The sequence below is a fragment of the Dendrobates tinctorius genome, unplaced genomic scaffold (assembly GCF_039654945.1).
Source record: "Dendrobates tinctorius isolate UK_male_01 unplaced genomic scaffold, ASM3965494v1 ptg000022l, whole genome shotgun sequence".
NCBI lineage: Eukaryota > Metazoa > Chordata > Amphibia > Anura > Dendrobatidae > Dendrobates > Dendrobates tinctorius.
The window spans coordinates 28,826,530-28,970,708 of record NW_027361690.1 but is presented as its reverse complement, the minus strand read 5'-3'; the positions used below and the strand labels follow the sequence as shown (position 1 = coordinate 28,970,708).

The window sequence follows — 144,179 nt, the reverse complement described above, 5'->3', positions numbered from 1 at the left end:
GCCGCCCCCTCCAAGAAGTGTCGCCATTCCTCAAAAGCCAATTTGATGGCCAACAACTCCCTGTTGCCGTTATCATAATTCCGTTCGGCCGGCGACAGCTTCTTGGAGAAGTAGGCGCAGGGATGCATATCGCTCAAAGATGAGCCCTGTGACAGTACTGCCCCCACTCCCACCTCAGACGCATCAACCTCCACCACAAACGGTTTAGACACGCCCGGTTGCACCAGAATGGGGGCTGAAGCAAAACTGTTCTTCAGACGCTCAAATGCACGTATCGCCACCTCAGACCAGCTAGTCAGATCGGTACCTTTTTTTGTCATGTCCGTGAGCGGTTTGGCTATAGTAGAAAAGTGTTTTATAAATTTCCTATAATAATTAGCAAACCCAAGGAACCGCTGGAGCGCTTTCAGATTATCAGGCCTTTCCCATTGTAGCACCGCTTGCACCTTAGCGGTGTCCATTTTAAACCCTGCGGCGGACACAATATATCCCAAAAAAGGCAACTCCTGAACAAAAAATAAACATTTTTCCAGCTTAGCATAGAGCTTATTCTCACGGAGCAACTGTAACACCTGCCTGACTTGCTCTAAATGAATGTCCCGGTCGCTCGAATGAATGAGGATATCATCCAGGTATACAATCACAAATTTCCCCAGGACATGAGCAAACACGTCATTAATAAAATGTTGGAAAACAGCAGGCGCGGTTGTCAACCCAAATGGCATAACCAGGCTCTCAAAATGACCCTCAGGAGTGTTAAAGGCCGTCTTCCACTCATCCCCCTGACGGACCCTTATGAGGTTACACGCCCCCCTGAGGTCAAGCTTGGAAAACCACTTTGCCCCCGCCACCTGGTTGAACAAATCAGGGATCAAAGGCATCGGGTATGGATCACGGATCGTAATCTGGTTTTACTCCCGGAAATCCAGACACGGCCGTAACCCCCATCTTTCTTCTTAATGAAGAAAAACCCCGCTGCTACAGGCGAGGACGAAGGCCGGATGTGTCCTTTGCTCAGACTCTCCGCGATGTAGTCTTTCAGAGCTTGTCTCTCTGGACCAGAAATATTAAACATCCTGGCCTTAGGTAATTTGGCCCCGGGTTTTAACCTAATCGCACAGTCATAGGCTCTATGTGGAGGCAGTTCTGAGCAACCCTTCTCAGAGAAAACATCCGCGAAATCCTGCAAAGCCTCCGGAAGGCTGGGCGTCACGGCGGACACACATGTGGCCAAGCAATTGTCCTGGCAAAAACCACTCCATTGGACTATGTCCTGAGTTTTCCAATCAATCACTGGGTTGTGCCTGGACAACCATGGAAAACCCAAGACCATTTGTGCTGGGAGATTACGGAGGACCCTACATGTATCCCACTCCGAATGTAGGACCCCAATGTGGAGTTTCACCTCAGCCACAAACTCCGTAATCTCCCCCTGAGGGAGGGGAGCGGCATTAATGGTAACCACCTGAATAGGATGAGGGAGTTTTTCGATCTTAAACCCGGCAGTGCGTGCAAACTCCTCATCTATGAGATTGGTGGCGGAACCGCTATCCACAAACACAGATATTGGTAGCTCTCTGCCCGCGATAATAACCTTGGCAGGGAGCATACATTGAGATACCATCATGGAGGATATGCATACGCTCAGCTGGGTCTCCTCCATACCCACTGAGCTTAGTAGTTTTCCGCCGGTGTGACCTTCTTCGGTAGCACAGGACAAGCGTTAACATAATGATTCCTTTTACCACAGTAAAAACATGCTCCGGGCTTCGTGAACCCAGGGACGCGACGCTTAACCTGTGACACCCCCGCAATTTGCATAGGTTCAGTGGGCTCACCTGCAGCAACCACACTTGCACCCCTGCTTTCCCCCAGGGGTAGCGTCTCCTGTGCCCCCTGACGCAAACTGCTATCAATACGTATAACCAAACTCATGGCAGACTCCAACGATGCAGGAGTCTCATACATCAGGAGGGCCTGTATAACTCTTCCTGAAACCCCATGAATAAACTGACTCCGCAGCGCTGGGTCGTTCCACTGTGTGTCTACTGCCCAACGGCGAAATTCGGAGCAATAGTCTTCCGCCATACGTTCCCCCTGACGGAGGGCGCGGATTTTAGATTCTGCTAGAGCTAATCTGTCGGGATCATCATAAATGAGTCCGAGTGCAGAAAAAACATTATCGACAGAATGAAATGTAGCAGAGTCAGCTGGTAAGGAAAATGCCCATGCTTGGGGGTCCCCACTCAGTAATGATAACACCAGGCCCACCCACTGAGCCTCATTACCTGCGGAGACCGGGCGCATGCGGAAGTATAACTTGCAGGCCTCCCGAAATATGACAAATTTGCTGCGTTCCCCTGAGAATCGTTCTGGCAGCGGGATCTTCGGCTCTGCACCGACACCTGCAGATGCCGTTTGCACCTTCGCTACTACCAGGCCCTGCTGCTGAACTGCCCCTTTCAACTCGGAGACCTGTAAGGACAGCGCCGCCAACTGGCGGGTTATGGAATCCATGGGATCCATGGACTCCTGAAAAATGTGGGCCAATTATAATGTCACGCGGGGCTTAGGTCAACTAAGGCAGAAATACCCGGGGCCCCTGTGATGTCCCTTTAACTAGGGGAAACCCTGTCTGACCCTCAACCCAGGGTTTTTGCTGAAGGTGCAAATGCCTGAGCCTCCACCCTTTCCTTATCTCCTGCTCAGCCCTAAGCTTAACCCTCAACCCTCCACCCAGTGAGGAGACAAACCACCAAAGCCCCAAACAATAAAGACAGACAGGGAGAACTTAAACTGCACCGCGCCACATACACACAGGACTATACAGTAATGTGAACAGGGCACAACAAAACACAAATATGGGAAGGCGAGAAGGTAACAATGGATCATACAACACCAGATATGAATCTCTCTCTCTCCAACACCTCCACTCCAGACCGGAACCACTTGGTATGAAACACAAGCTATAATCGGCGACGCCCATAGGCCAGCACGACTATTTAAAGACCGTGGGCGTGACCAAACATCCAACCTGATCTTCAGCTAGATTAACCCCCGATAGCCTGAGAAACTCAAGCCGGCGCCACTGAGGCTATAGTGGACGGAGGTGGAACTACCTCTGCCTGCCGGACGCTGTGGTGTGAATAGCGTCCGACATGACAATAGCGCTGTGATATTCAGTGGGCCTCACACAATCCAAGTGTCCACAAGTGTCTGCAGAAATTCAAAATCTCCCTTATCCTGTAGTCACTTTTTTCACACCTGCTGCATCGAGCCTGTGACATAGCGCTGTGATATTCAGTGGGCCTCACACAATCCAAGTGTCCAGTGTCCACAAGTGTCTGCAGAAAATCTAAATCTCCCCTGTCCTATAGACACCTTGTACCTTGTTTTACATTACTATATAGTTTGTAGGATTTTGTCTACATTTCTACCAAAAATGAGGAAGGCTGGTGGAAGAGGCCGTGGAATTGGGCGGGGGTTGGCAGCTGGTAATGATAGTGTTGGTGGTGGATCTGATGGTAGTGGCAAAAGCAAAATAGGACCGAATGCAGGAGGTGTTGAGACTGCATCATCGTCTGGCTCCATAAGACTTCAAAGGCTTAGTTTTCTAGGAGTTGGCAAACCGCTTTTAACGCCAGAGCATCAGGAAAAAGTTTTGTATTACATTGCTGACTCAGCCTCCAGCTCTATCGCCTCCTCTTCTGAAGTTGTAAAAAGTAAAAGCACTGAGTCGTCATTGGAGGCTCATGTTCATGAACCACACCTTTCCTTGTGTCCTTCACCACAACCAAGTTTGAAGGATGATGCAGGCCATACTACTGATTACTCCATGGAGCTGTTTTCACATACCATGCCTGGATTATCAAGTGAAATGGTGAATTACCCAGGCCAAGATGAATCTGACATGGAGGGCACTGATGCACAGCCGCTGATAGATGATTCTGCTGGTAGAATCATAGAATCATAGAATCGTAGAGTTGGAAGGGACCTCCTGGGCCATCTGGTCCAACCCCCTGCTCAAAGCAGGATTCGCTAAATCATCCCAGTCAGATGTCTGTCCAGCCTCTGTTTGAAGACTTCCATTGAAGGAGAACTCACAACTTCTCGTGGCAGCCTGTTCCACTCATTGATCACTCTAACTGTCAAAAAGTTTTTTCTAATATCTAATCTGTGTCTCCTCCCATTCAGTTTCATCCCATTGCTTCTAGTCTTTCCTTGTGCAAATGATAATAAAGTTGATCCTTCTACAATGTGACAGCCCTTTAGATATTTGTAGACAGCTATTAAGTCTCCTCTCAGTCTTCTCTTTTGCAAACTAAACATTCCCAAATCCTGCAACCTTTCCTCATAAGACAGGGTTTGCAGACCGGTCACCATTCTGGTCGCTCTTTTCTGAACTTGCTCCAGTTTGTTGATGTCTTTTTTTTTGGTACATTCACTCAGAGCACTACATTGTCCTTGCAGTGTACAGAGCCAGATTCTGACCCTGATGAGACTCAGGTGCCCCTTCCCGCACACTATACCACCATACACGGTGACACAGAGGAAGGTGCACATGACATTGAAGAGGAGGTGATGGATGACCCAGTTGTTGACCCAGATTGGCATCCATTGGGGGAAGAGGGTGCTGCTTCCAATAGCTCAGATGAGGAGCATCCACAGCAGACATCAACATCGCAACAGCTGTTATCTGGCAGGCCCGGAGCACTCCAAAGACAGGTTCCAAAAATCAAAAGAGTTGCTGGACAGCTTGTCCAGAGGGTCAAAACATCACAGCGTGCTAGGCCGCAAAATGTCTGCCAAAGTAGGAAGAGTGCAGTGTGGCACTTTTTTGAACAAAATCCTCATGAACAGGCCAAGGTTATCTGTAAGAAGTGCGCAAAGACCTTTAGCCGAGGGAAAAATCTGAAAAATTTGAATACCAGTTGCATGCTTAGACATTTAACCAGCATGCACTTGCAAGCGTGGACACAACACCAAACCTCAAGTGCCACATGTGCAACTGATCACAAAGAAGGTAGTCAGCAACGCTGCATTGTTTCCCCCACTGTAAGCCCACCGGTTAGCACAGCAGCAAATGTTGAGGTGTCGTTGCAAGGCCACAGCAGTCAGGGAATCCCACTGTTATATCAACGAAATACTGAATCTAGGCCATCAGAAAGAACACCAACTCCATCACCATCATCAACCCTCTCTCAGTCCGCCCTGTCCACCGCTACTTCCACCATATGCAGCTCTCAAGTCCAGCTCACCCTCCCAGACACTATGAGTAGGTCAAGAAAGTACTCAGTCTCTCATCCGCGTACACTGGGTTTGAACGCCCACATTGCTAAACTAATCTCGTTTGAGATTATGCCCTATCGGTTGGTGGAAAGCGCAGCTTTCCGCGAACTCATGGCCTAAGCAGTACCACGCTATGACCTACCCAGTTGCCACTTCTTCTCTCGCAAAGCCATCCCAGCCCTCCACCATCATGTGAAAGACCGCATTGTCCATGCACTCAAGCAGTCAGTGAGCGGAAAGGTGCACCTCACAACTGATGCATGGTCCAGTCGGCATGGCCAGGGCCGTTACGTGTCCATCACTGCGCACTGGGTTAATGTGGTGGATGCAGGGTCCACAGGGGACAGCGGTGGTGGGACAGTGCTGTCTAGCCCACGGTATAGTAAACAGTTGGCTGTAGGCGTTCCACCCTCCTCCTCCTCCTCCTCCTCCAGAAGCGAAAGCTTGTCCACAGAGCGCAGTCGTACGAGCACTCCATCTGCAGCTGCCACTGTTGCACACGAGGTGTCCCCCTATCGAGCAGCTAGCGGAAAGCGTCAGCAGGCTGTGTTGCAGATGATGTGTTTGGGCGACAGACACCGCCGAGGTGCTGGCCGAGTACTTGAAGCGACAAACTGAGTCATGGCTGGGCAGTGTACATCTTGAGGCAGGCAAGGTAGTTAGTGATAACGGCCGTAATTTTGTGGCAGCCATAGCCCTTTCAAAACTCAGCCACATACCTTGCTTGGCTCACACCTTGAACCTGGTGGTGCAGTGCTTCCTCAAAAATTATCCGGAGTTAACAGCCCTGCTCCATAAGGTGCGAAGACTGTGCGCGCACATCCGCCGGTCGCCTGTACACTCCGTTCGTATGCAGAAGCGATTGCTCCACCTTCCCAACCACCGCCTCATTATCGACATTGCAACAAGGTGGAACTCCACCCTGCACATGGTGGAGCGGCTGTGTGAGCAGAGGCAGGCCATAATGCATTTGTGGGAGGATACACGGCCAGGCACTTTGAGAGCAGACATGGAGTTGACAGGTGTGCAGTGGTCGAAGCTAAAAGACCTCTGTAAAGTACTTCAGTGTTTTGAGGAATGCACACGGCTGGTAAGCGCAGACAACGCCATCCTAAGCATGAGCATCCCACTTATGCGTCTGCTCATGCAAACTTTGACGCACCTTAAGGAGCAGGCGTCTGCAGCCAATGTTGACGAGGAGGAAGAGGTGGAGGGAATCCTTGATGACATTCAGCCATTGTCTGCTCAGGGACCTCTCCTGGACGAGTTGGAGGAAGAAGAGGAGGAGGATGATGATGGGGATGATTACTTAGGGGAGGAGGATGCATCTCGTGGGGCAAGTGAAAATGTTGGCGTGGCAAGATCTGGTACAGGGTTTGTGCATGACTGGAGGGATGTGGATTTGCCAGAAAGTGCTCCTCCAACCAGCACTCGCAGTGCATCATTGACACCGGGAACATTGGCCCACATGTCAGATTATGCCTTGCGGATCCTAAAAAGGGACCCCCGCATTGCCAAAATGATGAACGATGACGACTACTGGTTGGCCAGCATCCTGGATCCACGCTATAAAGGCAAATTACAAAACATCATGCCACAGGAGAACCTTGACCTAATATTGGCTAATAAACAAACAACTCTGGTAAATCGGTTGCTTGAGGCATTCCCAGCACACAGCAGCGGTGATGGTTCTCCCCCCCCATGGCCGGGGTCACCACCTAGCGCACGACACCGTGCGAGTGCCGTTGCCCTGGACAGGTGGGTAGGCCGACTCTTGGGCGCGGGCACTGGCACAGGGTCCCTCATAGTGCAATCAAGTGTCTCTGACGGTGGTGGTGCACACCCGCCGTCAGACACACCGCCGTACTATGAGGGGCCCATTGCCAGTACCGACGCCCACGAGTGGGCCCCCCTTGCTTGGGCAGGGCCCCAGCATTTGCAATCTTTACCTCTCCCTGCTCCTCCGCTGTGTAGTCTGGGCCGTCAAATCCATACTGTGCCTGACACTGTCTGAGCCTGCCTCCTGATGTATAGACATATCTTTTGAATGTGTACGCTATCCATACATGTTATCCGGGGATACGGTACCCTTTCTCACCTTTGTGCAATCACTTGCAAGCCATACTGGGCCTAACACCGTCTGAGCCTGCCTCCTGATGTATAGACATATCTTTTGAATGTGTACGCTATCCATACATGTTATCCGGGGATACGGTACCCTTTCTCACCTTTGTGCAATCACTTGCAAGCCATACTGGGCCTTACACCGTCTGAGCCTGCCTCCTGATGTATAGACATATCTTTTGAATGTGTACGCTATCCATACATGTTATCCGGGGATACGGTACCCTTTCTCATCTTTGTGCAATCACGTGTAACCCATACTGGGCGTGAGAACGGCTGGCGAGCTGTTAAGCAAGCTACAGCACCTGTGGTTTGCACACGTAAGTTTTTCATTTTTTTCAGGAATGACGGTTAGGCCTAATTCCGGAACTGCGGTTGACCTGCACTTACTGGGAAATCATCGTTCGTAATAATTGTAATCAGTGATCCCCATCACTAACGTTGTTCAGCCGGTTATCTGCACCTGTAAGCGACAAACGCTGGCCTTTTCAGTGTAGCGCACATGCAGCCACGGACATGTAAGGGCATGACACACCAGTTATTGGCCAATCTCATGTGCCAGAGCCTCACGTGTCCCTCTAGTAAGCCGGACTCGGACCGCGGGGCATGACGGAGTCTCGTTAGTTAACGGAATTAAGCTTGCAATGTGTGCATCTGTTCTGTAGCTGGCATGGTTGAGGTTTCCCAGGTGGAGTCGAATTTAACCGTAGGCTCCACTCCTGGTGGTGCCCTTCTGGACATTCCTTTAAGGTTCAGCTTTGCAACCATACTGCCCACGTAAAACAAACACTTTGCCTTCATGAACGCTGTTTGGTGGGTCATGACTCGTGGGAATAACGCCGCCCAATCAGTTAACCTGCTAGAGAGATCCTTCGTTGCTCCCAAGCATGACATCACACTCCCTAGGAGGAAGGTAATGCCACTGTGGCGACCGTACTCCTGGGGGCGACACAAGTGCACTGATGCCCAGCCACTGCTCGATGAATCTGCTGGTACATTGACCCAGACCACTACATTCCCCTCGCACGCTACCCGGCCTGAATCTGACCCTGATGAAACTCAGGTTACCCTTCCCATATACAGTTCCATCTTACACGGTGACAAAGAGGAAGCTGCAGATGAAAGTGCAGGTTCGGCCCACCCGCCATCAGACACACCACCGTACTATCAGGGGCCCTGTGCCAGTGCCGTCGCCAACGAGTGGGCCCCCCCTGCTTGCTCAGGATCACAGCACTTGCAAGGTTGAAATACTGTGCAGTGAGATGGAAGATGGGGACGACGAGGAGTCCAGACCAGTACAGGGATTCCCTAGCGAGGAGACTTATTTGATTGTTTTCAATGTTGGGACAGCAATTTTTGGGGAGCACTATACTCTGGAGAATGATAGATGGGGCCCACCATACACTGGAACATTCCAAAGGTGGACATCAGACACTGGAGCAGCATTTACAGGGCCCATTATACACTAGAGCATTAGAAATGGGGCCCATTATGTTTGGAGCATTATTTGGGCCCATAAGACAGTGGAGCTTCATCCATGGGGACCAACATATACTGTAGCATTATGTGGAGCTCATCATATACTGTTTCAAACATTATATGGGACCAATGATTCTGTATGGAGAAATAGATGGGCCTCGTCATGAGATGTAAAAAGTGAAGTATTTTTCATTGTACTATACCGCTATTTCTGTGCTGTATCGGAGCATGATGAGTTGTGGTATGTGTTAAAGGGGCGCTCTTTCGCCCAGGGCACATGAAAACCTGGAGCCAGCCCTACCCCCCCACAACTTTAGCCAAATAACCCCCATTTTTCAGTGCGTAACTTGTATTATGAAGTTAATTAAGGTTGACCAGCTTAAGTAAGAAGAATTGATGCTTTTGGCATTCAAATGAGCACTGTAGGTGTGTTTCCTGTCCTCCTCTCACTGCCGACTTTTATTTCCCATTGACTTACATTGGGTTTCGTGTTTCGGGACGACCCCGACTTTTCCCTATAATCGGCCGATCTTGCTCGACCCGACTTTTGGAAAAGTCGGGTTTCACGAAACGAAACTCGACCATAAAAAAACAAAAGTCGCTCAACTCTAGTGCCTGCAGTTTCGGTGCTTCCTATGTGGGCTGCGGGTTCTGGTAATAAAGGCTGATTCCGTAGTGCCAATAGGACAAGCACCCCCTGTAGGACTGTGGGTTTCAGTAACTGCGGCCGGCTCACGGCCTTGCAACTTTGTTTTTTTCCTGGGTACCTTCTGCTACCCATCCGGGTCCCAGCACCGTCAGCTGGTTCTCGGCAGAGCCTTTGGCCTCAGTGCCTCCTTCTTGGTATCCAAGTTCCAGCAACGTCTGCTGGTCCTTGGTAGTGCTTTGTAGCACAGGTACCTCCTGCTTAGTAACCGTGTTCCAGCACCGTCAGCTGGTCCACGGTTATGCCATTGGCTGTTCCTTCTGCTGCCACTCTGGGTTCCAGCACCGTCAGCTGGTTCTCGGTAGTTCCATTGACTCTTGTAGCTAATGCTACCCATCCGGGTTCCAGCACCGTCAGCTGGTTCTCGGAAGTGTCTTTGGCACGGGCCCTCCCTCCTGCCCAGCCTGGTTCCAGCACGCCTGCTGTTTCCGGGTAGTGTCAGCGTCACTTTGCCGCCAATACGTTGTCCTGTCGTGTTGCGGTCGGGTTAGCCGAGTCTATGGTGCCTGCAGTTTCGTTGCTTCCTATGTGGGCTGCGGGTTCTGGTAATAAAGGCTGGTTCCGTAGTGCCAATAGGACAAGCACCCCCTGTAGGACTGTGGGTTTCGGTAACTGCGGCCGGCTCACAGCCTTGCAACTTTGTTTTTTTCCTGGGTACCTTCTGCTACCCATCTGGGTTCCAGCACCGTCAGCTGGTTCTCGGCAGTGCCTTTGGTCTAGGTGCCTCCTTCTTGGTATCCGAGTTCCAGCAACGTCTGCTGGTCCTTGGTAGTGCTTTGTAGCACAGGTACCTCCTGCTTAGTAACCATGTTACAGCACCGTCAGCTGGTCCACAGTTGTGCCATTGGCTCTTGTTTCCTCTGCTGCCCCTCCGGGATCCAGCACCATCAGCTGGTCCTCGCTAGTTCCACTTGCTATTGTTCCTTCTGCTACCCATCCGGGTTCCAGCACCGTCAGCTGGTTCTCGGCAGAGCCTTTGGCCTAGGTGCCTCCTTCATGGTATCCAAGTTCCAGCAACACCTGCTGGTCCTTGGTAGTGCTTTGTAGCACAGGTACCTCCTGCTTAGTAACCATGTTCCAGCACCGTCAGCTGGTCCACAGTTGTGCCATTGGCTCTTGTTCCTTCTGCTGCCCCTCCGGGTTCCAGCACCATCAGCTGGTCCTCGCTAGTTCCATTTGCTATTGTTCCTTCTGCTACCCATCCGGGTTCCAGCACTGTCAGCTGGTTCTCGGCAGAGCCTTTGGCCTAGGTGCCTCCTTCTTGGTATTCGAGTTCCAGCAATGTCTGCTGGTCCTTGGTAGTGCTTTGTAGCACAGGTACCTCCTGCTTAGTAACCGTGTTCCAGAACCGTCAGCTGGTCCACAGTTGTGCCATTGGCGCTTGTTCCTTCTGCTGCCCCTCCGGGTTCCAGCACCGTCAGCTGGTCCTCGCTAGTTCCATTTGCTATTGTTCCTTCTGCTACTCATCTGGGTTCCAGCACCGTCAGCTGGTTCTTGGCAGTTCCTCAGCCTTCTTGTACCTTCTGCTACTTTTCCAAGCTCAAGCTTGTGGAAATGGTTTTTGATTCTCACTCTGGATCTCCCTGACAATGACCCTGAAGACGACGACCCTGAAGACCACACAGAAGAATACCTAAAAGATGACCCTGAAGAAGATGACCAAGAGGACAAAGAACATGAAGACAACCACCAAGATGCCGAACAACAAGAGACAGAAGAACAAGAAGCATAAAAACCGAAAGCAGAAGAACATTAAGCATAAGACTAAAAATCTGAGCAAATGATATTATCTAATTTATAAGCAGAAGAAGACTAAGCAGTGTATGGGGGTGAGTCCGTTCCTCCTCGTGGTGCCCCTGGAAAAGGCCTGCTGCTGCAGGCCCAACTGAACGCGGACAAATCCTGTTGTAAATCTTTTGTGACAGGTTGAACGGAAGGTGTAATCTTCAAACTTTTATAGATTACAACTACAGGAAAGCCTGACACAAATAAGAATATGATGAAGAAGAAGAATAGGAAGAAGATGAACATGGTAACATAGTAACATAGTAATTAAGGTTGAAGGGAGACTTTAAGTCCATCTAGTTCAACCCATATCCTATCCTAACTTGCCCCAACATGTTGATCCAGAGGAAGGCAAAAAAAAACCCAATTCCCAATTCCTTCCCGACTCCACATACGGCAATCAGACTAGCTCCCTGGATCAACGCAACACTAAGGAAACTAGTGTATATACCCTGTAATATTATACTTTTCAAGAAAGGCATCCAGTCCCTTCTTAAATTTTAGTAGGGAATCACTCATTACAACATCATATGGCAGAGAGTTCCATAGTCTCACTGCTCGTACAGTTAAGAATCCGCGTCTGTTATTATGCTTAAACCTTCTTTCCTCCAGACGTAGAGGATGCCCCCTTGTCCCCGTCACAGGTCTAAGAGTAAAAAGATCATTAGAAAGGTCTTGGTATTGTCCCTGCATATATTTATACATTGTAATAAGATCACCCCTAAGCCTTCGATTCTCCAAACTAAATAACCCCAAGTGTAATAACCTGTCTTGGTATGGCAGACCCCCCAGTTCCCTAATAACCTTGGTCACTCTTCTCTGCACCCGCTGCAGTTCAGCTATGTCGTTCTTATACACCGGAGACCAGAACTGTACTGTGTGGTCGCACTAGTGACTTATATAGAGGTAAAATTATGTTCTCCTCCTGAGCATCTATGCCTCTTTTAATGCATTCCATTATTTTATTTGCCTTTGCAGCAGCTGCCTGACACTGGCCACTAAATGTGAGTTTGTCGTCCACCCATACACCCAGGTCTTTTTCAGTGACAGTTTTGCCCAGTGTTTTACAATTAAGCACATAATTATACATCTTGTTCGTTCTACCCAAGTGCATGACCTTACATTTATCCCCATTAAAGCTCATTTGCCATTTATCAGCCCAAGCTTCTAGTTTACATAAATCCTCCTGTAATATAAAATTGTCCTCCTCTGAATTGATTACCCTGCAGAGTTTAGTGTCATCTGCAAATATTGAAATTCTACTCTCTATGCCCCTTACAAGGTCATTAATAAATATGTTAAAAAGAAGCGGGCCCAAAACTGACCCCTGTGGTACCCCACTGCTAACCGTGACCCAGTCTGAGTGTGCTCCATTAATAACCACCCTTTGTTTCCTATCCCTGAGTCAGCTCTTAACCCACCTACACATATTTTCCCCATCCCCTTTGTTCTCATTTTATGTATCAACCTTTTGTGTGGCACCGTATCAAAAGCTTTTGAAAAGTCCATATACACCACGTCCGCTGCATTCCCTTGGTCCAGTCCGGAACTTACCTCTTCATAAAAGCTTATCAGATTAGTCTGACAGGAACGGTCCCTTGTAAATCCATGTTGATATTGGGTCATAAGTTTATTCTTCTCCAGATACTCCAGTATAGTATCTCTTAGAAAACCCTCCAGGATTTTACACACAGTTGAAGTTAAACTCACTGGCCTATAATTTCCAAGTTCAGTTTTTGTACCCTTTTTGAATATTGGCACCACTTTTGCTATACGCCAGTCCTGTGGTACAGACCCTGTTATTATGGAATCTTTAAAGATTAAAAATAATGGTCTATCTATGACTGTGCTTAATTCCTGCAGTACTCGTGGGTGTATCCCATCCGGGCCCGGGGATTTGTCAATTTTAGTGATTTTTAGACGCCGCCGTACTTCCTGCTGGGTTAAGCAGGTGACATTTAATGGACAATTTTTATCCCTGATCATGTTATCCGTCATGGGATTTTCTTGTGTAAACACTGTCGAAAAAAAGTCATTTAGCATATTGGCTTTTTCCTCATCCTCCTCCACCATTTCACCCAGACTATTTTTAAGGGGGCCAACATTATCATTTTTTAGCTTCTTACTATTTATGATATAACAAGAGAACATAAAATGGCAGATTTGCAAAAATTTGCAAAAATTCTCTGCAGCCAAAAATATGGCAGTAATCAGCAAGTGCTGAACAACAAATACAGGGTATTTAGTCGATACGTTTTTTTGCAAAAAAAGTATACCAAGCTGCCTCACCAACGTCAAGGTAACCCATGTCGAAGCAGTCCCTATCTAATGTATTTAATACCTGAACATCTGAACAGTGTCTTGACATGAACAGGATTCAGACAGGCTGCTCCACAGTGTGGGCTTATGGTCTGAGACAGCTCTTTTGTACACCTCACATAGGAGAGGGGTGGGGTCTCCCAAACCATGCTAAGCAAGGAAAAAATGGATTAAAAACACATGTGAAGTGCACAAATGTGAACACGTCGGTCAGACAGTGTTCACACCACCCATTAACTAAGATATAACAAGAGAACATAGAATGGCAGATTTGCAAAAATTTGCAAAAATTCTCTGCAGCCAAAAATATGGTAGTAATCAGCAAGTGCTGAACAAGAAATACAGGGTATTTAGTCAATACTTTTTTTGCAAAAAAAGTATACCAAGCTGCCTCACCAACGTCAAGGTAACCCGTGTCGAAGCAGTCCCTATCTAATGTATTTAATACCTGAACATCTGAACAGTGTCTTGACATGAACAGGATTCAGACAGGCTGCTCCACAGTGTGGGCTTATGGTCTGAGACAGCTCTTTTGTACACCTCACATAGGAGAGGGGTGGGGTCTCCCAAACCATGCTAAGCAAGGAAAAAATGGATTAAAAACACATGTGAAGTGCACAAATGTGAACACGTCGGTCAGACAGTGTTCACACCACCCATTAACTAAGATATAACCAGAGAACATAGAATGGCAGATTTGCAAAAATTTGCAAAAATTCTCTGCAGCCAAAAATATGGCAGTAATCAGCAAGTGCTGAACAAGAAATACAGGGTATTTAGTCAATACTTTTTTTGCAAAAAAAGTATACCAAGCTGCCTCACCAACGTCAAGGTAACCCGTGTCGAAGCAGTCCCTATCTAATGTATTTAATACCTGAACATCTGAACAGTGTCTTGACATGAACAGGATTCAGACAGGCTGCTCCACACTGTGGGCTTATGTTCTGAGACAGCTCTTTTGTACACCTCACACAGGAGAGGGGTGGGGTCTCCCAAACCATGCTAAGCAAGGAAAAAATGGATTAAAAACACATGTGAAGTGCACAAATGTGAACACGTCGGTCAGACAGTGTTCACACCACCCATTAACTAAGATATAACAAGAGCAATGGCAGATTTGCAAAAATTTGCAAAAATTCTCTGCAGCCAAAAATATGGCAGTAATCAGCAAGTGCTGAACAACAAATACAGGGTATTTAGTCGATACTTTTTTTGCAAAAAAAGTATACCAAGCTGCCTCACCAACGTCAAGGTAACCCGTGTCGAAGCAGTCCCTATCTAATGTATTTAATACCTGAACATCTGGACAGTGTCTTGACATGAACAGGATTCAGACAGGCTGCTCCACAGTGTGGGCTTATGGTCTGAGACAGCACTTTTGTACACCTCACACAGGAGAGGGGTGGGGTCTCCCAAACCATGCTAAGCAAGGAAAAAATGGATTAAAAACACATTTGTGCACTTCACATGTGTTTTTAATTCTTACTATTTATGTAGTTAAAGAATATTTTGGGATTATTTTTACTTTCTCTGGCAATGAGTCTCTCTGTCTCAGTCTTTGCTGTCTTGATTTGCTTTTTACAGAATTTATTTAATCTTCTGTATTTAGTTAATGCCTCATCACTACCTACTTGCTTTAATTCTCTAAATGCTTTATTTTTATCTCTTATTGCTCCCCTTACAGCTCTATTTAGCCATAGTGGTTTCCTCCTATTTCTCGCATGTTTATTCCCATACGGTATATATTGTGCACAGGTCCTATTCAGGATGCTAATAAACATCTCCCATTTTCTTTGTGTGTTTTTATGTCTCAGGATATCGTCCCAGTTAATTGCACCAAGATCATCTCTCATCCGTTGGAAATTTGCTTTCCTGAAGTTTAGTGTCCTTGTAACCCCTCTACTACACATCTTATTAAAGGATACATGAAAACTTATTAATTTGTGATCACTATTACCCAAGTGACCCCCAACCCTTACATTTGATATGCGGTCTGGCTTGTTGGTTAATATTAGGTCTAGCAGTGCCCCCCCTCTTGTTGGGTCCTGAACCAGTTGTGAAAGGTAATTGTCTCTCATAGTAGTCAAAAACCTATTACCTTTGCTGGAACTGCAGGTTTCGGTTCCCCAATGTATTTCAGGGTAGTTGAAGTCCCCCATAATAATGACTTCTCCTTGAGTCGCAGCTTCATCTATTTGCTTTATGAGAATATTCTCTGTTACTTCCATTATTTTTGGAGACTTATAACAAACCCCTATCAGTAATTTATTATTTTTCCCCCCTCCCCTTATCTCTACCCACAGGGACTCTACATTTTCATTAGATTCATATATATTATCACGAAGGATGGGTTTTAAGGATGATTTTACATATAAACACACGCCTCCCCCTCGTTTATTAGTACGGTCATTTCTGAACAGACTATAGCCCTGTAAATTAACCGCCCAGTCATGGCTCTCGTCCAGCCATGTCTCAGATATCCTCACCATGTCATAATTATGCTCCAACAACATTAACTCCAATTCCTCCATCTTGTTTGCGAGGCTTCTGGCATTAGTATACATGCACTTTATGTATCTCTCTGTACCTGTTCTAACCCCACCCCCCATGCCACCCCCACCCCCAATTTCATTATTTATGCCCAGGTCTCTAGCTGCACTGTCTTCCCCTCCTATAAAAGGAATACCCTCCCCCCCAGTCCCTAGTTTAAACACTCCTCCAACCTTCTAGCCATTTTCTCCCCCAGCACAGCTGCACCCTCCCCATTGAGGTGCAGCCCGTCCCTAGCGTAGAGCCTGTAGCCAACTGAGAAGTCGGCCCAGTTCTGCAGGAACCCAAACCCCTCCTTCCTACACCAATTCCTGAGCCACTTATTAACCTCCCTAATCTCCCGTTGCCTCTCTGGCGTGGCACGTGGTACAGGAAGTATTTCCGAAAATACCACCTTGGAGGTCCTTGCTTTAAGCTTACAGCCTAATTCCCTGAAATCATCTTTAAGGACCTTCCACCTACCTCTAACTTTGTCATTTGTGCCAATGTGCACCATGACCGCTGGATCCTTACCAGCCCCTCCCAGTAATCTGTCAACCCGATCAGCGATGTGTCGGACTCGAGCGCCAGGTAGGCAGCACACCGTTCGACGATCCCTGTCTTTGTGACAGATTGCCCTATCTGTTCCCCTAATAATTGAGTCTCCCACTACCAGAACCTGTCTGGCCTGCCCTGCTCTCCTATTTCCCCCCTTTGCTGGAGCAGACACTCCTCCAGCTTTCAGAGGACATGCCTTGCTGCAGCAGTGCTACTCCTTCACTAACACTCCCCTCATCTGCCAACTTAGCAAACTTATTGGGGTGTGCCAGACCAGGACTAGCCTCCCTGGTGCTCTTCCCTCTACCCCGCATTCTAACTGTCACCCAGCTAGCTGCTTCATTGTCCTCTGCAGCTCCAACCTAGCATCCCCCCCTCATCTATCCCATTGAGCGTCTGCTCAATGAGCAGAAGACTCCTTTCCATATTGTCTATGGATCTCAGTGTTGCCAGCTGCACATTTAGATCCAGTATCTGGGCTTCCAAATGCACAACGTGCTCACATCTAGCACAGCAGTATGCACCCTCGACCGGCTGTTCAAGGATTTCATACATGCGGCAAGACGTGCACTGGATGGCATTGGCAATAGTGGAGCACATCCTAATGGGGATTGCACCAGACAATAAGATAAGCAAAAATAAATAAAAAGTATTAATAAAATATAACAGCAATTCATTAATACCTCCCTTGGAAACTCCCTGAATCCAAAGTCACTGAATCTCAAGTCACACACTTACCACAGTTCGCACTTATGCTCAGGTCACACTCAGCTCGTTCACACTCGCTCAGGCAGAAGATTTAAAAGATTTTTTCTTTCCCCTTTTACCAGCACACCACCTTGCTGCTCAATGCCCTTCCAAAAGGAGTTAAGCCCCAACCAGCTGGCCCTTATAAACCCTTAATTACTGTATGAACTCCCACCCTTAATTAACCCCTTGTGAATATAGTTACACCTCAAGATTTAAATGCAATATAGTTAACCCTTAAAAACACAGATAGTAAAATAAGAGATTAAAGATTAGAGAGAAAAAAAAAAAATAGGTTAAACAAGCCCCCAAGCCCCCCAAAAATTGGACAGGTAGAAAGCACTCAGCAACCAACAATTCAGCAACTCACACAGGTATTTTTATAGGTTTTTCAAACACCTCTTCACTGAATCTCAAGTCACACACTTACCACAGTTCGCACTTACGCTCAGGTCACACTCAGCTCGTTCACACTCGCTCAGGCAGAAGATTTAAAAGATTTTTTTTTTTTCCCCTTTTACCAGCACACCACCTTGATGCTCAATGCCCTTCCAAAAGGAGTTAAGCCCCAACCAGCTGGCCCTTATAAACCCTTAATTACTGTATGAACTCCCACCCTTAATTAACCCCTTGTGAATATAGTTACACCTCAAGATTTAAATGCAATATAGTTAACCCTTAAAAACACAGATAGTAAAATAAGAGATTAAAGATTAGAGAGAAAAAAAAAATAGGTTAAACAAGCCCCCAAGCCCCCCAAAAATTGGACAGGTAGAAAGCACTCAGCAACCAACAATTCAGCAACTCACACAGGTATTTGCTATAGGTTTTCCAAACACCTCTTCACTGAATCTCAAGTCACACACTTACCACAGTTCGCACTTACGCTCAGGTCACACTCAGCTTGTGAAGAAGTAGAATATGAAGAAGAAAAATCGTTGAATAAGAAGAATATGAAGAATGTAAAAAATAAAAAATAGGAAGGTGAAGTAGAAGAAGAAGATGAATAAGGTGAAGAAGAAGTTGATGAAAAAGATGCTGCTGAGGATGATGAAGGAGAAAGTGTGGGAGAAGTTAAAAAGGTGAAGAGCATGGAAGTAGTGAAACATACATATCTGACAAAATATTAAAGACTTTATCATAGTCAATATCTTTGTAACTACGAACGTCTTTAAAAAAAAAATTACTGCTATTCCATTTGATTGGGCTAAAGCTCTATGCCTTTAATGTCTCCTCCACCTCCCACAATACATTCTACATTATTATTAGTTGTTTTTCTTCATGTAGAATTAACCTACAGGGAAAAAATGGTTTTTTTTTAATTCCGATATTTCTGTTCCATTGACTTGAATGGGACTTCCGAGATCGGAATCGGCGATACCCGATACTTTTTTTAGATCGGCCGATCCATTCCGATCCGATATTTTTCAGTATCGGGTGGTATCGCTCAACACTATTTCTCAGCTGATGGTGACCACTCCTCCTTTGCTATATAAGGTTACCTGGTGTATCAGCTGGTGTTGGTAATAGCAGGTCCTTGGTGGATTCCAACCACGGTGAAGTGAGCAGCTGGCTCTGAGGTGTTTAGCCACTGTTGAAAGCTGATCTGGTGCTGAACTCTGCTGCCCGGTGTTTGCAGCAGAGACAGTGAAGGTAGCAGCTGGCTCTTAGGTGTTTAGCCACTGCTGAAAGCTAATCCGGTGATGAACTCTGCTGCTCGGTGACTGCGGCAGAGAAAGATAAGTCTTTTGTTGTTTTCCCCCGTTTGGTGTATTTTCCTTCATGTGTATTAGTGCAGCGGTGGGACCAGTGTCCGCACTATCCAGTTCCCTAGTAAGGGATAGGTGTAGAGCTAGTGAGGGATTCAGGTATCCTGGTCGGCGACAGGTGAAGAGCCTGTATAGGGAACGTTAGGAGTGTTCAGGGACACTTCCTCAGGGGAGTGCAGGTCTCCACGTCCCCGTTCCCTATTGCAGGGCCCACCGTTGTAACTGTTTCCCCGGTGTTCCCCTTTTGTCTTGTTGTTTCAGTTACCGACCTGCGGGTCGTGTCACGCAGGACAGGTACACGTGACAATAGCACTCAGATCAATGTTATTCAATGAGGCTGTGCAGATGAACAGTACCAATCTGTGTGTTAAAAAAAATTGCAGCATGCACTAGTGTCTTCTGTAAATCAGATGAGACACACTTATTACAGTTTATGGGTGTGCAAAAAATAAAAAATAAAAAAAATCGGACACTGTATGCAGCCACAGTACAATATTTGATTTTTACGGCTACATTACAATTCTGTAACATAGGAAACTGTACATGGTTCTGTAGATTAATAGTTGCTGCTGTAAAAAAACGGATGTACATGGATGACAAGTGAGAATAAAATCCAACCACTTTTCTGGATGAAACTCTGAATGATTTTTTATATGTTCACGTGAACCTGCCCAATAAGTGACCGGGAAGGTCTGAGGCTGTGAAAAACTGGACAACCAATTTTATTGAATTGGCCAGTGCAGATGAGCGATTTTTTTCACTGACCGAATCTATATGAGAAAAAAATTGCAGCTGCAGCATGCACTTGTTTTTTCAGTAAATCAAATGAGACGTATCCATTCAAGTCTTTGGGTGCGCAAAAAAAATAACTGGCAGCTATATGGAGCGACAGTATAGCATCTAATTTTTACGGCTATGTTACAATTCTGTAACATAGGAAACTGTGAAGGGTCCTGTAAAAGATTAACCCCTTACCGTCCTTGGACGCACTCAGTACGCCTTGGTCGGCGGGTACTTACTAACCTTAGATGTACTGAGTACATCCAGGCGGTTTTGCACGCACAGAGGCTCTGCGTGCAAAATAGCCGCAGGGTGTCAGCTGATTCTGACAGCTGACACCTGATACTCCATGCAGGAGCAGTGCTCCAGGTACACTAACTCCCTAAATACTGCGATCGCTAGCAACCGCAGCATTTAGCACGCGTGCAGAGGGAGAGAGGTTTTTGGGAATGCTTTTTTTTTTCATTTTCACAGATTAAGGTTGGGGTTCAAGGTGCTCACCACACATCTAGATAAATTGCTTGAGAGGTCTAGTTTCCAAAATGGGGTGACTTGTGGGAGGTTTCCACTGTTTAGGCACATCAGGGGCTCTCCAAACACTACATGACACGTGCACACAATTCCATCAAAGTCGCCGCTCCATAACGTCACTCCTTCCTTTCTGAGCCCTGCCGGGCACCCAAAAAGTAGTTTTCAACCACATAAGGGGTATCGTACTCAGGAGAAATTGCACAACAATTTTGAGGTCCATTTTCTCCAGTTAACTTTGTGAAAATACAAAAGTTGTGGCTAAAAAACATTTTTGTTGGAAAAATGTGATTGTTTGTTTTTATTTTCACGGCTCAATGTTATAAAACTTCTATGAAGCACTTGGGATGCAATGTGCACACCACACATCTAGATAAGTTCCATGAGGGGTCTAGTTTCCAAAAGTGTCACTTGTTGGGGGTTTCCACTGTTTATGCACATCAGTGGCTCTCCAAATGCGACATGGCATCATTCCAGCAAATATTGCATTCACAAAGTCAAGCGGCGCTCCTTCCCTTCCAAGCCCTGCCGTGTGCCCAAACAGTAGTTTTCTCTACATATGGGGTATCGGCATGATCAGGGGAAATTGCACAACACATTCTGGGGTCAATTTTTTCCTGTTACCCTTATGAAAATAAAAAAATTGGGGTCTAAATTGAAATTTTTGTTAAAAATAAAAACCAAAAATTAAATATTCATTTTTTTCTTTTACATTCCAAAACTTCCTGTGAAGCACCTGAAGGGTTAATAAACTTCTTGAACATGGTTTTTGAGCACCTTGAGGGGTGCAGTTTTTAGAATGGTATCACTTTTGGGTATTTTCTATCATATAGACACCTCAAAGTGACTTCAAATGTGATGTGGTCCCTAAAAAAAAATTTTGTTGGAAAATGAGAAATCGCTGGTCAAATTTTAACCCTTATAACTTCCTAACAAAAAAAATGTTGTTCCCAAAATTGTGCTGATGTAAAGTAGACATGTGGGAAATGTTAATAATGTTGTCCCATAGCTCTGTGATTTAAGGGTATAAAAGTTTGAAAATTGCAAGATTTTCTAAATTTTCGCCAAATTTCCATTTTTTTCACAAATAAACACAAGTCATATCAAAGAAATGTTACCACTATCATGAAGATGGCCTGAAAGGAAAAAAGTTTTCATATGAAATGCCGAATCTGCCACAGATCCAAAAATGGATCGTGACAATGTCACGAGAAAACAATGTCAGAATCACCGGGCTCTATGGAAGCATTCCAGAGTTATTACCTCATAAAGGGCCAGTGGTCAGAATTGTTACAATTGGCCCAGTCAGGAAGGTGCAAATAGGCTTGGGGGGTGAAGGGGTTAGTATCTGCTGTGAAAAAGGGTCGTACACAGAAGACAAGTGAGAAAAAAAATCATAATTTTTTTATACAGTTACGTGAACTTAAAAAGAATCGTAGTAAATCACAGGGTGCGCAAAGAAAATTAGAAGAAAAATCATCTGAAATCTCATTTTTATCAGATTCCACTGTGTTACCAAGGTTTTGTCCCTTGGACAATTTTGAGTGTTCCTGATAGATTTTTTCATGCTGATTTCAGAAATGACTTCAGATTTTTCCTATCACGTAAGGTTTTTGAGAAATGATATAAAACATCACAATATTCTGCTATAATTCTAAAAACTCATATATGAACTTTTTCTGACACGGTATATTCTGAATTTTCCACTGAAATAACATAAATCGCCGATCTGCACATATGAAAGCATTTATTATGTGATTTCCGCACAGGCGCAGTGAATCATTCGGCTGGCCGTGTACGGAGCATACCACATCTCCTGGCCAGGGGAGGAATCAAAAGACAATACTGACATACTTAGAGCATGGCTGAATGGATCACGACCTTCAATGCCGTTCGCTGTCCCAATGATATGCAGAGAGCAGAGAGAACATGTAACAGATGGCTACTTCTGCCTTACAAATGTAACAGGATATTCAGCAAATAACAAAAAATCAATAGAATATCCTAATCTTCCTTCAGCCATAAGACCAGTGCCACACAATGAAAGTCTTCGTGTTCCAAAGCTGCCCAAAGTATGGACAATGGAGGACGACAAAGATGAACTAACAATGTCAGTGGAAAATGAAACTGCTGCAGACCCAGACTTTGAGCCTTCTACATCTAATCCACATCTGTTCAGTCAAGCTGATCTGAGTGACTTGGTCAGAGATTTGAAATTGTTAAAGAGGCAGGCAGAATTATTGGGATCAAGGCTACAAGAACGGAATCTCTTATTACCAGGAACAAGAGTTTCTGTTTTTTGCAGTCAAGAAGACCTTAAGCAATTTTTCAACCATGTCGACAGTTTAACCTTTTGTAACGATGTCTTGGGGTTGTTTGGTGCTCTTGGATGCGAACATGACCCGAAGGAATGGCGACTGTTCATTGACTCGTCAGTTTTAAGTCTGAAGGCTGTTTTACTACGCAATGGAAATATCTATACTTATTGGACATGCCGTACACATGAAAGAAACGTATGAGAATATGGAGTTACTGTTTACCCACATTAATAGAAATTATAACTGGAACATATGCGGTGATCTAAAAGTTGTTGCACTTCTTGTACTGCAGCTTGGATATACCAAGTATTGTTGTTTTATTTGTGATTGGGACAGTTGTGCACAAGAAATGCACTATTTCAGAAAAGACTGGCCACTCCGCGAAAACCTGGTTGCTGGACAGAAGAATGTTAAACAATCCTCTCGTTGATCCAGCAAAGATATTTCTCCCTCCTTTGCATATTAAACTTAGGCTTATGAAGAATTTTGCCAAAGCAATGAACAAAGAATTGGAAACCTTTTCTTACTTGTGACAGAAAATACCAAGAATAAGTGATGCAAAGGTCAAAGAAGGTATTTTTATTGGCCCACAGATCTGAGATATAATGAATGACAGTAGCTTTGATGGTCTTTTGCAAGGTGCTGAACAAGTGGCATGGAGAGCCTTTAAAGATGTGACCTTCAACTTTCTTGGCAACAGCAGGGCACCGAACTTTGAACTCGTGGACAACATGCTCACATCATTTGATGAAATGCAATACGTCACTAAAAATGCATTTTCTACATTGTCTCTTGGACTTTTTTCCAGCCAATCTTGGTGCCGTTAGCGATGAACACAGTGAAAGATTTCACCAAGACATTGCGCTGATGGAGAAAAGGTTACCAGGGAAAGTGGAGTACGTCAGTGCCAGCTGACTATTGCTGGAATCTTATTCGAGAAGCATCTGACATGGATTATAAACGAAAGTCATTTGCAAAACACTTTTGAACAATTGCTTTTGCTACTGACATCGATGCACATGTATGTAGTGTCTCAGACGTCATAATGTAGACTGTAAACTGTTGTTTCTTAAAAACCTTACGTGATACAGACTTTTGGAGCACATATTCGTGTTCAGCATATCAAAATCTATAAGATACAATAAAATTTTCTCAAGTGGCAAGAACTTCCCTGAAATTTGTTGCGCAGTGTTTTCATCTATTTTTTATGTCGATGCGATGTCTGTGTGCGATCAGTTTTCTTGTATTCAAAAATGGTTTTTGAAATCCATCTGAACCCAGCGAAGGACACAGTCAGGCAGCCGCATATTGGGCTCAGCTGCTGTTCATGGGAAGAACTGACCTTGCAAGTCCAGCACTCCAACCAGTCATTCTACAGGTCTGTTCGCACGACACGGAACAAATATCAGCATAGAAAAAAAATCGCAGCATGTGCAAGTCTCTGTATTTAGGAGATTTATCTATTGAAGTCAATTGGGTGGGCAAAAAAAAATCAGATCCCATATTCTACAGAGCATCTACTCTCCCTATAGAGCTTCTGAAGAGCATCTCATCCCACTATAGAGCTTCTGCAGAGCGTCTCATCCCCCTTTAGAGCTTCTGCAGAGCGTCTCATCTCCCTATAGAGCTTCTGCAGAGCATCTCATCCCACTATAGAGCTTCTGCAGAGCATCTCATCCCCTATAGAGCTTCTGCAGAGCGTCTCATCCCCCTTTAGAGCTTCTGCAGAGCGTCTCATCTCCCTATAGAGCTTCTGCAGAGCATCTCATCCCACTATAGAGCTTCTGCAGAGCATCTCATCTCTCCCTATAGAGCTTCTGCAGAGCATCTCATCCCACTATAGAGCTTCTGCAGAGCATCTCATCTCCCTATAGAGCTTCTGCAGAGCATCTCATTCCCCTATAGAGCTTCTGCAGAGCATCTCATCTCCCTATAGAGCTTCTGCAGAGCATCTCATCTCCCTATAGAGCTTCTGCAGAGCATCTCATTCCCCTATAGAGCTTCTGCAGAGCATTTGATCTCCCTATAGAACTTCTGCAGATCATCTCATCCCCCTACAGAGCTTCTGCAGAGCATCTGATCTCTTAAAGAGAGAGATTTCTTTTCTGCGCCAGAATGGCTTTTGGGGTTAAATGAAATGAATGGAAATTCTTCCGGGCATGCTCAGTTTAAAAAACGGAATCCGTCACTGGATTCCATCATGTGACGGACGGCGACAGATCCGACGCCCATAGGCATCCATTATAGCAGACAACGGATGGCGACGGATCCATCACTATCCGCCTTTTCAACGCAGACAAATAACGTTACAATGTCCATTGTATCCAGACAACGGATGCTGAAATTACGACAGATCCGTCAAATGATGGATGCAACGGACAGCCATCCATCGCAATCTGTCGCTAAGGCCTGTTTCACACTTCAGTTGTTTGACGTCAGTTGCAAACCGCCAAAGTGTGAAAAAACGGATGCCACCGGATGCGTTTTTTTGACGGATCCGCTGCAGCCGCTAAGTACTTGAAATTTAAAGGAACTGATCTCTGGAAAAGGGGAGAAGAGATGGAGAGAGAGAGAGAGAGAATGGAGAGAGAGAATAGAGAGAGGGAGAGAGAGAATAGAGAGAGGGAGAGAAAGAGAATAGAGAGAGGGAGAGAATAGAGAGAGGGAGAGAGAGAATAGAGAGGGAGAGAGAGAATAGAGAGGGAGAGAGAGAATAGAGAGGGAGAGAGAGAATAGAGAGGGAGAGAGAGAATAGAGAGGGAGGGAGAGAGAGAATAGAGAGGGAGGGAGAGAGGGAATAGAGAGGGAGGGAGAGAGAATGGAGAGAGAGAGAGAATAGAGAGAGATATTTTTCGCCGCTTCCAGAACGCCGTTTAGGGTTAAACTGCATGAAAGGGAAAATCTTCTGGGCATGAGCAGTTTAAAATAGCGGTCCGCCGCTGGAAAAAACGTTACATTGTCCGTCTACTCCAGCCAGCAGATGCTAAAATTCTAACGGAGCCGTCAAAAAACGGATGCAACGGACGACCATCAGTCAAAATCCACCGATAATGAAAGTCTATGGGGAAAAAAACAGATCCGTCAAAAAATGGCGGATCCGTTTTTTTTATAAAAATGGCGGATTTTGACTGACGTCAAATAACTGAAGTGTGAAACAGGCCTAGTACAGGTCTATGGCCACATACACACTTTCAGTATTTGGTCAGTTTTTTACCTCAGTATGTGTAAGGCCTGTTTCACATTTCCGTTTGTTGCCATCAGTCAAAATCCGCCGTTTTGCAAAAAAAACGGATCCGCCATTTTTCTTGGCGGATCCGTTTTTTTTCCCATTGACTTGCATTATCGGCGGATTTTGACTGACGGTCGTCCGTTGCATCTGTTTTTTGACAGATCCGTGAAAAATTTAGCGGTTCCCGGGCGGACGAGACAGTTTCTGAAACGTTGTTTTGGATCGATGGTCCGCTATTTTTAAGTGCGCATGTCTGCGAGATTTGCTCCAGGAAACATTTTAACCCTTAAATACCATCATGGAGGCGGCAAAATATTCTCATTCTCTCTCCTCGTGTTTCTTTAAATTTCCACCACTAGCTCATAATGCGGATCCATAAAAAAAAAAAAAAAAAAAACGGATCCGGTGGCCTCCGTTTGTGCCACAACAGAAACGGATCTGTTTTTTCACATTCTGGCGGATTTACACTGACGTCAAAAAACGGAAATGTGAAAAAGGCCTAAGCCAAAACCAGGGGAGGAACAATCAGAGGAAAGGTATAATAGAAACACGTCACCACTTCTGTCTTCATTACCCACTCCTGGTTTTGGATTACAGATACTGAGGTAAAAAACTCACCAAATACTGAATGTGTGAACATGGCCTATGATAAAAAAAACCGGATTCCACCAAAATAAACAACGGATCCAGTTTGTTTCTAAAAACGGCGGATTTCGACTGACGTCAAAAGACTGAAGTGTGAAAGAGGCCTTTACAACAATGAATGTCACGAGGCTGAAGTCGGTTTCTTATATGTCCAGTTTCTTTTTCGGGGCTGAAAAAGAAAAGAAAGAATTGCCGAATAAGAAACTGGACGGAATAGGAAACCAACTTCAGCCTCGTATTAGGCTATGTGCACACGGAGTTTTTGGGCTCTACCGATTTTGTAGTGAAAACCGCAGATAAATCCGCAGGACTAAAGTCCTGCGGTTTATCTGCGGTTTTACACCTCATAATGTTAGCCCCCCCCCGTTGGCCAAAGAAAAATAAAGGGGGGGGACTCATGGCCGCATAGACCCCGTTTTTTATATCAAGCCCTTTATTTGATGGGGTTAATGTTAGGTCAATCTGAGGTCATTTAGATTAGGTCACTGTAGCTATGTAAATAAAAATCAAGCTAGAACTGGTATTGACCGGTTCTTGGCGCCTATTTCTATTTGAATACTGATAGGCTGTTGTATTCTGGCGGGCTCAGTATGTTTCTATAAATAGCTCGTTCTTGTCTTTGGGGAGCATTGCGTCAGCATCTGAAGAAAGAAGATCTCCGTTACCTGATGGATGACTTGCTGCAACAACTCATCGCTAGGGCTGGCAAAGAGGATGGAGAGGATTGGCTAAGGAGCTGCTTAGCTATGAAACCTAATTTGGCAGCTCCGGTTGTCGCCCCTCCTCCTCACGAGCCATGCTCCCAGACACAGCCCCCATCCACAAGTACTGCCGCCTCTCCGGTTCACCACGGCTCCTCTCGGGTCAGGAGACCCAGGAGATCCTACTCCCAGTCAGCGTCGCCGCCGAGATTCAGCCGCACACAGGAAGTGCGTTCTTCAACCAGGGGTCGGCCAGCAAGTAAATCCCTGAGCCCAGTGCGAGAACTTCGCCAGGATCAGCAGTTCTCGGCGGATCTGGCTGTCGTGGCTTTTTCCATTGCAGGAGCCCGCCACGGCCGTAAAAGCGCCTCTGCAGCGGGTCCATCTAGCACCGCAGCGGCTCCGGCAGGAGACTCCAACGGCTGTTCATCTCCTCATGGATCCTGCCCCCAGCACCGGCGAACTGAGGATGAAGCCACTTCACCCGGCAACTGTCAGCAGCACTCCCCTGTGCCACAGGGTTCGAGGGCTGGCTCTTCACCCGCGCAGACTGTGGAGGATGTCGCTTCCAGAAGGGGTGAGAACATCAATGTCCCTGTCACGCAGCTGCTGCCGCGGCCCCCGCCTGTACCTGCTCCTCTGCCGCACTCTCGGGCGGTCTCCACGCCACGGTCCCGGCTCCCACGATCCTATCGGCGGTCCTCCCTCCTCCGTCGCACGGACCCGGCGCCTGCTTCTGCCTATCTCCTGCGCCTCGTCGGGCGCGCACCCCAGGCCAGCTTCCTGCTCCGCAGCGGGGGCGCACGCTCCCTATCCCTCCTAAGGTGGCGCGCTCTCCCCTCCTAGCTCTGGGAGGGGCCATGACCCGGAAGTCCTGCTACGACACCTTATATCAGGCCGCCGCTTTCTACTGGCGGTGCCTGATTATCACTGATGCCTTGCTTAGTGATTCTGGCCCCTGTCCCTGTGCGCACTCCTGTCTCCTTCCTGCCGCTAAGCTTTCCCATCTTACCCCTGTCCTCTCTCCTAGGTTCTGGAGGTCAAGGTCACGTTTCGGTCTGTCCTGGTCCCCTGGCTGTGTTGTCTAGTTGGTGCCCTCTTCCTTCCGTCTCGGCCGTGCTCCCGATCTGCCCGCGAACCGTGTTCCTGTTCCAGAGGAGGTCTTCCGCCTGCATCTCCGGTCTCTTGTCGGCCCTCCTGTACTCTCTCTGGGTACCAGCTGCCGTGGTGATAGTTACCCGCGGGCCTGCCCCAAACACTCCCTGTATAGGGGGTGGTCCACCTGGCCAGCTCGCCCGTGGGAGGTTCGTTGCCACGGTCCAGCGGGTCCACTCCAGGAGATCTATTATAGTCTCACATCACAGAATAATCAGGCCATGGATCCCGCTGGTACCCCGACCCCGACCCAGAAGGAACTTTTGCTCCTCCGAGAAAATCAGGCGAGGATCATGTCGTTCCTCAAATCCATGGAGTCCCGTCTTTCCTCTTTGCAAACCTCCGATCCAGGGATGGTCTCTCAGATCTCCGGTCTCCAGCAGGAGCTTGCCCAGCAGCGCGACACCCAGGCCCACATTCTGAACTATATAGCCTCGGTGGATAATCGCCTATCAGCTCTCCAGACCGCTGCTGCAGCCCCTGCTCAGGTGGCAGTTTCGCATCCGTCTCCCCGTTTGGCCAAACCCCCGCGTTATAGCGTAATCCCAAATTGTGTCGGGGGTTCATTAATCAATGCCAGCTGCATTTTGAATTGACGCCCCTGCAGTACCCTACCGACCGGGCCAAGGTGGCCTTTGTGGTATCCCATTTGGAGGGTGAGGCGCTGGCTTGGGTAAACCCCTTGTGGGAGCGTGACGACCTGATAGTCTCCCAGCTTGCGACCTTCTTAGAGACCTTTCGTAGAGTCTTTGATGAGCCCGGCCGCCTGGTTTCTGCTACCGAGTCCCTATTTAACCTCCGTCAGGGTGCCCTCTCTGTTGGGCAGTACGCCATCCAGTTCCGTACATTGGCCTCTGAGCTTGGATGGAACAACGAGGCCCTGGTGGGGGCTTTCTGGCGCGGCTTGTTGGCTCGAATCAAAGACGAGTTGGCTGGGCGAGACACACCGACGTCTTTGGAGGACCTCATCTCTCTGGCAACGCGAATTGACCTGCGTTTCCAGGAGCGCTCCCGTGAAGCCGCCAGGGAGAGAAGGCCTTCTCGTTTTTCCCTTTCCACACGCAGTCCTCCTCGCCCGCGTCCTTCCACCACGGCGTCTGCCCCGGAGCCCATGCAGGTGGATCGACTCGGACCAGCGGACCTGCGGCGCCAGGAGAGACTAACGCATGGTCTTTGTCTCTATTGTGGCAGCGCCTCCCATCTTCGGCGTTCCTGTCCAGTGAGGCCGGGAAACGCCTCCGCCTAGGACAGGTAAGAGAGGCCTCCCTAGGTGTCTGTGATACCTCTCCACCCTTGACCCTCTCTGTCTTGTTTGTCCTGGGTTCTCAACGTTTTTCTGAGGTGGCCTATATCGATCAGGGGCTGCAGGGAACTTCATCCAACTCGAGGCGGTAAAAAGATTGCGGATACCTGTCAGGTCCTTGGAGGTTCCTCAGCAGTTAGCGTCAGTCGACGGTGTTCCCCTGCGCGAGACCGTCACTTTGGTCACCGAAGAGGTGGACTTACAGATCGGGGCTCTGCACCGTGAGAGGATAGCTTTCTTCGTGCTGCCGTCACTGTCCCACACCTTGCTCCTGGGCCTTCCGTGGTTGAGGACACATGAACCTATCCTGGATTGGCGTTCTGGGGACATTCTTCGTTGGGGCCGTCCTTGCCAGACCAAATGTCTTCTTCCAGTACAACCTCTCAAGACTTCGCTACCTGCCTCGGGCCCTGTGGACCTGCCTCCGGCCTACGCGGCCTTTGCTGACGTCTTTGACAAGAAGGAAGCAGAGACTCTCCCACTGCACCGGCCATATGATTGCCCGATCGAGCTTGTTCCAGGTTCCACCCCGCCCCGAGGGCGGATTTATCCGTTGAGTCCGCCCGAATCCCAAGCCATGTCAGAATACGTGCGGGAGAATTTGGCCAGAGGCTTCATTTCGAAGTCATCTTCACCCGCTGGAGCAGGTTTCTTTTTTGTCAAGAAGAAGGACGGGTCTCTCCGCCCGTGTATCGACTATCGGGATCTTAATGAGATCACCATCAAGAACAAATACCCCCTACCTCTCATCCCTGAGTTATTCGATCGGCTGCGAGGGGCGCGGATCTTTTCCAAATTGGATCTCCGTGGAGCCTACAATCTCATCCGCATTCGCTCCGGAGATGAATGGAAGACCGCGTTCTACACCAGGGATGGGCACTACGAGTATCTTGTCATGCCGTTCAGATTGTGCAACGCCCCCGCAGTCTTTCAGGAATTTGTAAATGACATCTTCCGAGACCTTCTGTACTCCTGTGTGGTCGTATATCTGGACGATATTCTTGTCTTCTCTCCCGATCTGCCCGCCCACAGGAGAGATGTCCGTCGAGTACTGTTACGTTTAAGGGAGAATCGCCTGTATGCTAAGTTGGAGAAGTGCGCCTTCGAACAGTCCTCACTTCCGTTCTTAGGATACGTCATCTCCGACTCTGGCTTGCGCATGGACCCAGAGAAGGTATCTGCCGTCCTCAACTGGCCGCGTCCCCATGGGGTAAAGGCCATTCAGCGATTCCTGGGCTTCGCAATTACTATTGGCAGTTTGTTCCTCATTTTTCCTCTTTGACTAGTCCCATCTCCTCCTTGATCCGTAAGGGAGCTAATCCGCACGTCTGGTCCCCTGAAGCCGAGAACGCCTTCATGTCTCTGAAGCAAGCTTTTGCCACGGCACCTGTGCTCCATCGCCCCGAGGCCAACAAACCTTTCATCTTCGAGGTGGATGCCTCCGCAACCGGGGCGGGAGCAGTTCTGTCTCAAAAATCTTCCTCTGGTAGGCTGGTTTCTTGCGGTTTCTTCTCCAAGTCCTTCTCCACTTCGGGCGAAACTACTCCATCGGAGATCGCGAACTGCTTGCCATCAAGTTATCTCTGGAAGAATGGAGGCATCTGTTGGAGGGAGCCGTACATCCATTTACAATCTTCACGGATCATAAAAACCTGGCTTACCTTCGTTCGGCACAGAGACTCAATCCTCGGCAGGCCAGGTGGTCCCTGTTCTTCGGCCGATTCGATTTTGAGCTGCACTTTCGTCCCGGCGACAAGAACCTCAAGGCTGACGCTTTGTCCAGGTCCTTCCTTTCTGTGGATGTGGAGGAGGAACCCACGCATATCTTGGATCCATCCAGGCTCATCACGTTGGCACCCCTCTCTCTCGTGTCGCCGCCACCTGGTAAGACATTTGTACCAGAGAGGGACCGAAGACGGATCCTACGCTGGGGACACGCTTCCAAACTTGCGGGCCATGCCAGCCTTAAGAAGACACGTGTCCTTGTCTCCCGCTACTTCTGGTGGCCGACTCTTCTCCTGGATGTCCGAGACTACGTCGCTTCCTGTCCGCCCTGTGCTGAAACCAAGGTGCCTAAGCAGTTGCCTTCCGGTCTTTTACATCCGCTTCCAGTTCCATCGTCCTCCTGGCGACACATTGCCATGGATTTTATTACCGATTTACCCACGTCTGCAGATTGTACCGTCGTCCTTGTGGTGGTCGACAGATTCTCGAAGATGGCACATTTCATCTTTCTTCCCGGGTTACCTTCAGCACCAGACTTGGCAAAAGTTTTCATTCACCACATCTTCCGTCTCCATGGTCTACCCCAACACATTGTCTCGGACAGAGGAGTCCAATTTACCTCTCGCTTCTGGAGAGCCCTTTGCAGGTCTATGGATGTCACACTTGACTTCTCTTCTTCGTATCATCCACAGTCCAATGGACAAGCGGAGCGGACTAACCAAAATTTGGTGAATTATCTCCGACACTTTTCTAATGCCCACCAGGACGACTGGTCAGACTTACTCCCATGGGCATAATTCGCCTATAACAATCACGTCAGCGAGTCTTCTGGTAAATCTCCTTTTTTTGTCGTCTACGGGCAGCATCCTGGTGTACCGCTTCCGGTTCCCTCTGCCTCGGGTGTACCGGTGGCTGACCTTCTGTCCGGGGATTTCTCCAGGATCTGGCAGGAGACCAAGGCCGCTCTCGAGTTAACACGCGACAGGGTAAAAAGACACGCAGACAAAAGGCGCTTGGATTCCCCGCCATATCACCCTGGTGATAGGGTTTGGTTGTCCTCCAGGTTCATTCGTCTCAAAATCCCGTCCCATAAACTGGGTCCTCGCTATATTGGTCCCTTCGAGGTCTTGGCTCGTATTAACGACGTCTCCTACAAACTACGACTTCCCGCCTCACTCCACATCCCTAATGCCTTTCATGTCTCCCTTCTAAAGCCGGTCATCCTCAATCGCTTCCAAATCTCTGCCAGTCGTCGCCGCCTGTCTCCGCGGACGATGAGTTTGAGGTTAAAGACATTTTGGCCATGAAGCGAAAGGGGAGGACCTTTTTTCTGGTCGATTGGAAGGGCTTTGGTCCCGAGGAGAGATCCTGGGAGCCTCAGGAGAATATTCGGGCCCCTCGTATTTTGGCTAAGTTTTTTTCCACTCTGCGGAGGGGGGCGCGTAGGGAGGGGGGTACTGTCACGCAGCTGCCGCCGCGGCCCCCGCCTGTACCTGCTCCTCTGCCGCACTCTTGGGCGGTCTCCACGCCACGGTCCCGGCTCCCACGATCCTATCGGCGGTCCTCCCTCCTCCGTCGCACGGACCCGGCGCCTGCTTCTGCCCGATCTCCTGCGCCTCGTCGGACGCGCACCCCAGGCCAGCTTCCTGCTCCGCAGCGGGGGCGCGCGCACACTGTCAGGCGCACGCGCACTCCCTATCCCTCCTAAGGTCGCGCTCTCTCCCCTCCTAGCTCTGGGAGGGGCCATGACCCGAAAGTCCTGCTACGACACCCTATATCAGGCCGCCTCTTCCTACTGGCGGTGCCTGATTATCACTGATGCCCTGCTTAGTGATTCTGGCTCCTGTCCCTGTGTGCACTCCTGTCTCCTTCCTGCCGCTAAGCTTTCCCATCTTACCCCTGTCCTCTCTCCTAGGTTCTGGAGGTCAAGGTCGCGTTCCGGTCTGTCCTGGTCCCCTGGCTGTGTTGTCTAGTTGGTGCCCTCTTCCTTCCATCTCGGCCGTGCTCCCGATCTGCCCGCAAACCGTGTTCCTGTTCCAGAGGAGGTCTTCCGCCTGCATCTCCGGTCTCTTGTCGGCCCTCCTGTACTCTCTCTGGGTACCAGCTGCCGTGGTGATAGTTCCCCCGGGCCTGCCCCAAACACTCCCTGTATAGGGGGTGGTCCACCTGGCCAGCTCGCCCGTGGGAGGTTCGTTGCCACGGTCCAGCGGGTCCACTCCAGGAGATCTATCATAGTCTCACATCACAGTCCCCCTGTCTGTCCCACAGAATGTTAATTTTAAAACATTAATTAAAAACCTTTTATCTGAGGTTTTGGGGGAAGCTACTAAAGCTGCTGCTCCTTCACTTGACCCCCAGTTATTAATGATCAGCGCAGTAGCAGCGCAGCTGCAACCCCCCAGAACCCATTTAAAGAGGCTCTTACATGTGAGCTCTCCCCACTGGGTTTTCATTTAAGCACCGCCACTAAAGAGCTGATTTGGGAAAATAAATACGTAGATCTCTTTTCCCTTCTTCCTCGCAGGGATCAGCCGAGTAGGGTCGAAAGGGACAAACCTGAACAAGATGACATCAGGCGTGTTTCCCTGAGGTCATTCAACAATTGGGTTCAGGCCTTTGCCATATACTCGGCTGTTCTCGGCGAGAAGTTTCCTCACCTCTGTAGTAAGCTCTTTCAGCATTTGGATATAATATTGGAGGCTTAGAGGAACTTCGGCGGCTTCGCATGGTTAAACTATGATGAAGCTTTCGGTCAAAAATTGGCTGTACACCCTAAAGTTAATTGGGGTGTGAAGGATGTAGGTTTGTGGCTGAACGTAATGCTTCCACAAAGGCAATATGTCAATAGACAAACTCCTAATCCAGTCGTTAGGAAAGGTTTTTGCTTTGCCTTTAATGATTCGGTCTGCAAATGGAGCAATAGCTGTAGATTTTGGCACGAGTGCTCTTTCTGCGGAAATGGCCATCCCGTGTCCAAATGTTTTAAGAAGCAGACCTCTCAACAACCACCCAGAGACTCTAATCCAAAAGGCTCAGACCCCAGTGAGTCTGGTAAAAATGCTCCCATGGCTAGGCAGTTTCCCAAATCAGGAGACCAGTAATCTTTTATTCCATGGTTTCAGTTTTGGCTTCCATATTCCTCCTTTCCAGGGTTCCGGCTGTGTAATATCCAAAAACCTGGTTTCTTTATCCACACATCCTGAAGTGGCGAGAGAAAAGATTTTTCATGAGGTATCGTTAGGTAGAGTGGCTGGCCCCTTTTCTTCCCCTCCTTTTGTTAATTTTCGTATTTCCCCCCTTGGTGTAGTCTCTAAAAAAGAGGTTGAATCATTCCGCCTAATTCATCACTTGTCATACCCAAAAGGATTATTTTTAAATGATGAGGTAGACAAATCTTTATGTTCAGTGCATTATTCCTCTTTTGATTTAGCGCTAGATTTGATGAGGAAATTCGGACGACATTCTTTGTTATCTAAATCAGATATAAAATCAGCTTTCAGGCTTCTTCCAGTCCACCCAGATGGTTTCAATTCTTTGGGTTTTTTCTTCGACAAAGAATATTTTTTTGATAGATGTCTTCCCATGGGTTTCTCCCTTTCTTGCTTTTATTTTGAGAGTTTTTCAACATTCCTACACTGGGCTTTGGAATCTAGCTGCAGTGAGTCTAGTATATTGCACTATTTGGACGATTTTTTATTTATTGGCCCTCCTGATTCTGAGTCCTGTTTACTTACACTTCGCAAATTTATTGACATGTGCAGCTATTTTGGGGTCCCAATTGCTCACGATAAAACAGTTTTTCCTTCTCATTCCATTGAATTCCTAGGTATTACACTTGATACTGTTAGAATGGAGTGTAGGCTCCCAATGGATAAAGTGTCGAAAATTCAGGTTTTCCTCTCAGCAATTTTGTCTCAAGAAAAAACTACTTTAAAAGAATTACAATCTGTGATAACTTTTGCTCTTCGGATTATACCTATAGGTCGAGTCTTCTCCAGCCGTCTCTATGATGCTACTAAAGGTCTTTCTTCTCCTCACTCTCATGTTAGAATAGGTTATGAATTGAAAGAAGACATAAAAATCTGGCTCTCTTTTTTGTCAAATTTCAATGGCAGATCCTGTCTACAATCTGATTTTGTTTTGACTGATTCCCTTCCGCTAGTAACCGCTAGTGACATGCTTTCCGGATGCGCAATTTTATTTTTATCTCATTGGTCGATTCAACATTGGCCCAAGGCATGGTTGGATTCGAAACTATCCCGTAACGTCGTTTTGATCGAACTTTTTCCAATATATTTAGCTATTCTGCTATGGGGCTCTTCATTGCAGGGTCGTAGATTAATTTTTCTCTCTTCCAGTCAAGGTGTAGTTTTCGCAATTAACACCTTGTCTTCAAAGAACATCTGGGTGTCAAAAATTCTGAGGCTGTTAGTTTTTCTTTGCCTGAAATACAATATCTGGATAAAAGCGAGTTTAGGTTGCAGTGAGAAAGAGTTATCGGTTAAATCTTTATGCCATGGTGAATGGTCACATTTTTATCGGCAGGTTCCCAACGCGGACCCAGAAGCGACTCCCTGTCCTCCGTCGGTTTTGGACTTATTGGAAATTTAATTCCTCAATTTATTGAGCAATCTTTGTCTAAAAGAACATGGGCCGATTATTCGGCTGCATGGCAGATGTGGATTGAATTTTGTCCTAATGCAGGTTTATTATTTGCAGAGATGTTAGTCAAAAAGGGTCTTTCTGTAGCAGTGGTAGCAAAATACTTTGCTGGGATTTCATTTTTCTTAAAATTATCAGGTAATCTACCTTTAACGGGATTATTTCCCATCAAACAATTTTTAAAAGGTTTTAAAAAGAGTAATTTTACCCCGGATTCACGTCGTCCTATCTCCATTTGCTTATTGAGGGATCTTTGTTTAGCTTTGAGTAGGGTTTGTCGGAATTCTTTCGAGGTAGCTCTTTTTCGTTCCGCTTTTTCTCTTTCTTTTTTTGGAGCTCTCTGCATAAGCGAAATAGTCTCTTATAAGAAATCTGATCCTTCTGGCCTAATGTTTTCTGATGTTAGCCTGCACGATTCTTTTGTTTTTCTTTCTATAAGAAAATCGAAAACGGATCAATGGGGTAGAGGTTGCAGGTTACAACTAAATAGTTTTCCAGATTCAATCATATGTCCGATAGCAAATGTCAGGGCTTGGCTTGGTATTCGGCTTAACTCTTCCGGTCCATTTTTTATTCATGAGGATAAATCCCCTGCCAGTTTTCCAATTCAACTGCATTCTTAAAAAATGTTTACGTTTTCTGGGAAAGGTTCATCTCAATATAACATTGCATTGTTTCAGAATAGGAGCGGCTACAGAAGCAGCGAGATCTGGGCTTTGTCAATCTGACATCATGAAGTTGGGAAGATGGGAGTCTGGGAGATACAAGATTTACGTCAGACATGACTTATATGATTATTAATTCTTATTTTATTGCAGGTCCAGTGATTGTCTGGATTATCGGGCATTCTTTTGTGCATTGGGCTAGGAAGAGAGCCTATCAGAGATCCTATACCGAGAACCTGTCTTTTACCCCTAGCAAAGTTCAAATTTTCTGGCATAGTGCTCGTGGTTTGAGGAGGTCGAAGTTTGTTTCCAAGTTTATGACTTGTTATGCTCACCTTCCTCATCCAAATTTAGTGATTTTTCACCTGGCTGGTAAAGATGTCGGAAAAGTCAAAACTCTCGATCTCTTGGCCTTTTTGCGTTCTTATATTACAGGCTTGAAGCAGTCCTTTCCCGACATCAGCTTTGTCTTTTCCAAAATCATCCCCAGATTGATATGGTCTCAGGGTGAAATCTTATTTATGGAAAAGATTCATAAGAGAGTCAATAGAGGGATGTTTAAATTTTTACCGCTAGATGGCGGTTTTCATTCAGACACGAAGACTTGGAGGGTTTCTTACCTGGTTTTTATCTAAGTGATTCGATTCATCTTTCAGACATAGGATTGGACATTTTTAATTTAAACCTACAATCAATTGTGGAGACATAATAATAATACATTTTATTTCTATAGCGCTGACATATTCCGCAGCACTTTACATTTCAGAGGGGACTTGTACAGACAATAGACATTACAGCATAACAATAATCACATAGATCATAGCAGATACCAAGAGGAATGAGGGCCCTACTCGCAAGCTTACAATCTATGAGGAAAAAAGGGAGACACGAAAGGTGGGTGGTAACATTTGCCCTGATTGTATGGACCAGCCATAATGTTAAGTGTGTAGCAGTACAGACGCAGAGGGCTAATGGATGCATAAAGCATGTGGGAACATGATGCAGGAAATCTGGTTATGGTAAAACTTTTTCCTGTGCCACACAGGGATAGATTAGGTTAATGTGTTGAGGCGTTAGGCCAGTCTGAATAAATGCGTTTTCAGGGCACGCTTAAAATTGTGGGGATTGGGGACTAATCGTATTTACCTGGGAAGTGCATTCCAAAGAATTGGCACAGGACGTGTATAGTCTTGGAGACGGGAGTAGGAGGTTCTGATTATTGAGGATGCTAACCTCAGGTCATCAGCAGAACGGAGGGTGCGGGTAGGGTGGTATACTGAAACAAGGGAGGAGATGTAGGGTGGTGCTGAGCCATGGAGGGCTTTGTGGGTGAGGGTAATAAGTTTGTACTGGATTCTGGAGTGGATGGGTAGCCAGTGTAATGACTGGCACAAGGTAGATGCATCGGTGTAACGATTGGCTGTGTTGTTTTGGGGGGCCATGACCCTGCGTGTCGTGGCATTTGGTAAATCGCCCAGGTATTGAGTGGATTGGTGTTGGTCTTTGGAGTATGGTTATTTATGGTGGTATGTGTTTATGGAGTTAATTTATTAAAAGTTATTTTGTAACCCTAATAAGCAACACGGCCATTTCTGCCAAGATTCTGTGTCAAGTCTCTTATTGTATGAGTGGGTTTTGTGCGGCCATGGATGAGGTGTGAAACCGCAGCGTTTCTGCACAAAAGAATTGACATGCTGCGGATTGTAAACCACAGCAAAACCGCACGGAAAAATCTGCAGCATGTGCACAGCGTTTTATTATTTCCACAGGAAATAAAGGTACTGTACAACGCAACAGAATCTGCTGCGGACCCGCAGGTGCAGAAACGCTGCAGAACCGTAGCAGAATCCGCACCGTGTGCACATGCCCTGAATGTCCCGCATTTGTTCACTCCTGCCTCCCGCACTGGCGCACACCACAAGTCTCAGGGTATGTGTAGTGTGTGGCTCTGCGGATTTTGTAGAGAAAACCGCAGGTAAATCCGCAGGACAAAGTCCTGTGGTTTATCTGCGGTTTATCTGCACTTTTGCCTGCGGTTTTAGACCTCATAATGGATGAGGTGTAAGGCTATGGGCCCACGTAGCGTTTTAAAACGCACAGTGAAAACCGGACTCCTTTTTTCCGCGCGATTTCACCGCAATTCTGTTTGCGATTTTGCCGCGATTTTCTCAAGCACTTTCCAAGCGATTTGAAGCATCACCTGGAAAGTGATTGACAGGTTGGTCACACTCGTCAAGCATAGTGTTTGACAAGTGTGACCTGGTTTTTACTATTGAGGCCGTCAATTCTTTCTGCGGATTGAAAACCGCAGATAATCCGCGCGGAAAATTCCGCACCGTCTGCATTGCAGTTTTTGATTCCCATAGGGAATCATTGTACTGTACACCGCAGCAAAATCCGCAGAGGCAAAAAACTACGTGTGCACATAGGATGCCTGGGCTGCAGAGATGGCGCCTCCGAGCTGCGGCCGCCCCGGCCCCTGGTGCCGGCTGTGCTCAGTGCTGGGCGCACAGGGAGGATGCGCCGCTCCGGGCCGGTACCGGAACACCGCGGTCCGCATTTCCCGGGGAGCTCATATATGGGAACACTCGGAGCCGCCGCACTTGTCCATTTGTCTGAGGCAGGTGCGCAGTATTGAGCAGACATGGCCTCGTCCACACCAGCCAGGAGCACCCGGGCCGCCGCGGCCAGAGCCCCTTCTCCGGGAAGCCCGACCCGCCTGAGTCGCCTGCAGGAGAAAGAGGAGCTGCGGCACCTGAATGACCGGCTGGCCGCGTACATCGAGCGGGTCCGGTCTCTGGAGGCGGATAAGTCCCTGCTGAAGCTGCAGCTGGAGGAGAAGGAGGAGGTCACCACCCGGGAGGTGTCCACCCTGCGCCTGCTCTACGAGACCGAGCTGGCCGATGCCCGCAAGCTGCTGGACCACACGGCCAACGAGCGGGCACGGCTGCAGGTGGAGCTGGGGAAGGTCCTGGAGGAGCAGCGGGTGCTGCAAGCCAGGTACGGGGGGAGGGGAGAGCCCCGGGTACTGCAGGCCAGGTACTGGGAGGTGAGGGCCCCGGGTACTGCAGGCCAGGTACGGGGGGAGGGGAGAGCCCCGGGTACTGCAGGCCAGGTACTGGGAGGTGAGGGCCCCGGGTACTGCAGGCCAGGTACGGAGAGGTGAGGTCCCCGGGTACTGCAGGCCAGGTACTGGGGGGAGGAGAGAGCCCCGGGTACTGCAGGCCAGGTACGGGGAGGTGAGGGCCTTGGGTACTGCAGGCCAGGTACGGAGAGGTGAGGTCCCCGGGTACTGCAGGCCAGGTACTGGGAGGGGAGAGCCCCGGGTACTGCAGGCCAGGTACTGGGAGGTGAGGGCCCCGGGTACTGCAGGCCAGGTACTGGGGGAGGGGAGAGCCCCGGGTACTGCAGGCCAGGTACTGGGAGGTGAGGGCCTTGGGTACTGCAGGCCAGGTACGGAGAGGTGAGGTCCCCGGGTACTGCAGGCCAGGTACTGGGAGGGGAGAGCCCCGGGTACTGCAGGCCAGGTACTGGGAGGTGAGGGCCCCGGGTACTGCAGGCCAGGTACTGGGGGAGGGGAGAGCCCCGGGTACTGCAGGCCAGGTACTGGGAGGTGAGGGCCCCGGGTACTGCAGGCCAGGTACTGGGAGGTGAGGGCCCCGGGTACTGCAGGCCAGGTACTGGGAGGTGAGGGCCCCGGGTGCTGCAAGCCAGGTACGGGGGGAGGGGAGAGCCCCGGGTACTGCAGGCCAGGTACTGGGAGGTGAGGGCCCCGGGTACTGCAGGCCAGGTACTGGGAGGTGGGGAGAGCCCCGGGTACTGCAGGCCAGGTACTGGGAGGTGAGGGCCCCGGGTACTGCAGGCCAGGTACGGGGAGGTGAGGGCCCCGGGTACTGCAGGCCAAGTACGGGGAGGTGAGGGCCTTGGGTACTGCAGGCCAGGTACGGAGAGGTGAGGGCCCCGGGTACTGCAGGCCAGGTACTGGGGGGAGGAGAGATGGCCCCGGGTACTGCGGGCCAGGTACTGGGGGGAGGAGAGATGGCCCCGGGTACTGCGGGCCAGGTACTGGGGGGAGGAGAGATGGCCCCGGGTACTGCGGGCCAGGTACTGGGGGGAGGAGAGATGGCCCCGGGTACTGCGGGCCAGGTACTGGGGGGAGGAGAGATGGCCCCGGGTACTGCGGGCCAGGTACTGGGGGGAGGAGAGATGGCCCCGGGTACTGCAGGCCAGGTACTGGGGGGAGGAGAGAGGGCCCCGGGTACTGCGGGTCAGGTACTGGGGGGAGGAGAGAGGGCCCCGGGTACTGCGGGCCAGGTACGGTGAGGGCCCCGGGTACTGCGGGCCAGGTACGGTGAGGGCCCCGGGTACTGCGGGCCAGGTACGGTGAGGGCCCCGGGTACTGCGGGCCAGGTACGGTGAGGGCCCCGGGTACTGCGGGCCAGGTACGGTGAGGGCCCCGGGTACTGCGGGCCAGGTACGGTGAGGGCCCCGGGTACTGCGGGCCAGGTACGGTGAGGGCCCCGGGTACTGCGGGCCAGGTACGGTGAGGGCCCCGGGTACTGCGGGCCAGGTACGGTGAGGTGAGGGCCCCGGGTACTGCGGGCCAGGTACGGTGAGGTGAGGGCCCCGGGTACTGCGGGCCAGGTACGGTGAGGTGAGGGCCCCGGGTACTGCGGGCCAGGTACGGGGGGGGGGAGGCGAGGGCCCCGGGTACTGCGGGCCAGGTACGGGGGGGGAGGCGAGGGCCCCGGGTACTGCGGGCCAGGTACGGGGGGGGAGGCGAGGGCCCCGGCCGGTGCGGGCCAGGTACGGGGGGGGAGGCGAGGGCCCCGGGTACTGCGGGCCAGGTACGGGGGGGGAGGCGAGGGCCCCGGGTACTGCGGGCCAGGTACGGGGGGGGAGGCGAGGGCCCCGGGTACTGCGGGCCAGGTACGGGGGGGGAGGCGAGGGCCCCGGGTACTGCGGGCCAGGTACGGGGGGGGGAGGCGAGGGCCCCGGCCGGTGCGGGCCAGGTACGGGGGGGGGAGGCGAGGGCCCCGGGTACTGCGGGCCAGGTACGGGGGGGGAGGCGAGGGCCCCGGCCGGTGCGGGCCAGGTACGGGGGGGGAGGCGAGGGCCCCGGGTACTGCGGGCCAGGTACGGGGGGGGAGGCGAGGGCCCCGGGTACTGCGGGCCAGGTACGGGGGGGGAGGCGAGGGCCCCGGGTACTGCGGGCCAGGTACGGGGGGGGAGGCGAGGGCCCCGGGTACTGCGGGCCAGGTACGGGGGGGGAGGCGAGGGCCCCGGGTACTGCGGGCCAGGTACGGGGGGGGGAGGCGAGGGCCCCGGGTACTGCGGGCCAGGTACGGGGGGGGGAGGCGAGGGCCCCGGGTACTGCGGGCCAGGTACGGGGGGGGAGGCGAGGGCCCCGGCCGGTGCGGGCCAGGTACGGGGGGGGAGGCGAGGGCCCCGGGTACTGCGGGCCAGGTACGGGGGGGGAGGCGAGGGCCCCGGCCGGTGCGGGCCAGGTACGGGGGGGGAGGCGAGGGCCCCGGCCGGTGCGGGCCAGGTACGGGGGGGGGAGGCGAGGGCCCCGGGTACTGCGGGCCAGGTACGGGGGGGGAGGCGAGGGCCCCGGCCGGTGCGGGCCAGGTACGGGGGGGGAGGCGAGGGCCCCGGCCGGTGCGGGCCAGGTACGGGGGGGGTAGGCGAGGGCCCCGGCCGGTGCGGGCCAGGTACGGGGGGGGTAGGCGAGGGCCCCGGCCGGTGCGGGCCAGGTACGGGGGGGTAGGCGAGGGCCCCGGCCGGTGCGGGCCAGGTACGGGGGGGTAGGCGAGGGCCCCGGCCGGTGCGGGCCAGGTACGGGGGGGTAGGCGAGGGCCCCGGCCGCTGCGGGCCAGGTACGAGGGGAGGGCCCCGGCCGCTGCGGGCCAGGTACGAGGGGAGGGCCCCGGCCGCTGCGGGCCAGGTACGAGGGGAGGGCCCCGGCCGCTGCGGGCCAGGTACGGGGGGAGAGGGGAGGGCCCCGGCCGCTGCAGGCCAGGTACGGGGGGAGAGGGGAGGGCCCCGGCCGCTGCAGGCCAGGTACATGGGGAGAGGGGAGGGCCCCGAGTGCTGCAGTACGGGTACGGGGAGGGGAGAGCCCCGTGTACTGCAGGCCAGGTACGGGGAGAGGAGAGCCCCCGGCTACTGCAGGCCAGGTACGGGGAGGTGAGGTAGTGTGGAAAGAGTACCGGGAAAAGGGGAAAGTGAGGAGGATGGTCAGCAGCTGCAAGCCAGGTGTAAGGAGGTGACCGAATATGTAGGTTGTCATAGTGTGAGCAGAATGCGAAGCAAAACATTAGTACAAGTCAAGCATGTATAAGGAAAGTGTTATGTTTACAAGTTACATGTGAAAATCCTGATTTGTAAAATGGGTTTCCCCATAAACAACTTTTATCACCCACACGGGACACACTTAAAGGGAACCTGTCAGCGGTTTTGGCCGATATAAGATATGGCCACCGCCTTTCAGGGCTGATATACAGTATTCTAGAATGCTGTAGATAAGCCCCCGATTCGACCTGAAAGATAAGAAAAAAGTTTTATTATACTCACCAGGGGGGATGGTTTCCCAGGTCCTGGTCCCACCTGCTAAACCCATCGGACTGGAAATCCCCCCCCCCCCTTCCCCGGTGAGTATAAGAAGTTATTTTTCTTATCTTTCAGGTCGGATCGGGGGGCTTATCTACAGCGTTATAGAATACTCTACATAAACTCTGAAAGGCGGTGGTCATAACTTATAACGGCCAAAAGAGCTGACAGGTTCGCTTTAACTATATTATCACTGGGGCCCACATTGATCTGGAGAAGGGTCCTGAGCCCCAGTGACAGATGGCTGAGATTTCAGACCCTTACATTGGTGGTTATCCAGTGAAAACAAGTTATCCCTAGGGATGAGTGGACCCATGGAAGTTTGCGTTTTGGAACCCTTCCCAAACTTTATTCCAAAGTTTGGGTATCAGAACTGCACCCGAACCTAAGTGAAGACTATGGGGACCCAGAAAATTTTCTCTCCAATGGACTTCCCCCTGAACTCCGAACATTGCAACTAACTTCCGGGATAAGTCCTTGTTCGGCATTTGGCATCGGACACTAACTGTCCGGTACAAACCCCGGACTTTTTAAGTTCGGATTCACTCATCTCTAGTTATCAACCATCTGCAAGATAGGCGATAATTTACTGATTGGTTGAGGTCTGAGCTTCGGGACCCTCGCCACCAATCAGCAGATTAGGGAATTTTTGTTGCTGAGGGGACACTTTTATGCCTATTACACAATGGAGTATCCCCTCCATTCATTCTCTATGTTGCTGCCAGAAATAGCCAAGCTTGGCTGCCCCCATAGGGAAAGAATGGAGTAGTCGAGCATCAGTAACAGCCAGCCCATTCTGATGGAGATAAGTGGCCCCATTCTGCCGATCAGTGCAGGTTCCAGTGGTTGGACCTCTATTAATAACTTCTCACCTATCCTTGGGATAGGTGATACCTTTTTTAATTGGATAATTCTTGTAAGGTGCATTTACACTGACCAATTCAGGAATATTCCTAGGAATGCTTGTTTCTTGAAAATCGTGCCGTGTAAATAGGCTTTCTTTCACCTGATGAATGAGCAAAACGTTTGATCGTCGGGTGAAATGATCTTTTGGCCTACATAAAAAAAATGATCATTCTCGGCAGCACGTTGTCCTATGTAAATGAGAAGCAACTTATGCACACCAAACAATGTTACTGATCGTTCTAAGTAAGTGGGCTACTAAATTACCCTCAATTGGCAAACATATAGCAAGTCTGTGGTCGTTTAACTCTGCAAGTCATATAACGTAAATGAGCCCTTAACCGCGATTGGAGCAATGTTCACACACGTGACCACATCTCTTTCAGCTAGGGTACTTGGGAGCGCTTGTTCTTGAGTGGTCACACACCCGGCAGTCATTCAGTTACCTTCGGAATAAATGTTGTTTAGTGGAGATCCCGTTTAGAGTTCCGTGCACAAAAAAGATCGCAGCATGTTGTAGTTTGGTCAGATTTCCGGTCTAGTGCATATAAATTGCAGGCAGCTCCTGCTCCCGGCCACTTCGCAGAGGAGCACATGGATCCAGTCGTGTCCGCAGAATACTGACGTGCTGGTCCACAATGTTTGGTGTTCGCCTAAACTGAACCTTAGGGTGTATTTACATGAATTGTCTTGTTGCATTGACAAAACCATTAAGTCCACCCAGGTTTATGGAGAATTGCTGCAGTTCAATATCAGATGTCTGGGGGTCCGGCACCCCTCTGATTAACTTTTCTGCTCCAGTGGTGGCTAGATGTAATCCATGTACAGAGTGGAACATCACAGCGCCGTTCACACATTTTAGCTTACCTGTAATTAATTTTGTTGTTGGCCCAAACTATGTACTTTCTCCAATTCGCTTTCATAATTTGATTCATTTGGCAAAATTTGCATAATAATTTCCAGTTTGTAAATGTTTCCATTCCACCGATACATTTCACGCTGGCCGCACAAATCTCCCATATCATAGTATTGGTATAACTTGAGCACAGACTTGACACGTTAGCAATTGTCAATCTTATTTCAGAAATAACAGAAAAGAAGCCGACTTAACTTTGACACAAAGCCAACTCCGAGATCTTGAAGCCAAACTAAATGCAAAAGAAGCTGAGCTTGCCACCGCGCTAAGTGGCCGGAGGAGCCTGGAAGATCAGAATCAGGATCTGAAGGGACAGATAGCCGCAGTAAGTAGCTGCTTCTAATAAGTGTATGTGCACACGTTGCAGATTCTGCTGCGGTTCCGCAGCGGATTTGGCCGCTGTGGAACCGCAGCAGTTTTTGCTGCGGTGTACAGTACCATTCTAGCCTATGGAAAACGAAAACCGCAGTGCAGACGGTGCGGATTTTTCCACGCGGTTTTCAATTCGCAGAAAGAATTGACATGTGAATTCTTTCTGCGGATTCTGCTGCGGTTTGACATCTCATTGAGGAGATGAAAAACCGCAGGGCAAAACCGCAGAGCAATCCGCAGGTAAAACCGCAGGTCTTTTGACCTGCAGTTTTACCTGCGGATTTTACAAAATCCGCGCGGCCAAATCCGCACCCCAATCCGCAGCGTGTGCACATACCCTAACTCTTCTTGGAGGGCTGCTGTTATCTGGAGGCTTAGCCTGACCTCGCTTATAGATATTCTGTGGGGATGAAAAGATCAAAACTGGAATGATGTGAGATTATCTAAGCATTACATGCAGATTTCACCTGTTCATTGCAAAGGATAAAATCTGAAGCAAAAATCCTCAACAATTCAACAAGCTAATATGAGTATTTGTCAAATAAGCAGCATGCCCCGAAAGAGGCTTTTGGAAAGTAATGTATAGGACAAATCCACTGTTTGAGCATAACCAAATGATCTCCAAAAATAGTGACCAGGGTAATTTTTGCATGTTTGGGTGTAAATTATTGGAATAAATGTCATTATTGTAGTAATCCAGGCAAACTGAATTGTGTGACGCTCATCTCAAATGTGTGTTCACTGCTGTAAGCTGGGTGATTCTGTGTTGGGGAACGCAGTCACATGCCTCTAGGAGCACTATCTTACACTGCTTTTGTTGTATTGGTGCAGTGACATGCTGACCTTTACCACATCAGACCACCTAGCTCCCCACTTCTCTAAAAGTGCTGCCTCAAGCTGTGTGTTTCCTGCACATTGTAATGGTTAGGTCGGGATCACACATGCAAGAAACTCGGCCGAGTCTCGCATGTTTATACCCGGCACTCAGGAGCGTAGCGTGTGTTTCCATGTATTGTGAGTTTCTCGCATGTGTGATCCCGGCCTTAGGCAGCAAACTGGGCAGGAGAGCAATGAAATACTAGACTTAAAAACCTCATATACGCTATTTATATTACTTGTCGTATATAGCGCCATTAATTCCACAGCGCTTTACAGACGTTGTCGCCACTGTCCACACTGGTGCTCACAATCTAAATTCCCTATCGGTATGTCTTTGGGGTGTGGGAAGAAACCGAAAAATGCAAACATGAGGAGAACATACAATCTCCTTGCAGATGTTGTCCTTGTTGGGATTTGAACACAGGACAATAGTACTACCTCGGTGCTAACCACTGAGCAACCGTACATTAGACTATATCATTGGTTTCTACTGAAAGTCTAATGTGTATTGGGGGCCCCTGACAGATGCTTGTCAATAGAGATGAGGGTCAGACATTCCAGGTTTTGTTCTCCGATCCTTTTGTTCTGAGAGCTAAGCTGCGTTTAGAGATGTATGGCAGTATCCATCATAGAGCATAGAGATGCCTAACAGAGTGAGCTTCTGTGTATGGGAGAAACCTCTAGATGGCTGTCATCCAATCAACCAAACCACCCTTTGTCTGGTGGGCTTTACAGTTTATATAGCACAGGGCGCTCCAAAACCATGTATGGGTTTGCAGCGAGATCCTGTGTACTTTTGCTACAAATGTTTGTTTCTTTTTCCTCAATAAATTAGAGTGAAACCTTTCTCAGTGTATGTGCACATGGTGCTTTAATTCAGGCGGTGAAGCCGCTTCAGGAAGAGAACGAGCCTTTTTGCTGAAGTGGGTTGTGTAGTGGTTTCCAACTATATAGAATGGGGGCTGTTCAAGGAACGAACATAATTCTATTAATGAGTTCAGGATTTCCGAATACTGAAGAGGTAAGAAAAAGCAATAGAAGCGTGAAAATGTGCATGTGATGTCGTTTTTGCATTGCTGTGCATTATATTTATTTTTGTAATGGCACATTTCTTTGTGGAATCCCAGCAGTTTATTTGGTTAAGGTATAAACAATTTGGCCCTATATATTGGGAACCAAATCTGAAAGAGGGGTGTTTTTTTTTTTTTTTTTTTTTTTTTACAAGGTTTGGTCTTCCCTTTCAGTGCTTACATGAATGGTGACCGTTGTACGATGAGGTGAAATCGCATTGTATTTTCTGCCCTTCTAAAAAAAAAAAAAATGTCAAAGCAAATATTTTCTGTTTTCTTATTATAATAAAAATTAGAGTTAGGATTTGTATGTAATCCCAGGTTTTTCTGTGCTGAACGTGGACATTGGTTCAGTTTTATATTTTTGTAATTCATATTTAACTCTTTTCAGCTTGAAGGTTCTTTAAGAGACACAACCAAACAACTTCATGATGAAATGCTATGGAGAGTTGACCTGGAAAATAAGATGCAAACACTCAAGGAACAGCTGGATTTTGAGAAAAATATTCACAGTCAGGTAATATACACGTGGTGTGGATAAAGGATGGGTTGAGCTGTTTGCTCTCGGGTTGACCTTTTTAGTACCACAGGGACAAGGTGATGCTGGCTAATGGCTGCGTCTTGTAATGACCGCTATGCCGGTTTACGTACAATGGTCTATTACACAAGTGAAGTCTAGTTTTTAGCAGCCACTTATGTTAATACATCAGTTCTGCAGAAATCTGTAAATGGGTCACATAGTGCTAGTTCAGACAGGCTAGGAGAGTTGAGAATTTGACACCCACCATATATTGATTCTTGGTCTGAGCTAGCATCTTACGGATTAACGCGTAGTACATTTTATACACCCTTCATGATACCCATGGTACGCTTGGGGCATAAGGGGCAATTTTGTAATAACTTGAATAGATGGCATATGTTTCAAATGCAGTCTAAACCGTACCATGTTTGTCAATTTGCATGCTGTGATAAATTTGGCTCTTTAGACTCAGTTTTGTCTAACATTACACCATCTATTTGTTGGCTTGAATTCTACAAGTTTTTTGCACCATAATGTGGGTACACGGTGTAGCATTTTTAATCTGCAATCGTTCTCCTGCTGTCACCCCTCTTTCCAGTTAGTCAAACTATCTTGTCAAGTAATGTGTTTTACACATAACCTCCACACCCAGAAAAAGCTGAAAAGAATGAATGTGTGTGTGTGTGTGTGTGTGTGTGTGTGTGTGTGTGTAAAGCTAGTTTCACACTAGCATATGGAGGAGATGCGGACGTTATCCGTGAAGCTCCGCCCATGCCGCACCTCCTTTGTTCAGCTCTGCCTCTGTCGTCATGCGGCCTGTGTACCCTATCTTTAGCATTGGGTACGCAGGCTATGCCGATGTATGAGGATGCCTCCACATGCGTCATTTTGACGGCGACCACAACAAAATCCAACACGTTGCGGCATCCACATATATCGGCATGGCCTGTGTACCCAATGCTAAAGATAGGGTGCGGAGGAAGCACGGCAGTGGGGGAGCTTCACGGATAATGTCCGCATCCCTCCGCAGCTCCTCCATACGCTAGTGTGAAAATAGCCTGAAAAAAACTAGAAAAATGAAAATAAAGACTCAAACAAAAACGCTGGATAAACTCTTGAAACAACCAAAAACCTCTTAAACGATCGGCATAAGCAAAAAACAAACAAAAAAAAAAGTTTCAGGAAAAATTACCTGCCAGCATTTCTGAAGTGCCTGCCTATTAACCTTTTCCCGACATTTGCACTACATGTACGTTCTAATCGGGAAGGAGTTCCCGACCAGTGCAGCACATGTACGTCATGGTGATCGCAAGCGCACAGGGGGCTGTGCACCAGCGATCACTGCCAGGTATCAGTTGATTATGACAGCTGACACCCAGCTCTCAGTGCCAGGAGCAAAACAGCAAGTTCTTCCATTCATTCCTTTTGACGGTGCGCCGACCTGCGCCAAACGCAGCCTGCTGCAGTTTGGTTGCGTCGGCGCACCGTCAAAAAGGCGCATGCGCCGCCAAACGCATACTGCGCATGGCCTGCGCCCCCTGTGATAAAGATAGGGGGCGCATGCAGCGTCATGCGCCGGTGGGCGGAGCTACCGGCGGAGGCGCGGCAGGGGCGGGGCTTAGCGGCGGCCGTGCGCAGGCCGTCGCTGCGCTCATAAACGCTAGTGTGAAACTAGCTTCAATGGGTCACTAAGCAATTCCTTCAATCCAGTCACCTGTGTCCATTGACCTTCATTTAGTGTTTCCTGAGGGTTCGCCATATCCACAAGGAAGGGTTTCAGCTCAAGCAATTGCTCAATCATTAAATGGGTGCTTCCTCACTGAGTGGCTTGACCCACAATTGCCCCTTTTCCAGCACGTCTCTTAAAAATGGAATCTATCTTAGGGGTTCTGTCAGCAATAACCAATTTCTTCACTTTGCCCGTCAGAGTTCTCTTATTGCCAGCCACAGCGCATGTGATGAATATGAGAAGGCTTTTAAAGCAGCTTCAACAAAATCATCTAATTGTAAAGTATCATTTTGCTGTTCTTCAGTGGTAATATCTGTTTGTTCCTCAAAGGACTGTTGCCTCCCATCTTAAACATACTCGTACTAAATGTGAAGTTTTCTTCTAGCTGCTGTTCACCTTTTATTATTCTCATTCATCAGTTTAATTGTACTTATCATGTCTGAAGCATTGCCAGTTAAAATATTAAGAATCTGTTCTTTTTGAGTTAATAATCTTGCAGAACTTTTTCCACTAAGGCTTGGCGAGACTGGCTGATGTGATGAGCTTTAGTATATTTTACTGCCTGTGTCTTGGTAACAACAATTTTCTTATTGTCACAAACAAATCAAACGTTGATGGCAAAATAGTTCACTCTGTGACAAGTGCAGGCATCCATTTTAAGACATATAAAGCATGTCTTAGGTCTTTTTAAGATCTTCCTTTTGGTTAAGGGCTTCTTCAATCACTAATTTTTCCCTTCCCCATGACAGCACCAAACATGAGATGGTATCCACCCCCAGGAACAGGAAACCTGTAGCAGAGATAAAAGAAGGGGGCGGCGCCTCTCTCCTCAGTTTGGTTTTCTGTTGCTGCAGATGGATGCCTGAGGCAGGTCTCATACCTCCAGGGGGATCCCCACCTGATGAAATCCGGTCTGGAGGCCGAGGTCCGTATGAGGGGAAAGGCAGCTGGGCGCGGTGGCGCGCGCCTGTAATCCCAGCCAAGGTGGGGGGGGGACTGTCAGTGCCGCGCGCATTCCCCGGCGGCCGCTTCTGTCGGGAGGCTGGGCCAGGAGGAGGCGTGTCCATCACGACTCTGGTGCCGACTGGGGGACTGCTTCCGGTCGCACTGGAAGTGACGTCGTCACACGCCGCGGGTAGCTGGTGTGCTGGACACTTCCGGGAGGGAGCTGATCCAGGAGCGCGCACACCACTCCTCCATTATAATGAAACAAGGTGCAGGCGGCAGCAGCTGGTAAAGCATGGCGGACCCCGCAACTGAAGCGCGCACATCAGAGGAAGACCCGGAGGCTACCGTAGTACCCAGGGGGTATGGGTGAGTGCCTTGTAAGACAAAAATGTGTGGGTAATGATGCCTACTGTCATGTGTTCCCTAGCGTGAATGTTCTGATCAGGTGTCAGCTGCTAGGCAACTTAAGGCTGGGCCACCGGCCATTCGAGGCTGAGCGTGACTGCATTTGTCAGGTGGCGGCCGCTAAGCAACTTGAGGCTGTCCTGGGACCAGAATGGGAGACCAGCTGGAAATCGACAGGTCATGCTTAAAAAAAAAAAAAAAAAAAAAGCCACATTCGAACAAAGAATAACATGCAGAAAAACCCTCCCTAAAACATACGATAAGCGACTCTGGCGCTGGTGTATTAAGAAAACAGTGGCCGAAAAATCACCATCCCTACTCCAGAAAATAAACTATTATCCGGGATGAGGTAAAAACAAAGCAGCACACTGCGCTCAGCTCTGCCAAACCTACCTCAACCCGACCTCCTACAGAGATTCAAACGGTGAGGACTCGGAGGAAGAGCTGGGAGAGTAGCCCTCTGATGACTCAGACTTGGACTCCTCAGACGAGGAAGAAGGTCACCTTTATTTTCTATCCGAAGATATCTGAAAATCACTCAAACTGTCAGGTCTACCATGGGGATTGAAACGCCTAGGGAGCCGCAGACAGTACAGGATTTCATGTTTAGTAATTTAGAAAGGAAGAAACGCAAGGTTTCCTTCCTACGATAATCTACTAAATTTTTAAAAAAGGCCCAACAAAAAGATGTCCATGCCACAAACACTTAAAAGTAAATACCCGTCTGATGAAGTATGTGAAAAATGGGGGGGGTAAAGCTCCTACACTGGATGCTGCTATCGCCAGTACCTCCAGAGGGATAGCCCTGCCATTTGAAGACATGGGTGCCTTAAAAGATCCCCTTGAAGGAAAAAAAGGCTGATGCTTTTCAAAAATATGCTTGGGAGGCGCCAGCATGGTCATTTAAACTGGGGTTACCCCCCACTTGCACAGCACATGCTATGGTCAAGTGGTTAGAGGAACTCGATGAGCAAATAAATGCCCAAGGGAAAGGCTGCTAGAAGCAATACTTTCCCTACAGAAAGCGCCAGGATTCCTGGCAGATGCCGCGGTTGACTCCGTCCAATGTGCCGCCGTGCATGCGCCCTTTCAAATTCGGGTCGCAGAGCACTATGGTAAAAAATTGGGCCGCAGATTTCCAGTCGAAGGTCAAGCGCCGTGCAGTCCCGTGTGAGGGACAATACCTCTTCAGGAAGGCGTCAGACAAATTTTTGGGGAAAGCGTCAAGAGAAAAGATTCCCACCACCCCCCTTCCCTAGGCTCCAAAATTCCGGTGGAGTGGGGGGGGGGGGGGAAGACTTCGGCACCCGTGGGCGGCATTACCCGCCACAAATTGGATAGCCAAGCTATTATCGGAAGGTCTGCGCAGCTCCCCGCCGCAGTGAATAAAAATGACGCATGTGGCCAAAAAGAAGTACTGATAAAAGTACCACAACACCAAATAGGGATTCTACAGCACCCTGTTCCTCATGCCAAAGCCCGACCATTCATTGAGAACAATATTCAACATAAGAGCGTTGAACCGATATCCGTACGGAGAGCTTCAAAATGGAAACTTGTACCCTATTTGGGCGATGTCCTTGTGAGGAACAACAAGAAAATTGTGGAAAGGCAGTCACAAAAGTATTGGAGATATTAACCAGGGTAGGCTTGACGGTAAACCAGGGGGAAAAAAAAAATCCAGGTTCCGGTCCAGACAAGAATTCCTCTGAATTCAATTAGATTCAGTCAAACAACAATGTGTCCACCCAGAGAGGAAGTTTCGGACCATTCATCAAAAATACAACCTGTTCAGGCCATATCGGTAAGAGGGGCGATGTCACTTCTAGGTCCCTTAACAGTGATAATCCCGGCGGTCCAGTGATCGCAAAGCCACACAAAATTACAGTGGCAGATCTTGGCCAAGCAGGGAAAATACCCTTGCAATTTGAATCGGGAAATAATCTTTTCGCCACAAGTTCAGAACTCGTTAAAATGATGGCTGAGCACCGAAAACTTAAGCAGGGCAGTACCCTGGTCTGTTCACAACCTGGTGGTGCTAACCACGGACACAAGTCCATTAGGTTGGGGAGCACACCTAGCGGACGGGATTCTACAGGGCCAATGGGAACCCTCAATAAGGACAGCATCCTCCAGTTTAAAAGAACTGGCAGCTGTAAAACGGTCATTTCTTCAGGTAAAAGAAGAAATCCAAGGCAAATATGGTGCAATTTTATCCGACAACAGTACTGCCATAGCCTACATAAACCGAAAAGGGGGTACACGGTCAACATTTCTGATGGCAGAAGGGACAGACAATCTTCTGGCCGACTTCTTAAGCCGGCATGTATTACACCAGGAGGAGTGGTCGCTAAATCTGGAGATTTTTGGGAGAGTCTGTGGCACATCAGAAGTGAATGTTTGCCACAAGAAGGAATCGGAAAGTAAACAGGTTCTACTCTCTAAACCCAAGAGAACACCCAGAAGGGGTGGATGCACTGCTACACCGCTGGGAATTTCGCCTAGCTTATGCATTTTCCCCCCGATTCCGTTAATCCCAATATTCCTGGAAAAGATTCGAGAAGACAAGGCATGAACAATCCTTATCGTGACCTTCTGGCCAAAAAGGGCATAGTTCACATGACTTGGCTGCATGTCTGTCTCGGACCAATGGATCCTCCCGGATATCCCGAATCTACTTCACCAGGGCCCAGTACTACATCCTCAAGTGCACAGACTCCATCTCACCGCATGGAACTTGAGGGGACTTTTTAACAAAGGGATTCTCAGGCCCTTGGTGACCACCCTGCTCGCTGGCAGAAAAAACGTAACCTAAGTCAAGTACCAAAAAATTTGGGAAAGGTTCCTGGAGTTCAGTCTGACCGTTATCCAAAACGAGCCAGGAAGTTCCAATAAAAGAGAACCTGGAATTCCTCCAAAAAGGGCTAGAAAGAGGGTTGTCCACGAGCACCCTAAAAGTGCAAGTATCTGCCCTGGGTGCGTTATTTGACCAAAAACTTGCCAATCACCTTTGGGTCTATAGGTTCATTCGAGCCTCCTTCACAACCAGACCCTCAAAATTACTGACTAAGGTAGCTCCCTGGGATCTAAATTTAGTATCACATGCCCTAACATCTCCTCCTTTCGAGCCTATTACTTCCACTTTGGTAAAGGCATTAACGTTGAAAATGGTTCTCCTGGTGCCTTGACTTCAGCTCGACGTATCTGCGCGCTGCAAGCTATCTCTGTAAATCCACCATACACTACCTTTTTGGATGACAGTAATCTTAAAAACTGACCCAGCCTTCCTCCGAAAGGTCAATTCCAAAATTCACAGGGTCCAGGAAATAATTTTGCCCTCGTTTTTTATGCCAACCCAAAATCCCAGGGAGAGCAAACCTTTCATTGCTTGGATGTCAGACGTTGCCTACTCCAGTACATAGAGGTCGCAAAATTATGGCGACAGTCTTCGGCCCTTTTTGTCTCCTTCAGGGGACGAACGGGAAGGAAAAAAAACAGTGCGTGACGGCAATTTCACTGTCTTACTCTTCCTCAGGTCAGGCTAACTCTACAAGGGCCATTGCCCTTGGCTGAAAGGGCAAATGCATCTGTGGAACAGATTTCCACTTTTTTCCGTCACTATAGGCTAGATCTAGGGCTCTCGAATCTTGCCTTTGGGAGAAAGGTGTTATCTGCTGTTGTCCCACCCTAGGAGTCTCTTCTATTTCTACCTCTCATGTGCGCTGCTGTCATGGGGAAGGGAAAAAATGATAATTACTTACCGGTAATTTGATTTTCTAGAGCCATGACAGCACCGCATTGATTCCCGCCCTATCTTGGTGATGGTTGTGTGATGCACAAATATATGTATATATGAGAAAAAAATATGTATAGAAATATAAAATATATATCAAAGGAAGGTGGTAAGAGTGACTTAATCAAATAACAATACATGTCAACTAATAAGGCGGTTACCTTGCATACTCTGAAACAAACTGAGGAGAGAGACTCCGCCCCCTTTTAGCTCTGCTACAGGTTTCCAATTCCTGGGGGCGGATACCATCTCTCATGTGCGGTGCTGTCATGGCTCTGGAAAATCAAATTACCGGTAAGTAATTATCATTTTTCTAATGTACTCTTCCCAGAGAAACACCAAGTTTGCGGGCCATTTCTCCTCTAAAAGCTGATGCAATTAATGATAATGGTACACAGTCTTCCACAACAAGCCCGATGAGCTGTCTTTTAAACATATCTGCTGTCATTCTTACAGTAACTTTGTCACAAAATATCCTGTAACTGAAGTTTTAGACACTCTTTCCTCCTCCTTTGCATGGCGGGAAGTACTGGGCTCTGGTTTCTTGATGTCACTGTGATCTTTGTCACCGCTTTGAAAACTTCTGGCTGTAAGCGCTGTAAATGTGTTTGTTTAGATTGGAAGCTCTTGTAGGAGCATTTTTTATCACTGCCTGAGTATGCACTGATTTTGAGCTCACAGTATGTGTTTTCATCTGTCATACACTCACACGAAATATTTGTTATCTTGAGTTAATGTGAAATGCTCAAATGCAACTGAATTTATATAAAACTCCTTAGTTTTACTCTGAACTTTCAATCTCGGGTGTTTCTCAGGGTACAGCTCAGTAAATGTTTCACATCGTAATGCTTCAGTCTATGAAGAGGGGAGGAGGAGGGGGAGCAAGTTTGTGCTGAATCCTTCCCAAGAAATAAACAAACTGCTAGCATAGCCAATAACATGGAGCGCATCAGATCAACTAACCTCTCCAAACATGAGCTTAGAGGAAAAGAAAACTAAAACATGAAGCATACAGAGAAAACATACAGTGGAATAGTTTATGCACAGTTTATTGAAAGTTTAGCTGCGCTTTAAAAAGTACTTGCCTTAACCCCTTCAAGACCTTGCTTATTTTCGTGTTTCTCGCTTCCCTTCTTCTCGGAGCCATAACTTTTTAATTTTTTCGTCAAAATGACCATAAAATAGTTTTGTTTTTTTTTTTGTACCATTTTTTTTGTGAATTTGGGATAGGTGAGGGCTTATTTTTTGCGTGCTGAGCTGACTATTTTTAGTGATGCCATTTAGATACAATCTTCTGATCGCCCGTTATTGCATTTTAATGCAATGTCTAGTGTTTTGACTGTTTTCTTGTACGCCGTTTAGCGAAAAGTTAATTTTTTTTTTTTTTTAATTTTGAATGGGGCGAAAGGGGGGTGATTTTAAACTTATTCTTTAAAAAAAAATATATATATATATATATATATATATATATATATATATATATATATATATATATATATATATATATATATTTATATACACTTTATATTTTTTGACTACTTTTGGCATGCTTCAAAGGGAAACTAGAAGCTGCCATAACCTGATTGGCTATGCTACATACAGGTGATGATCAGATCACCTCTATGTAGTAGAATTACTCATTTACTATAAGCGCCAACCACCGGGTGGCACTCACAGCAAGCCGTCAGTGACAACCATAGAGGTCTCCAGGAGACCTCTGGTCATCATTCCAATCCACCGGTGACCTGCGATCACGTGACTGGGTTCATTGGTGGGAGGACTTCCGGCCCAGTGGCCGGAAGCGTGCGTTAAATGCCGCTGTCAGTTTGACAGCGGCATTTAGCTAGTCAATAGCCGTGGGTGGATCGCGATTCCACCTGTGGCTATTCTGGGCACGTGTTCTGTTCAAAACAGCTGACATGTCCCGGGAAAGATGTGGGCTCATTGCTGGAGCCCACATCAAAGGGAGTTAAGTGACCTCTGCAGTGCTAGTACGGCGGAGGCTGTGAAGGGGTTAATCCTGTTTTTCCTGTTCACGCTAGCGGTTCTTGATGAGTGCAGGGCTGCAGGCATTCCTCATCATTGCCTATTTGCTCTGATCTGTAGAGGAGGAGCTTTACTACTGAGTATGTACATAAAGTTCAGCACAGATTCATCTCTACTAAAAGCCGAGATCGTTGAGCCCCCGTTACACATAACGATGTCCCAGCGATCCCACCAACGATCCAACATGATGGGATCGCTGGGACATCGTCAGGCTTCTCGCTGGTGAGCTATCACATAGACAGCCCCTCCAGTGATCAGGACCAGCAAGCAAGCTGGTTTCTAATGTAAACATCAGGTATCCAGGAGCCGCGGCTCCTGGATACCCAATGTTTACATTAGAAACCAGTGTCCAGCGTCGCTGATCGCTGGTCTCTCGATGCCACATGCAGTGATTCCTGCTGGCCAGTGGGAGACCAGCGATCAAAAAATGGCCCAGGCCGATCGAGCACGATCAGCGATGCTCGGCAGGGGGACCGGTCGCTGATCCCCGTCACACACAGCGATCTTGCTGGCGAGATCGCTGTGGCGTCACAAAATCGGCGATCTCGCTAGCGAGATCGCTGTGTGTGATGGGGCCTTTAGATCAAAAACAGAACAGACATTTATTGGACATGTCATAACCTTTCCAAATTCTTATGAAACATCTACAGCACATCCTGCATTGTACTACTGTACCCAATTTATTATATATTTTAGGAGTCTGAGTTGGTTCCTTTTATTCTGACTTCACCAAAATGGACTCCGACTCCATGAGTCTGACTCCATAGCCCTGGTTGCAGACACTGCTGCACCAAAAATGTATCTTTTGGCAGGCAACGCAGTGCATAAAAAAAGCTCATTTGTTGTGTTTTTTTTTTTTTTTTTTTTTTTTTTGTCATTTGGGTGAAATGTGAAACTGCTTAAAATCTGCAAGGATAAAAACAGGATTTTTAGTTGCTTACCGTAAAATCTGTTTATCTGAGCCTTCATTGGGGGACACAGAAACCATGAGTGTATGCTGTTGCCACTAGGAGGCTGACACTATGCAGAAAAAAGTTAGCTCCTCCTCTGCAGTGTACACCCCACCGACAGGAAGTAGGATGTTCAGTTAGTGAGAATGCAGTAGGAGAAGCAACCTATAAACGAGATAAAAACCACAGAAAACACAAATCCATACTGTAACAATCAGGGCTGTGGAGTCGGAGTTAGTTTTGGTCGGAGTCGGTAGAAATGTTCCGACTCCAGCTTTAATAAAAAAAAAATGTATTAATATTTCATAATTGAACTTTCATATAAATTTTATAAATGTTACTCAAATATATATGTTCTATCAAACTATGAACAACAGTGATAAGCAGTTCTGCTGGAGATAGAAACATTTCTTACTTCTTGTGTGTCACTGTTCTCCACTGCCCTTATCTAATCTTATACTTGGTTAACCTCATGCTGCCCCAACCCCCCTACTTACAATGTATGAAAGTGAAAATGTGTTGCAAATTCTTAGTAGTAAAGCTCCTCCTCTAGACTAGATCATACTAGGTGTGCATCTTCCAAGCATCTCACAGCTGCCTGCTACTCAGAAGAGGAAGACTGTAAGAAGTATTATCCTTTCAACAAACTTTGCATCAGTTAACTGTGAGTACATGAGGAATAATAACAGTATTACTGACCACTATATCAGTTGTACGACCTGGCAATAATTTTGTACAATTGTTTTTAGGAAAAACAATTGTCATTTGGATTGTGAATGCAGAATTAAAAACCTGAGAATGTCAAAGAAGCATCACATTAAATCAGCTGTATTTGAACATTTCACCATCACTCAAGATAGAAAACATTATGTCTGTCAGTGTATGACAAATGATCCAGACGAAAACAAATGCTGTGAAGCCAAGATGAGTGCATATTCAGGCAAAGATAAAAATGCTCCTACCAGAGCTTCTAATCTAAAGAGACATTTACAGCGCTTTCATCCAGAAGTACTGAAAGCAGTGGATGAGAGAGACTGCATCCAAACCAATGAACCAGTGCCCAGCTCTTCCAGCCAAACAAAGGAGCAGAGAACTTTGCAGCCATCAGTTGCAAGATATTTTGTCAGTGACAAAGTTACGGTGACAATGACAGTAGATACATTTAAAAAACAGATCATAGAGCTTGTTGTAAAGGATAGTGTGCCTATTTCATTATTTTCACGACCAGCTTTTATGTGTCTGAATGGGGAAATGGCCCGCAAGCTTGGTGTTTCTCTGGAGAGAGAGAGTATTAGAAAATTAGTAATCGAAGAAGCTTTTAAACAAAAGGAAGAACTTAAAAAACTCTCAAGGGACGCTTTCTGTTTCTTAAAATGGATACCTGCACACGTCACAGAGTGAACTATTTTGCCATCAATGTCCGATTTGTTTGTGACAAAAATGAAATAGTTACCAAGACATTGGCAGTAAAAGACACCAAAGCTCATCACACCAGTGAGTTTCTCCAGGTCTTGGTGGAAAAGGTTCTGCAAGACTATGAACTTAAAAAAGAGCAAGTTCTTTCTGTCGTAACTGACAATGCTTCAAATATGATAAGTACTATTAAGCTAATGAATGAGTAATGATGGTGACCAGCAGCTAGAAGAACATTCTGGGTCCACAGACACAGAAATGTTTGAAATGGAGGAACACAGTATTGTAACTGAGGAGCAAACTGAAGTTCCTTCAGATGAACAGCAACATGATAGTTTAGATCTTGTTGAAACTGTGTCAATATGTTCTTTCATTCATCACATGCTCTGTGTTGTGCATGCGCTACAGCTGGCTATAAGAGACAGTCTGCAAGAAAGACATGCTGCTGCACTGATTGGCAAGGTCAGAAAATTGGCTACTGTTGCCAGAACCCCTACAGTTGACTCAATTTTGAAGAGACGTGCTGGAAAAGGGGCAATTATTGATCAAGCCACACGATGGGGCAGTACGTACTTAATGATTCAGCGCTTGGTTGAACTGAAAAGCTTTCTTGTAGACATGGCTAACCCTCAACTGACGCTAAATGAAAGTCAGTGGAATCAGGTGACTGAGCTGGAAAAATTGCTAGAGCACCCATTTACAGTGACTAAAATATTACAAGCAGTGGACTTATCTCCAGGTATTTTCTTAAAGGAGTGGAAGAACCTGATGTTTCGCCTGTCCCAAAGAGGAGGGTTAATTGCAAGTGGCATTGCTACATCAATGAAACGGAGAGAGGAGCTACTATTACAAAATAACATTCTTTTGGCAGCTGTTTATGTAGACCCAATGCATCGGATTCTTCTAGATGATCAACAGCTAAGTAAAGGAAAAGAAGCTCTGTTTGAAATAGCAGTAAGGATGAAAGGGTTGCAGAACAGTCAGGAGGAACAAGAAGAATTTGGTCGTCCTGCCACATCTTCACCCTCATCAACTGATGAAGAATTTAATTTCGAAAAATATTTGGATCACAAGGACCGTGCAAAGCGTTCCCGCATAGAAGAAGAGTCATCCCCATCAAGGAACACAGCCAGTACATTTCAGCAGAATTTTTCATGTGCACTAAAAGAAATTGAGAAATTTGACCGTTCATCAAAAATAACAGTGCAACAAGCGATTCCTCTGTATCCTGACATTGTCAGAGATGTTGCCCGAGTGGTTACTGCTTTGCCAACAACACAAGTTAGTGTAGAGAGGTTGTTCTCTGCTCTCAAAATAATTAGATCAGATTTGAGGTCATCCATGAAGGAGGATCTGACAGAGGCAATACTTTTTCTGAGGACAAATTTATAGATTTCTTCTTAACTGCATAAAAGTGTTTATTGCATATTTACTTACAGTTTAGAAAAGTTTATAAATTATTTGCTATATTCTAATTGTATTCTAATAAATGTAGTTTTTGCTCTAAGTGGTCTGATTACTTATATGATGGTGAGAAACTGAATAAGCACGATGTTTAATATTTTACAACAGTAAATTTGTTGTTATGAATTGGCCATTTATGAAGGAGCCGGAGTCTGAGTCTGATAAAATCCAGGAGTCGGAGTCGCAACTGTGGCTTACCGACTCCACAGCCCTGGTAACAATATTATACAGTAAACCGTGCTGTTCAACTTGGGAGGGTGCTGTGTCCCCCCCCAATGAAGGCTCAGAGAAACAGATTTTACGGTAAGCAACTAAAAATCCTGATTTCTCGATCGCTTCATTGAGGGACTTTTTTGGAGAGAATTTCGCTCGTGAAACAGAAAACCAAAATGAACCCCTAGATGGGAACGATGAGGCGAAAACTCATGTTTCCTGCAAGAGAAAATTTTTGGACAGTGAGGACGGTCAAATTTTCTGACCGGTCCCCAACAAGAATGCTCTGATGAGCAAGCTAGAACAGGTGTCTCTAGAACTTTGTAGCACGGGTGGAGACTAAGGCAGGAGACGATATAGCGGCGCATGGTTTCAAGGTTGACCTTGCCAACTACTGTGTGAATTTGCTGTTGGAATCTCTGAGGGATGCACTTCTGGGAGAGGAAGGACCGTACAAGTGGGAGACTTGGAACCAAAGGGTTCGTAGTCGCAGAAAGTCTAATTTGCGAAGGGCTCGGGAGGAAAGAGATATACTAAGGCGCCCTCTTGTTTGGAAACGGCTGAAGGCTGTTCTGTGAGAAAATGACAATACCTGAGAACAGGCCACTGAGAACCTGCGAAAGAGCCGAACACTGGAAACGTACTGAATGGAACCAGGGGATAATCTGCATCTCATCGCCGCGATGTAGGCTCAGGATGGCTATGAAAAGACAACTGATTGCTTGACTAAGGAGGTAGAACGAAGACTACTGGATGACTTTGAGATCAAAAGGAAGATAAACCCAGCATACCGGGATGAGGGTGGATATGGAAAAAGTGTAGCTGGACTTAGAAAAGTGATTAGTCAAGCAAGGAAAGTCCATGCAAAACATGGATTATGTCAACTGTAAGGAAAGTTGGGTCTAGGTAGATCAAATAGACACCAGAAGACAACTAGGCTGACGAAAGGCAGGTCAATCTGTTTGACGATGTAAACGACCGAATCCATCCTGGACCCTCTGGAGCAGGGAGGGGATTACGGTGTGTAGACCCGCTAGCCTAAGTCTAAGACAACACGCGCCCGAGGATAACAGTGAAAAGATACAATACTAGCCGAAGAAAGAAACACGTTATCACCAGATTCATCCTTGGATCCAAGACTGGAGCAGCTTTCTACTCCGGTCGATGCTTGCGCAGAGATAGATCCCACTCCTGTCTGAGGTGGGATACTTCTCCCAGTCACGGTCAGAAGTCACATGTCTGAGCTGCTGGAGGCTTTAGGCTGGGTTCACATGTAGCGGAATTCTCGCGGAAATTACCGCGAGAGTTCCGGAATTCCATTCCGCGGGAAAATTGCATTTTAAATTCCCGCGGAAAAACTAGCATTTTTCAAGCGTAATTAGCTTGCAGAATTGCTAGCGTTTTTCCAAGCTATCTGTAGCATCGCTTGGAGAACTGATTGACAAGGTTGGTCACACTCGTCAAACATAGTGTTTGACGAGTGTGACTAACTTTTTACTATTGAGGCCGCCTATGCGGCCTCAATAGTAAAAGATTGTAATAATAAAAAAAAATATTATTCTCACCTTCCGACGTCCCGCGCAGCCTTCCCGCCTCTCTCCACGCTCCCGGTCCCAGTAATACTTTGCGACAATTACCGCGATGACGTCCGTTCTCGCGGGATCGCGACATCTCGTGGTCATCACGAATGACCGCGAGACGTCGCGATCCTGCGGGAATGGACGTCATCGCTCGCAAAGGCTTACTGGGACCGGGAGCGTGGAGAGAGACGGGAAGGCTGCGCGGGACGTCGGAAGGTGTATTTTTTATTTTAAAGTCTATTTTTTACAGGGATATGGTACCCAAAGCCCGGAGGACAGTCTCCTCTCCTCCGGACCGTGGGTACCATCCGCAAAAGTTCTGCTTACTTTTCGCATGGTGTGCATAGCCACATGCGGAAAGTAAGCAGAACAATGCATTCCTATGGGTGCGGGATGGCCGCGATTCCGCAAAATTAATGAGCATGCTGCGTTTTTTACCGCAAAGCAATTCCGCCGCGGTAAAAACCGCAGCATTAGCACAGCATTGCGGTATCCCATAGGAATGCATGGGATGCTTATTTTTCGCAGCAAAATCGCGCGGTAAAAACCGCAGCGGAAACGCGAAAAAACGCCACGTGTGAACCCAGCCTAGCTTGGCGTCTGTAAGAAACAAAAGGTAAGTTCCGACAGATAAGGAGCTTAGGTATTGTGGTAGCTTGAAGTCCCTTAGGGCAGGCTAGAACCTATAAACTACTGTTTGCCAAACATTAAAGATAGGCGGAACACACCGGCAGTAAAGATAACTTCTGGACAGTACAATAAACTGATCAGAAGATGGCAAAAAACTCCTGTGGGGCAACTCACACTTGGGGTACAGAGCATGCCGCAGTAAAACCGCGAACATCGGTACCTGACACGAGAGTCTGACCCATCTGAAGGTGGAGTATCCAGTTATGTTGCTACCAAGATCCGCTCTGTGGGACAGAGATCCGTTCTGTTTGGACATGGTAGTGCTTACGTTTAACTGTTAACAAGCCACAGATGTTATTGACAATGAAATATGTAGCTGAGAGATGTCTTTGACGCATCTGAAAGCGGCTTGTAACCGCAGCTGTAGCCCGCCCTGAGCAATAAATGCCGGAACCTCACCTCGAGTGGCGATTAGACGGGAGCTTAGGCAAAGGCTGCAAAAGACCGTGAGGGACGCGAGAGAGGACGCTCCTGACTCACCTGAAAACTGGACAGTACTACTGAAGCAGTCAACCCCAGACACGTCTCCACAGTAATGCGGCCGTTTGAACTACTGTACCTGGTAGGTGATGTGTAGGTGATGTGAGGTCATAAAATTGCGCCAAACGGGTCCCCACAGTGGCGCCAGGGTGCTAAAAGTGGCGCAAACAAAGCGCCATGACGCCGCTTAGGCTGCAAGGGGCACAAAGAATAGGAAGCCTGTGTGCCAAAACCCCTCTCTTCCACATAGGATCTGCAAGGCAGTGCTGAGGCCCCCGGAACCAGCCGGAAGGTATGAACTGCGCCAGCCGCCCAAACCACCCTCTCTTTGAATAAAGGGTGTGGGGTTTTTTTTCTTCTCCTTTTTCCTTTCCCGTTTTCTTCTCCTCTTCAGCACATGGGGGGGGAAAGAGGGAAAGTACCTCCTCAATCACAAAAATCGGACGTCCAGAATCCATGTTGCGGGACGTCCGTGTCTCCTTTACTGACAGGCTCTGGTGGGCGAGTGGGTGGGAGACGTAGGCAGGACCAGATATTCTTTCTCTTGCGGATCACCTAAACACGCGTCTGTTAGGGATTTTGGGGTCCTGCCGTCCAGACTTATGAGGATACGGGGTGGCAGTACACACCGTACTCAGTCTCTGTGTGGGAGTACAGTAGTGACCACACTGTATCCCTCCGTAAACCTGAAAAGAAACAACACACATTGAGGTAGATAAGCGTCTAGTGAAAGACCCGTGTCCACCTCCTGCTGACACGAAGCTAAACTGAGCATCCTACTTCCTGTCGGTGGGGTGTACACTGCGGAGGAGGAGCTAACTTTTTTTTCTGCATAGTGTCAGCCTCCTAGTGGCAGCAGCCTACACCCATGGTTTCTGTGTCCCCCAATGAAGCGATAGAGAAATTAAAATAAGCAACGTGTGCATGAGAGTTCAGGGATCTCATTCACTTTGCTGGGTCTAGGAAATCCTTCCGGTTTTGTGACAGCTTCTAGGAAAAACCCAACAAAAACGCAGCAAATGCGTATTGTGTGCACACACTCTAAGAGCAAAGCATTGGAGTATTCTGAAGTGGCTTCTATGACCCGATCTAAATCTTATTGAACATTTCTCGAAGGAGCTGAAACCTGCAGTCTGGAAGAGACGCCATCACACCTGAGACGGCTGGAGCAGTTTTCTTATAAGTGGGCCAAAATACCTGTGCAGAGGTGCAGAAGCCTCATTGAGGGTTACAGTAATCATTAGTTTGCAATGATCGCCTGAAAAGGTGGTGCAACAAAATAAGTAAAAATAGCATCATTTTTCTCCAAGCCATTTCAATGTTTTTTTTTTTTTTGTTTTTTTTGTTTTTTTTTTTTCTGTTAAACAATTTCAAAGTTTGATTCTCATTAGTTGGTATTCAGTAATAACAAACCGACATTTACTTTTGTCAGTTTCATGTTAATTCTGTGCCCTTTCTTTCTTTTAACAATAAGGGGTAACAACAATTTTGTCTTTAGCACATGCAGTGTCGGTGGACTAAGGAGGTATCACATTCTGTAATAATCTTACACTCTAACATGAATTTACTTTCTTTCCTCCACAGGAGGTGTCGGAAATGAAAAAACGCCATGACACCAAGATTGTAGAAATTGATTCTGGCCGACGCATAGAATTTGAAAGCAAACTAGCTGAAGCTTTACAGGAACTAAGGAACGACCATGAACAGCAAATCAAAGACTACAAGGAGCAGCTAGAAAAGACATTTTGCGCTAAGGTGATTCTTTGGTGTTTTCTTGTGAACTACTAAATGAACATCAGGGTTTTAGATATCTAATATTTTAGATTCGCATAATACTGGATCTCTACATTGGTGCATTATTAGAATTTGCCTGAACAGGTTCAATGAATGCTTTCCCCTTATAGTAAAAGCTTTCACTGGTCTAGGAAAGCACAAAGATATTCTTCAATGAAGCACTGAACGTCTGATGTGTCAACCAAGGAGAAGTAACAAGCGAAGTGTGATCACATGTGACTTTCTTACAATACTTAAATGCTGGAATTCCTTGCACGACGACAGGTTATTGACCAAGGAAGAAATAGTGAGAGGTGCTGTAGTAAACTATGCTCTTGTGCCCAGCTGAAAAGATGGATAAGGCAAGAAAGGAGCAAAAAAAGTCAAAATTGCATACCTAGAGCCATTGGGAAGTGGAGTTCACCCTGGGATTCCAGCTGTTTTTTTTTTTTTTGTTTTTTTTTGTTTCAGGGATTCAGACAGTCTGATAATGTAGGCAAGGTGGGGCTGAAAGTGGTGTGCAACAACCTCTTAGGGTATGTGTACACGTTGCAGATTACCCTGTGGATTTTTCTGCGTGGATTTGGCTAAATCCGCAGGTAAAATTACCTGCGGATTTAGTGCAGATTTTGTGCGGATTTCCCCTGCGTTTTGATACCTGCGGATTCCTATAATTGAGCAGGTGTAAAAACGCTGCGGATCCGCACAAAATTGACATGCTGCGGATTTAAATCCACAGAAAGTCCGTGCGAAAAAACCGCAGCATGTGCATAGCCTTTTCCATTTCTCATAGACTTTAATGGTACTGTACAACGCCACAGAATCCGCAACGTTTTCTCATACCCTTAGAGAAAAACCGTTCCACGAGTATACCTTATTCTGGATTTTCTTTTATGGGCTTCTGCAGCAAATATGTAACATTGCATGGTCACCATTGGAATATATCCCAGTAATACAGCAGGCATTCAGAAAAAGAATTGTAAGAAAGGAACTGATGAGTGTTAGGAGCCATTAACAAATTGATTTTAAATATATTTTATTTGTGATGTTGTACAGTAGCAAGGGGATATGTGTTCAGTTCTTCACTATGAAAAATGTTAAATATTTGTCTGCAGATGTATTATGAAAGCATTACAGTGATGGCTAAAGAGGTAGTAGAGCAGCAGCGAAGAGAAGAAATGGAATTAAAAAACAGGTTGGTAGAGAGTGAGGTCCAAGGACAGATAGAGACAAGCCAAGATCCAGACCAGGTACAAATCTATAGGACGCTAGCATTACAGTATAAAGTAAGTAGAGCGAGGCTAGATTGTGAGCCATGAGCTGACCGACAACAATTTCTCTTGATTCATTGTAAGTAAAAGGAAATAAACCTCTGTTCAGAACCCCTCCCCCCCCTTACAGGTGTTATGATCTTCTGATCTCCCCAAAAGTAGCAGGTTTGTGTACGTTTATACAAATGTGTATGACCCCATCAACATGTAAGGAATTCCAGCTATGTGAACTTGCTTGAAATGTGGGCTCTGTTCACATGTCCAGTAGTAATATCTGTCGTTTACATCTGCCTAGAGATCATAAAGTCCGTGTGTTTTTTTGTTTTTTTTTTAAAATACTACTTTTCTCTAGTCACCTTTCACGACAGCCATATTGGAGGATGTCTCCCCGCCCTAATGGGGGACAGGAAATGCACAAGAGGTTAAATAACCTTCCCCTTCCTGCTTACCTCCAGTGTTTTTCCTGTCCCCTATGGGGCATGAAGAGGTTCGATAATGCTGCCGTGGCCAGCGTTCGGAGGCACTATGTTGGTTACCCGAAGCCGGGCGGCCGTCGGTCGGGGGCTCCGCTCTCCTCCGTGTGACGGCTGCTCCCGTCTCCGCTTCGTCGAAACTCGGGACCCCTGTCCGCCTCTCCTGCACCCCCTTGTGGGGTAAAATGAGGCGTTGATGTGCGGCCGGGGTCTTCTGTGAGCTCCCTGGCGTCCTCCTCCCCATGCGGCAGGCGCACGCGCGCACCAGAAGTGACGGAGGGACCGGCGCCGAGCTTCCGGTTTGGCCTCCCTCCTGTGTTCCCGAATGGAACGCTTATGCGGCCGGTATGACTGGACTGCCATTAGCGTCTCGGGCCCCCGTCAGTGGCTCTACTGACCCCCAGCTTCTCACCGACCTGCCGCTAAACAAGAGGCTGGACCAGGTCAAGGGAGCGGAGCCAGCAACCCCTGATGGGGTGGGGGAACGGGTGACCGCAGCAGAATCAGCTACGAGGAGGGGTGATTACAATGACCCCCACCTGTGGACCAGGGGAGGAGGAGCACGGAACATGCTGGTGGACCTCGGCTATTAAAACCCTGGTCTGGGTGCGTCCAGGTAAGGCCATTTCTGTACTGGTGACTGTGACAGACTGACCATGGACGGCGATAAGCCCTCACGATCTGCTTCTGCGGAGCCCAGCGTTCACCCTCCTACTGTAAGTAGCGGGGTGGGTCCCCTTTTATTCTGTCCACGTGGTCCCTGAGGTGACTTGGTATGCCTTCTCTCTGTTTTAGGGAGACAAGGCCCCTGACCCTATAAAGAAACCGAGCCGCAAGTGTGTGTGTGTGGTACCAAACTTCCCTCGGCATATAGGAAGAAGCTATGTCAGCCCTGCATGGATGATGTAATACGTGCAGAGCAGCCCTCCCTACTGGACAGTATAAAAACCCTCATCAAACAAGAAGTCCAAACTTCTATGATGACTGTTGCCCAGACCCCGATGCCGCAGCCCCCTCCTGCTAGGAAAAGGAACGCGGCCCCTGTGGAATTGGACTCGGGCGAAATTGATACCTCTAACTCGGAGGATGCATGGGAAAATGAGAGTTCCACTTCGGCCCCCAAACCCGATGACAAAAAATACTACTTTTCGTCTGAGGACATGGGGGATTTAGTTAGTATGGTAAGGGGCACTATGGGATTGGAGGAGGCGGAAGTGGAATGCTCTATTCAGGATGAAATGTTTGGGGGACTGAAGCCCAAAGAGGTTTCCCATTCACGAAAACATCCGAATCCTGTTTATGCAGGAATGGGCCCTCCCCGAGAAAGGGCTTAGTGTCCCCTCAGATCTGAGGAATCTGTTTCCCTTAGAGGGAGATTGCTCCCTGTAGGAGGTCCCTAAAGTGGACGTGCAGGTGTCCAGGGTGACTAAGAGAACGGCTCTTCCATTCGAAGACTCATCTCGGCTCAAGGATCCCATGGATTGGAAAATGGAGAGCCTGCTCAGGAAATCCTGGGATGCCTCCACAACCCTGCTTAAGGCCAATATAGCCTCTACTTGTGTAGCCAGGTCCCTTTTTCGCTGGCTGCGTACACTAGAAGACCACCTCACTCAAGGGACCGCCAGGGAAGAAATCCTTGACTTTCTTCCCCGATTACAAAAAGCAACAGGGTTCCTAGCTGATGCTTCTGCGGAATCCATGTGAGTAGCAGCAAAGTCTGCGGTCATCTCCAACTCAGCCAGAAGAACACTGTGGCTGAAATCTTGGGGAGGAGACTTTATTTCAAAAACAACGCTCTGTGCGATTCCCTTCCAGGGGAATTATGTATTTGGCCCAGCTCTGGATGACATCCTGGAGAAATACACGGATAAGAAGAAATCTCTTCCAGAACAAAAGAAACCTAGGAAACTATTTTTTTCGTCCCCCCCCCCCCTTCCCCGTGACCAGCCCTCCCAGAGAGATTTCAAAGAGAAGGGCAAAATGGGCCGGTGGAGTTATCCGAAAGGAGGTAAGGGCAGAAATATTCTGCCCCCCCCCTACAGCAACAAAACCCTACTGACAAACAATGACAGTATTCCGGTCAGGGGCCGACTCTCGAATTTCATAGATCAATGGCAGTCCATAACCTCAAACCAATGGGTTCTTCGCACCATTCGAGACGGACTGAGATTGGAATTCAGAGTCCTCCCCCTCAATGCCTGAGAATAACCCCTACAGGTGCACCTCCAAAGATCCTTGCTGTCAGACATAAAAACACTTCTGCAAGCAAGAGCGAACTCCCCAGTTCCACAACAGGAGATAGGCAGAGGCCACTACGCTCGCCTCTTTGTGATTGTAAAACCCTCAGGGAAGCACAGGGTTATAATAAACCTAAAGCTGGTGAAGTACAGACGATTCAAGATTGAGTCGGTCAAATCAGCAAACCCCCTCATAGGACAAAACTGGGTGATTGCCACTATAGACCTGATGGACGCTTACTATCCCGTCCCGATTCATCCAGACCACAGGAGATTCCTCGGGTTTGCGGTGTCCCAGGGGTCCCAGGTCAGCCACTACCAGTTCAATGTCCTGCCGTTCAGGGTGTCATCAGCCCCTCGAGTGTTTACCAAGGTGATGGCAGATGCAATGATCTTCATTCGCCAGCATGGGATCTGCCTTGTCCCATACCTAGACGACCTTCTGATAATAGCTCCATCCATATCTCGCCTGAATCAGAACGTAGAGAAATCTCTGGCAATGTTAGTCCTTGGGCTGGATTCCTAACCTGGAAAAATCAGACCTTTATCCCTCTGCAAGAAAAAAGTTCTTGGGGATACTCCTGGACTCAGAAAAGCGAACATCTTTTCTACCCAGGGAACGACAGCTCGACCTCGTTCAGAGACCAGAGAGGGCACCAAACCTGAGAGAATCAATGTCCATCCTGGGTTCACTTACAGCATGCATCCAAGCCGTCTCCTGGGCTCAAGCCCATACTCGGATCCTTCAGTCCTATGTACTCCGATGCTCAAAGAGATGTCAGAATACACTGACCAAGAGAACCCCTCTTCCAGGTCATGTGAAGGCGACGCCAGTCAGAGAGGCTGGGGTGCTATAGTGGAGAAATCACACTTCCAGGGGATATGGCCCCCAGACGTCAGAGCCAGCTCCTCAAATGTGAGAGAACTGAAAGCTATAGAAGAAGCGTTGAAGGCAGCGTCAACCCTTATCCAAAACCATCATGTACGTATCTACTCAGACAATATGACTACAGTGTCCTACATTCGTCACCAAGGAGGCACGAAATTCTTCAACCTAAAATTGGTGGCTGCAAGAATTTTTTCTTGGGCAGAGAAACATCTGCTGTCCATATCAGCAGTACATCTAAGGGCATTGGACAATGTGGAGGCAGACTTCCTCAGCAGGAAGGATGTTCATCCTGGGGAATGGAGCCTAGACCAGACAGTTTTTTTTTTTTTTGTCTCTGGTGTCAAGATGGGGAAATCCCGATGTGAACCTTTTTGCCAGTGGTCAAAATGCAAAGGTGGAAATGTTTTTTCTCCCTCAGTCCCACCGATGGAGCGTGGGAAGTAGATGCCTTCTCCCATCCGGCAGTTCAATCTGGCTTACGCCTTCCCTCCGATTCCCATGATAGCGAGAACACTGCGGAAGATACGGGCAGAGCAAGTCACTACAATCCTAGTAGCTCCCTTGTGGCCAGGGAGAAGTTGGTACAGAGCCCTACGAAACATGGCTCAGGAAGGTCCAATACTTCTGCCCCAGAGGGCCAATCTCCTTCACCAGCACCCTCTAATGCACCCAGACCCGCACAAAATGAACCTTGCGCCCTGACTTCTGAAGCCGGAATTTTAAGGGCTAAAGGCCTATCCGAAAAAGTAATCCAAACTCTACAGAAGAATAGGAAACCAGTGACTAACGCCATTTACGTGAAGGTTTGGAAGAAGTTTTCATCTTTTGTATTCCCCAAATGCTCCAGATCCCTTCCATCCTAATATCGCACAGATCCTAGAGTTTCTTCAAGAAGGCCTAGATCTGGGGCTCACACCTAGTACCGTAAAGGTCCAGGTGTCAGCCCTTAGTTCATTCTACAACCAAGATCTGGCAAACCATCGATGGATCAAGCAGTTAATAACCTCAGCATCTAGGATCCGTCCCAGACTCCATAGACAGGTGTTCCCCCTCTGGGACTTGAACCTAGTCCTCAGGGGCTTGATCAGGGAGCCGTTTGAACCACTGTCTTCCATGACTCTGAAAAACTTAAATCTAAAAAACGGTGTTCCTGATAGCAATTACTACCGCAAGGCGCATAGGAGAATTGCAGGCCCTTTCAATACAGGAGCCATATTTAACCATCACGGAGGATAGCATCATCCTGAGGTTAGATCCCTCCTTTATGCCTAAGGTAGTCTCGATCTTCCATAGGTTCCAAGACATTGTATTGCCTTCCTTATGTGCAAACCCCTCCAACACGAAAGAAGCCTTTCACACACTCTGTAGAGTAGTTCCCTTCTACCTCCAGCAGAGAGTTGGAGATTTGACCAGAATTTATTCATTCAAATTTCCGGTCAGAATAAAGGCAAAAAGGCGGCAAAAAATACAATCGCGAATTGGATCAAGCAAGCTATCCGCCTCACCTATGCGGCACAGAACGTTCCTCATACGTCTCTAAAAGCCCACTCTACTCGTTCAGTATCAACATCGTGGGCAGAAAGGGGGAACGCATCTTCTGAGCAGATATGCAGAGCCGCCACCTGGTCATCTGTCCATACATTCACCAGACATTATAGATGGTGTTGAGCGATACCACCCGATATTGAAAAATATCGGATCGGATTGGATCGGCCGATCTAAAAAAAAAAATAAATAAATATCGGGTATCGCCGATTCCAATCCCGGAAGTCTCATTCAAGTCAATGGGACAGAAATATCGGAATTAAAAAAAAAAAAAAAAAACCCCTTTCTTTCCCTGTACATCCTGTTCGGGAGGGGGGAAGAGTGTGGGCGGTGTGTGGGCAGACACTGTGCGTGTCTGTGTGTGCGGCCGGGGCCTGTGCAGGCCTCTCGGTGGTCTGTGTGGGCCTGCCGGGGGCCTGTGCCGGCTGCCGGTGGTCTGTACGGGCCTCTCGGGAAGCCTGTGCCGGCTGCCGGTGGTCTGTGCGGGCGTGCCGGGGTTGTGTGTGTGTGTGTGTGTGTGTGTGTGTGTGTGTGTGTGTGTATCGTCCGATGGGACTACAAGTCCCATCGGGCGATGCCTGCTACAATGACAGTGACACATTAGCCAATGATGGGACAGTAGTAGTCCCATCATCCGGCTAATGTGTTAAATGTAAAAAAACAAAAAACCATAATACATACTACATTCATACCACATACATGCTACATATACGAGTATACTACATTCATATAACATACATACTACATTCATACTACATTCATACAGCATACCTACTACATACATGCTTCATATATACTACATACATACTACATACATGCTACATATACTACATTCATACAGCATACATACTACATGCTACATACATGCTACATATATACTACATTCATACAACATACATACTGCATACATGCTACATATATACTACATTCATACAACATACATACGTACTACATACATGCTACAAATATACTATATTCATACAACATACATACTACATACATGCTACATATATACTACATTCATACAACATACATACATACATACTACATACATACATGCTACATATATACTACATACATACATGCTACATATATACTACATACATACATGCTACATATATACTACATTCATGCTACATACATGCTACGTATATACTACATTCATACAGCATACATACTACATTCATACAACATACATACTACATACAATACATTCATACAATACATACATATAGACATACAGTACATTTAACAGAGTACATACTCACCGTCACTTTGATCCCCGAAGCCAGTGTCATCTGTGGAAAAATATGAAAATAGCAAACAAACAATATACTCCCTGATCCGCAAAAATCCACGCGTGTCCCACGCCGATTTCCCGTGGAGAACAGCAGCATCAGCTGATGCGACCGCTCTCTACGGTTCTCTAGGAATCCAGTGACGGGAGGTAGGTATCCTTCCGCACTGTATTCCTCCGCCACTGTAAAAACATAGTCCCTGGTCTCACTTTATGGCAAAAGCTGCGTGGGAACTTTCTCACACAGCAATGTTTCCCCCCTCAATCTGCTGGTTGGTTGCCATAATGTTACTCTGAATCTTGGTGAGTCAGCAGTTCGGTAGATCTCTATTTGCTAAATGTATTGTGCACCTGAAAGCAGTCCCGGAATGTGGCTTGTCTCATCCTCCTTATTATACCTCTCTTGGGATGTATAATATGAGCATTCTCTGTTTTCTGTCAAAAATAAAGATTGATTTCTCGCTAACATAAGAAGAAATGTCTGAATTGCATCTAGAAAATGTGATCGTAAACCATGAATATTTTTTCAGTGTGGAGCTTTTGTAAGTAAGTCTTAGTGCATGGACAAACATGCAATATCTGTCTGTATCCTTATTGGATATGTTTTTCCAATATGGAAGATTAGTTGGAAATGATCCAAAACGCAAACCTCTTGTCCACCCCAGTGGACACTGATCCACCATATAACAGATGCTATTATTTTGAGTCTCCATTGGGTAATTTTGACCATGTGATGGCATTTTGAACTTCTCTGTGTATATTACAGGTGCTTCTCACAAAATTAGAATATCGTCAATAAGTTAATTTATTTCAGTTCTTAAATACAAAACGTGAGACTCTGAGTTATTACAGTGATCTGTTTCACGTGTTTATTTCTGTTTAATGTTGCTGATTATGGCTTACAGCCAGTGAAAACCAAAGTCATTATCTCAGTAAATTAGAATACTTTATAACGCCAGCTTGAAAAATGATTTTAAAATCCAAACTATTGGCCTACTGCAATGTATGTTCAGTAAATGCACTCAATACTTGGTCGAGGCTTCTATTGCATCAATTACTGCATCAATGTGGCGTGGCATGGGGGCGATCAGCCTGTGGCACTGCTGAGGTGTAAGGAAGCCCAGGTTGCTTTGATAGCAGCCTTCAGCTCGTCTGCATTGTTGGGTCTGGTGTCTCTCATCTTCCTCTTGACAATACCCCATAGATTCTCTATGTGGTTAAGGTCAGGCGAGTTTGCTGGCCAATCAGTCACAGTGATGCTGTTGTTTTTAAACCAGGTATTGGTACTTTTGGCAGTGCCAAGCCCTGCTGGAGAATTAAATTTCCATCTCCAAAAAGCTTGTCGGCAGAGGGAAGCATTAAGTGCTCTAAAATTTCCTGGTAGACGACTGTGCTGACTTTTGGTCTTGATAAAACAGTGGACCTACACCAGCAGATGACATGGCTCCCCAAACCATCACTAATTGTGGAAACTTCACAGTAGACCTCAAGCAGCTTGGATTGTCTGTCTCTCCACTCTTCCTCCAGACTCTGGGACTTTGATTTCCAAATGAAATGCAAAATTTACTTTCATCTGAAAACAGCACCTTGGACCACTGAGCAACAGTCCAGTTCTTTTTCTTCTTGGCCCAGGTAAGACGCTGCTGGCGTTGTCTATTGGTCATGAGTGGCTTGACACAAGCAATGTTGACCCTTGTAGCCCATGTCCTGGATACCTCTGTGTGTGGTGGCTCTTGAAGCAATGACTCCAGTCTTCCCCAATTTTAGAATGGCCTTCTATTAACAATCCTGTCAAGGCTGCAGTTATCCCGTTTGCTTGTGCACCTTTTTCTTCCACACTTTTTCCTTCCACTCAACTTTCCTTTAATATGCTTGGATACAGCACTCTGAACAGCCAGCTTCTTTAGCAATGACCTTTTGTGGCTTACCCTCCTTGTGGAGTGTCAATGACTGCCTTCTGGACATCTGTCAAGTCAGCAGTCTTCCCCATGATTGTGGAGCTACTGAAACAGACTAAGGGACCTTTCTAAATGCTTAGGAAGCCTTTGCAGGTGTTTTTGTTAATTATTCTAATTTACTGAGATGATGACTTTTGGGTTTTCATTGGCTGTAAGCCAGAATCATCAACATTAATAGAAATAAACACTTGAAATAGATCACTGTCTGTAAAGACACTATATAATGAGTATCACTTTTTGCATTGAAGAACTAAAGCAAATTTACTTTTTGATATATTTGTAATTTTGTGAGATTCACGTGTGTGTGTGTGTGTGTGTGTGTGTGTGTGTACAAATAATAATAATAATAATAATAATAATAATAATAATAATAATAATAATAATAATAATAATAATTAATAATATTATATATTTAGTCAGCCTGTTTACCTGAGTAAGCAATGGATATAGAGATCTGCAAACACTACCCACTGATCAATCCCAAATACAACATAATACAGCATTATTCTTTTCACCTCTGTTTGTCAGTTGTTTTCCCATATAACTAAACTACCTGGTAATATTACTTCTGAATATTTTACAGCTGGAGAATGCGCAACTTGCGGCTGCAAAGAACAGTGATTATGCAAATGCAACAAGAGAGGAGATCATGTCTACAAAACTCCGAATAGATACAATGTCATCACAGTTGAGCCAATGTCAAAAGCAGGTAGTGCCTCATTATTGACGTTTTGTTGGATTAAATATTTAGGCTAAGTGCCTACATTGCAGAAATGCTGCGGAAATGTCCACACAAGCGTTTTTAGCTTGCAGAATGATTGCGCTTTCCAAGCGATTTGAAGCATCGCTTGGAAAAGTGATGGACAGGTTGGTCACACTTGTCAAGCATAGTGCTTGACAAGTGTGACCAACTTTTTACTATTGATGCTGCCTATGCGGCATCAATAGTAAAAGAATGCAAAAAATAAATATGGTTATTCTCACCTTCTGACGGCCCCCAATGTCCTTAGCGGTGCTCCCGTTCTGTTCCGTTCCCAGGGATGCTTGCGAGACCGTGACGTCATCTCAGGTGATTCGTGCAATGCATCCCTGGGAACGGAAGATGCTGGCAGCGTGGCTGAGAGCCGGGAGAACTCTGGGGGCCATCAGAGGGTAAGTATATCCCTATTATTTTAATTCTATTTTTTACAGGAATATGGTACCCAGGGCATGGAGGAGAGTCTCCTCTCTCCTCCATCCGCACATGAAGCGATCACTTTACGCATGGTGGGCATAGCCACATGCGTAAAGTGAGCGTTTTAATGCAGTCCTATGGCGGCTGAATTGCCGTGATTCCGCAGAAATAATGAACATGCTGCGGATTTTACCGCTATTAGTTTCCGCAGCGGTAAAATCCGCAGCATGGGCACAGCAATTGCGGAATCCCATAGGATTGCATGGAGGTGCGTTTCATTATTGTTTTTTAAGCATTTCCTCTGCGGCAAAAATGTGGCATAAACGCAACCTGGGCACACAGCCTTAATGTAGCGTAATGTCCCTTTGAGTAGTATTTAGCTGCTGCTATTTTCCTCGTTGTTAAGCTACTTTTTAGTTCTTTTTTTTTTTTTTTTTCTAGCTGCATAATGAATATGAATTGGTCTAATCCTTGTGTATAATTGTACACGCAGATGCCTGTCAGTCACTGTTTAGTGCCACCTCCATGACTGCTAAGATCCGAATGAGCAGTGATTTTGACTAATAAAATTACAAGGTGTACTGCATATAACCTCCTACGGCAGAACAGACATGGAGTGGGGAAGAGAAGTATTTAGGCTGGTTTCACATTAGCGTTGAAACAATGCTGCGCACTGCGTCGGTAAGCCCCACCCAGATCTGGCTCCCTGCCCGCCCCATCCGGGATCACCGCCTACTATCGCATTTGCACACATGCGATCGGCGCACCCTATCTTTAGCATAGGGTGCGCAGATCATGCGCTACCAGTGTGAAAGTAGCGTGCTGCGCACTTTTGACGGGTGCGCCGATCGTATGCGTGCAAATGCGATGGTAGGCGGTGATCCCATTTGGGGCGGGCAGGGAGCCGGATCGGGGCGGGGCTTACCGACGCAGTGCGCAGCGTTGTTTCAACGCTAATGTGAATCCAGCCTAAGTCAGCCACTAATTGTGCAAGTTCTCCCACTTAGAAAGATGAGAGAGGCCTGTAATTGACAAAATAGGTAGACCACAACTATGAGTCAAAATGAGAAAGCTAATCACCTTGTCTGATTTGGCAAGATTTATTTTGCAAATTATGGTGGAAAATATTTGTTCACCTAAAAACATGCAAGATTTCTGGCTCTAACAGACCTGTAACTTCTTTAAGAAGCTCCTCTGTCCTCCACCTGTAGTAATGGCACCTGTTTGAACTTATCAGTATAAAAGACATCTGTGTTCTCCTTGTCTGGGAAGCTATAGTCCTGTAGTGATCAACTCCTACTGATAAAACGCTGGTTTTATTGAAACAGCAACACAGCTCTGTAAGTGACACATTTCTGGCATTGGGCTCTCAGTCCTTGCATCATGTTACTCTGATTGCATAACAAAAGCCTGATTAGATTCCTTTTAACCCCATTAAGACCTATGATCTATAGGTGTGTCATAGGTCTCCACCTTCTCTTTGATGCAGGCTCCTGTGCGGAGCTCACATCTTTTCAGGCACATGACAGCCGATTTTATTAGCTGTCATGTGCCCTAACAGCCGCTGGTTGAATCGCGATCCACCCACCGCTGTTAACATATGAAATGCCGGTGTCAGTCTGACAGTAGCATTTAACTGTCACCGGCAGCACGTCACAAGCTCCTCCCATCAGGTGATGATGGCAGGCATGACAGCCGGGGATCTGCAGAAGACCCTCCCCCCCCCCCCCCCCCGTGCCTGTCATTGCAGGTCTTCTTTGGATGCCGGCATATAAGGGAGACTATGATTTGTCACACATAGCGGGGCTGATGTTCTGCCGTGTGTAGCACAAGCTGCCGGATGATCGCAGCTTCAAGTCTCCTAAAGAGACTATTGCATCTAGTGCAAGGTTTAAAAAAAAAAAAAAAAAAGTGAAAAACAAATATAAAAGGTTTTGCCCCACTCATAATAAAGCCATAAATACACGTTTGGTATCATTGCCTTCAGAAATCTATCAAAATATAAACTAAACTAATCTGATTGGTAAACTACATAACTAGAGAAAAAAATCAAAATGGCAATTTTTTTTTTTTCTGGTTGCTGCAATATTGCAATAACTGGTGATCGAAACATCGCATCTACCACAATTTGGTAACAATAGAAACGTCTGCAAGAAATTAACACTCACCCAGCACAAGATCCCAAAAAAATACTCTACGGGTCTTGTAAATGATCATTTATTTATTTTTTTTAACAAACTCTGTAAAAAGATTTTCACCATTTAAATAATCCATACATGTCTGGTATCTGCGAGCTCATACTGACCAGTAGAGTCATAATCCCAGGTCAGTTTTACCATATACTGAACATAGTTAAAATAAAATTGTGAAATTGCACTTTTTATCAATTTTCACCCCATTTGGAATTTTGTGCTCTCTTTTCAGTACACTGTATAGTAAGATGTATGGTGTTGTTTAAAAGTACAATTCATCCCGCACAAACAAGCCCTCATACAGCTATATTGAAGGAAAAATAGAAAAGTTATGGTTCTGGTAAGAAGGGGAGAAAAAAAAAAAAAAAAACTCGAAACAATAAAAAAAAAAACCACACAATCCCAAGGTTGTAAAGGGATTAAAGTCTCCAGCTCATGAAAAAATGTTGGTTTCCTGTTAGGTGAAGGAAGAAGGAATTTGTTGTATGTGATATCTTAATGTATACTTTGCTCTGTGGCAGAACTCTGCTCTAGAGAACAAGGTGAGAGAGTTACAGGAGATGCTGGACCGCTCGCAGGATAAGCAACGGAGACTGATGTCTGAGAAGGATAGAGAAGTGGCCGATATGAGGCACCAACTGCAGATACAGCTGGAGGAGTATGAGCAGTTATTGGATGTCAAACTAGCGCTGGACATGGAGATTAACGCCTACAGAAAAATGCTGGAAGGAGAAGAGCAGCGGTATGTCTGTGGTTTAGTGACTAGTTATTGGGTGCTAGAAGAATTGGCACCTACGTTGACCGATGTATCCACATTTTAAATAGTCGTCCTTTACATGGACACCTTCTTAAATGCTGAACCCTAAAAAATTGGTTTTCTCCAAGTAGTTTTATAGGGTTCACATTTGATCAGTCTGCTTGATTTAGTGCCTCATTGCACGCTTGTTTTTTTTTTTGTTTTTTTTTATTAGTATTACATTCCTTTTTACTATAGTTTATACTTTCTTAAATGCTGTAGTCCCCCATGCAGCGTCAGACTGGAGCACCTTGGGCCCACCAGAGAAAATCATTCTTGGGGCCCACTATGTATCTACACAGAAATTAAATACAAGACCACCAATTGTGTGGTAAAACTCGCTAATATCGGGGTATAATTTAAGGCAGTAAACGTCTCAATTACGTAGCACGGTTTGGGGTAGCATCATAGAGGAGTAGCCCCTTCATAGAATATAATGTAACCTCTCTCATAATATATAATGCAGCCCCCTCATAGAATATAATACAGCAACCCCCTTGTTAGTTATAATGCAGCTCCCCCCCATAGAATATAATGTAGCACCCTCATATGGCATAATGCAGCCCCCCCCCACAGAATATAATGTAGCCCACCTCCTCCCCCACTACCAATGTCCTTTACACCACTACAGTCATTGTCCTTTACACCACAACCATCATTTCTTTCTTTCCCAACACCCCCATCATTGCCCATTCCAACACCATCATCATTGCCTCCCCATCATCATTATCACTGCCTCCTCACCATCATCACTCCCTCCCCCCATCACCATCATCATCTCCTCCTCACCATCATAGCCTCCCCCTCACCATCACACATACAGTACCACAGACCTCACCGCACCACTCACATGCATACACACTCAGGCACAAACACGCAGGCAACACTCACTCACCTCTCCGCATGTGCCCCGCAGCACATCCTGGCAGCTTCCGCTCTGAAACAGCCGCACTAAATGATGACGACATCCAGCTGCGCTGTGTCAGACAGGATGTGCCGGGCAGGTGAGCAGGAAGGAGGACAGTGTCAGATCCCTGCAGCTCTGCTCCGGTCCCAAGCTGCAGGGATCGCAACTGGGGTTCGCCCCCCTTTAGGAGCCTCGATTCAGCAGCGGCAGGGCCGGTTTTAGGCAAAGTGGGGCCCTAAGCAAAGTTTAAAATGGGGCCCCAAATGCTAACACATTGCACATCACACAGAAGCATTTCAAATGTGTTTACATGCTCTGAGTTCAGGCCGCTAAATGAGTGTGAGCGACAATATTTGTCGTTCAACACTTGTTTCCCGGCTTCTTTCCACCGTCTGAGAAAGGAATGATGGGGACAGAATGATCACTAATGGATCAATCTGTCCCCATACCGTATCATGTTATCAGCAGCACATATACAGTTTACACTCCATAGTCCTCCATATAATATAATGTGCCCCGTAGTCCTCCATATAGTATAATACACTCCTCATAGCCCTCTATATATTAAAATACACTGCTCAGTCCTCCATATAGTATAATACACCGACAGTCATCCATGTAGTACAATTCATTTCCCATAGTATAATGCACCCCATAGTTCTTCACATAGTATAATGTATTCCCTATAGTCCTTTATACAGTATAATGCAGCCCCACCATACAATATAATGCAGCCACCCCACAGAATGTATTGTAACCCCCCCATAGAATATAATGCAGCCCCTCCATGGAATATATGGCAGCTCCCTCATAGAGTATAATGCAGCCCCTTATATAGTATAATGTAGCCCTCCTCATATAGTATAATGCAGCCCTAATAGAATATAATGTAGCCCCCTCATAAAGTACAATGAAGCCCCCATACAATATAATCTAGCCCCCCCATAGAATATAATCCAACCCCCCATAGGATACAATGTAGCCTCCTCATATAGTATAATGTAGCCCCAAATAGAATATAATACAGCCCACCTCCCCATAGAATATAATGTAGCCCCACATGGTATACAGCACAGCCCCACATGGTATACAGCACAGACCACCCCAGCACAGCACCATGGAATACAGCACAGCCCCCCCAGCATAGCACCATGGTATACAGCACAGACCCCCCCCCCCCCCAGAATGGCCCCACAGTCACTGTTGCATTAAAAAAAAAGAAAAGAAACACTCCTCACCTTCAGTTCAATGCAGCGGGGGGAGTCGGCGCTGGGGGCCCTGACCAGTGGGCAGTGTTAGCCGCAGCTTGTTAGCTAACGCTGCCCGCTGTTGAAGAGAAATGGTATTCACTCCTCTCCACGCCCATGGGGGCTTGGTGAAGCGTGAATATTAATTTTATCTTTAGCAGCGAGGACAGAAGCTTGTCTGCAGCTGCTTCTCCTGTCACCGGGAGGGCCGCCCTTGACTCAGGGGCCCCATAGCAGCTGGTTGTGCTGCTATGGGGCCCTGAGGCAGCTGTTGGCCAATATGCCAGCGGGTGTCAGAGCCTGGGCCCACCGGAGAATCCTCCGGTTCTCTGGTGGGCCAGTCTGACCCTGCCCCCATGTTAAATAAAAAAACCTTAAGGCCCTTTTACACATAACTATGTCTCAGCGATCCCACCAACAATCCGACATGTATGGGATCGCTGGGACATCATTAGGCTGGTCGCTGGTGAGCTGTCACATAGACATCCCCTCCAGCGATCAGGACCAGTGAGCAAGCTGGTTTCCAAGGTAAACAGCGGGTAACCAAGAGCTGCGCGGCTCTTAGATACCCGATGTTTGCATTGGAAGCCAGCGTCCAGCGTTTCTGATCGCTGGTCTCCCGATGCCACACGTAGCGATGCGCGCTGGCAAGCGGGAGACCAACGATCAAAAAATGGCCCAGGACGATCAAGCGTGATCAGCGATACCCGGCAGGGGGGCCGGTCGCTGATCCCCGTCACACACAGCGATATTGCTGGCGAGATCGCTGTGGCATCACAAAATCAGCCATCTCGCTGGCGATATCACTGTGTGTGACAGGGCCTTTACATTCACGTCTCACTCCAACAATGTCTGCGCTCAGTCTCCCTGCTTTTGCATGATGTTTGTTTTTACTATGTACCACCTCACATTTGAAGTGACTTTGAGGGGCTTATATGACAGAAAATACCCCAAAGTGACACCATTCTAAAAACTGCACCCCTCAAGGTTTAACCCTTCAGGTGCTTCTCAGGAATTAAAGAAATGTGGAATGAAAACATTTAAATTTATTTTTTCCCACAAAGGTTTCTTTATCCCAAAATTTTGCATTTTCACAAGGGTAGCAGGAGAACATGAACCATATAAATTGTTGTGCAAGTTTTGGGTACACATGTCAGGGCTTTGAAGGGAAGGAGCCCTATTTGACTTTTCAAGCGCAGATTTGGCAAGGATAGACTGCAGGTGCCATGTCATATTTGAAGAGCTGCTGTGGTACCAAAACTGCAGAAACCACCCACATGTGGCCACATTTTGGAAACTAAACCTCTTGAGGAATTTGTTTGTGCTCACTGAAATGTTGTCTTAGCCCCAAGTTTTTAATTTTGAAAAGGACTGTGGAAATGGACCTCCTAATTTCACAATTTCTCCTACGTTTGCCAACATCCTATATGTGGTCGAAAACTACTTTTCAGACTAAGTGCAAAGCTCAGAAGGGAAGGAGCGAAATATTGAAATGCAGATCTTGCTGGACTGGCTTGCAGGTGTCGTGTCACGTTGATGGAGCCTCTTGAGGTGCCAGAACCCTCTAAGTGACCCCATTTTACAAACTACACCCTTCAGTGAATACATCTAGTGATGCAGTGAGGATATGGACACCACAGGTGTGTCACAGAAATTTATACTATAGCTTCAGGTTTTTTTTATTTTCACAATGGAAAATGGGTAAAAAAAACCCATAATGTTACACAATTTCTCCTGAGCGTGGCAACACCCCATATGAGGCTGTACAGTACTGTTTGGCCACAGGACAGGGTTTGGGATGGGCAGAGCACTATTTTACTTTTGCAGCACAGATTTTTCTAGAATAGTTTGCAGACTCCATTTTACAGCCCCTTTGATGTGCCTAAATGGTGAAAACCTCCCTTCAAGTGACCCCCTTATTGGAATTTACACCCGTCTAGGAATTCATCTTTGGGGGTAGTGACTTTTTACAGTATGGGCGTTTTCCAGAAACACACATTCAGTGGAAGTTAGAGTGAAAATTGGAAGTCTGCCATTGTAGTACCCATACATTGTGCCCAGCTGTCAAATATGTCAATTGTAACTGCAGTTTATGCACATTGTGGGGCTCAAAAGAGAGGGGGGCATTTGGATTCAGGAGTGCAGATTTCGTTAGGTTTCTTTAGGTGGGAGCCATGTTGCTTTTCCAGTGCCTTTGTGCTACTAGTAACTTGGACATCGCCTATATTTCTGTTAATGGATGACAGTCCCGAGTTGGGACTTTTTTTTTTTTTTTTATTTGAGTTGAGTTGAAGCTTTTATTGGTGGCATTTTGAGGTAGAAAACAATTTAGATAAGTTCGTTTATCATGTGCTCTTTGCTGAGCACTTACTTCAAGGCTTAGTATCTGAAACGCGTGATTCGGATGAAACCTCCAACGAATCCATTCACTAGTGAGGCAGGTGGTGTTACTCCGGACTCAGTTTGACCTCTATTTAGCGGTGTCTGGCTTTTCAAAGATGCGTCCATACTTTTGTGCACGTCTAAAAAGACGCACACCACTGGATTATAGGTTACACTGTGTTTAAAGTGTCTCCATCTACCCTATTATAAGGAATGTTGCATCTGGATCACGTATTTTGGAGATTTACACAGTAACCCCGATGTGAGCACTCATCGAAGAGCGCAGGATAAATGTGACCCGCGCCTTACTGCGATATTTGGGAGGCAGAATGAACAAATCAACACCAGGTTAAGAATTTATTTATTTTTTACACTCTTCCCAGTGTGGTATAAGTGACAAGACCATTCCATTCTTCGGGTCGTTGCGATAGTTTTTATATTGTGCAAAACAAATATAGAAATCATTTTTTCATATACTCTGCGATATATATATATATATATATATATATATATATATATATATATATATATATATATATATATATATATATATATATATATATATGTGTATATATATATATATATAATTGAGTTTATTTCTTGAGATCTTCTTTTTTTATTTTTCTACACTTTTTTTTTTTTTTTTTTTATAGAGCCCCCTCCCCATGGGACTTTACTTTATTACTCTGACCACTGGTATAATGCATTGCAGTACAGGTTGTTGAAACACGGACACAAGCCTTTTTTGACCATGCACCTAGCATGGTTTAACAGGCATGTAGTAGCTGGCAGACTCGAAGATCATGCGACCTTGTGTTGACATGTCAACGATCGGCAGCCCGCGATGGTGTTGCAAAGTGCAGATCATGCAAGAAAGGGAGCACCCTCTCTCTCCCTGCCTCCGAAATGCTGCAATCACTATTGATCGTGGCATTTGAGGTTATACAGTCGGGGAGGTGCAGTCCGAGCCATGACCGTCAAGGCTTGGCAATCACTTAAGCCGAGTTCATGGCGGCGATCATGCGAGGCACATTTCTCTGCTTCAGATGAAATGGCAAACATCTGCAGACAGATTCCCTTTAAACCGGCTCAATTATCTAGGATGAAGGGGAGGACCAGCAGCACTGTACTCTTTAAATATAGTGAGCTCAAGGAAGGAACTTGTGGACCAGGCTAATTGAAGTATAAATCTCAGCACCTCAAAAACAGAAATTTGGACTGTAGGTCTTACTGCAGTGTTGGTCATTTTGATCTGGCAAGGAGATAAAACAGATATGATCCAACGTTTCAAACAAAAACTACCTTTGTCAAGGACATCTGTGTTGTAGTAAGAGTCGGGAACTAGGAAATGCAGAAGGGTGTAAACCCAATTATATATTACAATAAATATCAGTATGGTGATCATATTGTGGGATCATTTTAAGATTTTTCACTTTTGTATAATTGACCGCTCTGCAAATCACCAATATGTCACTTGATCTAGTGTCTGGTGCTGTATCCTGATTGTACCAAACTAATTGAGTAGACCAGAAGGTGGAAGATAAATATAAGTTAAGATGCAAACTAAAAACCTCTCACTGTCTGTGTTCTCTAGGCTGAAGCTGTCTCCAAGTCCATCTCAAAGAAGTAAAGTTTCCCGGACCAGCACAAGTCAAACAAGCCGTTCTTTGCGTGGTAAGAAGAGAAAGTTGGAGGAGAGTGAAAGAGGAGAAAGTCGGCCAGGCTATAAGATCATCCAGGAAGCTTCGTCTTCAGGTCCAGTATCTATAGAGGAAATAGACCCAGAAGGAAAGTACTTGAGGCTTGTCAACAATTCAGATCAGGTATTGTGTACTGTAATACACAAGCTAATCATAGAAACTGAAGTGTATTCTGTACAGCAGTGGTGTTAATCCTATGTCTCTTCAGCTATTGTGAAATGATGTCTCCCATCAGGCCCATGCAGTAATTTGAAGTCTGGGCATGCTGAGAGTCATTGTTTCAGAGCAGTTGGAGACATCTCATTTGTGGACATCTGAATCTTTTTGCAAAATGTCATCTTCCTTTTTGTAAGGCCATTGGAGCTTACATTTGTATGTTTCTTTAATTTGATTTATTTGGAGCAAAGATCTCAAACCTTTGGTTCTCCAGCTGTTGCAAAACCCCAGCTGCAGACTATCAGGACTTGGTGTGTGTGTGTTGGGTTTTGGTATTGGATTGAGCATACAGTTGGATGCTTGCTGATTATTTTTATCATTTCTATTACATACAGGATCAACAGCTAAGTGGATGGACCATTAAACGACAACATGGAAGCCTGCCTGACGTTGGTTTTAAGCTTCCGGGACGGTTTATTCTGAAAGCTGGCCAACATGTGACGGTGACTAGCAGTCTTATAAGTTGAAAGCATAAGGTCCAGAAGAGTTGTCAATGCTGACTTTTGTAACACTTAATCTCTAAAGATTGTCATTAGTGCTAACGGCATCACATTAGAATTGACTTTTTTTGTTGTAGTTACTTTATTTGTTTAATCCCAAAATGAGATCGTAATTCATGCTAAATACTGCAATACTATAGTTGCATTATTTAGTATAATTCAGTCTCCCTTGAATGCTAGCCACAGGCTGGCTTTCATATGGATAACTATCATGACAGGCACTAAGGGCTTCAGCAGACCCTTGGCTGTTACCACAACTTATTTACAGGCCACAACTGCGTCGCAGGGAGGCCAATGAGTGCTTGAAACATGCGTTTTTAAATCACAGGTCCGCGCACTTTAAGGGAATCTGTCAGTAGGATCAATTCTCTGAAGCCATTATTTATATGGGAATATAGGTCATAGGAAGTTGCATAAAATTATACCTTTAATATTAGTGAACAGATGTCTTATTCAAGAGAAATCCACAATTTTCTTAAAATACAAATGAGCTGTTGAGATCTATGGGCCTGACAATGATCGTCATGAGGATCTGTCTCCAGAGCTTATTTTACATGAAAGGGGCATTGCCAATGGGAGACCGGGAGACCCATTGCTCTCTTATCACACACAGCTATGCAATGAGATCCGAACAAATGCAGGACAGCAGAGTGAACGCATTACATGAGAAGTGAACTTTATCTCTTTTCAAAAACACTTTCTGCATAACTTATGTTTTAACCATTTAATCCTCTGCTCTTTCTGGGATCTTCAGTCCAGTGTGCAATTTTATAGTGATTGACCGCTATGTCTGTATGCCCACTTGCACAGAGAAAGCTGTCAGTCACTGATAGGACCCCCCTACTGCACTAAAAATACCAGAAAGAGCAGAAATTAAGGGTAAACACAAGTTCTTTTCTCACAAAACCTATATATCAATCTGCTCACCTCCCTCTGCTCTAGAACATGGTACCTGTAGGTTACAGTATAAAGAAAAAAAATGCCAGCTCACCAATCTTCAGAAAGTGCACTGAACTCCGTCCTGATGAGATGCATTCATGTAAAATTTGAAAACCAATTGTTCCAGTTCTTCCATAAAAAAAATTTCCTTTTTATTTTGTCACAATCAGCTTCTTGGACAACATCAAGGAACACATGACGAGCTATGCATTTCAATAGCTGCAATCTTTATCAAACTTATTACACTATGAAAGCACCAGCATTAAAAAGGTCCTGTATCCAATCACGTGATTTAAGGTCCTGAACAAGAAACATACCACCTGCAATGTTTGTAATATCATTTAAATGTTCACCTATACAAGTTTTTAATTTTTTAATAAGGAGATTTATGAATTGTAACACCTGTTATGTTGTGTACAAAGTAGATTGCATTATCTGCAATAAGGCATATATTGGATGTACGTCCAGAAAATAAAAACTCGCATAGGTGAACATTTAAATGATATTACAAACAATGCAGGTGGCAACCGTAGTATATCCTCTGCAGCAAAACATGTTATAGATGTACACTCGAGATATCGTTTCATTCAGTCACTGGTCTGGAAAAAATTTAAAAAAAAAAAAACCTTTCATGGATGTGATATCAAAAGGCTCATACTCACCTGTGAGGCATACTGGATATTCAATCTTGGAACAAGGTTCCCTACTAGTCTGAATAGAAAAAATGAAATTGTTTCATTATTGATCTACATTAAAGTAATTTTTAAGTTGATTTAATGGATTTTGCATGTCATTCATAATTCATATTTGTGTTTTGATTTCATTTTTTTTTCTTTGATTGTGTTTCTTGTTCAGGACCTTAGATCATGTGATTGTTTTCTGACAGCTCATTGGTGACAGGTCCTTTTGAATGCTGGTACTTTCATAGTGTGATAGCTTTGATAAAGATCACAGCAGCGATCGAAACGCGTAGCTCATCCTCACATGTGCCTTGATTTCTAAGGCTATGTGCACACGCTGCGGATTGGTCTGCGGATTTTTTTTATCTGCGGAACCGCAGGTAAAATGACCTGCGGATTGGCCTGCGGGTTTCCCTGCGGTTTATCATCTCTACAATGGAGGAGATGGTAAACCGCAGCAGAATCCGCAGAAAAGAATTGACATGTCATTTCTTTCTGCGGATTCAAAACCGCAGCTTTTCCGCAGTTAAAAATCCGCAGCATGTGCACTGCACATTGTAAATCACACAGATTTACATGCTACTGTACACTGTCTGCAGAACTGCTGCCGTTCTGCTACGGCCAAAACCGCAGCAAAAACCGCAGTGTGTGCACATAGCCTAAGAAGCTGACCATGTTTTTATAGTGACAAAATAAAGGTGTTTTTATGGAAGAGCTGGAACAATTGGTCTTCAAATTTTACCTGTAGGTTAGACTTCATTTTCATGGTGACAGGTTCCCTTTAAGTGTTTACCAGTAGTGGTTGGCGCTTGACTCCACACGCTGCTGTTAGACATGCCCTGGTTGAATGTCACAGCCATTCTCTTCTAGCATCAGTTTGAGCTTGCATCCAAGACTGGAACCCAACGTATGACTAAACAGTGTGTCATATTTTTGGAAGTGGTTAATGATGAGAGAGATTGACTGGAGATAAATGTGGATTTACTAATAGACGTGGCAAAGCTGAATTTATTATGTAGGGATAACTTCTATGCGTTTAGTTAACGTGAATTTATGTACAATAGAAAATGATATAGTGCTACCATGTTAGCCAGGAAAATCAATTGTAGATACTTTTATGCCTAGAAATGCCAAAAGTAATCTAGGAGGGATACCTTTATTGGCTAACCAGAAGAATCATGTTTACAAGCATTTGGACTGAAGAAGGAACATCTATGCTCTGAAAGCTTCCAAACATAATTCTTCTGGTTAGACAATAAAGATATCCCTCCTAGATTACTTTTGGCATTTTTAGGCATAAAAGTTTTTACATCGTCTACTTTGAATTCTTTCGGGTTTCTGCAAAAAAAAAAAAAAATATTTCAGCATTGTCCAGAACAACCATTCATTTCACACTTTTTGCTTTAAAACTAACCATGGAGAAAATTGGAATTTGGGTGATTGCTTTGAGCAACACAAACCTAATTTGATACTGAAGTTTTCATGTGTAATGGACACTGTAGTATTGCAATTAATTGTATTTTAATGCAATGTTTGATGCCCTCATTTGTTACCATTAACTGCAGTAAGTTTCTGACAGATATGGGCAGCAGATGTCGGAGCTGTTCACAACCCTCCCTCAGATTTTGTGTGGAAAGCTCAGAAGTCCTGGGGAACTGTAGATGATGTGAAAGTGACACTATTGGATTCCACTGGTGAGGTGAGCTTCCTGACTAAAATATGTCACTATTGCCAGCTTCTTTTTCTAGTGCAAAGTAAAATTGCAGCAGCAATTCAAGCAGAAAGCTGGCACTCAATTCTTCAATAAAAACGATGTTTTATTAATGCAAAATATTTGATAAAACCAACAATAGTGAAATGGTGGCACCAGCTCAGATTAAGGGCCTTGTAGGTCAGAAACGTGTTGCGTTGAGCTTGTACGTGTTTCTCCTTTGCGATTTGTATTGTGTGGCGCTGTTTAACTTTTGTTTTTATCAAATCTTTTGCATTAAGTGAGCATTTGTTTTTATTGATGCAGTGAGTAGCGGCTTACTGCTTGGATTGCTACGGACAGTTCTCTTGGCATTCGTAGCTGTGCACTGGACAGGTGCGCTGACCGCTCCTTTTCTACTCCATTGTAAAGTAAAATTCTATTCCAGAGCTCTCTTTAGTGGCATGGGGTTGAATTTCTTAATACAACTCTCGCCAAGTTTATTATATCCAGAGAAGTCCATTTAAAAAGGTCGTGGAAAAGAAAAATGGAGACAAGTAGAGATTGGCGAAACCCGAACAGTAAAGTTCGCCATCCATACCGAACACCTACTGTTTGGGCACGAACTTCACCAGGAAGTCCGTGTTACTGTTTGGGTTCGGCTGCCGAACACCGGGTGTTTGTTCATGACAGCGAGGCAAACGCTGCTTCTGATCGGCGGTGAAATCTTACCTGCCGGTCAGAGAGCAGCTGTTCCCACCCTGTCAGAGTGTGAGCTTGCAGCTGTGATTAGAGGTATAAAGTTTACCTCCGGTCACTGGTCTCAGCTGATGGGACTACAGCTCCCATCATCCGACACCTGCTACCGCTAATAACAGCGAGAGCACGAGCGGCGGATGGGAGTATTCATCAGCCGCTCCTGCGCTGTAAATAAACCATTTTTTCAAAAGAAACCCGGTGTGGGTTCCCCTGTATTTTTGTTAACCAGCCAGGCCAAACTTACAGCTGGGGGCTGCAACCCTGTCAGCTTCAGCAAGGCTAGGTATCAAGAATATAGGGGTCCCGACGCTGTTTTTTTAATTATTTAAATTTTTTATTTTTTTAAATTGTGGGGTCCCCCCATTTTTTTTTATTTTTTTTATTTTTTTTTTTTGACAAGCAACCTTGCTAAAGCAGGCAGCTGGGGGGCTGGTATTCTCAGGCTGGTAGGGGGACATGGATATTGCCCCTGCCAGCCTAAAAATAGCAACCCGCTTTGCCTGGCTCTTCCCATTTGCCCTGGAGCGGTGGCAAGTTGGGTTGATGTCACAATATGACATTTTTTTTTTATTGTTGCTGTGTATCTGCGCGTGTTCCTGCCATTTTTTTTTTCTTCAGGAAGATGGTGTGGAGGGCAGGGGGACGGAGCAAGAGGGCCTGGGGATGGCGGCAGTATCGGGGTCTTCAGGGGGCATCATTTCTCTCTACTCTGACATGTCAATCATTGTAACAGCGTGCACTGTTTTGTTTCTTGATCCCCCGCTATTCGTAGAATAACGTCGATGACCGTAAAATCCGTCCCTGATCATGTTCTCCAGGGTCTCAGCTACCCCCCCGGTAACCGAGACCCCAGAGGTTTTCCAATTCTGGGGGCTTTACAGCCTCATTTTGATTGCTGTTTTAAAACGGCAAAGAGGGAAAAGCACCTTAGCGACTGCCGTTTTTAAAGCGTATCGGCAGCCGCTTATGGGTTAAAAACAAAATTAAACTTCTTCCTGCTCCATAACCGGCATAGAGGGGTGGCCGGCATATGGCAGTAACTGCACACCAACATCAGCTGCCAGACTCTGATTAGCAGGCAGCCTGTATAGCAATTGCAGTGCAGGGAGCTGGTGGTTTTCTGCATCGCAATACATTTCAGCTGAAGTGCATTTATTTATCTGAAAACTGCATTGGTGTCAGCAGGTCCCCTGACTCCACGGACCCAGTTGCACCGTCTGCGAGCGCGATCATTGCACACCTGGTCCACAGTAGCTCCACAATCGTCAGTCAGACATCTTTTGTCATACTTGCCTCTTTCATGAGTCCACTATGGCGCTTACACGATCAGGAGTCTTTCCTTAGCATAGTGTTTGTGTGTGTGTGTATAATCGATACAATGTTGGTGCCAATGTGCCCACCTGAGTGCTTTCAGAATGACCTATAAAACGCATTGAATTGCCAGCTGCTCTGCAGTGCTGACATTACACGGCAATGTTAGACTTGGTCCAGGCTTTCTTCAGTGATTACTCTGACCTTATATTTGTCGTATGCGTCCTGGTAAAGTTGTGCTTGGAAGGTTCTGTAGCCAATTTGCACGATATGAAGCTGTACCTGTATATAACAATGCCCCGTAATGTGCACATTACGTAAACCCTCTCCATCCGCCCCACAACAACGTTGAAAGCTAATATCGGAATGTTAGTGTAATTTCTCACATGTCCTTTATCTGATACTTGTTAGGAATGTGCTGAACGCACGCTCTTCAGAGTAAGGCGAGACGAAGGGGAAACAGACGAGGAATTTCTTGATGAGGAATTGCCTGAATTTCATCCTAAGGTACTAAAATACATTGATGGTGAAAAGCCAAGGCCTTGATAAGATTTAAAACAAAAAACTTAAATCATGTTTTTGTTTTTTTCCCTTCGTGTTTTCACATCTTTAACTGTGATCCAGCCCAAAAGAAAGAAAAAGAAATGCTGCTTAGTGTCATGATACAGCAGGCAGGTGTCTGCAGGTGAGGCCACTGGTGTGGATCAGCATGTGCATGCTGCCCCCAAGCCTTCAATATGCAGTTTATAGCCTAATGTAAACTTACTGAACGATTGTAGATTGTATATGCATGTGCAAGAAAGTATCACTAAAGAGGACTTTCACCAAATTTTTCATGTTGAACTAGCCGCACAATGTATTAGTGACTACATAAAATATATATGTATATATATTATCTCTCTCATACACATGCATGCACACTAGCTGAAGAGCCCAGCGTTGCCCGGGCATAGTAACTGTGGTGTATTTGTTAGAACAAATTATAGTGATTATATTGCACATGAATTGTTGTTGTATTTCATCTCCCCCTGTATATAGTTTATACCTGTATGTCTCCAGGTTCCCGCCCATCTGTGCCCATAGCAACCGATTATGACATTCTTTGCCATGGCAACCTTTATGACATCATCAACATGGCAACCTATTATGACATCATTGCAGCCATTGCAACCTATTATATCATCATCTTTGCTATGGCAACCATTCTGACATAACCGTCACCATTGCAACCATTCTGACATCCTCTTCCCCATGGCAACCTTTGACATCATCATTGCTATGGCAACCTATTATGACGACAGTCACCATGGCAGCGTGGCTTGACACACACACACACACACACACACACACACACACACACACATATATATATATATATATATATATATATATATATATATATATATATATATATATATATATATATATACAGTGCCTTGCGAAAGTATTCGGCCCCCTGGAACTTTTCAACCTTTTCCCACATATCATGCTTCAAACATAAAGATACCAAATGTAAATTTTTGGTGAAGAATCAATAAGTGGGACACAATTGTGAAGTTGAATGAAATTTATTGGTTATTTTACATTTTTGTGGAAATTCAAAAACTGAAAAGTGGGGCGTGCAATATTATTCGGCCCGTTTAACTTAATACTTTGTTGCGCCATCTTTTACTGCGATTACAGCTGCAAGTCTCTTGGGTATGTCTCTATCAGTTTTTTGCATTGAGAGGATGAAATTCTTGCCCATTCTTCCTTGGCAAACAGCTCGAGCTCAGTGAGGTTTGATGGGGATCGTTTGTGAACAGCAGTTTTCAGCTCTTTCCTCAGATTCTCGATTGGATTCAGGTCTGGACTTTGACTTGGCCATTCTAACACCTGGATATGTTTATTTGTGAACCATTCCATTGTAGATTTTGCTTTATGTTTGGGATCATTGTCTTGTTGAAGACAAATCTCCATCCCAGTCTCATGTCTTTTGCAGACTCCAACAGGTTTTCTTCAAGAATGGTCCTGTATTTGGCTCCATCCATCTTCCCATCAATTTTAACGATCTTCCCTGTCCCTGCTGAAGAAAAGCAGGCCCAAACCATGATGCTGCCACCACCATGTATGACAGTGGGGATGGTGTGTTCAGGCTGATGAGCTGTGTTGCCTTTACGCCAAACATATCATTTGGCATTGTTGACAAAAATTTCGATTTTGGTTTTATCTGACCAGAGCACCTTCTTCCACATGTTTGGTGTGTCTCCCAGGTGGCTTGTTGCAAACGTTAAAAGACACTTTTTATCGATATCTTTGAGAAATAGCTTTCTTCTTGCCACTCTTCCGTAAAGGCCAGATTTGTGCAGTGGACGACTGCTGTCCTATGGACAGACTGCCCCACCTCGGCTGTAGATCTCTGCAGTTCATCCAGAGTGATCATGGGCCTCTTGGCTGCATCTCTGATCAGTCTTCTCCTTGTTTGAGATGAAAGTTTAGAGGGATGGCCAGGTCTTGGTAGTTTTGCAGTGGTATGATACTCCTTCCATTTCAATATGATCACTTGCACACTGCTCCTTGGGATGTTTAACGTTTTGGAAATCATTTTGTATCCAAATCCGGCTTTAAACTTCTCCACAATAGTATCTCGGACCTGCCTGTTGGGTTCCTTGGTCTTCCTGATGCTCTCCGTGCTTCAAACAGAACCCTGCGACTATCACAGAGCAGGTGCATTTATACGGAGGCTTGATTACACACAGGTGGATTATATTTATCATCATTAGTCATTTAGGACAACATTGGATCATTCAGAGATCCACAATGAACTTCTGGAGTGAGTTTGCTGCACTGAAAGTAAAGGGGCCGAATAATATTGCACGTCCCACTTTTCAGTTTTTGAATTTCCACAAAAATGTAAAATAACCAATAAATTTCATTCAACTTCACAATTGTCCCACTTGTTGTTGATTCTTCACCAAAAATTTACATTTGGTATCTTTGTTTGAAGCATATGATGTGGGAAAAGGTTGAAAAGTTCCAGGGGGCCGAATACTTTCGCAAGGCACTGTATCTCTAATCTCCTCATATAAATATTTTATTATTTTTTTTTAATTTCGCTCCTCTGTTACAACGATATTTAGTTATATATATTATGCACCTAATGAGTTAACTTTTAAGCCCAAGTGGGTGTTATCAGTTTTCACTTGGGTCTTACACTTTTTCCCTGTTTTGATACTGACCAATCACAAGCTGACAGTAGCAGAGTGTTCTTTTTATTCTTTTGTGTGTCTGCATATGGTTGGTCAGCATCATACAGGGGGAAGAAGTGTATGTCAACATGAATAATTCGGTGAAAGGTCTTGAAGCATTGCATGGCAATACATTAATTTTTTTTATGCACTGTTTGTCTTTTGATATTTATTGATTTCAGAGGTTTTTTTTTTTTTTGTTCTCCTGATTAAATACTGGATTATCTTTTCCTTTATCGTTGCATTGTGCAGTTCCTTTATTATTCCTGCTAGAAATGTATGGATAAATTGAGTGGGGGATGTTGCTACGCAGTCAGAGAGCGGAGTTCTAAGAAAATATGCTCTAGATTTCTTGCTTTAACCCCTTCCAGACATGTACCATATATGTACAATGCTGCAGGAACTGCGTTACCGCAAGCCGCAGTAATGTATGGTGCCGCTCACGCTGAGCTCTGCTGCGATTGGTTGCAGGTGTTAGCTCTGTGTGGGAGCTGACGCCCTGCAACAACTCCCACCATCAGTGTTGGCACCAATCGCAGGCGTTTAACCCTTCTGCCGCTGTCAATACTGAAAGTGACCAAGTAGATTGCACAGGGAGTGGGCACAATGCAAGATGGCTGCGGGGTTCTTCAGGGAAGGTGGCTTGTCAGTGCATACTCAGAGCAGGAGCTGACATGCCTCCTTCCCAGCCTTTCAGACGCCACTCCGATGCTCTGCAGTACAGAAGCATTGCAGAGTATCAGATCAGCGATCTGTCACTGTACAGTGAAGTCCCATCCTTGGACAATGTAAAACAGTAAAAAAAATTAAAAAAAAAAAGTGAAAAATCTTTAAACAACAAAAAACAAAGAAATATGAATCCAATAAATTATGTAAAATAAAAAAAAAAAAAAAAAAAAAAGTAAATGGTATCACAGCATCCGGAATGAGCCGACCTATAAAACTATCACACTAGTTAACCCCTTCAGTGATCACTGTAAAAAAAAAGGGCAAAAAGCAATGCTTATCATGCCGCAAACAAAAAGTGCAATAAAACGCGATCATAAAGACGAATGTAAATAAAAATAGTGCAACTGAAAACGTCATCTTGTCCCGCAAAAGACCAGCCATCATATAGCTACGTCATCGGAAAAATAAAAGTTGTAGCTCTCAGAATAAAGTGATGCAAAAATGATGATTTTCTATGAAATAGTTTTTGTATAACATAGTTTTGAAGGCTGAAGGAAGACCTTATGTCCATCTAGTTCAGCCTATTTTTAGTGCAGCTGTTCTGCATTGTTGATCCTGGAGAAGGCAAAAAACCCACAGAGTAGAAGCCAATTTTCTCCATAGAGAAAAAAATTCCTTCCCCTAAGCTGGGTCAACCATCTACCTATAATATTATGTTATTCGTAACCTTCTATACTGTTACTCACAAGAAAAGCATCCATTCCTTTCTTAAATTCATTCAGTGAGTTGGCCATCACCACTTCCTCAGGAAGAGAATTCCAGAACCTCACTGCTCTTACCGTGAAGAACCCTCTTCTATGCTGGTGCAGAAATTGTCTTTCCTCCAAACGAAGAGAATGCCCCCTTGTTCTTGTCAGTCCTTGGTACAAACAGTTCATTGGAGAGATCTCTGTATTGCCCTCTGATATACTTGTGCATATATATTAGGTCTCCCCTAAGTCTTCTCTTTTCTAGAGTAAATAGACCTAATTTTGATAACCTTTCTGGGTATTGTAGTGAACCAACTCCATTTATCATTTTAGTAGCCCGCCTTTGAACCCTTTCAAGTTCAGTAATGTCTTTGAGTACTGGCATCCAAAATTGCACACAATACTCCCAAGTGTGGTCTGACGAGTGATTTGTACAGAGGGAGAATTATGTTTTCATCTCATGTCCCCAAACCTCTTCTAATGCATCCCATGACCCTATTTGCTTTGGTGGCAGCTGCCTGACACTGGGCACTCCAATTTAGCTTCTTATTGACTAAGATGCCTAAGTCTTTTTCCATGTCTGATTTCCCCAGCAGTTTCCCATTTAGTAAGTAATTGTAGCATCTGTTTCTCCTTCCCATGTGCATAACCTTACACTTATCTGTGTTAAACCTCATTTGCCATTTTTCAGCCCAATTCTCCAATTTACTCAAATCTGTCTGTAGTTGCAAACTGTCCTCCTTTGTGTCAACTACCTTACATAGTTTTGTATCATCTGCAAATACTGATATTTTACTGTGTAAGCCATCCACTAGATCATTAATAAATATATTAAATAGTAGGGGGCCCAATCTGTGTATGCACCATTAATAACCACTCTTTGTTTTCTATCACTAAGCCAGCTACCTACCCATCTACACACATTTTCCCCAAGCCCAAGCTTTCTCATCTTACTTACCAATCTTTTATGTGGGAGAGTGTCAAATGCTTTAGAGAAGTCGAGATAAATGACATCCAATGATTCTCCTTGGTCCATTTGAGAGCTTACATCCTCATAGAAGGTGATCAGGTTAGTTTGACAGGAGCGATCCTTCATAAATCCATGTTGATATGGAGTTGAACATTTATTAACATTGAGATATTCCATAATGGTATCCCTTAGAAACCCTTCAAAAATTTTACCCACAACAGATGTTAAGCTTACCGGCATATAGTTTCCAGATTCCCTTTTACACCCCTTTTTGAATATTGGTACCACATTTGCTTGCCGCCAATCAAAAGGAACAGACCCTGTTTCTATAGAGTCTTTAAATATAAGGAATAGAGGCCTGTCTATCACATTACTTAACGTGTAAAAGCACCAAAACACAAAAAAGATATAACTGTGATATCGCTGTAATCGTACTGACCCGAAGAATAAAGCTGCCTTACCAATTTTACCACACGCGGAACGGTATTTTTAAAAAAAAAACAAAAAAAAAAAACACGCAATTCCTGACTTGCTGGTTTTTGTTTGCTTTCTATTCAGATTTTTGGGAGGTAGAACAGTCAAAATGTCATGTGCCTGAAAATGGTACCAATAAAAACATCAACTCGTCCCGCAAACATCAAGCCCTCACATGACTCCTGGCTGAAATATGGGAAAAATTATAGCTGTCTAAATATGGTGATACAAAAACTAGTTGTTGCAATAAAAAGTGTCTTTTAGTGTGTGTCCGCAACTAAACCTAAAAACCCAATATAAATCTGGTCTCTCTGGAATTGCACCGACCCAAAGAATAAAGTTGTTGTATCGCTTATACCGCACAAGGAACGGCGTAAAAAATAAATAAAACCAATTCTTCACATGATGTTTTTTATTTTTATTTTTTTTTTTTTTAAATTATGCCTCCCAAAGATTGCAGTAAGGCTCGGCGCACATTTATCCTGCACTTTATGCTGTGCTCTTACACCAGGGTTTCCGTGTAAATCTCTGAAATACGTGATTCAGACGGAACCCCCGAAGGAAGATTCCCTATAATGAGGCACCTGTCTTTGTGTCTTATCTTTTAGGAGAATATAAAAGTGCGGTCTGCCACAGTTTTGTGCACTTCTGAAATGAAGACTACGCTGAATAGAGGTCAGAGTCCAGAGTAACTCTTCTGCCTCATTATATTGATCCCTCTGGGGTTTTATCTGAATTGTGTCACTCAGAAATTTGGATGGAAATCCCATAGTAAATGCTCAGCATAGAGCGCTGGATAAATGTGATCATAAATGTTTTATGTAAAATGTTCCTAACAAAAGCTTCAACTCAATCTATAAAAAAAGCAAGTCCCCACTCGGATCCCTCATATGTTAACGGAAATATAGGGGCTTCCACGTTACCGGTAGCACAAAGGCTGTGGGAAACCAAAATGGCCCCTCTTCCCTTAAAAGAAATTCAGCAAATTCTGCGCTCCCAAATCTAAACGCCCCCCTCCATTCTCAGCCCCACAATGTGCCTAAACCACATTTAGCGCCCATGTGTTTTGGCATTTCTGTAGTGATGAAAGCCTGCCTAATTTACAGAAGTATGAGCTCTGCCTAATGTACTGGTGACTGCAATGTACTTGTCATTACAACGGCAGATTGCAATTTTCACTCGGCAGCATCCACTACTGGTTGGAGTCAAAATCGTCACTACATCTGTAGATATAGTCCCAAAGGATTATAAGTTCCAAAATGTGGTCACTTGAAGGGGTGGGGATTCTGCTTTTCTAGCACGTAGGGACTTTTATATGGAGTTCGCAAACTAGTCTAGGAAAATTTGCTCTCCAAGAGGCAAATAGTGCTCGGTCCCTCCCAAGTCTGGCCGTATGGCTAAGCATGTTGTGTTTTTTTTTTTTTTTTTCTTTCCACATTCCATTAATTCCTGTGAAGCACTTGAAGGGTAATGTGGTTTTGAGCATCTTGGAGGGTGCAGTTTTTAGAATGGTGTCACTTTTGGTATTTTCTGTCCTATAAGTCCCTCAGTCACTTCAAATGTAAGGTGGTCCCTAGAAAAAAAATGATTTTGCAAATTTTGTAGTAAAAATGAGATCACACTGGTCAACTTTTAACTTCCTAACAAAAAAAAGTTATGACCTCATAAAGTGAGTGGTCAGAATTGAAAAAATTGGCCTGCCTGGTCAGTAAGGTTAAAATGGGCTTGGGGGTTAAGGATAAGTTATATATACAGTTGTGCTCAAAAGTTTACATAACCCGGCAGAATTTTTGCTTTCTTGGCCTTTTTGCAGAGAATATGAATAACACCAAAACTTTTTCTCCACTCATGGTCAGTAGTTGGGTGAAGCCATTTATTGTCAAATTACTGTGTTTGTCTCTTTAAATCATAATGACAACCCAAAACATCCAGATGACCCTGATCAAAAGTTTTCAACATGACTTGCGTTTGCTTGTTAAAAAAACAGACGTTTGTCAAGTTTTGACTAATTTTCAAACCTCTTAATTTTTGTTCCCTTAAGGCAAGTTTCACACATCCAGATAGTTCCGGTACCGGTAAACACTGTATCGGAGCTGTCCGTGTGGACACGTGGCAACCGTGTGCTGAATGTGAATCGCATCAGGACCACACGGACGGCCCCCGGAATTAGCGCTACAGTAAGCGCTGTTCCCGGCGGCTGGTGCTGACCGCGGCTGTCATTCTGCTCTCCTGCTCTGCTGGCAACAGCGAGCAGGAGAGCAGAATGAATGAAAGCTTGGTGTGGGGTCCCCCTCAGTTTGAGCCAACCAGACTAAACTTACAGCTGGGGGCTGCAGCCGTCAGCTTCATCAAGGTTGGTTCTCAAGAATAGAAGGGTCCCCACGCATTACCTGTCCGGTGCTCAGTCACTTCCCACGGCGTAAATCCATCTCGGGGGTTAATACGTTTACAGGCGGAGCGCTGCTAACACAGCCGCTCCCGACTGTAAACGACTGGGGAATGATTGGAAGCATAGCGCAGACTCTGATGAGCGGTGACGTCATCGCTAGTTACTGAGCATGTGCCGGCTGCTTCCATTCATTCTACAGTCGTATACAGTCGGGAGGAGCTGGGTTAGCAGCGCTCTGCCTGTAAACGTATTAACCCCCGAGATGGATTTACGCCGTGGGACGTGACTGAGCGCTGGACAGGTAATGTATATTGTTTGCTTTATTATTTTCACCTTTTTTTTTTTTTTTTTTTTTTTTTTTACAGGAGATCGAGGGAGTTGCAAAGGAATTAGCAGAGAAATAAAAACTTTAAAAATATGTTTACGTCTTTCATTAAAATACTTTATTATTATTGTGTGTATGTTTAACCCTTTATATACTATAGGATTAGTAATGGATAGGTGTCTTCTTGACACCCTCTCAATTACTAATCCGGGCTTAATGTCACCTTACAATAGAAAGGTGGCATTAACCCCTTATTACCCCACTTGCCACCATTACAGGGCAAGTGGGAAGAATCTGTCAAAGCTCCAGAATAGGCACATCTAATAGATGCGCCTTTTCTGGGCAGCTGGGGGCTACTGTTTTTAGGCTGTGGAGCGGCCAAGATCAATGGCCCCTTACTAGCCTGAGAATATCAGCCCTCAGCTATCAGCTTTAGTCAGGTTGTTTGTCAAAAATAGGGGGACCCCTTGCCGTTTTTTGTTTTTTTTTTTTAACTATTTAAATAATTAAAAAAACAGCTTGGAGACCCCTCTATTCTTGAGAACCAACCTTGATGAAGCTGACAGCTGAGGACTGCAGCCCCCAGCTGTAAGTTTCGTCTGGTTGGTTCACAAACAGGGGGACCCCACGTCGGGTTTTAATTCATTCTCTCCTGCTCGCTGTTGCCGGCAGAGCAGGAGAGAAGAATGACAGCCGTGGTCAGCACCAGCCGCTGGGAACCGCCCTTACAGTAGCGCTTCTTCCCGGCGGCCGTCCGTGAGCACGGAGGACAGTATGAACTGTTATTCGTATGCAGCACATGTTGCGGGCAGTGTGTCCGTGTTAAAACAGACGTGCCTCCGTGTTTTGCACACGGTCCGTGAAAACACGATGACATATGCATAGACCCATTCATTTGAATGGGTCTACGTGTGTCAATGTCTCCGGTGCGTGAGAAAACTGTCACTACACGTACCGGAGCCACTGACGTGTGAAAGAAGCCTAAATCAGAGTTGTCACATATAAAATGGTTAATAAATAAGATTTCCCACTTTACATCAGCACAATTTTTGAAGCATAATTTTTACTCTGTTAGGAAGGGTTAAAAGTTGACCAGCGATTTCTCATTTGTACAACAAAATTTACAATTGTTTTTTTTTTTTTTTTTTGTGGACCACTTGAAGTCTATATGATAGAAAATACCCAAAAGTGACGACATTCTAAAATCTGCACCTCTCAAGGTGCTCAAAACCCACATTCAAGATGTTTAACCCTTCAGGTGCTTCACTGGAATTAATGGCACATGGAAGGAAAAAATAAACTAACTTTTTTTCACGCACTTTACTGTAGACCCCAAATTTTTTCTGCAAGGGAAACCGGAGAAAATGGACCACAAAACATGTGCAATTTCTCTTGAGCATGCCAATGCCCCATATGTGGGGGAAAACCACTGTTTGGGCACATGGCAAAGCTCTGAAGGGAAGAAGCGTCATTTGACTTTTTGAATGTGAAATTGGCGTCTGCTAACTATTCCAGCAATGTTGTGTGTGGAGAGCCCCAGATGTGCCTAAACAGTGAAAACTGATCAAAAAGACATAATTTTGGAAACTAGACCCCTCAGGGAACTTATCTAGAGGTGTATTGAGCACCTTGAACTCCTACATCGGTGTTCCCCTAACTTCAGTCAAGAGCCACCAACATGTCATGTTTTCAGGATTTCATTAGTATTGCCCAGGTGATGGAATTAATGCCTGTGCAGGTAATGCAATTATCACCTGGGCCATTCTAAGGAAATCTTGAGGACTGGATTTGGGGAACACTGTCCTACTTCATAAACTTTACAGAAGTATAAAGCATAGAGCTGTGAAAATAAAAAAAAAAAATCTAATTTTTCCCACAAAAATGTTGATTCCCAGGACGTCCCTCATGACAGCAAGACAGGAGGTAGTCCTACTCTTCCTTTAGAGACCGGAAACACAAAAGCAACTCCTCCTCACCCTCTGTTTTTTCTGTCCCTACCAGGACAGGGCACAGAGAAAGGAGGCACAGCAGCGCAAATCTTTATCTGGGAGCACAGGGATCGGAGGGGATTTGATCTTTTCCCTTCCCTCTGTCAAGAGGCTCCAGACTGATGACTCACTGGGCAGGGGGTCCCTGAGCTAGTCTGTAGAGCGGGATGTAGCTCCTGACTTTGCCGCTTCCCTCTGTGGAGGACTCTCTGTGCCATGCTGCAACTGCTGGATGAACTTCCAGGTCGCACGCACAGGCGCGAGTTCCAGCGTGGAACGCACTTCCGGTCCGGGACGCCTTTTGATGACATGGGTTGGTTCCAGTGTGGAATGCATATCTGGTTTAGAGGGATACCACCTGTTGGGATGGCGCAGTGTGCATTTCACTGTGGAACACAAGGAAACGCTGTGGGGGACATCTGAAGTCTACCTGGACAAGGCAAAACCCTATAAAAGAGTGCTGTCAGAGGGTGTGAGTGTGAACAATGGATACTAATCCTTCTCGCTCAGAGGCACCCGCCGAACAGTCCATGGGCAGTGTAAGTAATCCCCATAGTGGCCATGGTCCATTTCCATGAGGGTGAAACCTCATATTTAAGAGAGCACCGTTCTCCTATCTTTTAAATTAGAACAGAGGGACTCCCTTAGTATCAGGATAATTTTCACGGGAAAAAACTCAAGAGATGTCTGATGTGCAACGCTAAACTACCAGTCATGTAAAAAGCAGTTATGCGCTGAATGCATTGCAAAATTCTTCAAGGTCGAACAGTCATTACTTTTAATAGACATGTGGTCCATGATTAGGGAAGAGGTCCAGAGTATTGTCGCTAATCTTATGCCATCACAGCCAGCTCAGAGTACTTCCTGTCACAAGAGAGCCAGATGGGAGATTGAAGAGTTTTTCAGAGGAGGCATACGCATATTATTCGGATCAGGACATTGAATGAGAGGAAGAAGGTATTACCCAGATTTTTTTTTTTTTTTTTTTCTCATCCGAGAATATGGATGATCTTTTAAGAGCTGTACTGGGTACTATGACGATCGAGGAGGCTCAGGTGCGACACCTGATGCAAAACAAGATGTTTGGGCTGAGAACACAGAGAAATAAAGTGTTTCCGGTCAACAAAAATATAAGAGCAATGATCCTAGAGTAATGGGAAGATCCAGAAATGACTGGTCATTCCCAGGTGTTTTAAAGCTAGTCTTCCCTTTGATCCAGAGGAAGTCCAGATTTGGGAGGATATCCCAAAGTTTGACCTTCTCGTCGCAAAGAAGACCTCAATAACCTTTGAGGATTCTTCCTGCCATCATGACGCCATGGACAGAAAGGCAGAGGGATTACTAAAAAGTTTGGAATCTTCGGCAATCATCATTAAAGCTAACATTGCCACCACCACGGTAGCCAGGTTCATGTGCATCTGGATTGATGAGCTAACAACCCAGTTAAAATTCAACACCACCCAGAGAGGTTGTTATATTTCCCTCCTATGTAAACTATGGCGAGACAATTTATGGCGGATGTCTTAGCTGATTCTGTAAAGTTTGCAGCCAGGAGTAACTGGTTATCTGACTCCGCACGATGGGCCATCTGGCTTAAAACGTGGTTAGGGGGCAACCATTCAAAAAACAACCTCCAATCTAGCCCATTCTTAGGCACACATGTCTTCTGTCCAGTTTTAGTTGACCTTCTAGAAAGGGCCTCTGACGACAAGAAAGAGTTCCCCAAAGAAAAATAAAAGTACCATTCCTTTCGTAGACCTGTCAGTCCCTCAAGCAGGAGTACAGGTGGAAGGGGAAGACCGTGTATGTACCCTACCTTCCTTAGGGTAACCACCTTGAACAGTTTTTTCCATCTCATAGGGGAGACTGACACCTTAGAAGTGGGAGGGAGACTTCATTATTTTTTTTCTGAAAGGATGGCAGGCCATTACAGACAACCGTGGATTCTGCAAACTATAGGGGGGGAAGGGTACAGAATAGACTTTTCCCATCTTAAACCCCTCTGAACAGTATGGTGTCACCAGACCCTAATCCCTCTCTGCCTCAGAAGGTCCCTGACATCTTCCCCAGAAAGTTTTTAAGTTCAGGGGCATTCCTCCCTTTTCTCCTTTAAAAAAAAAACAAAAAAAAAACCTTTGGGCAAATACCTGACCTTTATAAATCTGAAACCCCTAAATCAATGGGTTGGGTATAAAAAATCAAGATGGAGACAGTAAGATCAAGCATTTTGTTAATAAGGAGGGATTATAAGACAGCAAATGAGATAAAATATAACTTTTAATATACCAATTAAAACAATACCAAAAATAATGTCACCCACAAGTGAATTTGTTAAAATGCAGAATGAATGGGTGATCCTCAGAGGAATTTTGAAAACACCCAATAGCATAGCATTAGGGATATAGAATGTAGCTGTTAGAACAGACAACAACCTATATGATGGATACAGCATGAAAAATAGCACAGTACTATAACCAATCGCACATGTATACACATGTATAATATTTGAGACCAGACCAAGGGTTCATAGCCCCAAATAACGAGATTTCAAAGTAGGAACGAGATTTCAAAAAAAGGAACAATCTCACCAGTTAATGCAGACGGTCAGGAGTCATCAGGGATACTCTGTATGCCTACAGGAAGGTAGCGACGGGAAGGCAATACCCTGTCAATTCCCTTACATGCTAACCATTAAACTGATCCCCAGACTCCTGCCCTTAGCAGACAGCAGATAGTATAGAGAGCGGGAGGATGTATTTCTCTTAGCTATGGCACTTTAAACAAGTTAGTCCCCTGAAGAGTTACTTGGATGAAACGCGTTGGGACGCTCCTTATAGGGAAAGTGCAGGGCATGTGCAATATAGGGCTAGTTGTGGACTGCCCTTGTAAGGGCAGGAGTCTGGGGATCAGTTTAATGGTTAGCATGTAAGGGAATTGACAGGGTATTGCCTTCCCGTCGCTACCTTCCTGTAGGCATACAGAGTATCCCTGATGACTCCTGACCGTCTGCATTAACTGGTGAGATTGTTCCTTTTTTTGAAATCTCGTTCCTACTTTGAAATCTCGTTATTTGGGGCTATGAACCCTTGGTCTGGTCTCAAATATTATACATGTGTATACATGTGCGATTGGTTATAGTACTGTGCTATTTTTCATGCTGTATCCATCATATAGGTTGTTGTCTGTTCTAACAGCTACATTCTATATCCCTAATGCTATGCTTTTGGGTGTTTTCAAAATTCCTCTGAGGATCACCCATTCATTCTGCATTTTAACAAATTCACTTGTGGGTGACATTATTTTTGGTATTGTTTTAATTGGTATATTAAAAGTTATATTTCTCCTTCGTCTCATTGGGGGACACAGAGACTGTGGGTGTGTGCTTCTGCCGTCTGGAGGCCGACACTAAGTGTACAAAAAAAGAGTTAGCTCCTCCTCCGCCGCATACACCCTCGCCCCTAGGCCGGGCGTAACTCAGTTTTTGCTTAGTGTCTGATGGAGGCACACGCAGTCTGGAGTTCCAGACTAGATTTTTTTTTTTTTCCTCCCTTTTTTCTATGAAGATAAGATAGGGGCGATGGATCCTATAGAGAGGATCCGATCTCCCCAAATCACCAACGGGCGACCACGTGTGAGTAACCCTCCACGTGTCCTCTCCCGCACCGAGGGACACATCTGGGACTTTTTTCCAGACATCTATTTTTTAACGAAAGAGGGGCAACGCGTCCTGATTAGAGGACTCGGTTTCCCCACAACTTCATCAGGAGCACGTGTGAGCAGAACCAGGGGTCAGCCTCCGCGTTGCTACTCTCCTACAACAGCAGTGTATGGAGGACCCGTCCACCCCTTGGTAGTGAGTCCAGGGGGTTGAATCGGAGGCGCAGGTGAGAGCGTACAGGGGGAAGAGGCCGCGAGTAAGACCGACAGAGCCCCCCCCCCCCGCGCGCCTGCACGGCGGATGGCCCTGCTCACCTGTTTAGTATATGGGGGATCCGCTCCTGGAGCGCACCGCAAGTTGGCGCTGGTGGGTAGCGGTAGCCAGGGCGTTGCACCCGGGCTCCGCACGCCGCGTGTATCGCGGCCGGAAGCCCGCCGGCGGCCGCGGCCCCACTGCAGGAGGCGCGAGTATCGCGCGAGGCCGCGCGCCGACTTCCGGTGGTAGCCGGAAGTCCCGCCCGCTGACGCGGCGGTGACAGCGGCGATGGTGGAGACGCGCGATATAGGGCAGGAGGTCAGAGGCGCAGATCCCGGAGAGACTTCCGCCCTAACACATCGCATCCACGCAAGGAGCCGGTGGGTGAGTGTAACTCCGTTTGGAGAACCACGCTGCTTGTCAGGGAAGAGGTTACCCTCCTCCTCCTTCTACTCTGCCTTCAGCCTGTGCAAGTATGTCTGCAAAAGGAAAAGCTCACTCTTTCCTTTACGCGGTTTGCGTGTCCTGTGGGGTCAGGCTGCCAAAGGCACAGGCGGGTAAATATTGTGAAGCCTGTGAGTCGGAGCGCGCCCAGGAGCCCCCCACTGTTTCTGAACCAAGGGGTCAGGACCCCCCGGAATGGGCGGTGTCCTTATCGCAGTCTATGCTGTCCCTTACAAGGGCAATTGAATCCCTTCAGGGCCCGGGCGGGAGCAGGGAGGGGGGTCTGCCAGCGGACCTCTATTAAGGACCCAACTGATCGCCTCATGGACGGGCTTGCCCGCTCGGTATATGAGGCAGCAGGGTCGGCTCTGGCCCCCTCCTTTGCGGCGACTTGGGTGGCTAAAGCCATGGTTTCGTGGGGGGAAGCTCTGTATAAGGCCCTCCAGGACAGGGATCTGCCCGCGGAGGTCTTAGAGGTGGCAAATCAGATGTCAGGGGCAAGTGATTATCTTGTCAGCGCCTCACTGGACGCGGCCGAGTGTTCGGCGGTGGCAGCGGCGAATGCGATCGCCATTAGGCGTGCATTATGGCTGAGGCTGTGGAAAGCGGATTCTATCTCTAAAAAAATCCTTGACCTCATTGCCTTTTCAGGGCAATCGATTGTTCGGTGAGAAGCTGGATAGGCTTATCTCAGAAGCCACAGGGGGGAAGAGTAGTTTCCTTCCGCAGCAGAGAAGTTGCCCGGCATTCAGGCAAACGCAAAGGCGTTTTCGACCCTTTCGTAGCCCCTGGGGGGGGACTCCGGCCAGGACATACTCCTCCGCAAACGATGGCCAGAGTAGGGAAAAACAAGTCTCTTACAGGGCCAATCCGCTGGGTAGAGGCCGAGGCCATTTACCCAGAGCGAAGGGGGCCAAGCCCCAAAAGCCTCCAGCTAAATGACTGGAGGCGCTCCGTACCTACGGACGACAGGGTGGGCGGACGCCTACTAAGGTTCAGCCACGTTTGGGTCGCAGTGACACGCGACACTTGGGTGGCAGAACTTGTATCGTCCGGGTACAAGATAGAGTTTGTCGGACGGCCACCACAGCGATTCTTCCGTTCGCGACTTTCCAAGACAGATTCGCAGGCGGAGAGTTTGTTACAGGCTGTAACGACGCTAGAGCACAAAGGGGTTATCGCCCCAGTGCCGCAGGGCGAAGAGTCGCAGGGGTTTTACTCCAATCTTTTTTCGGTCCCCAAAAAGGACGGGACTGTGAGGCCGGTTCTGGATCTAAAGATCCTAAACAGATTCATCAGGGTCAGGCGATTCCGGATGGAATCCCTCCGCTCGGTCATTGCAGCCATGGATCCAGGGGAATTCCTGGCCTCAATCGATGTGCAGGATGCATATCTGCATATTCCGATATTCCCCCCACACCAGAGGTTCCTGCGATTTGCGATCGGAGGACGTCACTTCCAATTCGTGGCTCTGCCCTTTGGTCTGGCCACTGCCCCCAGAGTCTTTACAAAGATAATGGCGGTGGTTATGGCCATCCTGCATGCACGGGGCATAACGGTGTTACCTTACCTGGACGACCTTTTGGTAAAGGGGCCGTCGTTTCAGGAGTGCCAGGACAATGTCAATATTACTCTGGATACCCTGGCCCGTCTGGGCTGGCTGATCAATTGGAGCAAGTCGTCCTTGATTCCAGCCCAAAAAATCGTGTTCCTGGGCATGATTTTCGACACCTCCCGGGGGCTGGTGATCCTCCCTCAGGACAAGGCGCAAAAAATCAAGCAAGGGATACGGAACCTTCTACAGCCGGGCTCCAGATCCATCCGGTATGGCATGAGTGTGTTGGGCAGAATGGTGGCGGCGATAGAAGCAATCCCGTTTGCCCAGTTCCATCTCCGTCCGCTTCAGCATGCGCTCTTGACAGCATGGGACCGGAGGCTGCTGTCTCTCAGTCATCGGTGCAAATTGTCTCCGCTAGTACGGGGTTCACTCCGGTGGTGGACTCGCGACTCGTCTCTGGTCCAGGGGAAGCCCTTTCCCCCGGAACAATAGTTGGTGGTGACGACCGATGCAAGCCTGCAGGGTTGGGGAGCAGTTTTCCAGAGTCACATAGCCCAGGGGCGATGGTCGGTTCAGGAGGTAATTCTCCCGATCAACATTCTGGAGATACGGGCAATACGATTGGCCCTACGACATTTCCAGTGTTTCCTGAGACACCGGCCGGTGCGCATCCAGACGGACAATGCTACAGCAGTAGCATATGTCAACCATCAAGGGGGCACGCGCAGCCAGGCAGCCATGCGCGAGGTCGGACTGGTACTACGTTGGGCGGAGAAGAACCGCGTGGTAATTTCAGCGGTGCACATTCCAGGAGTCGAAAACTGGGCGGCAGATTTTCTCAGCCGACAGGGGGTTGCGGCAGGGGAATGGTCCCTGCACCCCGAGATCTTTCAGCAGATCTGCCAACGGTGGGGGACACCAGACGTGGACCTTATGGCATCCAGAGAGAATGCCAAGGTACTAAGGTTTGTCGCTCGATCCCTCGATCCGCAGGCAATCGCAGCAGACGCACTGGTGCTCCCGTGGAGCCAGTTTCGTCTCCCGTACTTGTTCCCCCCGCTGCCGCTGCTTCCAAGAGTTATCAGGAAAATAAGGAGAGAGAAGGTTCCAGCAATTCTGCTGGCCCCAGACTGGCCCCGGCGGGCCTGGTACGCAGATCTGGTCCAACTAGTGGTGGACGTACCCTGGCGTCTTCCAGATCGGCCGGACTTGCTGTCCCAAGGGCCGATCTGCCATCCGAACTTAGGGGCCCTGTGTTTGACGGCGTGGCCATTGAATCTTGGCTGTTAACACAGGCAGGATTCAGACGCGATGTGGCGGCCACGATGGTGAGTGCCCGAAAGCCTTCCTCGGCGAGGGTGTATCATCGGACTTGGGAAGTATTCTTCCGTTGGTGTAGGGATCGTGAAGTGGCTCCTCTGGTTTTTTCGATCCCCAACGTACTGGCTTTTCTACAGGCAGGGCTGGACGCAGGGTTGGCCCCGAGTTCCCTCAGAACGCAAATCTCGGCCCTGTCGGTACTTTTCCAACGAAAAGTCGCTTCCGTCTGGCAGGTTAGGACGTTTATGCAGGGGGTCGCACATTTAGTACCCCCCTATAAGGCGCCGACGGAATCATGGGACCTGAATTTGGTGCTCAGAGCCCTTCAGGAGGCCCCTTTCGAACCATTGCAAGAGGTCTCCTTACCTTACCTGTCCAGAAAGGTCGTTTTTCTAGTAGCCATAACGTCTATTAGGCGGGTTTCGGAATTGGCGGCCTTATCTTGTAAACCACCGTTCCTAACCTTTTATAAGGATAAGGTAGTTTTAAGGCCAGCTCCCCCCTTCTTGCCGAAGGTTGTGTCTGCATTTCATATCAACGAAGACATCGTCTTACCCTCGTTTTGCCCGGCACCGGTGCACAGGGTAGAGAAGGCTTTGCACACTCTGGATCTGGTAAGAGCTCTTAGGAGGTATGTGGCGAGGACGGCGCCATTCCGCCAGACAGACTCTCTATTCGTGGTTCCAGAGGGACGGCGGAAGGGGCTCGCTGCGTCCAGAGCGACTTTGGCCAGATGGGTTCGCCTGACGGTCCAAGAAGCTTATCAAATCAGTGGCACGCCAGTTCCGGCAGGGATCAAGGCTCACTCGGCACGGGCAGTGGGTGCCTCATGGGCACTACGACACCAGGCTTCAGCGGAGCAGGTATGCAAAGCAGCTACCTGGTCCAGTTTACATACGTTTGTCAAGCATTATAACGTACATACCCAGGCATCCTCGGATGCAAGCCTGGGAAGAAAGATTCTCCAGGCAGCAGTTGCGCACCTCTAATCAGGGGCGCAAATTAGCATGGATTGGGTGAGTTAAGATCCCGCCCAGAGGACTGCTTTAGGACGTCCCACAGTCTCTGTGTCCCCCAATGAGACGAAGGAGAAACATGGATTTTTGTGAGTACTCACCGTAAAATCCTTTTCTCCGAGACGCTCATTGGGGGACACAGCACCCACCCTATCAGCCAGTTGGCTTTTACTTATTTTGAGTTTTACAAATCCTTGTACAAGGTTTAGGGTGGCCCCTTTTTCAGACATATAGTTTCTTGCCTGAGTTTAAGGCGCGTTCTCCTACTGCTTATGCACTAAACTGAGTTACGCCCGGCCTAGGGGCGAGGGTGTATGCGGCGGAGGAGGAGCTAACTCTTTTTTTGTACACTTAGTGTCGGCCTCCAGACGGCAGAAGCACACACCCACAGTCTCTGTGTCCCCCAATGAGCGTCTCGGAGAAAAGGATTTTACGGTGAGTACTCACAAAAATCCATGTTTTATCTCATTTGCTGTCTTATATTGTAAAATTTGATGGGAAATATTTGCCATTTCGGACTGTTATTGGCTTTGTTTTATTTGGTTTAATAAGGAGGGACTTCATAATGTGCACGGTAGATTTCAGAGACCCATACTACAATGTGCCCATCCACCCCAACCACCAACGATTTCTGAGGTTTGCGCTGGAATGTCAGGGGTCAATCCACAATTTCCAATTCAGGTGTCTACCATTTGGCCTTTCTTCAGCACTTCGTATCTTTACAAAGATAATGATGGAGGTGGCCGCCTTCCTGAGGAAGAAGGAAATTATTTTAATTCCATATTTGGACAGTATCCTTTTAGTGGCAGACTCAACCATCCTCCTCAATCAACAGCTTGCCCATACTATCGACACACTAGAAGATCTAGGATGGTGCATCAACTGGGGAAAATCCGACTTGCATCCAGATGCTCAAAAGGTGTTCTTAGGTATGCTCCTCAATTCACATTACAGAATGTGTTCCCTACCCGTCATAAAGGAGGAACTCAAGAACAGAATCTGCGCCTTCCAGAAAAAAAAGATGGTCTCCATCAGGTACGCCATGGGAATTCTAGGCCGGATGACTTCCTGTATCCCAAGCGTAAAGTGGAGTCAGTCCCATTCAACACAACTACAGAAAACAATCCTGTCAGTCTGGAACAGACATCTGTCTGGTCAAGACAAAGACTGACGGTTTTGAGATTCCCTGTCGTGGTGGACATCCCAGAAGAGAATTCCAGTAAGGAGTACCATGGGTCCTATCCCCCTTCATCCATATAACCTGCTACACAAGCCAGATAGGCTCGGGAGCAGAAGTAGAGGGGCAGTACCTTAAGGGTACATGGTCCCCGTAAGATCTAAATAAATCGTCAATTTGCAGAAAATTAAAGGCAGTATAGGAGACGTTTCAATAATGTCAAGATAGTGTCAAGAATCATCATGTAAAGGTTTTTTTGGATAAAGTCACAATAGTTTCCTATCTGCGTCGCCAGGGAGGTCAGAGGGGCAAACTCCTACAGGCCCTAGCAGAGCAAATATTTCACTAGGCCGAAAGAAGCATTCTTTCCATCTCTGCAGTTCATTTGACGCGCTCCAAAAATAGTGGCAGATTTTCTCAGCAGAGAAAGACTCTGGTCCTTTGAATGGGAGCTAAATCTATAAGTGTTTCACCAGTTAACCCGGAGATTGGGTGTCCCACATATAGATATACTAGCTATGAACCCGTTCTATGCCTGGGTGGCGAGCATTTTTATTGGTACATGGTCTCCCATCCTGGTATGTGCTGCCCCCTTCCTGTCCTGGTATGCATGGTACCCCTGATCCCTATTCTGGTATGTATGGTACCCTCACCCCCCCAATCCTGGTATGCATGGCACCCCATTCCTCATCCTAGTATGCATGGTCCCCCCTCATCCGTATCCTGGTATGCATGGTACCCCCTCATCCCTATCCTGGTATGTATGGTCCCCTCACCCCCCAATCCTGGTGTGCATGGTTTCTCACTCCCCAATCCTGGTTGGTATGGTCCCCTCACCCCCCCCCCCCAATCCTGGTATGCATTGTCGCCTCACCCTCCAGTATTGGTATGCATGGTCCTCTCACCCCCCCCCCCAATCCTGGTATGCATGCTACCCTTCACCCCCCAATCCTGGTATGCATGCTACCCTTCACCCCCCAATCCTGATATGCATGCTACCCTTCACCCCCCAATCCTGGTATGCATGCTACCCTTCACCCTCCAATCCTGGTATGCATGCTACCCCTAACCCCCCCAATCCTGGTATGCATGCTACCCCTCACCCCCCAATCCTGGTATGCATGCTACCCCTCACCCCCCCAATCCTGGTATGCATGGTCCTCTCCCCCCACCCCCCCCCCCGATCCTGGTATGCATGGTCCTCTCACCCCCCCAATCCTGGTATGCATGGTCCCCTCACCCCCCAATCCTGGTATGCATGGTCCCCTCACCCCCCAATCCTGGTATGCATGGTCCCCTCACCCTCCTATATTGGTATGCATGGTCCCCTCACCCCCCCAATCCTGGTATGCATGCTACCCATCACCCCCCCAATCCTGGTATGCATGCTACCCCTCACCCCCCCCAATCCTGGTATGCATGCTACCCCTCACCCCCCCCAATCCTGGTATGCATGCTACCCCTCACTCCCCAATCCTGGTATGCATGGTCCCCTCACCCTCCTATATTGGTATGCATGGTCCCCTCACCCCCCCAATCCTGGTATGCATGCTACCCCTCACCCCCCCAATCCTGGTATGCATGCTACCCCTCACCCCCCCCAATCCTGGTATGCATGCTACCCCTCACCCCCCAATCCTGGTATGCATGGTCCCCTCACCCTCCTATATTGGTATGCATGGTCCCCTCACCCCCCCAATCCTGGTATGCATGCTACCCCTCACCCCCCCAATCCTGGTATGCATGCTACCCCTCACCCCCCCCAATCCTGGTATGCATGCTACCCCTCACCCCCCCCAATCCTGGTATGCATGCTACCCCTCACTCCCCAATCCTGGTATGCATGGTCCTCTCACCCCCCCCCCCCCCCCAATCCTGGTATGCATGGTCCTCTCACCCCCCCCCCCCCCCAATATTGGTATGCATGCCACCCCTCACCCCCCCAATCCTGGTATGCATGGTGCCCTCACCCCCTCCCAATCCTGGTATGCATGCTACCCCTCACTCCCCCTTTCGTGGTATGCATGCTACCCCTCACTCCCCCTTTCGTGGTATGCATGCTACCCCTCACTCCCCCTTTCGTGGTATGCATGCTACCCCTCACTCCCCCTTTCGTGGTGTGCATGGTCCCCCTGACTCCTATTAAACTGCACACATGCAAAAAAAAAAAAAAATTATACTCACGTTTCTTCCCTGTGCTCCAGCGCTGTCGCATTCTGCCGGAGGCCGGGGGAAGGAGTCTGGCGCCAGAGTACGCGCATGCCCATACCGCGCTGTCCAGCGCCATATTGCTGAAGACACACTGCAAATGTGTCTTCAGTAAAATGGCGCCGGATAGCGCTATGTGCATGCGCGATTCCCACGCGCACTCTCCGGCCGAAGAGAAGCGCCGCAACAACGCTCCTTCTGGTCAAGTAAGCAAGTATGGCGCCGGACATAGCGGTATGCAGTGTGTACGCGTACTGCCATCTCCAGCGCCATACACACTCCTCTTACCACTGGATGTCTCATTCTGCCTGGAGCCAGACTGCGCAGGCGCGTCGCACTTGCGCAGTCTATGAAGGCTTCAGGCAGAGTGACGGTCCCACGGTTATATTATAGATTCACGACATGATGGAATGCTAAATTGGCAAGGTTTTTCTCCATAGACCCAAGGGACAACACAGAAGGGGTAGATGCATTGTATCAGAGTTGGGAAGCAGATCTTCTATGTGTATTTCCCCCATTTCCTCTTATACCAAGGGTCCTGAGAAAAATTCAGGAGGACCGAGCCACGGTAATATTCGTGGCCCCCTTCTGGCCCAAAAGAAGTTGGTACTCAATGCTACGACAAATAGCCCTAGAAGATCCAGTTTCCCTTCCGGACAGATATGACCTGCTGTCTGAGTCCCCTCCTACATCAGGATACACACTTTCTACGTCTGGATCCTGAGAGTCCGATCCTAAGCTCCAAAGGACTATCGGACAAAGTAATATGTAGACAAACAGAAACCCAGTAATTTCGGCTATCTGTTAAAAAGGTATGGAAGAAATTCTGCTCATATGTATGGGAATCCATTACAGAATGATCCTGTCCATATATTCCTGAGATCCTAGAGTTCCTCCAGATAGGATTTGAGAAGATTAAATCCAAGTGCATTAAAGGTACAAATCGCTGCCCTTATCACTCTTCTAATTTCCCACTAGCAGACCAAACGTGGATTACGAAATTTAATAGAGCCGTTACCCAGTTGAGACCCTCAATCAGGAAGACTGTTCCATCATAGGACTTGAATCTAGTGCTAGGTACCTTTTGCAGAACCTGCCCCCACCCCCATGAACCACAGGAAGAGACTAGCATCAACCTTCTATGAAAATGGTGTTCTTGGTGGCAGTCACCTATGCAAACCGGTTAGAAGAGATCCAGGCGTTGTCAGTAATGGATCCTTATCTGAAAATCCTAGAGGACCGGTTTAATATTTAGACTCGACCCTTCTTTCCTGGCGAAGATAGTATCTAAGGCAAAATTGAACCAGGTGATCATTTTGTTATCTTTTTGTCAGCTTCCAAGAAATAAGAAGGAAAGATGATTATACACTGGACATAAGATCAGTGATGCGTGGCGTGGAAGCTACAGATACCTGGAGACAGGACTCAAACCTGTTTGTACAGCATGCATGAAGGAATAAAGGCTGGAAAACCTCAAATGCGACCCTATCCATATGGACTACTTCAGCCATAGCTATGGAATATGAATCCGAAAAGGGAGAACCCCCACTTAACTTTAAGGCTCACTCCAAAAGAGCAATTTGTGTCCTGGGCTGAGACCGGGAGCTTCCATAGACCAGGTTGCAGCCCCGCAAATCTGGTCTAACATTTCACTTCTAGCTTGTAGTGTCTACAGAATGTTATCAGGTCAACAGCTAGCCTATGGATGGAAAGTCCTTCAGGCAGTAGTCCCATCCTGAGATGCCATTTATTTGGTATTTCTCCTCTTGTGCTGTCATGAGGGATGTCCTGGGAAAATAGGAATTTTTACTCTTCGCCATGACAGCACCCACTTGGAGAGAGGGATCCGCCCATAGGAACAGGAAACCTACAGAGCTAAAAGAGGGCGGTCCACCTCTCCCCCTCAGTTGGTTTCCTGTTCCGATGGGGAACCGCAGGATACGCTACAGTCTTACCTGGGCCAAGGAACCGCCTGTGCAGTGTCTGTGAGAACGGCAGGGGTTCCGGTCCAGAAGCAGCGACGGGGGAGTGCTGGAATCCGGCTCCCTCCTCGGCTGGTATGGATGATGGGCAGAAACCCCGGTACCGGGTGGCGCCGACCGCGGTTCTTCTGTGGACAATGACACCGGGCAGGAGGATCCATTCCGGTCCATGTGGGGGCGCAGGAACCGGAGAAAACGGGCCTCCGGCGTTCCTAAACGGCTTCAGCGTCCAGGAGGACGCACAGGCAGCGCGGCAGGAAGTGGTAAGGAGGAACTTCCGGGTTACCGGAGGTTCCTCGGCTCAGAGCGCACGCGCGGCTGGGCGGTGCTGCAAGCAGAGGCGCTCCCCGCCCCCTCCAGAAGAAAGAGAAAAAAAAAAAGTAATTCAATCTGCAGCGCGGATGGCTAGTCTCGGCGCTGTAGCGAGGAGCCGCAGATGGGCGCACCTGGAGGGGGAGGTACCAGGATGAAGGGGCTTATAAAAGGCCTGGGGCACAGAAATATGGCGTGCAATCATGTCTTCACCAAGGCAGGACACGCATCCCCAGGCAGGCGACGCAGCAGCAGCCAAGGACCACGCAAGACGAGGGTCCTCGGATCGTAGCCACAGAAGCCATGCCAACAAGCCTCCTTCTCAGCCTCCTGAGCCGGTACCTACAGCTTCTCTGGGTGAGTGGACGACGCTCTGCCTATCAAGCTGATAAAATGTCTCTCTCTCTCTCTCTCTCTCTCTCTCTCCCCCCCTCTCCTCCGTCATGATGTCCCTATCTCAGACTAAGAGGAAGGAAAAATCAAAAAATAAAGAATGTGCCCTGTGTACACGTCCGCTACCGGACACGTACACAAAAAGACTGCAAAGGATGCATAAACAAAACTGCAAAGCAGGCGTCAACATCAGCAGTAGACATAAGGGCTATAATTAGAGAAGAACTACAGGCCCTAAATCAGTCTAGCAGGCCTACTAATATCGAAACATCTAGGCCAGCAGACGCCGTAGACACCGATGAGGGCGAAATAGCCTCGGATAATTCTAATGCATCTACATCGGCATCCTCCTCAGAGACGGAGGGCCGTTGCTGTTTCCCATTAGATCATATGGATAATTTAGTTAAATCCGTGAGGAATACAATGGGTTGCACAGATACAAAAGAGCCGCAAACGGCTCAGGAAATTATGTTTGCAGGTCTAACAGACAGAGGAAAGTTTTTCCGGTTATTCCAGCAATAAAAGCTCTGGTTAAGAAGGAGTGGGAGAGACAGGACCAGAGAGGGTATCTTCCCTCAAAGAGAAGGTACCCCTTTAACGACGAAGACTTATCGACATGGGTTAAAGTCCCGAGGGTAGACGCGGCAGTGGCCTCCGCCTCAAAGCAAACAATCTTACCAGTGGAGGACTCGGGCGTGCTAAAAGACCCCCTGGACCGTAAAGCGGACGCCTCATTAAAGAGGGCATGGGAGGCAGCTACCGGCACGTTCAAACCGGCAATAGCTAGTACTTGCACAGCTCGTTCTATGCTGGTCTGGATCGACCAACTAGACCAGCAAATAGACCAGAAGATCTCCAGAGACAAGCTGCGTGCCGCCATACCTCTAATCCGCGGCGCAGCGGCATATATAGCTGATGCTTCGGCTGATTCCTTACATTTGGCAGCCAGAACAGCAGGGTTGGCTAATAACGCTAGACGTAGCCTATGGCTAAAAAGCTGGAGAGGGGATACCCAGTCCAAAGCAAAGCTTTGTTCCATTCCTTGCGAGGGTGAGTTCTTATTTGGGAAAGCCTTAGATGAAATCCTTATGAAGGCAAAAGAAAGGAAAAAAGGATTCCCTAACCCTCCTCTCCCATATTATAGGAGGGCGTTTAGGAGAAGACCGTTTGGCCGAGGAAGACCAGCAGAAAATCAAAACCGCTGGCCCACAAAGGAAGGAAAGGGCAAAGGTGCCATGTTTAGGGGATCCTCCTTCCGCAGAGACAGGAACTGAGGAGCCAGTCCCTCCAGTAGGGGGAAGGCTAAAAAAATTTTTTCGAGAATGGGAGAAAATTACGCTTAGCCCTTGGGTCCTGGGCATTATTAAAGAAGGGTTAAAGATAGAATTTCGTCAAGTACCCCATAATTCGTTAATCATAACATCCTTCAGCTCGCCAATTCAACAGCAGGCCCTGGAGGCCGAGATTTGGAGCCTTCTGGACAAAAAAGTTTTGGTCCATGTACCTAAAAGGCAGGAAGGGAGAGGATTTTACTCCCCTCTCTTTCTGATACCTAAACCAGACGGGTCATTCCGAACGATAATCAACTTGAAGAAATTAAATTCCTTTATAATAAATCATAAATTTAAGATGGAATCCATAAGATCTACGATTAAACTCCTCTTCCCTAATTGTATGATGGCAGGCTTGGATCTGAAGGATGCTTATTATCACATTCCCATCCATTGCAGATATCAGAGATACCTCAGAGTGGCGGTCCTCCTCGATGGCACCATACAGCATTTCCAGTTCACAGCCATGCCATTCGGCATTTCCATCGCACCACGAGTATTTACAAAGGTGATGCTGGAAGTGATGGCCTTTTTACGCCAGAAGGACACACTAATAATACCCTATCTGGATGATTTTTTGATAGTAGGGAATTCAACTCGGCAGTGTAATGAACGGGTTACTGATACAATCTTGTCCCTACAGGCCCTAGGGTGGATAATAAACTTCAAGAAGTCCAGAATCGAGCCGCAGTCTGTTCAGTCCTTCCTAGGTCTCGAGCTAGACTCCATACACCAAAAATGTCTACTGTCTCAGGTAAAAATTTAAGCAATTAAAAAGAAAGTGAGGATAGCAATAGATCGGCCACACATATCTTTAAGGGAAGCAATGTCCCTCCTGGGATCCCTTACTGCCTGCATCCCCGCAGTTCGCTGGGCCCAGTTTCACACGAGGGAACTACAACACCAAATTCTCTTAGAGGAATCCCGGGATCGGGGTAATCTGACAAAGCAAATTACGCTATCCCAGGAGGTCCTAACCTCCCTTACATGGTGGCTAAGGGATGATAACTTGGCGGGAGGAGTACCTTGGGTTATAACACCCTCCCGTATAATTATCACGGACGCTAGCCCCGCAGGATGGGGAGCCCATATGGGAAATAGTTTTGCCCAAGGCCTATGGAATATAGGCGAAGATCAGGATTCGTCAAATTTAAAGGAACTAAAAGCAGTCTATCATGCATTTTGTCATTTTCTTCCGCAGTTACAAGGGGAAAACGTGAGAATCCTTTCGGACAACACCACAGTAGTCTCATATCTGAACAGACAAGGCGGAACTCGGTCAGTCACCTTAATGTCTTCTGCAAGAAGGATTTTATCCCTAGCAGAAAAACAATTTTTGTCTCTCTCAGCCCTCCACATAAGGGGAAGAGACAATTGGGAGGCAGATTTTCTAAGTCGCCATACACTGCGACAAGGAGAGTGGTGTCTAAGCCGGGAGATATTCACACGCATCGTGACACTATGGGGTCGTCCCCAGATAGATCTCTTCGCCACCAGAGAGAACAGACAGGTGCGAAGATTCGCCTCTCTAAATATGACAGACAATCCGGAAATCCTGGATGCCCTCCAGGCCCCGTGGCAATTCAAACTGGCATATGCGTTTCCCCCAATCATACTTCTACCGCAGGTGATCAGAAAAATCAGAGCAGAGGAAGCACAAATAATCTTAGTAGCACCATTCTGGCCCAGGAGGCCTTGGTTTTCTTGCCTGCAAGCAATGTCAGTGACAGACCCGTGGGTGCTTCCCTCAACCCCCAGGCTCCTCTCTCAGGGGCCATTCTTCCATCCTCAAGTGGACAATCTCCACTTGACGGCTTGGAACTTGAAAGGGAAATGTTGAGATCAAGAGGTTTCTCGGAAGGATTAGTCAATGCACTCCTACAAAGTCGAAAAGTGGCAACGACAAAAATTTACACCAGAGTATGGAGAAAATTCCTAGAGTTCCACGCAGAGCCGGATTTCGGAGAAATTCTGATTACAGCAATCCTAGAATTCCTACAGAAAGGGAAGGAATTAGGGTTAGCTGTTAACACACTAAAAGTACAGGTGTCGGCGCTAGGGGCCCTCTATAGTTATAACGTAGCAGGCAATAGGTGGGTAAGCAGATTCATCTCGGCCTGTGAACGGAGTGAGCCGGTGCACATACCTAGAGTTCCTCCTTGGGACTTAAACCTAGTTCTGGAGGCTCTAACACGTCCTCCCTTTGAACCTTTAGATTCAATATCCCTTAAACACCTATCCTTCAAAACAGTACTACTAGTTGCACTAACCTCAGCCAGAAGAGTTAGTGACATACAAGCCCTTTCAATAGAACCCCCCCTTTCTGTTGACATTTCAGGATCAGTTAATATTAAAACCAGACCCCTCATACTTACCAAAGGTAGCAGGAAAGTTTCATAGATCACAAGAGATCCACCTCCCTTCATTTTTTAGTAACCCTTCTACTCCACAGGAACAAAAGTTCCATACACTAGACGTTAAAAGAGCGGTATTACAATATATCGAAAGGTCTAGTAGCTGGAGGAAGAGTAGGGCTCTGTTTATTTCCTTCCAGGGCCAAAAGAAGGGACATGAAGTCACAAGGGGTACTTTGTCTCGGTGGATCAGAGACGCAATTGGGCTGGCATACTCCGAGAGCAGTGAAGATCCTCCGGAGGGTATCAGAGCACATTCCGCCAGTGCCATGGCTTCCTCCTGGGCAGAGAGGGGAGACGTCGCAATCGAGTCTATATGTAAGGCGGCAACCTGGTCTACACCCTCTACCTTTTATAATCACTATAGGCTTGATTTATCATGCTCATCCGACCTAGCCTTTGGTAGAGCGGTCCTCAGCACGGTGGCCCTCCCAGGTGAAAGTCTCTGAAAGTCTCCAAGTGGGTGCTGTCGTGGCGAAGAGTAAAAAGCCGGATTACTTACCGGTAATGCTCTTTTAAGGAGTCCACGACAGCACCCGTTCACTAACCCTCCCTAGATGTTAACATAATGTATATACACCTTCTTAGTTGTAAAGTTAATAAAATTAGAATATTGGATAATATAATGGCCTAATAATTGGCGGTCCTCCTGGTACTCTGAAATCCAACTGAGGGGGAGAGTTGGACCGCCCTCTTTTATCTCTGTAGGTTTCCTGTTCCTATGGGCGGATCCCTCTCTCCAAGTGGGTGCTGTCGTGGACTCATTAAAAGAGCATTACCGGTAAGTAATCCGGCTTATTCCTACTAGTAATTTGTATTTCCAGGAGTACATCATGACTGCACCATTACATTCCCTCCTCTGAATTCTGAATACTTATTTGAAATTAACTTGTGTGAGAATTCAATAATATAGAGTTGCATCCATCCTGGTGTGGTGATTGGTAAAAACACTAAGGTGGAGAGGGGGGGGGGACACTTTCAACCTCTTGTGTTTCCTGTCCCTAGAGGATGAGTTGGTCTACTTCCTGTTGTGCTGTCATGGTGGACTCTTGGAAATACAATTAACGGTAGGATTAACTCCTATTTTTTTGGCCCCAAATTTTTTACTTTCACAAGGTTAACAGGAGAAAATGGAACCCAAAAATAGGTTGTGCAATTTTTCTGAAGTATTCAGATACCCCATGTGTGGGAGGAAAATTACTGTCTGGGCGCGCAACAGGCCTCAGGCAGGAGCAACATTTTGGAAAGCAGACTTTTGATGGAATGGTGTGCGGGTGTCATGTCACGTTTGGAGAGCCCCTGATGTGCCTAAACGGTGGAACACCCAACAAGTCATCCCCATTTTGGAAACTAGACCCCTCAAGAAACTTATCTAGATGTGTGGTGAGCATCTTCAAACCCCAGGTTCTTCACAGAAGTTTATAAAGTATAGAGCCGTGAAAATAAATCACATTATTCCCACAAAATGGTTTTTTTGCACCAATTTTTATTTTCTCGAGGGTAACAGGACAGAATGGACCCCAGAAATTGTTGTGCAATTTCTTCTGAGTCGAAAACTACTTTTGAGGCACAGTGCACAGCTCAGAAGGGAAGAAGCACCATATTGAAGTGAATATTTTGCTGGACTGGTTTGAGGGTGCAATGTCACATTAGCAGCACCCCTGAGATGCCAGAACAGCAGGAGCCCCCCTCCCCCCCCCCCCCCCCCCCATAAGTGGCCACATTTTACAAACTACAGCTCTCAGTGAATACATCTAGGGGTGCAGTGATAACATTGGCTCCACAGGTGTGTTACAGAATTTTATACCATTTGGCATTGAAGGAAAAATTACCTTTTTTTTTTTTTCCACCAAAATAAAGTTTTATCCCAAGATTTTACATTTTCACGAGGGGAAATCTGCAAAAATAACTCAAATTTGTCCCACAATTTCCGCTGAATGTGGACATACCCCATATGTGACTGTACAATTCTGCATAGCTATTTGCCTCTTGGAGTGCAGATTTTCCTAGAATAGTTTGCAGACTCCATATACAGAGCCCCTAAGTGCTAGAAAAGCAGAATAAAGTAACCCCATTTTGGAAATTATACCCCTTTGCGAATTTTTCTACAGGTCTAGTGACGATTGACTCAATGGGGGTTTTCCAGAAACAAGAAGCAGTGGATGTTGCTGAGTAAAAATTGCTGTTGTAGTGACCAGTACATGCTTCTGGAGACATGAACCCGTAAATTAGGCAGGCTGTCATTGCTACAGAAATGCCAAACATGTGGACGCTAAATGTGGTTTAGGCCCATTGTGGTTCAGAAGGGATTTGGAATCTGCTGAAACTCTTTTGGGAGAAGAGGAGCCATTTTGCTTTTTCAGAGCCTTTGTACTACCAGTAACATGGAAGCCCCTTATATTTCCATTAACAGATGACAGACCTGAGTGGGGGCTTTTTTGGGAACATTTTAAATAACATTTGGGATCACGTTTACAGTGCATTGCAAAAGTATTTTGCTCCCTCGAACGTTTCTACCTTTTCCCACATATCATGCTTCAAACATAAAGATACCAAATGGAAATTTTTGGTGAAGAATCAACAAGAAGTGAAACACAGTTGTGAAGTTGAACAAAATTTATTGGTTATTTTAAATTTTGAATATTATTGTACACCCCACTTTTCAGTTTTTTAATTTCCACAAAAATTTAAAATAACCAATAAATTTCGTTCAACTTCACAATTGTGTCCCACTTGTTGTTTCTTCATCAAAAATTTACATTTGGTATCTTTTGTTTGAAGCATAATGTGTGGGGAAAAGGTTGAAAAGTTCCAGGGAGCCAAATACTTTTGCCTCTGTTCAGCATTGTCGTTCTTTTCATAAGTGCGCAAAACTGTGATCGACCCCGCTTTTATGCACTCTTAAAGACCTACAACGCCGGATCATAGATGCGTCCATATTGCCTACATCTGCCTCACTATAGGGAATCTTCCACCAGGGGTTCTGTCTGAATCGCTTATTTCAGAGATTTTACACGGAAACACCGATGTAAGCGCTCAGCATAGAGTGCAGGATAAACGTGAGCAGAGTCTTACTGCGATCATTGGAAGACAATGAAAAAATCAACAGCAGGTGAATTGGTTTTATTTTATTTTTATTTTTTTACACCGTTCCTCGGTATATAAGTGATTAGACAACTTCATTCTGCGGGTCGGTACAATAACAGCGATACCAGATTTATATAGTTTTTTTCTATTCAGTTACTGTCGCACACAAAATTATAGCGATTCAAAAACTTGCATAAAAAAAAAAGTATCCATGTTTCCACCGACTGAAGTCATGTGAGGTCTTGTTTTTTGCGGGACGAGTTCACGTTTTTATTGGTACCATTTTCAGGCACATGACATTTTCTTTGATCGCTTCCTATTCTGATTTTTGGGTGGGAGATTGAGCGAACACCAGGAAATTTTTATTTTTTTTTTCTTATGCTGTTCCGTGTGTGGTAAAATTGATAAAGCGGCTTTATTCTTCAGGTCAGTACAGTTACAGCGACACCACATTAATATATTTTTTATGTTTTGGCGCTTTCATACAACAAACTATTTTATAGAAAAAAAATTTTTAGTGTCGCTTTATCCTGAGAGCTGTAACTCCTCCCTCCCCCCGTTAATGGAGCGGTATGGTGGCTTTGGTTTTTTGCAGGACAAGCTGATGTTTTCAGAGATGACATTTTTATTTACATTCGTATTTTTGATTGCATTTTAGTCCACTTTTCGTTCAGCGGTATGAGAAAGCAGTTTTTTTTGCCTACATATTATTTTTTTTTTTTTTTTTTTTTGTCTGGTCGTTCTGAGCAGGGTGATGCCAAACGTGTACTTTGATTTTTTTTTATTTTTTTTTCCTCCCCCCTTTTCATAAAAATATTATGGAGATCGGGTCCCCTTGAAGCCAATCGGAGGACAGGTGGGGCTCCCTTTCTCTGCCTGCTTTTTTAAATGCTGCAATCACAGCATTTAGGTGGGTAAAGCACCAGGAGTGGTGTGGGCACCTCTGCTGGCGTAATCAGAATCGGCTAACACCCAGAGGCGCAAAATCGTTATGACTATATCCATATGTCCAAGGTCTGTAAGTAGGTATGTCTAAGGTTGTAAAGGGGTTAAAGAGGAACTGTTGTATGTATTACCTTTTTGTTTCATAAATCAATAGTACATAGTAAAATAAGTAACTTTGTAATATATCTTAGCAGAGAGATGTGCTTCTTTCTCTGCCAAAATTTATTATCAAAATTGTCAGTTGAAAGGTAAAATTTGTATTCAGTGACGACAGAATGTTACATTACTGAGAGAGATGGCGGCTGCTACTGATACAGTTCTAAGTAGGAGGAGTTCTCTCTAGCTCCTCCCATCTATGTACAATTATATCAGTAGCAGCCGCCATCTCCTATAACAGTAATTGGGAAAGTCTGTCTCTGCTGAATACAGATTTTACCTGAGAATTTTGATAATCACTGATTTATTTTTTTACAAAGAAGGAAGCAGATCTCTTGGAGATATTACACAGTTGCTGATTTTCACGTGTACTATTGATTTATGAAATACAAATAAAAACGACTTCCGCTTTAAGCCTTTCAGGCTGGACGTGCACTGGGAGTGACATTGTGCTTGTAAGCGGCAGCCAAGCCTATGGCTTCTACAGTAGGCTTCTCATGACTGGCACGTTGAGAACTTACAAAAAAGTGTCCTTTATATACAGTGCCTATACAGTCATACCACTACTTCTGTATGTAAAAATATGCTGACCGGTTTCCTCTTAACCCCTTCCCAACATAAGGCATATGTTGGCTCTGCATCATTAGCGCATGCTCGGCTGCGTTATACATCCATTATCTGTTGTCAGCGACGTAGGCTCAGCTCTTATTTGCCTCTAAAAGCGATGAGTTGCTTTCCACCCGCTGATGTAAAGCTGTCTCTACTGTTATGTAGAGGCCACCATAAACATTAGGATGATTAGCCCGCCGCTCTCTCCCAACTCCTTCATACACATGAACAATCGGTTTGGTTTAGCGCGCCTGTGCTTTATGAGAAAGCCGCCTTAAGACTCCTAAGGTCAAAGACTTATTTTCCACAGAACAAAATTATTGGTTGTTGAAATTCCAATGACCAGATCCATCTCTCCCGCAGCCATCTGGCGGCCAAACCGATATGGGGCCTCCCAATTCTCCTCATAGTTTTATTTTGTCTGGGGGGTGGTTTTAGCTTGCAGGAGTGCCTCTAACCCACACCTATGTTATAAAAGCACATTTTAGTCTTGACTTCTTTCACCCTTTTGCTTTTCAGCCCCACCAGCCAATGGATCCCAGCTGCTCCCTCATGTAGTGGCAAAGCTGAATCGGATGCTCTCCTGTGAACTCCATCCTTTCCATTCAGTTCCTTCAAACAGTTTGTCAAGTTGGAACATTCCCCACGGAGTTATTTATTTATTTTTTTTTAGAATGGAATATGGAGGATTTTTTTTTTTTTTTTTTTTTTTTTTTTTGCTGTAGGGCCTGAGAAATGTTAATTTCAATGAAGTCATTCATTTCAATGCTAACCTCTCAGACCGGAGGACTGTAGAGCACAAATTTCCTATACCGAGAACTATTTACAAGAACATTAGTTGGTATATTGTGGCCACTTTATAAATAACTTTTGTTTTTTTCTCATATTGCAGATTTTCCTATATTGTAGAGTTTTGCAAATATCCGTATTACATGGGTGCTGGCTGGTCACGTCACACTGTACATCAGGCAGTATGTTACCATCTATGTGCCTTGAGAACAGAAGCGTTTTACAGTTTACCATGTGGACATAAACCACACGGCATGGAGAAAGCCAACATATATTCTAGTGGTATTTGCTTACTAGGCGCTTCTACCACTTGTGTAACTATTGTCAATTAACAAAATGAAAAGAATGAAAAATAAAAAATCACATTGTACATGGTTTCATATTTTAGAGACAGATTTTTTTTTTTTTCTCTTTCTAATGTCCTCCATATGACATTGCATACTTGTTAGTTTTGCACTGAAATGTTAGCAGCTGAGCCATTTTCTTTTTTTGATAATGTTGCATAAACAGGGATGCATTGTTCGTTATACTGATGTGTTGTGTGGTGTTTAGTTCTCCTCTTCTGCAATTGTCTCATTCATTATTTCTGTTTGGCTTAAGTGGAAGGGACTGGAATGCAGAAAACATTAGTCTAGCAAATGCAGAATGTTAAGTGCCTATATATTAATAGCTGCCAGTATACCATTGTGCCGTGTAGGAGCCATGAAAACTGAATGTTTCCGTCAAGGAGCTCTGATGGGTCTAATAATCTTGGTGGTTTTGAGTTTGTTCCCTTTTTTTCTGTTTTAAACATTTAATCTGCAAATACATTTTGTCTCCTCGGTTTTAGGCAATACTTGTATTCGAAGCGTTTTTTTCTTAAACTTTTGCTGTGTTATTCTTCCTGGAAATGCATGAATTGACAGTGTTAACATTCCCCTTGTCAATAGATTTTATCCCTACATAGTACACAGTTCCAGGAGGAATAGTATCAGAACAGCATAGCTCAATGATTTAAGAATTGATACTCTAGAATTATTGCTTCATAGGAAATGCAAACATGTCAGAAGAGCTGACATTCTCCCTTATGACCTTCTGAATGAATGTTTTTGTTTTGTCCAAAATTGAAGAATCGCACCCATTTTATTTACTGCCATGGTTAACATAATAGGGACTAAAGATAATATAATGGGATCCATGTTTGCATTATATTTCTGGTGTTCATTCCAGTGTAAAGCGTGATGGTGCCACCTTATCATACAACTAGGTCATGTTTTTCTTCTTACCGCAATTCTGAATTATTTTTCAAAAATTGGGCAGAACCAAGGAGCCCGTTGTCAGGAAAGGTAAAATATTTCACCCATTTTTGTAATTTCCAGAAATATTTCCCTCTATTCTTGTCACCACAGATAGTGGAAATTATTTTCTTGCTCTGATGTAAAGGAATAATCTGGTACTCTGTTATATTGAAACCACACCAGTAGAAAAAATTTTAGGATATCATTTGTGGTTATAATAATAGTGTTATATTTATTGTTAATTGTAAATAACTTATAGTTTTTCAGATAAAACGTTAATAAAAATATTTTGCCAGTTTCTGTGGGGTGTGCTTTTTTCTTTTTTTTTTCCTTCAGCTTTGATCAGAAATGAACTTGCAATAAAAATGTGATCTATAGAAATGGGCACTACACACAGGAAATGTAACCTCTTTTATAATCTGTATAAGAATTGTTCCTGCCCAAATACGCAAGCCATGCCATGTGTTTAAAGTGTCTTTATTTGATGGTTGTTTTTGTTTTTTTTACAAACCTTTTTTGTTTTTTATTTAGTAACATTGTTGTTCTTGGAGTTATTGAAGTCCTATAAATAAAGATATTGACCCCAAAGATGATGTAAAAGCCCGAAAGCTAAACGGTGGTGTAGTATTTACAGTATTTTGTAATGGGAACATAGGAATGCAAAAAAAAAAATGCAGTGAAAAACTACACTGAAAATTGTCATAATGCTCTGTGAATCCAAGCCTTATTGAGTAGGTGAAGTGAATGCTCATATGGCCGAGACCTAATTTTTAAGAGCTTCACTACTTGGTGCTGCGTAGTAGCCATTGTGGCTATGTCTGTGGGGGGATGGTGTAGTCCAAAAACAAAGTATTTTTAATTGGCAGCAAGATGCTTTGGTATCTGTGTCAAAATCGTGAAAAGTACTGATCATACGAAAGGAATTTAACCCCTTCCCGACCTTTGACACCACGTAGGCGTCATGAAAGTCGGTGCCAATCTGACGCATGATGCCTATGTGGCGCCATGAATTGATGGCCCCCTGCGGGTCGGGTGACTGGGGTCACTGAAAGGTCACCCGACCCACACGCAGAGGACACTTTGTAGTTCACCCCGGGGGGGTGGCTTAGCCCCCATGTGCCTACGATCGCTCTGATTGGCTGTTAAAAGTGAATCAGAATGATTTGTAATATTTCACCAACGAAATTTGGTGAAATATTAGAATCCAGCCATGGCCGATGCTGCAATAGCTTCGGCCATGGCTGGAGAACGAGATCCAACCCCCCCCACGCACACACAGACTGGCGGGGGCGATCGGCCACCGACTGGCGGCGCCGATCGGCTGCCGCCATCACCAGCTCCCCCCACTTTCTGATTCCCCCCCCGGTAACTATGTCCCTCTGGGCATCCTGGTGTCCTGCTGTCCCGGATCGTGGGCGCCGCCATCTTGGAAAATGGCGGGCGCCGGAACCTGCTGCAGATTCATTTTGATTGCTGTGATAAACTTACAGTGATCAAAACAAAAAAAAGTAAATACACCCGCCCTTATCACCCCAATAGGTAGGCACAAGTAATAAAATAAGAAAAATATTTTTATTTTTCCGTTAGGGTTGGAATTGGGGTTAGAAATAGTTAGGGTTGGAATTAGGGGTGGGTTGGGATTAGGGGTAGGGGTGTGTTGGGGTTAGGGTTGGAGTTAGAATTGAGGGGTTTCCACTGTTTAGGCACATCACGGGGTCTCCAAACGCGACATGGCGCCACAATTTATTCCAGCCAAATTTGAGTTCAAAAAGTCAACCAGTGCTCCCTCCATTCCGAGCCCCGACGTGTGCCCAAACAGTGCTTTACCCCAACATATGGGGTAACAGCGTACTCAGGAAAAATTGCACAACAACTTTGGGGGTCTAATTTCTCCTCTTACCCTTGGGACAATAAAAAAATTGGGGGCTAAATTGTGGAAAAATCTGATATATTTCCACTGCTCTGCATTATAAACTTCTGTGAAGCACTTGGGGGTTCAAAGTGCTCACCACACACAAGTTCCTTGTGGGGTCTAGTTTCCAAAATGGGGTCACTTGTGGGGAGTTTCTACTGTTTAGGCACATCAGGGGCTCTGCAAACGTACATGACGCCCGCAGAGCATTCCATCAGTCGACCTTTCAAAACGTCACCACTTCCTTTCCGAGCCCCGACGTGTGCCCGAACAGTGGTTCCGCCCCACGTATAGGGTACCAGCTTACTCAGGACAAACTGTGCAACAACTTTTGGGGTCCAACTTCTCCTGTTACCCTTGTGAAAATAAAAAATTGCAGGCTAAATCATTTTTTGAGGGGAAAAAAAAATTATTTTCACGGCTCTGCGTTATGCACTTCTATGAAGCACCTGGGGGTTCTCACTATGCATCTAGATAAGTTCCTTAGGGGGTCTAGTTTCCAAAATGGGGTCATCTGTGGGGGGAGCTCCAGTTTAGGCACACAGGGGCTATCCAAACACGACATGGTGCCCACTAACAATTGGAGCTAGTTTTCCACTCAAAAAGTCAAATGGCGCGCCTTCCCTTTTGAGCCCAAACAGTGGTTCCCCCCACATATGGGGTACCAGCGTACTGAGGGCAAACTGGACAACTTTTGGGGTCCAATTTCTCCTGTTACCCTTGGGAAAATAAAAAATAGCGGGCTAAATCATTTTTGAGGGGAAAAAAAATTTATTTTTTATTTTCATGGCTCTGCATTTATAAACTTCTGTGAAACACTTGGGGGTTCAAAGTGCTCACTACACATGTAGATAAGCTCCTTGGGGGGTCTAGTTTCCAAAATGGGGGCACTTGGGGGTTTCTACTGTTTAGACACATCAGGGGCTCTGCAAACGCAACATGACGCCCGCAGAACATTCCGTCAAAGCCTGCATTCCAAAATGGCGCTCCTTCCCTTTTGAGCTCTCCCATGCGCCCAAACAGTGGTTTCCCCACACATATGGGTTATCGGTGTACTCAGGACAAATTGCACAACAACTTTTGTGGTCCAATTTCTCCTGTTAGCCTTGTGAAAATAAAAAATAGCTGGCTAAAAAATCGTAGTTACTTACCGATAACAGTATTTCTCTGATCCCATGACGGCACCACGGAGAGAGGTATCCGCCCTCAGGGACCGGAAACCTACAGATGCAAAAGGCGGTACCACTCTCCCACATCAGTTGGTTTACAAAGCATTATACAGAACTTTCAGCTGCAACTCAAGTGGTTATAAAAAATCCAAAATTAATCAAATTAAGCTTAATAGAGGCACCTCGTGGCTAAGGGTACCGTTACACCTAGCGATGCACCAGCGATCCCGACTAGCGATGTGACACGGTCAGGATCGCTGGTGCATCGCTAGGTGGTCGCTAGTAAGCTGCCACTCATTCAGATCTCACCAGCGACATCGCTGGGGACGGGGATCGCTACTTACCTGTCAGACGAGGCGATCCTGCGTCCTCCCGCCCGGCTCCACGCGTCGCTCGTCGGCGCCACAGGAAGCGACCGACGAGGAATGGTCCAGCAGCTTCTCGCGCGATCAGTGATAACCAGCAGGGGAGCCGGTCGGAGGTAAGTATCACATGTAGCGATATCGCTAGCAATATCGCTGCAACGTCACAAAATCAGTAACTTTACAGCGATATTGCTAGCGCTATCGCAGTGTGTAACGGGGGCTTAAGTACTAAAGCTAATTAACTCACTCTAATGTGCACACCTGTGTGTGTGAAAGAGAGGGTATGTACGGATTCTGTCATGGGATCAGAGAAATACCCTTATCGGTAAGTAACTACAATTTTCTCTTTCCCCCATGATGGCACCACGGAGAGAATTACAAAGATTGTACATCTAGGGAGGGACCACCGCCTCCAGAACCCTTTTCCCAAAGGTGAGATCTGAAGAGGAGGTCAAGTCTAGAAGGTAATGTTTGAAAAATGTAGAGGGGGAAGACCAAGTGGCAGCTCTAAATATCTGGTCTATTGAAGCGCCGGCTTTCTCTGGCTAGGATGATGCCACTGCCCTGGTTGAATGGGCACTTACGTACTCTGGGATGGCCGCCCCGCAAGAGGAGTAGGATAGGGTGATGGTCTCTCTTATCCAGCTCGCCAGTGTGGCCTTTGATGCTTTTTGACCCTGCTGTGGACCCTGAAAACAGACAAACAGCCCTATCCTTCCTAAACTCCCTTGTGGTTATCAATTATTGGACCAGGCACCTTTTTACATCTAAAGTGTGCAGTACCCCTTCTGTTTTGGGATTGGGATGGAAGGAGGGTAAGGAGATCTCCTGGGTCCTATGAAATGGTGATGGAACCTTGGGGGGATAGGCTGGGTTGGTTCTGAGAATTACCCTATCCTCCAGTACTTGAGTGAAGGGTGAGTGGGCAGATAAAGCTTGCATATCACCAATACGACGGGCAGAAGTTAAGGCTACGAGGAGTGAGGTCTTAAGGGGTAATATTTTTAAGGGAGCCTCCGCTAGGGGTTCGAAGGGAGATTTGGTTAGTGCGTTTAGCACTAGGTTTAGATCCTGGGGGGGGGGAGGGTGCGTAGAGGGATCGGCCTGGATCTATTTGAGGCTCTAATGAATCTCATAACCCAACGATTTTTGGCTAAGTCATGGTTATGCAAAGCTCCCAAAGCTGCCACCTGTACTTTCAAGGTGCTGGTAGCTAACCCCTTTTCCAACCCCTTCTGTAGGAATTCCAGAATTCTGTCTTGGGATTTCTCCTGTTGGGTCAGAACCTGATACTGAAATGAATTTTTTCCATGCTTTCCCATATGCCTTAGTGGTTACTGGCTTTCTACCTTGTAGTAGCGTGGATACCAAGTTTGACGAGAAGCCCCTATTGCTTAGGACTTCCGTTTCAAAAGGCAAGCTGTCATATGTAAGTTTTTTAGGTGGGGGTGATACACTGGACCCTGGGATAGAAGGTCTGGAGTTTCTGGTAGGACCCAGGGGTCTGTAACGGACATTCTTCTCAGCCAGGAGAAACCTATTCTCCGAGGCCAGAAGGGTGCTATCACAATTACCATCGCTTTGTCCCCCCCCCGTATTTTCCTCAGTACTAAGGGGATGAGAGATATTGGTGGGAAAGCGTAAGCCAGCTGATAATCCCAGAGTATCGTGAAGGCATCTAGAGCTACTGGGCCCCCTCGGGGATCGATCGAGCAGAAGATTTCCAGCTTCCGGTTCTAACTGTTCGCAAATAAGTCTATTTCTGGCCAGCCCCAGAGTCTCACAATCTGGTTGAAGACTAACTGGCTTAGTTTCCACTCCCCTTGTTTTAGGCGTGTTCTGCTTAAGAAGTCCACTGTTCGGTTTTCCGAACCTCTTATGTGGAGGGCTGTCAGCGATTCTATATTGTGTTCTGCTAGGTGGAAGATGGATTTTGTTACCTCAATCAGTGCTCGAGACCTGGTGCCCCCCTGGTGGTTTAGATATGCTACCACTACCTGGTTGTCTGAGAAGACCCGTGTGTGTTGGGAGCGAATGAATCCAGAAAATCGAGAGCTAGTTTTACTGCCAGCAACTTTCATGTTTGAGGAAGCTGACTCTTTTCCCTGAGTCCAGGGCCCTTGTGCCACCTGACTGCCTAGATGTGCACCCCACCCCCAGGGACTTGCGTCTGTGGTTAGGATCTTTGTCACTGGTAACACCCAAGGAACCCCCTTGGTTAGATTGACTGGATCTGCCCACCATGTTAAGGAATATATTGTGTTGGGTGAGATGTCTAAATTCCTGTGTAGGGAAATGTCTGCGTCTAATATTTCCCACTGTAGGTCTCGAGTATGGCTTTGTGCCCACTGTACCGCTGGCATGCAGGCTGTCATTGATCCCAATAGAGACATAGCTTCCCCAGTCACTACCCTGAGAAAAGCAATCATTTGTGACACCACCTGTGCATTTTTTTGAACCTTCGTCTGCGGAAGATAACATTTCTGTTTGGTTGAGTCTAGTATTATCCCCAAGTACTCCTGTACCTGACTTGGTACAAGTCTGGATTTGGGTAAATTCAGCATCCATCCTAGACTTGGTAGAGATCTCATGACCATGTCCAATTGTTTGCAGTGGTGAAAGGAGACGCCTACCACTAAGAGATCGTCCAGGTATGGGACAATCAGGATGTTTTGCTCTCTTATGTGGGCCATTACTTCTGACGTTATCTTTGTAAATACCCTTGGAGCAATAGCTAGCCCAAAGGGGAGAGCACTGAACTGATATTGTTTTATCTCCTCCTGGATCGTGACCGCTACCCTGAGGTATTTCCTGTGGTCTCTGTGAATGGGTACATGGTAATATGCATCTCTCAAGTCTAATACGGTCATGAAGCATGATGGGGAAAGCATTTTTACACAAGATTTTGTTTCCATTTTAAAACGCTGAATTTCCAGGAACTTGTTCAGTCTTTTCAGATTTATGATTGCCCTGTACGTTCCATCTGGCTTTCTGCGCAGGAAGAGAGGGGAGTAGAAGCCTTTGCCTCTTTCCTGGTAGGGGACTTCTTGTAATACTTCCTTCTCCCTTAGATTTGCGATTTCTTGTTGAAGAGCCAACTGTTTGTGTGATGTCTTTTAGGGTGTTATCACAAAAGAATTGTTTGGGAGGGTGTTGAATTTGTCTTAGGCCTTCTTTTATTATGCTCAATAGCCACGGACTCGCGGATATTTTTTCCCTGGGCTGGAGAAAGTAGGACAACCTTCCCCCGATCCGGGGAGCACCTTCATTGTAGCTTTTTGTTGTCGGGGGGGTTTGTTAAACATAAAGCCTTTTGTTTTTATTTCTTTTATCCTCCCATCCTTCTTTGTTCCCTATTGGGGGCCTTCTTCACACAAATCTTCTGTTCCGAAAAGGCCTTTGAATAACTAGGGAAACCGGGAAAGGACTTTTTCTTGTCCCCTGCCTTGTATAAGATGTTGTCTAGCATTGAGCCAAATAAAAATTCCCCCTCACATGGGATTGCGCATTTTAGCTATAAGGCGCTTCTGGCCAGCATTTTAGCTATAAGGCGCGTCTCTTGGCATTTAAGGAGGCTGCTCTGGCTGCTAACCTAGTCGAGTCCACTGACTCATCCTCCAGGAAAGTTGCTGCTCCTTTCATTATAGAAACTGATCTTTGCATTGTTTCTCTTTAGACTTTTTCTTTTATTTGGGAATCTAAATGATCCAACTAGACCATTAGGGTGCGTGCCGTGCACGTGGAGGCTATGGCTGGCTTTAGGCCCCCTCCTGCTGCTTCCCAAGCATTTTTTTAAAAAGTTTCTGCTTTTTTATCCATTGGTCCTTCAGGGTGCCCATGTCTTCGAAGGGGAGGGCAAATTTTTTTTAGAAGCTTTTGCAACCGCTACGTCTAGTTTAGGTGCTTTACTCCATAGGGAGCAGGCCGAATCGTCAAAGGGGTATTTTCTCTTGGGTGTTAGGAGGACTTTCTTGTCTGGCTTTTTCCATTCTCGTTTAATTAGGGAGTGGATTTTCTCATTTATCAGAAAAGCCCTCTGTTTTTTCTGTTCTAGTCCACTGTACATTAAATCTTGGGCCGTTTTCTTAGGGCGTTTGTCTACCAGCCCCATAGTTGTCCTCACGGCTTTTACCAGGGTGTCTGTCTCTTCAATAGGGAAACAGCTGCATCTCCCTTCTGAGGATGATTGTGAGGATGACTAATTACTTGAGTCAGTTCACTTTCTGACTCGCTAACACAGGATTCTGGAGACCTATGCCTGGATCTACGTTTTTTTCTTTGAGGTTCTAACGCCCTTAAGGGCGTCTTCGACCTGGCTCCTTATCAGTGTTTTGAGGTCTGAAGCGAACCTTGGGGCTTCCTCCTGGATTGTCTGTTCTATGCACGCCGCACAGAGCTTTTTCTCCCACGTGTGTTTGGATTTGGCTGTGCGTTTACGCCCCTGGAAGAAATTAATAACCGCCCATTAGCGAGCAGACTTTCACGGAGATCACTCACCCTCCTTGTGGAACGAGAGATACCGTCTCGGGTGTAGGGATTATTTCTACCGTTGAATCCACGTCTGGCTGTGCCGCCGGCGTGGAGCTTTGGCTGTGCCGCGGTCCTGAATGACCGCTGCTGTGCTGTTGGGAAGAGGTGCTGTTATGATTGGGTCACCGAGGAGGAGAGCAAGCCCAAGCTAAGCCACAGAAAACTAGAGAGGTTGGTAACTAAGCAATACTAGATGCCTCGGCACAGCCGGAGAGCTAACTAAGCCTGAAGCAATAAAAAGGGGAAATCTAAACTGCCCCAGAGCAGACCCCAAAAGAATAGATAGCCCCCAAACATATATTGTCGGTGAGACAAGATGAAAACACAAACGCAGGTAGGAAAATAGACTGAGCAAACGATGGGGCCCACACTGACTAGACAGGAAAGGAAAGACACTGCAATCATGCAAAAAGCCCTGCAGTGTCTGATGCAAAAATACTGAAGTCACACGACTTCGTCCACTATATCAGCACTCTGGCCTCTTTTTGCTCTGCTTTCAGAATATACCAATCTTAATAAGGGACAAAAACAAACTGGCACAAGCAGTAACATATGGATGGTGATTCAGCACAGATCCAGCCGGAGCTGGCTGACCCACACAACACTGAAATAGACAAAACCAGATCAAATGTAAACAGAATAGCAAAATAACACTTAGCTGAGCATGCAGGGACTGAGCTGGAAACTAAGACTTTAGGAGGCAGGAAAAAATCACCAGCGGGGATAGAGGGAGTCGGCTGTCTTAAATCCAGTCTGAAACCCCAGATCTCCAATCATCGTCCTCATTATCAGGTGGCAAGCCTCTGTTAATCAGATCAGCTCCATTACCTCCAGTAACCACCAGAGGGAGCCCAGAAAGCGAATTCACAACAAGGTGCGCTGGCGCTGTGAATGCTGGTGCTGCTCTTGCGTTTGTTGCTGCCCCTGGTCTCCTATGGCTTGCCACCCATGGTCATTGCCCTCTGCCCCTTTAGTGGGGTTTAAATATGGACTTTTTTTTTTTCCTGGAGCACGGTGTCGCGTCATCACCCCTTCCCAGAGGTGCCCTGCGCCACCGCCGGAAGTGACCACCTGCGCATGCACACTGCGAATTTCCCAGCAGTGCACTGCGCCTCACCTTTTCAAGGCGTCCTGCGCCCTCCCCCAGCTCTTGCAGAGGCCCTGTATCCCGTGGTTCCCGGTGGCTGCCGCCACCCTCCACTTACCGCTCCAAGGCTTGGCGGGAGGCTCCTCTTTAGTGACCGCCACCACTATGTCTGGTGGAGGCACACATTTTTTTTTTTTTTCCGGATTGGCAGACTTGGTTTTCAGTCTTCGCTGCCTCTCCCCACTCGCCCACAAGGTCCGCCGACCCCGCTGGTGCTTCAGGGGAAGCAAGAGAATGACCCCGACCCAGCCGAGGCAGGGAGCCCCACTGCCTGTTACCGCACTGGTTCGGCCCCTGGCCTCCCACATCGATCTGCAGGTACGTGCTGTAGGTTCCCCATCATTGTGCTAAGTATCTCATATGTTTTTCAAGATTTCAAAAGCCATTAAGCTATTCATATTTCACTTATTTCATATTTGATATGCCTTACAAAAGCCATTATGAAATGTATTACTAAAGCCATTTTGCTATTCGTATTTCACATATTTCATATTTGGTGTGCTACCATTTTCTAATTTAATATGCAAGTTGCCTTTTGGTATGCACCTATTCAGACTAGTTCTAGATGTGCTGTCAGTTTGTTTCATTACTTGGTTCCCCATCAGGGACAGGAAACCAACTGATGTGGGAGAGAGGTACCGCCTTTTTCATCTGTAGGTTTCCTGTCCCTGAGGGCGGATTCCTCCGTGGTGCCGTCATGGGGGATAGAGAAAATCATTTTTGAGGGAAAAAAAATGATTTATTTTCACTGCTCTGCGTTATAAACTTCTGTGAAGCACTTGGGGGTTCAAAGTGCTCACCACACATCTAGATAAGTTCCTTGGGGCGTCTAGTTTCCAAAATGGGTTCACTTGCGGGGGAGATCCAATGTTTAGACAAACAGGGGCTCTCCAAACGTGACATGGTGCTAATTTTCCATTCAAAAAGTCAAATGGTGCTCCTTCCCTTCCGGGCCCTGCTGTGCGCCCAAACAGTGGTTTATGACCACATATGAGGTATCTGTGTACTCGGGAGAAATTGCTCAACAAATTTTAGGATTCGTTTTGTCCTGTTACCATGTGAAAATGAAGAAATTGTACCAAAAAAGGAAAGAAGCGCAACAGTGATGCACACACAGTCCAATATAGAATGAAAAAAGGCTTTATTAATACAATGCCAGACAGATTAGGGTAATTAAAAACACTTATAAAAACATGCAGTCAATAACATGTAAAGACAATGCATAGCAAGGATATCTGACAATAAAAAATACTAAGAGTATAATACTCAAATAGATCCACCACCCAGTAGGTAATTATGTAAATAGTATGCTGAGTCCAATCACATAAGGGACAGTAGCTAGCATATATGCATATATATTGGTAATGTAGCAATTTCTCAGATGGGTTTTTTCTGTTTTTGCAGCTTAAGAATGGCTTGTTTCACCTGCATGGAGAGCTCCTTTGACCGCTGTTTCCTTTACAGCAAAACCTTCCAAATGCAAGCACCACACCTCAAATCAACTCCAGGCCTTTTATCTGCTTGAGAATGACATAACGAAGGGATTGCCCACACCTGTCCATGAAATAGCCTTGGAGTCAATTGTCCAATTACTTTTGGTCCCTTTAAAAACAGGGTGGCATATGTTAAGGAGCTGAAACTCCTAAACCCTTCATCCAATTTTAATGTGGATACCCTCAAATGAAAGCTGAAAGTCTGAACTAAAACTGCATCTGAATTGTTTTGTTTAAAATTCATTGTGGTAATGTCTAGAACCAAAATTAGAAAAATGTTGTCTCTGTCCAAATATATATGGACCTAACTGTAGATAATAAATAGATCCTATAACACAGGAATATATAAGCATATGTGTATTATACAAACACATGGATGTGCTAATAAAAACTACATGAATTTTTGGCCCAAAAGGATTGCCACATCTTGGACTTTAGCACCCATATATATCCATACCAGCTTAATCTGCCCTAGATCATATCCATGAGTGTCCACAACATACTAAACGATCAGTAAAAGATCATAGTTACCAGATGGAGAGTATCAGACACCCTGCCTGCACCAGTCCAATGAAAAAATTGATGATAAAAGAAAAATTTTTGTTGGAAAAATTAAAATGTCCATTTTTTCCTTCCACGTTGCTTTAGTTCCTGTGAAGCACCTGAAGGGTTAATCTTCTTGAATGTAGTGTTGAGCACCTTGAGGGGTGCAGTTTTTAGAATGGTGTCACTTTTGGGTATTTTCTGCCATATAGACCCCTCAAAGTGACTTCAAATGTGAGGTGGTCCCTAAAAAAAAAAAATGGTTTTGTAAATTTTGTTGTAAAAATGAGAAATCGCTGGTCAACTTTTAACCCTTATAACTTCCTAACAAAAAAAAATTTGGTATTCAAAATTGTGCTGATGTAAAGTAGACATGTGGGAAATGTTATTTATTAACTATTTTGTGTCACATAACTCTCAGGTTTAACAGAATAAAAATTCAAAATTTGAAAACTGCGAAATTTTCAAAATTTTTGCCAAATTTCCGTTTTGTTCACAAAAAAGGCAAAAATTATCGACCTAAATTTACCACTAACATGAAGCCTGATATGTCACGAAAAAACAGTCTCAGAATCGCTAGGATGCGTTGAAGCGTTCCTGAGTTATTACCTCATAAAGGGACACTGGGCAGAATTACAAAAAATGGCCAGGTCATTAAGGCCAAAATAGGCTGGGTCATGAAGGGGTTAATCTTATGTGAACATGGAATCCCTTAAAAGGGTAGTCCAGGCTTTCTGACCAGAACAACTTCACTTATGCCTGAGACACTTTGCTTGTGTAAGGAAAACCACGGTTGACTTGGGCATTGTGGTTTGAACACGTGGTTTTATGTACATGGCCTAAAAGAGATCACACTGACAGTGGACTTGTACAGTTTGATTAAAATATGCTGTGCTAGTGCAAAAAGTAGTATCCTTACTACTGTAACAGAAAAGTTCTTTGAACAAATTAAACAGCATGTAGTTAAGTACTTGGGGTTCCATGAACAAATGCCCACATGGAAAATTGCCCATATGGTCAAAATAACCAAAGATTATTAAACAGGTAACCCCTTAGGCCTGTTTCACACTTCCGTTTTTGACAATCAGTCAAGATCCGCCGAATTGGACAAAAAACGGATCCGCCATTTTTCTTTGCGGATCCGTTTTTTTCCCCATTGACTTGCATTATCGGCGGATTTTGACTGATGTTGGTCCGTTGCGTCCGTATTTTTGCAGATCCGCCAAAATTTGGGCGTCGGCAAAGATTTCAGAACGGACCATGCAATGTTTTTTTGGCCTACGGATCCGGCAAACACTGATTTAACCCGCAATTCTCTCTGGGTGCCAGATGAAAAAACAATACGTATCATCGCCCGATCTGCTGCTCCCACCTGCATCATCGCCCGATCTGCTGTCTCCTGATCTGCTCCCGCGAGATATGCTGCTGCTCCCGCGATTCGCCCGATCTGCTCCCGCGACATCTGCTGCTGCTGCCGTGATTCGCCCGATCTGCTCGCGCGCCGATTTCGTCATACTGCTCCAGGATTGACGCAGTATGTCTCTTTAAAATTTCACCATCGGCGCATCCGTACATCCGCCGATCTGCTCACACACGTTCCTGTCAGTCCGCCTGCGGATCCATTTTCCGCTATTTTGGCGGATCTGGACTGACAGGAAAAACTGAAGTGTGAAACAGGCCTTAGTGACAGTCAATTTGGTACTTAATGACCAGGCCAATTTTTACAACTCTGAAAGCTTCAACGGATCCCACTATGAGATTGTTTCTTCGTGACATATTGTACTACACGTTAGTGGTAAAATGTCTTTGATATGACTTGGGTTTATTTATGAAAAAAGTGGAAGTTTGGCAAAAAAAAAAAAATTAAAATTTTGCAATTTTTAAACTTTTAATTTTTGTGCCCTTAAATCAGACAGTCATATTGCACAACATAGTTAATAAATAACATTTCGCACATGTCCACTTTACATCAGCTCAATTTTGGAAACTTTTTTTTTTTTTGGGGACCACCTCACATTTGAAGTCACTTTGAGGGGTCAATATAGCAGAAAATACCCAAGTGACACCATTCTAAAAAACTGCACCCCTCAAGGTGCTCGAAACCACATTCAAGAAGTTTATTAACCCTTCAGGTGCTTCACAAAAACTAAAGCAATGTGGAAGGAAAAAATGAACATTCAAATTTTTAACACAAAAAAAATTTTGAAAATTTTTTTTTTTTTCACAAGGGTAGCAGGAGAAAAAGGACCACAAAATTTGTTGTGCAATTTCTCCTGAGTATGCCAATACCCCGCATGTGGGGGGAAAGGCACTATTTGGGGGCATAGTAGGGCTCAGAAGGGAGGGAGCATCGGTTGACTTTTTGAATCCTTTCTTCTTAATTTCCCTGTCGAATATGTATATATACATTATATGTGTTTATGCGTTCTACTTAACTAAACGGAGGTCCTCTCATGCTCTGTAAAGCACAGATTCAGGAAGAGAGACTCTTCCTTTTAAATCTGTAGGTTTTATGTCTTTCGTAGGGTGCTGTCATGGGTTCTGGAAAATCAAATTACCGGCAAGTAATTCACTTTTTTTTTCTTTTTTTTTTTTTTTTCTATAAATGATCTAGCTTAGGGAACTGGATGTAAACTAATCAAATTTGCAGATGATTCAAAGCTGGGAGGTATAGCTAACATTAGAGACGATAGCTAGATCCTTCTGAATCCTTTGTCTAAGATTGATCAATGGGCATCGAATAATAGAATGGTATTTAACAGGGAGAAATGCAAGATTCTACATCTGCACAAGAAAAACGAAAATTCCATCTACAGAATGGGAGGAATAGAACTAAGAAATAGCACATGTTAAAAAGACTTGGGTATACTAATAGATCACAGACAGCACATGAATCAACAGTATGATGCAGCAGCAAAAAAGGCAAACAGTTCTGGGATGTATTAAGAGAAGCATAGAGTCTAGATCATATGAATTAATTATCCCCCTCTATGCCTCCTTCGTCCGGCCACATCTGGAATACTGTGTCCAGTTCTGGGAACCACAAAAAAAAAAAAAAAAGACATCGAAAAGGTTCAGAGTAGAGCTACCAGGATGGTGAGCGGACTGCAAAGTATATCCTATGAGGAATGGTTAAAGGATCTGGGAATGTTTAGCTTGCAAAAAAAGGCTAAAGAAAAGACTCTGTGACAGTCACAACACATGCATGGTGTGCACAACAAACAGGTCCTCCATGCATGTGTTGTGACTGTCGCAGCCGCGACACATGCAGCTGCGGAGCAGAACAGCTGATTATCGGGAGCGCTTCAGGTGTCGGTGTTCCTGATGCAGCTATTCAGTAAGCGTTATAGCTATTCGCTCATCCCTAGTGAAGAGTTCTCCTTCAATGGAAGTCTTCAGAGGCTGGACAGATGTCTGTCTGAGATGGTTTAGTTGATCCTGCACTGAGCACGGGGTTGGACCCAATGACTCTGGAGGACCCTTCCAACTCTAACATTCTATGAAAATGGATTTTTCATAAGAAATACAATTTCTACAGCATCAGAAATGCAAGGCATTTTCTATTTTACTAACCTATACACAGGGCTGTATTGGTTACTAGGCACTTGAGGCCACGTTCCTAGGGCAGGACGATGTGGGGGGCGGCACCTAAGCATGTTGTTTTTTTTGTTTTGTTTTGTTTTTCAAAGTACCGCGGTGCATGATCATCCCTGAAGAGAGGTGGCGGTCAGTACATGTGCTGCTGGTGCAGTGTCGACTCTCCCTACTCCCTGCTGACACACAGTAACATGATTTGTGCATGTGCCCTTGCTCAGTCACAGCCTAACTTCTTGCCCGCCCAGAAGGTGACTGTGTTACGGAGTTACCCTGCTACCACTACCAGTCCACTTACCGGGAGTGCGTGGGGCTGAGGTGGAATGGTGGCGCCAGGCTGTCTTTCAACCTGGCTGGGACACTGTCACACTTTGCTAGGTTGGCCTGGGACTCGCAGCAGAGCAGTACACATCGTTGGTAAGTAAACATGATCTCCCTCCCGCACGCTCCCTGCTGCACGGCTCTGTCAGTGACTCGCCACTTTCCTCAGACTCCTCAGCCTCGTTTCTGCCTGGAGGCTGGAGCGCACACAGCAGCAGCAGCACTGGCAATGCTTGGTCCCAGATAGAGTGAATGGTAGCAGCACTGGCAATGCTTGCTCCCAGATGGTCCCAGATAGAGTGAATGGTAGCAGCAGCACTGGCAATGTTTGCTCCCTGTCCCAGATAGAGTGAGTGGGGTGGGGGTGTTGTAATACATCTCTGATCTGGTCTGGTCATTATATATTATAGATTTGTCTGGACTGTACATTGTATATTATAGATCTACTACCTGAGCATTATATATTATAGATCACCTGTCCCTGAAAATCTTAAAAGCCAGGGGTCGCCTTATAGGGCGGGTGCGGAGCAAATTTTCGCGGTCATCGCATATGGAGGGGGAGTCGTCCCAATGACGAGGTGAGGGGGCGCCTCACCAGGAAGGTGTAAGTAAAATATCCCTATTACCTCATTGTGGCAGTGGTGCTCTGTGAGTCTCTGTGCTGTGGCGGCTCTGGCTGTTTGTGCAGCGAGGGGGGCTTCTCCGGCATTTCATCAAAGCCCATTGCAGTGATGCGGTGGCCTCCAGGAAAATGGCCACTGGGGCGGCGCATGCTCAGATTCAGATCTTGTCCCGAGATATCGGGAGATGAGATCTGAATCTGAACATGCGCCGTCCCCAGCCGTCATTTTACCGGAGACCACCGCATTGCTGCAATGGAGCTGCGGGGGCCTCCAGACTCTGACGAAATGCTGGCAAAGCCCCCCTCGCTGCACAAAGCTGCCCCAGCACAGAGAGCCGCACAGAGCACCACTGCCACAATGAGGTAATAGGGATATTTTACTTACACCTTCCCAGTGAGGCGCCCCCTCACCTCGTCATCGGAACAATCCCCCCCACCATATGCGATAACTGCAGATTGCTCCGCACCCGCCTTATAAGACGACCCGGCATTGCGGAAGACCCCCTGACTTTTAAGAAGATTTTATATTTTAACTGGAAAAGTTGGGTGTCGTCTTATGCGCCAGACAATACGGTATATATTTTTTGACGTTATAGTATAGCTATATTTCTGGTTTGGACATTATAGATCTACCTGAACATTATACAGTTAGGACAGAGACAACATTTTTCTAATTTTGGTTCTAGACATTACCACAATGAATTTTAAACAAAACAATTCAGATGCAGTTGAAGTTCGGACTTTCAGCTTTCATTTGAGGGTATCCACATTAAAATTGGATGAAGGGTTTAGGAGTTTCAGCTTCAGTTTCAGTCACCGGAAATGG

The 144,179-nt window shown here is 46.2% G+C and overlaps 1 protein-coding gene across 3 annotated transcripts; it reads left to right on the top strand.

Annotated features, from left to right (window-relative positions):
- Positions 1-39,554: 39,554 nt before the first annotated feature.
- LOC141084104 (lamin-B3-like) lies at positions 39,555-127,955 on the top strand. 3 transcript variants are annotated; one of them, XM_073568557.1, is made up of 12 exons: positions 39,555-40,016; positions 45,616-45,772; positions 48,160-48,285; positions 65,584-65,754; positions 76,026-76,151; positions 79,330-79,550; positions 85,735-85,963; positions 86,392-86,499; positions 89,755-89,874; positions 92,347-92,442; positions 92,560-92,620; positions 126,111-127,955. In XM_073568557.1, exons 1-11 carry the CDS (start codon positions 39,661-39,663, stop codon positions 92,596-92,598), a joined length of 1,749 nt encoding a protein of 582 aa, XP_073424658.1. In that variant the 5' UTR covers positions 39,555-39,660; the 3' UTR covers positions 92,599-92,620; positions 126,111-127,955. The 3 variants fall into 3 exon arrangements, with proteins under 3 accessions (XP_073424658.1, XP_073424659.1, XP_073424657.1); XM_073568556.1 differs by lacking the exon at positions 92,560-92,620 and having other exon boundaries at positions 39,557-40,016; XM_073568558.1 differs by lacking the exons at positions 92,347-92,442; positions 92,560-92,620; positions 126,111-127,955 and having other exon boundaries at positions 89,741-89,874.
- The last annotated feature ends 16,224 nt before the right edge of the window (positions 127,956-144,179 follow it).

Coding starts and splice junctions, on each gene's coding strand:
- LOC141084104 (XM_073568557.1), top strand. CDS start 39,661: ATGGCCTCGTCCACACCAGCCAGGAGCACCCGGGCCGCCGCGGCCAGA. Junction 40,017..45,615: donor CAGCGGGTGCTGCAAGCCAG/GTACGGGGGGAG, acceptor ATCTTATTTCAG/AAATAACAGAAAAGAAGCCG. Junction 89,875..92,346: donor TATTGGATTCCACTGGTGAG/GTGAGCTTCCTG, acceptor GATACTTGTTAG/GAATGTGCTGAACGCACGCT.